The sequence below is a fragment of the Notolepis coatsorum genome (assembly GCF_963971535.1).
Source record: "Notolepis coatsorum genome assembly, chromosome: 11".
Lineage (NCBI taxonomy): Eukaryota > Metazoa > Chordata > Actinopteri > Aulopiformes > Paralepididae > Notolepis > Notolepis coatsorum.
In genome coordinates this window covers 90,971,152-91,089,117 of record NC_140175.1, presented here as the reverse complement: position 1 = coordinate 91,089,117, position 117,966 = coordinate 90,971,152, and the positions used below count along the sequence as shown (strand labels likewise).

At 43.5% G+C, this 117,966-nt stretch overlaps 1 protein-coding gene across 3 annotated transcripts; it reads right to left on the bottom strand.

The window, feature by feature from the left end:
* Positions 1-10,243: 10,243 nt before the first annotated feature.
* Positions 10,244-105,688, bottom strand: znf462 (zinc finger protein 462). Of its 3 annotated transcripts, none has more exons than XM_084325303.1 (13): positions 105,556-105,688; positions 77,750-77,994; positions 72,179-77,427; positions 69,503-69,637; positions 66,205-66,632; positions 64,237-64,355; positions 40,967-41,161; positions 36,132-36,390; positions 31,324-31,463; positions 29,636-29,859; positions 21,945-22,275; positions 20,290-20,443; positions 10,244-12,828 (listed from the first exon to the last, which is right to left on the bottom strand). In XM_084325303.1, exons 2-13 carry the CDS (start codon positions 77,952-77,954, stop codon positions 12,600-12,602), a joined length of 7,668 nt encoding a protein of 2,555 aa, XP_084181429.1. In that variant the 5' UTR covers positions 77,955-77,994; positions 105,556-105,688; the 3' UTR covers positions 10,244-12,599. The 3 variants fall into 3 exon arrangements, with proteins under 3 accessions (XP_084181429.1, XP_084181431.1, XP_084181430.1); XM_084325305.1 differs by having other exon boundaries at positions 105,552-105,649; XM_084325304.1 differs by lacking the exon at positions 105,556-105,688 and adding an exon at positions 105,333-105,452.
* Between the last annotated feature and the right edge of the window lie 12,278 nt (positions 105,689-117,966).

The following is a 117,966-nucleotide window of genomic DNA, read 5'->3' as shown; positions in this document are numbered from 1 at the left end:
TGAAGCAAGGCTTGCATCACAGTCAGGAAAGGGGCTGCCTGCAGCCATCGTCAATGAGAGTCATTCACGGTCGGCTTTGTGTCCGAGTTTTCAAAGGGGGCGTGGCTTAGCGATAGGTCTATTCTGTCACGTGAATGGTAGCAGAACGTCACACAATTGGACACAGCCCCAGGCCCCTCCCATTTGGTTGCTATCACAATAACTGTTTATTTAAAAAAAATTAAATAAATTTATCTTGGAGAATCCATCATGGCAGAATTTCAATTGAGCATACAGTAGTTTCAACTTCACCAAATAATTCTTAGGGGAATACTTTTAGGACCCAAGAAGACAAAGAAGGAGGAGGAAAGGAAGAAGAAGGAGAAGAAGAAGAAGAAGAAGGAGAAGCAGAAGGAGAAGAAGCAGGAGGAGGAGGGTAATAAGAAGAATGGTTCCATATATGTGTAACGGAGGTCCGTGAGTATATCCACAGTCACGGTAAAACGTGTGTGTTGTGAAGTGACTGTGGCAGTAAGCGGGCTGCGAGTTAAACTCACTTCCCCATAACAGGGTTAATAGACGCATAGGTACGGTACCCAGAAGTGAATTCACCTCTTAGTGCAGCGGTCTAGACCCGAGTTCGACTCTCCCTCGGGGCATCAGCATTTAATACACAACGCAGAGGAGTCCGATACGATCTGTCACATATGCAGTACTTGTTTGGTAATTCTTTGATACAAAGTATATGATAGCAAAACTATTAAGTCTTACATGACATGAGGCTATAAAAACGTTGTACGCTGGAGAAAAACAAGCCTGTATTTTGAGAGGCCAAGAAAGTTCTAAAAAAGCGCATTTTCTATCTATGAGCCGAACTCTTCGAGTACATAATGAATACACCCAAAATGTAGTTCAACTTAACAGAGACTCACCTACATTACTACTGTCACTGTATAAGTAAAATACAATGTTGAGACATTTTTGGGATTCTATGATAAGCATTGGGCTGTCCAGGCCAACAGTCGTGTTACAACTTGACATGGGTTCGCATTTTATTCAACCCAAATGTAAATTCTTACATAGGAAGACTTTCCCCAGGAGCAGTGAAGATACTGTTAGGTGTCTTTACCATTTTTAGAAGCATGTTCTGCCCTTAGTTTGCATTTTAAATCCCCATCATATCTCATGCAACGTTGAAACGGCGTTGGTCGAAGGACCAACGTCAGAAAAACTCAAATTTCGACCTCTTCCTGGGCCACTGTTTGGACACCCTGGCCCAACAGCCAATAGAAGACTAATGGACTTCAAACTGTCTGCAGGGTTAGTAGACTGGGGAGGTGAGCAGTCTTCTGGTAATCGGAAGGTTCCCAGTTTGATTTCCGCTTCTCCTGGCAGCATGTTGAAGTGTCCTTGAGCAAGACACTTAACCCCTAACTGCTCCCGATGAGCAGGTTGGCACCTTGCATGGTTGCCTCCGCCCTCGGTGAGTGAATGTGAGGCAAAAGTCGTAAAGCACTTTAGATAAATAGTCCATTTACCACTTCGACTATAAAGGCAAACATTACCAGCTCATAGAATATCAAACCCTAGATGGGACATGGTACCACAATGTAGCCTATATGATTATGAATCATGTTGTCTTCCAAAAACCTCTAAATCCCCTATAATCTTTCGTCACATACGCATAAGCTCACTCCTCCAGACCAAGACTACCGCTTCATGCCTCTTATTATCAGTCTCTCGGCAATCCCGGCTCCTCCAAGCGTTCAGTAATTTTAATGCGATCGGTATCGTCCAGCCATTGCTCTGTATTCTGCCAGGGCCGGCTCTGACTTTGAGAGGACCCTGTCAAGTGTGAGAAATAATATGCTGGAACCCAATGAGGTCACGCCCGAGACCTGCTCTCCCTCTCACACACTCAACTACTCTCTACCTCCCTTGCGCTTGCTCAGTCTTACTGTCTCTCTCTCTGTCTCTCTGTCTCTGTCTCTGTCTTTCTGTCTCTCTCTCTCTCTCCCTCTCTCTCTCTCTCTCTCTCTCTCTCTCTCTCTCTCTCTCTCTCTCTCTCTCGCTCTCTCAAACTCCATCCCTCAACATCATCCCCTGTTCTCCCTACCTTTACCCCCCCCCTCTCCACTCCTCTCCTCTCCACTCCTCTCCTCTCCTCTCCCTCCTCCTTCTCTCTCTTTGTCCAGTCAGAGCAGAGCCTTCCCTCCTTCCCTTCTCCTTGGTCTGCCCCCCACACACATCAGGCATTCTCTCCGCTGCTCCACACAGCAGCAGCAGCAGCAGCAGCATCAAGAGCGAACCCATCGTCCTCCTTTCCCCTCTACTCTCCCACTGTCTCCCCGCTGTGGCTGCTGCTCCGCTCGGTCTCCAGGGGTTCGTCAGTCTGCCCACCGGCCCCATGCTCTGAAGTGCTGAAGCCGGGGAGAGATTACTAGCTGATCCCAGACGTCTTGGAGATATTTTTAAAAGATGATGTTAGAGCTGTGAAATAAAGAAGAGGTGCCCCCTCTGAAGGAAGCGGGGGAAATGCAGACTATGTGTGTGTGTGGGGGGGGGGGGAGAGAGAGAGAGAGAGACCTTGGATCAGAGGAGATAGGGCAGGCTCCCAGTTCTATAGAGTTGGAGTGACTTGTAGCCAGTATGAAGAACCCAAGGTGGAACTCTTGTTTGACACACACACACACACACACACACACACACACACACACACACACACACACACACACACACACACACACACACACACACACACACACACACACACACACACACACACACACACACACACACACACACACACACACACACACACACACACACACACACACACACACACACACACACACACACACACACACACACACACAACCACGACTGGCATTCCACTGGGTTGAGGTTTTGTATGCAACTCTTGCATGCAGCAGGGTGTAGTGTGGAGGTGAGAGAGAGAAAGAGAGTTTTGTGGATGGGTGGGACCCTGACTTTGCCAAGTGGTTGTTGTCCTGAGACCAACATTTTGTACGATGACCCTGGGACAACAGCGGTCATCGTACAAAACAACAAAACTATAATTAGTCAAATATTAATAACACGGTCTCATCAGTAAATGTAAATAAAGTACTAATTAACCACAGGAAAAAGGGCTTGATTGATTGATTGATTGATTGAAAACTTTATTAACAGATTGCAGAACAGTACAGTACGGCTCAATACATACAATTGTTAAGGGGATGCAGACCAGAGAAAGACTTTCGTCTTGTTTACATCAGGGTCCCCCATTTTCAATTCATCAGGACATATATGACATACATGACATACAGATAGACAGTACTGCTACATCTATACATTTATGACATACCAGATTTGCAAATACAGTACTGTTTGTGATACAAAAATAGTCCAGAAAAGAGAGTATATACATTTGACGTAAAAGCTGTACATTGGGAGAGGTTGGGTAGGTGGGGTGGGGTTGGGTGGGTGGGGGGTACTGTACATTGGAGGTGGTTGGGTGGGTGGGGTGGGGGGGGGGACACTGTACAACTGTACAAGCAAAACTGTACATTGGAATATTGACAAAACCATACTTGTTCATTTACTGTACATTGGAGGGGGTTGGGTTAGGACATTTACAGGGTCCAGTTTCGAATTGGGTACATAATGTATGTTATGTTATAGCCATAAGTAATATTATTTAGCCTACTTATTGTTTGGCAAAAGTCCAAAACAAGCGCCACAACCAGGAGTTAAACCAACAATCATTGCAGTCGTAGGCAAGTGCTCTCTCCGCTATCTAACTATGATTATATAACTATGATTATAGTTAGAGTTAAGGTTAAAATCATTAGGACAAGGGTGCCCTTGATAAAGATGCACGGAAAGGCTGTAATATATACAACACCTGTAGCTCAACTGCAACTGCAAAAACTGCTCAACTGCTAAATGTATGCCTACTTAGTAGGCTGTACTTATGTATTAGCCTACAGGGAAAAACACATAGTCACAACAGGCAGCAATGTTTATTTTCAGCCAGGTATGGTGGTAACTATTAGGATATGGTATGGATTACTTACTGTTATTACTATCTGTGGTAGCTCTCCTCCTACACACCCACTGTTTTTTGCTGCTGTGCTGTCCATTGAGCATGCACCTTCACGTGGTAGGCACATTAACTGTATATAAGTCAAACTCCCCAAACAAACAAGTAAATGTCTGTAACCCTTTATGAAATTGATTAGGCCTAATGTGTGTTTTACTCTAGAGGTCAGTCAATCAACTAGAGAATGAAAATGTTATGTCATATATATTGTAATCATCTACAATCCTCACGACTCGGGCTGTGATGCAAGAGACTAACGATCCCTGTTTCCTGATATCTAACACACATGTGATTTGATAGCGGCTCTGTTATTGGCAGAACACTAGAAGAGGTCACATACATAACATGACTCACCATTGAGGTGTATATATTATCTTTCACCTGTTAGCTTTTCCCTTTCAGAGGACTCTATGAAATTAACGGTTTATACAGCGGTATAAAGGCTGTATAAGGCTACATTCACACTGCAGCCAAATCAGATCTGTTTTCTTCATGACAGTGTGAACAGCACAAATCACATGGAATCTGATCTTTTCAATTCTGATTTGGGCCACTTTCATGTGTGGTCATTACATGTCTGATTTGTTTTAATTAGCTGGCCTTGCACTGCACATCATTTTATAAATTAAACCATAAACTGTGACTTCAGTGTCTTGCATGCGGTCAGTTCATGAGTGCGACCCGTTCACACTGGAATCTGATATTGATCTGAGCAATACATCAGAATTGAGCACTAAGGCCTGCAGTGTGAACATAGCCTAAGAAGTACAGTGGGGTGAGAACCATGAACCCAAGGGACTGTATATAAGATAAGATAAGATTAGTAGTAGTAGTAGTAGTAGTAGTAGTAGTAGTAGTAGTAGTAGTAGTAGTAGTAGTAGTAGTAGTAGTAGTAGTAGTAGTAGTAGTAGTAGTAGTTTATTCAGTCATCATCTCACACAATACAATATACACCATCATTTAACAATATTTGATTTTACAGTGACTGAAAAGGTACAGACTGAAGCATAATGCTTATATATGCCTGTCCTATATTCTTAACAAAAATAAGATATAAGATAAGATAAGATAAGATAAGATAAGATAAGATAAGATAAGATAAGTTAAGATAAGATAAGATAAGATAAGATAAGATAAGATAAGATAAGTTAAGATAAGATAAGATAAGATATTCCTGTATTGATCCCCTTGGAGAAATTTGGGTGTCATAGCAGCATGGGGAAAGAAAAATAAACAGTGTAAACAAAGGTGCAGATGAGGGTCTGTATGCCCTATTGGTTATGATAAATAATTTGAATCTTAATATATACTACAAGTAAGAGTAAAAGTAAACAGTATACAGAAGGTGCAGTATACACAAGGTACCCTATAACTGGCATGATATACGTCATACGTTGTAGTCCGTGCAGGTTTTGGTGGTTAAGAGTCAGACACACATAGTGGTCAGATACTGTAATAGTTCTTGAGTTCTGCAGACGTTAGTTCTCCAGCTGCTGGCAGCAGTCCATGTTAGTTCTGCAGCCGTTAGTTCTCCAGCTGCTGGCAGCAGTCCATGTTAGTTCTGCAGACGTTAGTTCTCCAGCTGCTGGCAGCAGTCCATGTTAGTTCTGCAGACGTTAGTTCTCCAGCTGCTGGCAGCAGTCCATGTTAGTTCTGCAGACGTTAGTTCTCCAGCTGCTGGCAGCAGTCCATGTTAGTTCTGCAGACGTTAGTTCTCTAGCTGCTGGCAGCAGTCCATGTTAGTTCTGCAGCCGTTAGTTCTCCAGCTGCTGGCAGCAGTCCATGTTAGTTCTGCAGACGTTAGTTCTCCAGCTGCTGGCAGCAGTCCATGTTAGTTCTGCAGACGTTAGTTCTCCAGCTTCTGGCAGCAGTCCATGTTAGTTCTGCAGCCGTTAGTTCTCCAGCTGCTGGCAGCAGTCCATGTTAGTTCTGCAGACGTTAGTTCTCCAGCTGCTGGCAGCAGTCCATGTTAGTTCTGCAGCCGTTAGTTCTCCAGCTGCTGGCAGCAGTCCATATCCACGAACGACTGACTGAGGCGGTTAGTGGAGTGCTATGTGTCACATAGTGAAGTAGGCTAGTAGTAGGTCCGGCACAGTGGTGAAGTGATAACACCTCACAGCAAGAAGCTCATGGGTTCGATTCCCGTTTGGGGACCAGGTTGTCGGGTTGCCAGGTACCCAGGTGGGGTATCATGTCCCGGGCCTTTCTGTGTGGAGTTTGCATGTTCTTTCCGTGCTCGCAAGGCCCCCCCCCCCAAAAAAAAATAAACCCAATGGAAAGTGGGGGGTCAGGGGATCCTCCCCCAGGACATTTAGAGCGTCAAACACTGTATTTTTATGCATCGATTTGTGCCTTTTCTACATCAATTTATGGTGGAAATGTCTTTAATTATGTAAAGGAAAGGACAACATTCAGGTACCCGTTGACACAAATATAATGGAATATAATGCAGTAAGGCTCTCAGGCGTTCTGTGTTGCTTTAATATATGTATTATCCTGTATTGTTTCTGCACATTCAAAACATATCAAATGTGTTTTTTAAAAGAATATATTTTTTAGATGGTATGTCTTGTAGGGGTGTAAATGTGTAATATGTAAATGTTTTGACCCCCTTATTACTTATACATTTATTTTTTATCTCTGTTGGGGTGGGGGTTGTCTTTCTTATTTTTTGAGGGGAACAAATTGACCTCTTCTCAATATTGAGGGGGACATGTCCTCTGTAACCCCCCCCCCTAAATATACACCTATGCCTCCAGCTAACATACAAAAGGAAAATATAAAAAGCATTATATGACTGCTTTACGTTTTTTGCTGAACCCCCCCGAACACACACACGCATATTATGTATTCTAGTAGCCTCCATGGTCTCTCTGTTTCAGACCTGTCCTCAACCTGCTGTTTCTGTGTCTGTAACAAGTGAGCTGCCTTGATCGTACAAATACGATCATTATCATACATCTAGCAATGGTGCAGGAGCCTGTACGGCTGAACACAATTCAGATCAAATTGTCAAACTATCAAATATACACATATCTACCGTAAGTGGTTCTAGCATTGAGAGAGTCACTGAATATAAATATCTTGGTGTGTGGCTCGATGATAAATTTACATTTAAATTCCCTTTGGACAACTTTGCCTCCAAGTTGCGACAAAATATTGGCTTCCTATAGAGAAACAGAACTAGCTTACCTTTAATTAGTAGGAAGAGAGTTGTGGAAGCAGTTTTCTTATCCTGGACTAAGGTGATTTAGGCATGCTGCAGCCTCAACCCTATTATTGGTAAGCTACCTCCTTATCATTATTGGAATAGAATTTTGGTACCTATGGAACCCGTTCTGACTGGCTGGTCCTTAAGGTCCCTCTAGTTTGCTCGGAACAGGGTAAATCTGCATTTTGCTATGATGCCCATAGCAGCCTAGCTCATTGAATGAATTCCAACAGTCCATAGCTTGATATGATCTCCTCTGTTGCAGTTTAAAACCTTGATCTCCAACCTTTGTCAATCAAGTTGTACATGTTTTAATTGATTGTTATCCTTACTTGTCTAATTGTTATGATTGTATATGCTGTGTGATTTTATATGCCTTTTCTTTTTGCTTAACTCTATGTTTTGCTTAACTCTGTATGTACACTCGACGTGACTGTAAATGAGGGAAACCTCAGTTGCATTTCAAGTTTAAATAAAGGTTTGAAATGAAACATGACTCAAGATCCAGTAATATCATATCAAATTACTATAAATGTTGTCAGAGACATATTTTAGGTTCAACTTTAGGTAGAAAAGAGAACATTTACAAGCGTGCCGCCATTTGACATGCACACACAAGTCAAGGACTCGCATTGCAATGAGCTTTTTAGTGTGACATTACATACAATTTGATGTCACACTAAAAGGCAGTTTCTGAATGCGGGCTGAGTGCAAAATCTGACTAGTTTGTCTTATTTCAGTTTGAGTGTTAGTAAGTCCATCACAGACCTACCGACACAATATGGGACCTTTTAAAGATGCTTTGTGCTATAGCTTAGTTGATTTGGCTACGGTCAGGTCTTTGTCCCTCTCCTTGGTCACATCACTATAGGCTTGTGGATGGATGGAGGGGGGGATATATAGATATATAGTAGATGGACAAGAGACCACAACTACAACATAGCCAGGCTCTGTCCCTGTCATCTCTCTCCCGTCCCTGACTGCCCCGGGTGGTGTGCATCGGAAGGAAGGTGTGTGGCTGTGCGCATAAAGACGTGAGATATACTGTGAAAAGCCACCTCCTCTCTCCGTGAAGGTAAAGGTTAAACAAACACGACGCCCCGCGAAGGCTCCTCGCTCGGCGGCTGGTTTGTTAGCGAAGGAAAAACAGGACGTGAAAAGGAAGACGTGCAATGAAAGGTTAAACTTCTGTAGTGTGGTGGTGAAAGGGTTAACTCATCTGTCCTTGAGCTGCACTCAGGTTTGTTTTTGCAATTGACTGTCGAGAGGAAGCAGAGTATCAGAAAGCTGTATTATTCACAACAGCTGCCCTGATTTGCATAACGATTCTCCGGGTTCCAGAGAGGATTGATACTCCATAAACTTTAACAGGTAATTGAATACACATATAGTGTGGCCACTTTGCTTAGGGATACTGTATGTACAGGTAATTTAATACACACAGGGTGGCCGCTTTTTTCCGGATACTGTATGTACAGGTAATTTAATACACAGGGTGGCCCGCTTTGCTTAGGATACTGTATGTACAGGTAATTTAATACAGCTATAGATGTATAGGGGGGCACAGTGGCTGAGGAGGTAGAGCGGTCGTCTGGTAATCGGAAGATTCCCGCTCCTCCCGGGCAGCGTGTCGAAGTGTCCTTGAGCAAGACACTTAACCCCTAATTGATGAGCAGGTTGGCACCTTGCATGATTGCCTCTGCCGTCGGTGTGTGAGTGAATGGGTGAGTGAATGGGTGAATGTGAGGAACAGAATTCTAAATATTGTATTGTATATAAGAAATGCTCCATTTTATAAAAATGCACCATATAGCTCTAGGTATATACAGTAGATCAAAGTAACTAAAATGATGTGCGCCACATCAGAGCTTGTATTTGTGAGGGAGATATCTCGCACACACTCACAAACCGTTATCTGATAACTTTATTAACAAGTTAAAAAAAGACAATGAATTACAATATTTACAGAATATCCAGAGATAAATGGAATAAAATTGTAAACAATCATTCTAGGCAACATCACAACCCACCATCAGGTAATCAGATTTATATGGGAAGAAAGGCAAGATGGAGGAAATCTATAAGAATCAAACTATGGAGAGAACAGTCTGAAGAGGAAAAATAGAAACGCAACGGAAACAAACTAAAACATATATACAGGTATCCAGTGTGTTGTTTGCAGGGGCTAAATTGGGTTCCAATGGGGGAGTGAGACTAATCACAGAGCCAAGCCCCCACTAGGGGGAATGAGAGACTGTCTACAGTGAGAGATTCCTCATTGTTTTCTATTGAAATGATCACAGAAAATCAACCCGTTTCTTTCTCTTTTTTTTTCTCTCATTCGGCGCAGCTTTAACCGCCCATAACGTCCCAATTTATCCCCTGGGTTTGAGTGGGCTTGCAAGCTGGCGAACAAGCTGCCACTGCAAAGCTTATTTCCATAAGTAACGGTTTCACTTTCATAAAAGCTATTATAGGCTAGTCCAGGAAAAAACTAAAAGAGGGGGGGCTTCAAAGATTCAGCACCGACGCGCCCCAGTGTTTACAAAAACCAGACATTGTACAACAGCGTAATAACATTGGATCAGGGGGGGGGGTGGGGGGGGGGGGGGGGACTGGAAAAGCCCCTAATAAGGGTTATCTATCCTCTTTTGATTTCTTTCTTTTTTCGTTTGTTTGTTGTCTATTATGAGACCAACACCTAAAGGGGAAAACAAAAAAATGTAATGTATCCTTTTCTGAAACAGCACAGTTTCAAACACTTGACGAGTAGTTTTTGTTTTCTATTTTGTTTTCTATACACGGCTGCACACATGCAGATTACCTGGGTTCCACCCGTAGAACTCAAAAATCTGGTTGTAAAATCCTATGGTTCCCAACCCCCCCCCCCCCCCCCCCCCCCCCCACACCATTTCCCATTGTCCGACAATGGTTCATTGCTCGGAAAGACAATCGCAGCAAACGTAGAATGCTTGCTGAATATTTTGGTACCAAGAAGAACACGGTTACATTCTCGTGTTTTCCTCTGCAAATTTGATAGATCAAAAGTGTGAAGCGACCGCCGGGCCGTTTTTTTTCCTGTTAAAACCTCACGTATTGGTTCCTCGTAAAATTTGGACATGAAGGTTGAAATAATTGCTATTCATTTCTAATAAGGCTTTGGGGTATTCAAGCAGCAACTTCCAAACAAATACAATCTCTGCCTTATTTGTCAATAACAGCGACGACAACGATAACGACAACAACAAATACAACAACAACAACGACACAGCTTTTGTCTAAAAAGAAGCGTAACCGACGCACGCAGGCTCCAGACAGTTGTCCCAACACAGAACGATAAAAAGAGTACAGCATTTCAAGTCGGGGGAAGGTGACTAAGACACCTTCGAGTGAGTCTTCAGTCTTCACGTCACAGTCCCCCTCGCTAGCGTGAATGTGCAAAAAAAATGCTGTCAAGAAATCTCTTGTTGACAAACGAGAATAAAGACGTGTCTAACGCATCACCTACTACCACGGGAAGGTTGTGTTCCAGGACAACATCTCCACTCCAACGCTGTGCTCGGCTCAACGGATTCCTATGTCATATTGGTGTATATAGCCTATGACCGATTATACATCTCTGTCTCTCTATCGCTCTCTCTCTGCTATGTAGATCCGCAGAGCAGAAGACAGACCAACAGTGAAATCAGTGACCTGGAATACAACTGTAATTTGTACAGCTCGATGGGTGCAGGCTGATGTAAAGTAAAGTCCCTTTACCGTTTTTGTGACATTGTTAGCAGACGACGACAAGAAAGTAGTAGAGAAGCGGTAAATGCTATCGGGAGCCGAGGGTCAAAGGCTATACGTAGTATAATATCAAGGGACCTATCATATAGCAATTTGCTATAAACGTTTTTTTGTTTTTGTTTTTGGGGGGGGGGGGGGGGGGATCAATATTTCCAAACAATTTGAATCATCTGCTAGAATAAATAAGGTGCAACTATTCCTTAAGGAATCTTCAAAGCAATTAACACAAGGCTAAGATGCAATGAAACCTGTAGGGTCAGCGTTTAGGTTAAAAAGAAAGAGACCTTTTTTCCACACTGGATTCTACAGCCTATGTACACAATCTCTCTCTCTCTCTCTCTCTCTCTCTCTCTCTCTCTCTCTCTCTCTCGCCCTGTCTCGCATTCAACATTCAACAAGAGGCAAGAATAGGTAGCACTACAGGGGGACCAGGGTTACAAATGCTTCTATACCTCACAGGTTGCTTCTGGGCAAAGGTTGCCCCCTTCTTTTGGACTTTGCAAGGGGTTGTAAAAAGGTGCTTCGATCAAGAAATGCCTAAAAAAGTTGTCTTAAATTTTGGACAATAATCTTGATACATAAATAGATTAGTAGACCAGAGATGAAAGTGGGTAAAGGAACAAAAGCACGGGGGGGTATGTGTGTAGGTGGGGGAGGGGTGTTTCTTCATCTTTTCTCTCCTGACATGTTTCATTCTGACTTCAGGTTCTCTCCTCATACAGCTCTCCCTTTTTCCCCTTTCTAGGAATTCCTCAAATGAACGTTTATGCTCCTCTTGCACATCTTTGTAAACAGCTACTGTTTTAGTCTAGTCTTAAGATAAGATAAGATATTCCTTTATTGATCCCGTTGCGTGCTTGCTTTGTCTTCTCAAACCTTTTCTAAGGGGCAGGGTCTGATTGACTGATTGACTGCTACTTCAGGGCAGGCGTTACTTTTATGAGCATCTAATTGTCTACGCATTTCTTATGCTTATTGCTGAGTTTACAGTCTATGCTTACTGTGCCATGCCCATCCCCCCCCCCCAAAAATGTATAAAAATAAAAAATATGGATTCATAATGACCTCACAAATGACAAAAAACACGGGGAAAAACACAGGGAAAAAAGGCAGATCCGCGGAAGTCTTTCATCTCTGGTAGACTTAGCAAGGTGGGACTTTTTCCACTGTTGATTTGACCAGAATGTCAGCACTAGCGTTCTGTTCACTATTGGTTACCAATATATTAAGATCTGTCCTAGGGGGACCACCCATTTCAAGGGCTCAACTATTTCAAAAACAAGTAGGATGCAGCACACAACCTATAGCTTCTAAATATGTAACACATAAAACCTAACATTGCGCTCCAACGCATGATAATTCACTTGACTTTTTTTTTTTGTTCGTTTGTTTTTCTTCACTTCCCATCTTCTATCTCCGTTAGCGTCCTACTTCTGACGCCACGACCAGACGCTGATTCAACAAAATGTTTTTTGTTCCTCCAGCTCAGTATCCCGTCAGGCCACACAGTTCTTCTCAACCAAACTGTTGATCTTTTTTGGTCTCGAGCGATTCTTTGTCTTCCTCGTACGGGTTTTGACTGCTCTGTGATAGGTCAGCGGTGTAGCCTCCCTCCGCCTCCGCGTCGTTGCTAGACAGGTCCGATCCTCGGTCCTCCGGCAGGTCAGACGAGCCTACGGGAGGTGGAGCCGAGGACTCTACATCTGACGTGGTGCTGGTGTCCGTCTGGCTGTTGTTGACCGTCCTGCCGGGGAGAGGAGAGGGGGGTTAAAGGTCAACGTCTACGAATTATGCCAGTTCGTATCTGTGCCTGGTTGCATGTAAGACCTTAACCCTTTCACCACCACACTACCAAAGGGTTAACCCTTTCACTGCGACAATACAGAAGGTTAAACGTCTGTAGTGTGGTAGTGAAAGGGTTAACCTTCTGTAGTGTGGTCGTGAAAGGGTTAACCTTCTGTAGTGTCAGTGTGGTCGTGAAAGGGTTAAGTTTCTTTTCACTTTCGTCTTTTACCATCATGCACCTTGCTACTAAATAATCTTCCTTGCCTAATATTACTACCTTCTATGCTAATACATGTTTACTACTATGCACTCAAGACTGTAGCACCTAATTTGACGAACATTGTTACTTAGCTGAAAGAGTTGTACCCTTCCTGCTGACCTGTTGTACAGAACTTTCATAATTTACTTTGGATAAAGCGAAATGTAGTTGAATATGTGTAGTTTTCAGCAGTCCACCTGCATCTAAGTGCATCTACTAGTAAGCTAGTGACCACTGATGTGTCTGTTGTCCACCGACAACTGACTCGCCCCCCAGAATGAATGGAAGTAACTCTCGTCGTGGCAACCAAGAGGAACGGCCGTGTTCATTTTGGCAACAGGGATAGCAGTGGTGGCTTGCTTTCTAGTAGTACACTTAGATTGAGGTAGACTGCTGAAAACCTGTTCGAAATTCACACTCAATTATTAATATGATATCAAATAACATGGCTAATTATATTCATTAAACCCGCTTGTCTGTTTTCTGCTGTTTACAACAAACTAGGTACTGATTAGCCAAGGATGGCAGTAGAGGAGTTTTACGCAACTTGTTTTGTTTTAAGTGACACTGAAACCTTAGCTCAAATGGTTATATGCAACTGAGCACTAAACCTTGGGGTGAATCAAGATTCTTCTCCGTCTCTCAGTGTATATTTATTGCAATGGGAAGAGCATACACTGTACAACCCTTCCATTGGGATAACAGGAAATGTAGATTATTCACACATTATGCTGTCATTGAATAATCTATTCCAATATTGTGTGCCTTCAACTGGGTTTACAGGTTTACCTAAACTGTGTAGGTATCAAACAGGTAGAAAGACTGTCAGGTTTTAAACTGTGTGGGTATCAAACAGGAAGTAAGACTGTCAGGTTTTAAACTGTGTGGGTATCAAACAGGAAGAAAGACTGTCAGGTTTTAAACTGTGTAGGTATCAAACAGGAAGAAAGACTGTCAGGTTTTAAACTGTGTAGGTATCAAACAGGAAGAAAGACTGTCAGGTTTTAAACGGTGTAGGTATAAAACAGGAAGAACGACTGTCAGGTTTTAAACTGAGTGGGTATCAAACAGGAAGAAAGACTGTCAGGTTGTAAACGGTGTGGGTATCAAACAGGAAGAAAGACTGTCAGGTTTTAAACTGTGTGGGTATCAAACAGGAAGAAAGACTGTCAGGTTTAAACTGTGTGGGTATCAAACAGGAAGAAAGACTGTCAGGTTTTAAACTGTGTGGGTATCAAACAGGAAGAAAGACTGTCAGGTTTTAACTGTGTGGGTATCAAACAGGAAGAAAGACTGCCAGGGTTTAAACTGAGTGGGTATCAAACAGGCAGAAAGACTGTCAGGTTTTAACTGTGTGGGTATCAAACAGGAAGAAAGACTGTCAGGGTTTAAACTGTGTGGGTATCAAACATGAAGAAAAACTGTCAGGTTTTAAACTGAGTGGGTATCAAACAGGAAGAAAGACTGTCAGGTTTTAAACTGTGTGGGTATCAAACAGGAAGAAAGACTGTCAGGTTTTAAACTGAGTGGGTATCAAACAGGAAGAAAGACTGTCAGGTTTTAAACTGTGTAGGTATCAAACAGGAAGAAAGACTGTCAGGTTTAAACTGAGTGGGTATCAAACAGGAAGAAAGACTGTCAGGTTTTAAACTGAGTGGGTATCAAACAGGAAGAAAGACTGTCAGGTTTTAAACTGTGTAGGTATCAAACAGGAAGAAAGACTGTCAGGTTTTAAACGGTGTGGGTATCAAACAGGAAGAAAGACTGTCAGGTTTTAAACTGTGTGGGTATCAAACAGGAAGAAAGACTGTCAGGTTTTAAACTGTGTGGGTATCAATCAGGAGGAAAGACTGTCAGGTTTTAAACGGTGTAGGTATCAAACAGGAAGAAAGACTGTCAGGTTTTAAACTGTGTGGGTATCAAAGAGGAAGAAAGACTGTCAGGTTTTAAACTGTGTGGGTATCAAACAGGAAGAAAGACTGTCAGGTTTTAAACTGTGTAGGTATCAAACAGGAAGAAAGACTGTCAGGTTTTAAACTGAGTGGGTATCAAACAGGAAGAAAGACTGTCAGGTTTTAAACTGAGTGGGTATCAAACAGGAAGAAAGACTCACGTTTTTAAACTGTGTGAGTCGATATTTGTATTGTTATTTTCTGCATTGCTTTCACCCTTTTTCTTATTCTCTGCATTGCTTTTATTCTGTCTATGTTATGCTCATTTTATATCTATTTTACCGCAGTGAAGCACTTTGGGCTGCACTTCTTGTATGAAAGGTGCTATACAAATAAAGTGTATTATTATCAAAGTTTATTATTACAGCTGCATGCAGGAGGAGGGGGATAGTCAGGCCTGACACGTCAAACCCATCGGAAGGGCCCTCAAACTACACTACACTTTTTTTTTTTATTATCTTTTTCCCCCTTTTCTTTTTCCGATTTTTCTCCCATCCCACTGTTAGTCGTTATGCCAATTCCCAACCCCCTTCCTGGTTGTTGCGCACTTATCCCTTCTGTTGGTCCGAGAGGCCGGAGAACGGCACATGCTTTCCTCCGACGCATGTGCAGCCAGCCGGCAGCCAGCCTGGCCGCGCAGATTCTCACTGGGAGGCCGCACTACCTCTCACCACACTACCTCTCACTACCTTCGCTGAGCAGGCGCCCCGACCGAACTGTAGGGGTCGCTGTCCACAACGCCCAGGACCCACCCACGGCTCCCCTCCCCCTAACTCAGCTAAACGAGTTACTGTAGTATAGCGATCAGCCCGAGCCAAGGCAATGCTGACTCTCCGGGAGTCAAGACCGCAGCCTCTTGCATTGGTGATGAGCACAATCTCCGCTACGCCACCTGACCGCCTGCTTGGTTGTTTGTTAAAGTCACTTTGATTCGCCATAGTGGTGTGTTGGGGGTCCCGTCTCTCATCCCACAATGCTTGTCTGGTGATGTAATCACAATAAAGGGGACGGGGTTTGGGTGAAATTATGATTTTCTCTTTGTCTCTTAACAGCTCTCCCCTGTGTATAGAAACCTTGTGCATGATGGAACTCAACTTCCAAATAGAAAATACATTAAAAGCAGGTCACCTCTACTTATAAAACACTTAAAGCTCAATCTGCGTACGGGAGCTTTTTGAAGGTGAACTCCGTGCGTGAGGCTTGTTTACAACAGGGAGAGCTGTCAGCTAGTCAAGAGATGCACTATGCTTTATTGTATTGAGTACACTGCCAGGAATCCACTGTGGGATGAGAGAGGAGAGCCCAGCACAGCACCGTGGCTCAGTCAAAGTGACTTTATTAGCACTGCTGCCTCACAGCAAGAAGGTCCTGGGTTCGAACCCCAGCAGGGAGCCTTTCTGTGTGGAGTTTGCATGTTCTCCCTGTGTTCGCGTGGGTTTCCTCCAGGTACTCTGGTTTCCTCCCACACCATAAAGACATGCATGGTAGGCAGGGACTACAGATGAACACTAGCTCATTAGCTAACTCTGGCACATTTACATTGATGTGGAAACTGAAGATGTTCATTAATGTGCCTGGTTAAAAAAAAATAAAAAAACTTAAACTTAACACTTTGAGCGTCACTCACGGCTAATCTCGGGTTTACGATAGTTACGTTGAAAGCCACGTCACGGCTTTTCTCTGATTTTTTTTTTTTTTTTTTTTTGCGATCTGAAATCATATTGCATCACCCGAGCCTACCGTTGGAAATCCAGGGGCCGCCGGCGATCAGATGTGAAAAAAGCGCCCCCTATCGTCTCCCAGATGGTAAATCACCCTTTTGGAATGGACTCAATGAAAATGGATGGGGGAAAAAGAAATATTCCAGTCCACATATGCAGCCGGAGTTACCAGAGTTCATTCTGGAGCATCTGAGCCGCGGCGAGCATGGGTTATACTGTACACACGTTGGATCAATATACTTATCGATTTTTTCGAATGGTGATCAGGAATTGGAATATACCATTTGGATACCATCTGATGTCAGGTAAGGAATCTATGTTATCATTGTTAGGATAATCAGAATCGTTTTCATGAAGATATAAGCTTTTTTGTGATATGTGCTCTAGCTGTTTCACTGTAAAATCCATGAGGAAATGAAAGCAGCTATTATCAGCGCGCGGCTCGAACGTGCGTGCGTGCACATATACTATTGATCATCTAGCGTTTATTTAAAAACGATTCATAAATAGGCCGACAAATATCAACGTTCTGGAATATTCCAGTAAAAGGCGATTATCATAGAATAGGTTGTTGGCGGCTACGTGGCGTAGTGGGCAAGGCGCTCGCCACGAATGCGGAGACGCTGGGCTCGCCTGTTCGAGCCCAGCGCTCCACATTGCTTTCAGTTTAGCTGGTCGTTCATACTAATACACATTGGCCGTATTAGGGGGTGGGAAATTGATGGGTGGGGATCGGGCGCTGTGGACAGCGACTCCTACAGGTCGGTTGGTGCGCCTGCGCAGTAGAATCAGGAAGTGTCGGGGGCAGCGTGAGCCTCCCACGCGTTACTCCTCGCCACTGAGAGATCGAGCTGCGCAGGTGAAAAGATGCGACTGCTGTTACCTCAAGTACCGGAGGGGACTTGTGCTATGTATGACTTAGTCCACATTGCAGCCGGCTTGTGGGAGGCAAGAAACAGCGTTCGTGACAGGGGAGGGTTGAATTGGATGATAAAAAAATTGGGATGGGAGAAAATATAGGAAAAAAATGGGAGAAAAAGTGGATACAAAAATAATAGGTTGTTTTTCACCTGAAAACGGGTGCTTTTCAAAATGCTCTCAAACGGAAATGAAGCGATAAAAAACCAATCTGCCTTGACAACACTGACTGGAAAATGATTCTTTGATAAGCGACGGGCAGATTAGACACATAGCCATAATTTAAAACATAGATTAGGCGATATTAACGTTAACATTGACGCCGATGGTGGCATTCAAGGGACTAAATGTGAATTAACCCACGGTACTCAAAGTGTTAAACATCCATTTTCACCAGGAAGAGCTGTTTTGTTACTAGCCAACAGGGCCGTTTTCATACCCAGCGGGAGGTGTAGCTTGTGTGATGCCTAATTGATACTCAAGCCTGCCTGCTGAGCTCCTCCTGCAAGCCTACCGGCGATGGCTACATGCGGCTGGGCCAAGAATGTAACTACGCGTCAAATCGATGCAAGCTGATGTTGACAGCGCAGAGCTGTGATTGGCCGCTGCACTGGGCCTGACGTACTTCCGTATTTATCATCTCGGGAGCTTGGTCGGAGTGGCGTGAGCAGTTTGCGAAGACGCTCTCTGATTGGCTAGCCCGCGTACAGCGAAGACCCTCTCTGATTGGTTTAGCTCCGAAGGGCTCTGGGATAGAAATGTCAGCCTTGTACATATATATTCTCTGCTTCGAAGTGGTTATGCTTTGGCCCTCTTTCGAAGTGGGTTATGCTTAGAGTTTGGAATCAGGGCTGGTGGTCCATCGCCCTGCTCTAAAGATAAACTCTAAGCATAACCCACTTCGAAAGAGGGCCAAAGCATAACCACTTCGAAGCAGAGAATATATATGTACAAGGCGGAAGAGCCCTTCGGAGCTAAACCAATCAGAGAGGGTCTTCGCTGTACGCGGGCTAGCCAATCAGAGAGCATCTTCGCAAACTACGGCCACGGAAAAAAATCACGCGTCGGAGCGTGGCCGAGGAAGTCCGAGAATATAGCCGTTTGTACAACACAATGCAGCACAGCCACCTAGTGGTTCGGCGATGTACTGCAACCCGGACGTTGAACTGACGTGGAAGTTAATCGGTCTAGCTCCCACACAGCCGACGTTGAAGCAGAACTTAAACTTAAATGTGTCAGGAACATCTAATGAGGACACATTCATCTCCATGTAGTCGTTTAGTTTGAACAAAATTCTAAATAGTATCAAGTGAAAGATGGTGCAGCCTACTGCCGAGCTAGACACAAGCATATTCATACATGATGAATTGTGTTTCTTTGTATTTTATTATCACGCGTTACCAATTAAACCTGTTCAATTTGTTTGTCACTACTGTAAACACGGGTGGAAACGAGACACATGACGTGGTCAACAGGAGAGTGGGCGGTGAGTGAACAGGGATTAAGTAAGGGATAATGTATAGCTACGAGGTCATTGTCGCAAAATAATTGACCGACACGGAGTTCTGGAATTCATTTTACACCATCGACAAGACGAGATCAAATGCAGACACAGTTGTTCTGTGGTTCCTCTGTCATCGCCGGCAGACACAGGTGTGTGGTCTGATTGCACTGATGAGTGCAGCTGTGCATATGCTGAGCTTAGCTTTGGTCGTGACTGCGACCAAAATGCTTGATTGTGATTGGTCAATAGCGCTCCGTTACCCGTATCAGCGGTCATTATTGCGCGTTGCCCATGACAGCGGTCAGTTATCGAGAAATAACTGACCGCTGTCAGGGGCAACCGAGCGCTATTGACCAATCACAATCAAGCATTTTGGCGAATGTTAAAACGCCATGTAATAACACACAATAACTATTATATTAGGAATGTCTGACTCTTAACCACCAAAACCTCCAGACTACAACGTATGATGTATATCAGGCCAGTTAGGGTACCTTGTGTATATTGCACCTTGTGTATACTGTTTACTTTTACTCTTATTCATAGTATATATTCAGATACAATTATTTGTATTGCCTATATTTATTGTAACGTATAATATAATCGATAGGGTATACAGACCCTCATCTGCACCTTTGTTTACACTGTTTATTTTTCCTCATATTTTTTAATTCAGAGTTAATTATATTGTTTACACTGTTTATTATATTTATGATATTTATATTTTTATATTCAGATCAAATTTGATTGCCTATATTCATGTCTTTCTACTATTACCCTGCCGATACCTTCACATCCCCATCCCCCCTCCCCATGCTGCTATGAAGCCCGAATTTCCCCAAGGGGATCAATAAAGGAATATCTTCTCTTAACAACGACACCACCATAGACAGACACAGGGGCAGTTATAAGAAGTTACAACTGGAGAGACTGTAATAGCCAATTGCATTTCTCTTACCCTTTCCATAAAATGTACGTTAAGTAATCTTAAATTACAGTATTCTCTAGTCTCCAGGCCTAAGTCACCGGACGAGCCTTAACAGTCAGAAAGAGGTGAAACACTCACATGCCGTGTCGAAGGACGTGCCGTTCCCACTCAGTGCTGCTGGTGAAGCAGCGGCCACAGAACTCGCAGGGCAGACGCTTCTCGCTCGGCCCAGTGCTGCTGCTGCTGCTGCTGCTGCTGCTGCTGCTGCTGCTGCTGGGGGACGCCAGGACTTCTGGGGAACAGAGGTCAACTGATGATTACAGTACAGAACGTACTTTTGGATCTAATCTCATCTCTTTTTGCATCTCATCTGAACTCAACTCAACCCAATAGTTCAACTATTAGTTTAAAAAAGAAAAAAATGCTGGAGTGGCTGGGTAGCGCAGTGGACTAAGCACTCGGCTACCACCGCAGAGACTCTGGGATCGAATCCAGCTGTTGGCGGTACCTCCGGCTTGGTCAGTCGTCCCTACCAACACAATTGGCAGTGTTAGCGGGTGGGAAGCCGGCGGGGTGTGTGTCCTGGTCGTTGTAAACAGCGACTCCTACTGGTCGGTCGGGGCGCCTGTTCAGCAGGGAGGGGGATCTGGGGGAAATAGCGTGAACCTCCGCACGCGTTACGTTCCCCCAGTGAGAGTCCTCGCTGTCAGGTGAAAAGAAGCGGCTGGCTGACTCCACATGTATCGGAGGAGGCATGTGGTAGTTCTACACCCTCCCCAGGCCGACAGTGGGGCAATGCGCGCAACGACCAGGAAGGGAATTGGCATAACGACTAAAATTGGGATGGGTGAAAAATACAGAAAGCCCAAAAATAAATAGAATACAAAAATAAAATGCTGCTTTATTTTGTACATAATCTCACACACATCCAAAAACTCCAAACAGTTATTGAGAGTAAATTAGTTTGAACATGGCCACCGGTGATTACCTCCTTGTCTTATAGGGACTGCTTCCTTATCATTTCATTGAGCTGTAATTGACCAAAACACAAGGATTCGATGTCCCTGATGACGTCACTGGTGAGTGACCATATTCAAACCCATTTACTCTCAATAACTGTCAAACTAAAATGAATGTGTGCAAAACAGTTTAGAGTTTTTGGATGTGTGTGAGATTATGTGGGGAAATAAATCAGCATTGTTTTTAGCTGAAGTTCCCCTTTAACTAGTATTTCAGAACTGCTTCTCATGTAATAATATATTTGATTTGTAGTGCGCTTTATTGTTGTGGAGCTAATCTCAAAGCGCTATAATGATATGTATTGCTCGCCCCACTAAACGTCTTCAACAAAAGGAATGGTGTTTCACTGACGCGTCCTCTGCGTTTACCAGGGTTCACTTCCCACACATTGCAAAATGAAATTCAAGGACTTTTAAGTATGTTTCCAAGCACTATTTAAAATGTTCAAGGATGTCACTCAAAGGATACAATTCACTTTTAAATGCTGTTTTTTTTTTTTAACCATCTTCTTGGCCTGCTTTCCAGCTAGAGCAAGCTAGAGCATCACACACGAAGAAATGAGGAAAAGCAGTTGGAGCGCGCGAGACAGCGACTCGTCAGATTTGATTAAAACAGAACAAACAAAAAAGATTTCTTGATGCGAATGGTTGATTTGAATTGCAAGGACTTTTTAAGCACCTTGTTAAGAAATAGGCTGTTTTCAAGGAATTCCAGGCATTTCTTTTGTAAAAAAAACCAAGCACTTTAAGGACCTTGTGCGAACCCTGGTTTACCTTGTGAGGCAGGTTTCTCCGCCTCCTCCTCATCCTCCCCTTCTTCATCCTCATCCATCAACTCCTCCTCCTCCTCCTCCTTGAAATCTTCCACCGTCGCTTCGTCGTCCACATGCCTCGGCTCCTCCGCTTCATTCGCCATCGGTTCCGTCCCTTCTTCCTCCTCCTCCTCCTCCTCCTCTTCCTCCGCGGCGGCTCTCCTGCCGTCCTCCACCAGCTCCATCAGCTCCCTCTCCTCCTCCTCCTCCTCCTCCTCGCTGCTCCCCCGTTCCTTCATCATCTCCAGCTGGTCCAGGCTGACCCGGCCCATCAGCTCAAAGTTACGGATCACCTGAGAGAAAACAGGGAGACAGCTGTCAGTTAAGTGAATGGTGTTGGAGTTTATGAGTGACAGGTGGACAACAGAGACTCGTCTGGTATATTCAACACTATGAGGCTCTGTGTGGGCGAGTCGTGATGCAGGGAGGCTGTAGTCCAGGCGTTCTCTAACTTTTGTATACCACGACCCCATTTTATTTAGGAATATTTTTGGCGACCCCACACTTAATGTATTGTGTAATTTCAACGTGGAATTAAGGAATATCAAAATAAAAGCACACGTTGTTGAACTTGATCATGCATATTTATTAGAAAATGTAATCACAGCACTATGTTATCAATACACATTTATAAAACGAGGCATATTTAGCCAAAATATGTTGCCAGAACATAATTTTTTTTACTTTCCAATGCGCCACCCCACTGTTACCTACCCACACCCCACTTTGGGTCACGACCCGTAGTTTGAGAACCACTACTGTAGTGTATTAACCCTCGGGTGGTGTTCGCCGTTTTTGTTACTCACCCAATGTTCGCGGGTCTGGTAGACCCCGACATTATTGGGATTTTAAAACAATCAAGCCATAACGATTAATGTGAAAAAACATATCTCAATTTAGACGGCATTTATGGTTAATATTTGCCATTTACCTCTGCTAGATCACATTTATCAATAAAAGTGTTATTTGCTTTTTTCTTTGATAAAATTTGATGTCTGAAAAAAATAAGGAAAATCCATTAGAATCAGGACATGAATGGAATAAATTACGTTTATCCTGACAAATATAAATGAAACAAGGTGGAGGCAGACAGTGAAGGTACACAGTGAACCTTTTTGTAAAATGTTTACGTTATTGACTTATTTTCACTTAGGTGAAGGTGCAGGTCCCAAATATAATATAATAATATAAAAATGCCTGTCTGTGTGTGTGTGTGTGTGTGTGGGGGGGGGAGGGTGAAACAATGAAAATATGCTGTTCTTCACATAAAATCAGCCAATGCCAGTGAGTCTCAGGTTAAACAAATAATTAATTGCATCATTTCTCTTTTAGTAAACATTCGAATCCACACAAGTCCTTTTCAACACGTTAATATAAGTCTTTGAGGTCCCCTAAACATGTCTGTTTTTTTTGTGCTGAAAAAAACCAAAACACTCAGATTATGCATTCTAGCAGCATCTATACTACCCCTCTGTTTCAGTCCTGCTCTCAACGGGCTGTTCCTGTGCTGGTAAAACCATAAACAAAGTGTTTCACGGCTCTCTGAATTCGCACGACACGGCACATCACCAATCGGAACTTGGAAATGCCATCCCAGAGAGGACGAGGAGGTAGCACTGTAACTGGCGAGCATCAGTCACACAGACTCTGGGAGAAGGGGTGAGGCTAATGGTGATTAGTAAACACAGCGCCACGCCGAGAAGGAAGAGGAACTTTTCCCCCCGTCCCCTTTAAGAAGCAGCAGGTGCGTGTTGTGTTGCCCTTTTAAGTTTAATGTATACTTCAACCTCCCTCAAATGCCAGACGCCCTCTTGCAGCATCTCAGGCATTATCCCCATTAAGGGAGACTGGGAGATATGAAACCTATTCTTTTGGCAACGCACTCGGAATAGATAGCAGCTGTAGCGGGATCATTATGTATGCGCCTAGTGGTCTTATTTCCACTGTATCACTCAGGATACCCACTCCTTGTTGCTGTCAAGGTGCAGTGCATGTTTTTTCGCTGAGAGAAATGTGATTCTGCCTTTATGACCCTGTGCAGCAGTGTGTAGCTTAGTCCCCTGTTGTAGCCTCGGCCGCATGGGTCTCAAGTAGCCTCGGAAATGAGGAGAAAAGTCCATGTTTAATATTAATATAGGCTACAGGAATCGAATGGCGTGTGGGTTTTGGCTGAACGATGTAGGGGAAGTGTAGAGATATAGAGGGATGGACACACAGAGAGACTGCTCTGTGCTGGGGTGGAAAGTAAGTGCTTTAATACTTATTTTTAGTTTTTTTTAACAACCTTTTTATAATCTTTTTATATGTACACAAATTCTACTTTGGACTTTCATACCAGTCTCTTTGACATTCCACATATTCCAAGTCAATGGTTAATGACTCTTAACCACCAAAACCTGCCAGTTAGGGTACCTTGTGTGTATACTGTACCTTTTGTTTGCAGGTGTTTACTTTTACTCATAGTATATATTCAAATTCAAATTATTTATTGCCTATATTCATTGTAACGTATAACATAACCGATAGGGCATACAGACCCTCATCTGCACCTTTGTTTACGCTGTTTATTTGTCTCATATTTTCATATTCAGTTAATTATATTGTTTACACTGTTTATTTCTTCTCATATTTTTATATTCAGATCAAATTGTATTGCCTATATTTATGTCTTTCTACTATTACCCTGCCCATACCTGTACCTCCCACCCCCCCTCCCCCTTGCTATGACACCCGAATTTCCCCAAGGAGATCAATAAAGGAATATCTTATGAATGGTAAATGGTGTATTTATATAGGTTTATATTTATATAGGTTAACCGTCTGTAGTGTGGTAGTGAAAGGGTTAACCTTCTGTAGTGTGGTAGTGAAAGGGTTAACCTAAACCTGTAGAGGTTAATGCATCAAAGATGTAATGCTTCTTTCTACCAAAATTCATTAATTAATTAAATATTTATTTAATCTCGAAGGATCATTGAGAGCAAGCTCTCATTTACAATGACGTTGAGAAATACAAAACATAATAAATACAAACAAAGAAAACAACATAGAGACAGAAAGTCAATCAATTAAACATTTAAAATAATTAAAAACAACTGTAGACTGTGGTGAAGTGGTTTGCTATTATCGATTTAAACTGACCAATAGATACTAATGAATTGAGTGCATTGCAAAACCTTCCATGTTTCTGGGGCATAGAAGCCAAAAGCAGATTTTCCTAATTCAGTGCAAACTCTAGTTCATAGAGTTCAACAACTTATTTCGCCAACACTAACAAACACTAACACAAACAAACACACAAACACTCACTCAACCCTCAGGTAGTCATTCAGTCATTCACTCACTCGCTCACTCACTCACAGTTAGCCACTCTGCCCCTTGTGGCGGCTCACGGGCATGGCACTTCATATAAGACCAGTTCAATCCTTGCAACAAGGACAACAACAACACTACCAAATGGATAACCCTTTCACTCCGACAATACGGAAGGTTAACCCTTTCACTGCCACACGACAAAGGGTTAACCCTCTCACAACCACACTACATACAGATGGTTAACCTTTCACTACCACACTGCAGACGGTTTCTGTAGTGTGGTAGTGAAAGGTTAACCTTCTGTAGTGTGGTAGTGAAAGGGTTAAATGTATGGAGAGGGATACGAACAGTTTACTGCTTGATGTCATTACATGTAAGTGATTATATACAGTAGCGTCTAGGGATGCTCGATATTGGCTTTTTTACCGATACCGATATACAGATATTGTCCAACTCTTAATTTCCGATATCGATATCAACTGATACCGATATATGCAGGGTTCCCCCCCCCCCCAAAAAACGGAATAATTTCAGGTAATTAATTACATATCTCTTGTTGTGGAATTAACACAACATTTTGCATACTTTTGACAATAAATAAAAGCAGAATTTGTTCTTACTTGCTTGCCTGGGTAAATAAAGGTTATAGAAATGTAAAAAAAATTTAATTATTTATTTTTTAAACCGATATTTTCCGATATCACATTTTAATGCCGATATCGGCCCATAATATCGGTAGACCGATAATATCGGACATCCCTAGTAGCGTCTATTGTTTGATGAACAGGAACGCCATGGAGAGTGATATGCATAGTTTTCTGTCTATCATTTGTAGCTGTGCCTGTAAAGACATGCTGTCATATTAGTCCATATACAGTAACCTTCTGACACATCTCTACATCACAGTCACAGAGACACATTCCTGAACATCCATTGCCCTCTCTCTGCAAACAAAGGGCTAGATCCTCAAAGAATGGATTGCACGGTGCTAATTGCACCCTTACTTACAATTCATTATGAATTGAAAATGGGGGACCCTGATGTAAACAAGGCAAAAGTCTTTCTCTGGTCTGCATCCGCTTAACAATTGTGTGTATTGAGCCGTACTGTATTGTACCCATTCTGCAATCTGTTAATAAAATTTTCATTCAATCAATCACTGCGCAGGTTTGTTTACATCAGGGTCCCCCATTTTCAATTCATAATGAATTGTAAGTAAGGGTGCAATTAGCACCGTGCAATCCATTCTTTGTGGATCTAGCCCGCCCCAAAGTGATTCTAATTGTAATGAAAGCAGAACTACACGGCCATTTGACGCTGTGTTCGGCAAACCGGATATCACTTTAGTGGACGAGAGCAGGACGTCCTGGGAGAAGAGAATAGCGACGGTACACAGCATTGCCTTCAAAGTTGCCGTCCTCTGCGAGAATTTACATGTACATGAAGAAAACCTGTTATATTATGTAATTTGGGGAGAACAAGGCCTAAGGCTGTGATCACACTGGCTGCCTTTTAGAAAGTGCCTGCACCTTTCTGTGTTTGTCGCGTCAGTCTCCTCCAAACTCTACGTGCCGCACGGTTTTTAAGTGGCGCTTTTTTGCGCACGTAACCTTTATCCGCAGAGCGCACCGACGTCAACGTCACCTTCTCTTGTCGAGGGATTACAAATCTGAGGTATCCAAAGAGAATTGATTGATTGATTGAAAATTGCATTAACAGATTGGAGAATGGGTACAATACAGTACAGCTCAATACACACAATTGTTAAGCGGATGCAGACCAGAGAAAGACTTTCGTCTTGTTTACATCAGGGTCCCCCATTTTCAATTCATAACATTTATGACATACATGACATACAGATATACAGTACTGTTTATTTACAGACAGAGTTTCTAAAAAAGAATATATATATACGTTTGAGGGGGAGGAAACTGGTGGGGGGGGGGGGGGGTTTGGACATTTACCGGGGCCAGTTTCGAATTGCGGCCTCCCGTAGGTGCTTTTTTAGAGCGGTTTTGAGGGTGGGTAGGGATTCACATTATTTTACGGCTGTGGGTAAGGTGTTCCACCTTGTTGTGGCATAATTGCTAAACGTGTTTAGTCCCTTGTTTGAGCCAAATCTGGGTTGGACATGATTTGTGGAACTCCCTCTGGTGTTGTGGTTGTGGTATTCACTGACCTTTGGGAAGTATTTCGACATGTACCTTAGTGGTGTCGACAGCCGTCCGAAATGTATCAATAGTAGCCAGCGTTAGCTATCAACGTTAACGATAGTTAACAACGCTCTCCTCACCGGCCTTCCCACCAAACTCCTCAACAGACTACAAATGATCCAAAACTCTGCTGCCAGGATCATCACCCGCACCAACTCATCCGACCACATCACCCCCGTCCTCATTCAATTACACTGGCTCCCTGGGCACTACCGGATCGACTTCAAAAACCTCCTACTCACCTTCAAAGCCCTCCACAATCTAGCCCCCATCTACATCAGGGGTTCCCAAACTTTTCAGGCCGGGGCCCAGAAAATAAGGTGTCAGAGAGCCGCGGCCCAATGCACATCGTCTGGCTTTTATTTTATTTTTTTTTGCCAGGCGACCGATTTTTTAAGCCAAATATCACTTCAATCCTATTAAGTTAGTTCAAGTTAGTTATTCATTTATATGTGCTATTTATGAGAGGGCTAACTTGTTGCAAAATAATAATAATAATAATAATAATAGCCTCATTAAAATACTATTGTTGCTTCGGTTGTTTTCAGCGTTTTATGTGCATAATCTGTTATTTAGTTTGAAATGTTCGTTGAAATAAGTAGATTTTTCGTTTTTGTTTATTTATTAAGTTAATATAAAACCATATAGTCACATTTTAGAATACAATAGAATTAAATTTTAGAATACAACTAGAAACACTGTCCTGGCCTGCTTCTAAGTTCAGTGGCCTGACAAAAAAAAATGTAAATATAAAAAAAAAAAAAAAAAAAAAAAAAAAAATTGTATTTTTTTTTAAATCATCTCGCGGCCCACCCGTGGCTGCTCGCGGCCCACCTTTGGGTCGCGACCCCGACTTTGGGAACCACTGATCTACATCACTGACCTCCTCCAGGAATACACCCCCTCCCGCACCCTCCGCTCATCCTCTACTGGACTCTTATCCATCCCCAGCTCACGCCTCAGCACCATGGGTGCCCGAGCTTTCAGCTGCTCGGCTCCCAGACTCTGGAACTCCCTGCCCCCACATATCCGACAGTCTGACTCACTATCATCATTAAATCACAACTGAAAACCCATCTGTTAAAACTTGCATATTCACTATAACCTGTCACTGTCCTATACCCCCTGCTGTTTGTTATTTTAACTTCACAGTTTTTATACTTCCTGTTGTTTGTTTTATTTTTAACCTTGACTTTTAACTGCCTTGCTGTGTTTTTTTCTATGATCTGTAAGGTGACCTTGGGTGTCGTGAAAGGCGCCTCCAAATAAAATGTATTATTATTATTATTAATTTATGTAACTTACAGTATGTAAATTGTAACGTCATCAGTGGTGTCACTTGTTGCGCCCTGCACTTTAAATTCTCTATGTATACACCGCCATGCCAAAAAGGCATCCAATGTGATCACACAGCCCTATGAAAGCGTCTGTTATGTCTGACACATCACAACCAACCAACCAACCAACCGACCAGGGCCAGACCTAGTACATTTGGTGCCCTAGGCAAGCTTCACCCCTGGTGCCCCGGATGGCTTTTGCATCTTCATAGTTCTCTAGTCTTTCCTCGATGCTTGCCTCGACACACACTCCACCGTTGAGCCGGCATGTTCTGACAACTCTACCTCTTCCAGACCGACCGTCAGCATTTTACATTTTTGGCACAATTTTCCCTTATGTTAGATTCTTCTTTTTTTTATTGGTCTTTTTCCCCCTCCTTTTTCCTCTGATTTTCTCCCTGTTAGTCGTTATGCCAATTCCCAATCCCCTTCCTGGTCGCTGCGCACTTACCCCCCACAGTCGGTCTGGGAGAGTGGAGGCTACCACGTGCTTCCTCCGACACACGTCCAGCCAATCAACCGCTTCTTTTTACCTGGCAGCGCGGATTCTCACTGAGAGGGCGTAGCGTGTGGAAGGATCACACTATCCCACTTAGATCCTATGCGCGCTTAGCAGGCGCCCCGACCGAACTGTAGGAGTCGCTGTTTACAACGACCCGGACCCACCCCGCCTAGATTCTTCTTTTTAAATGTCAAAGTATTGGTTGCAGATATAGAAAGGGGCGCAAAAAACAAATATTATAAAAAACATATTAATAATATATATATAATATATATATATTGCAACCCACCTTGTGCTCCAGACGGAGGTGCTCCTCCAGCTGGCTCCTGCGGCTGCTGTCGTGGTAGCAGAGCTGGCACTGGTAGGGCTTCAGCTCGGCGTGCTTGTGCAGGTGCTGCTGCAGCGTCTGGTCGCTGGAGCAGGTGAAGGTGCACTGGTGGCAGCGGAACACCAGGCCCTGCAGGTGGCGGGACAGCTTGGAGCGGCTCACCTCCAGCGGGGCCACGCGCTCCTCTGAAAGGAGGGGGTAAGATGAGATGAGATAAGATATTCTTTTATCGATCCCCTTTGCGGAAATCCAGGCATCATAGCAGCATGAGGGGAGAGGGGAGGGGAGGTACAGGTATGGGCAGGGTCATAGAATAGAAAGACATAAATAAATAAAGGCAATACAATTAGATCTATGCCCTATTGGTTATATTATACATATAGGCAATAATAATAATAATAATAATAATAATAATAATAATAATAATAATAATAATAATAATAATAATAATAATAATAATAATAATAATAATACATAAAATTTGTATAGCGCTTTTCCGAATGCTCAAAGACACTTTACAGAACAAAGTAAAGTTTTAGTAGAGAAAATAAAAAATAAAAAAATATATAAAAAGGTGAGAGAGGAAGGAGTTCAAGGCTTGAAAGCAAGGGTACAAAGGTGGGTTTTGAGGGCTTTTTTTAAATGATCAGAGGGTATCTGTATGACAGATATGGTTGGGAAGGGCGTTCCAGAGGATGGGGGCAGCTGCAGCGAAGGCCCTGTCGCCCCCCCCAGGTCCGGAGCTTAGTCCTGGTGGGTTGGAGGAGATTAGCATCTGCGGACCTGAGGCAGCGGGTAGGCGTGTGGTGGAGAAGGAGGTCAGAGATGTAGGAGGGGGCCAGGTTGTTGAGGGCTTTGAAAGTAGAATTTTGAACTGAATCTTGTAGATGATGGGGAGCCAGTGGAGATGGTGGAGGATGGGGGTGATGTGGTCGGAATTTGAATTTGAATCTGAATATATATTATGAGTAAGCGTAAAAGTAAACAGTATACACAAGGTGCCCTAACCGGCACGATATACGTCCTACGCTGTAGTCCGAGCAGCTTGCGGTGGTTAAGAGTCAGACACACTCAGTGGTCAGACTGACACCCCTAATAGTTCTCGAGTTCTGCGTGACGGGGGAGGAGGAGGAGGAGAATGATGGAGGCAATGAGGAGGAAGAGAGAGGATGGAACAGCAAGAGAGGGAGAGAGAGAGGGAGAGAGTGGGGGGTGATGACAGAGATGAGATACAGCATTGTGACTCCCCCGACTCCCTGCTAGCCTTTGCTGTTTTTTTGGTAACTTTATTATTCAGGGACAACGCAAGCATTTTCCGGAGGACGCTGAGCATAAAAGCCATAAAGCATAAGAAACGACACAACCAAGCTCCTTTGTTGACTTATTACATACATCCTGCCCCCCCCCCCCATCCCTCCCCTGCCCAGACATTTTGAGTATAATCCTTCGAGCTGCAAATACCAGTCAGTTATTTCCTATTGTATCACCCCGTATACAAATGTGAGCACACACGAGACACCTCTAGGGGGCGCTCTGTATGTCCGAAATGAATACACCGAATGCCATTTGATACCAATCCGACAAACTCAATTCTGCAATTCTGTTAAATTCCACGACCTTGGCTCCTCTGCTCGGCGCCACGTCATTACCTCGGTGCAGCACGATGTGGTCGATCATGTTGCTCTTGTGCTTGGTGTGGTAGAGACACAGCGGGCAGCGCAGGTCTTTAGGGCCGTCGTCAGGGGCAGTGATGTCATGACCCGCCTCCACGTGCATGTTGAAGGTGTTCCTGAGAGACACACACACACACACACACACACACACACACACACACACACACACCAATTAGTAGGGATGTCCCGATCCGATCACGTGATTTTCAGAAGATCGGGATAAAAATAAATAAAAAAAACATCCCTACCCTAGGGTACCTTTACTCATAGTATATATTCAGATCAAATTTTATTGTCTATATTTGTGTCCTTCTACTATTACCCTGCCCATACATGTACCTCCCCTCCCTCATGCTGCTATGATGCCCACATTTTCCCAAGGGGATCAATAAAGGAATATGTTATGTTATGTTATCTTGTCTTATCTTATCTTATCTTATCTTACCTTACACACACACACACACACACACACACACACACACACACACACATATACACACACACATACACACACGCGCACACACACACACACACACATACACGTACACACACACACATACACAAACACACACACGCGCACACACACACACACACACACACACACACACACACACACACACACACACACACACACACACACACACACACACACACGGGGGGAGCGGTTAACACACACACACACCAAATATGTGAACTTTGCATAAGAGACAACTCATAATAACAACATAACCCCTGGTAGTCGACAACGACATACATGACCCGTGACAATACAAAATACATAATGAACATCATAACAACAGCATGCATTTTGAACTATAGTGAGACGGCTGGGAAATGAGAACCAGGCAGACACAAGCCTAGTGCGTCAATCTCTCGCACACACCGAAAGAGCACCCTTTCACTACCACACTACAGCAGGTTAACCGTCTGTAGTGTGGTAGTGAACGGGTTAACCCTTTGTCGTGTGGCAGTGAGAGGGTTAACCTTCTGTATTGTCGCCGTGAAAGGGTTAACCATTTGGTAGTGTGGTAGTGAAAGGGTTAAGCTCGCAAATAGGAACTGTTTTTAGATGCAATGCCACTGACTCACTCGTTCACTCCTTCAGGCACACTTAGCCGCTCGGCCCCCTAGTGGCGGCCCACAGGCATTAGGTTGACGTCGACGTCAATCACACTTCCACACAACCTTCGACACACACAGGGTACCCTGGTACTATGGACCCTCCTGGTAGCAAAACAACATTACTGACATTTTTACTGACATTCTGAGGCGTTATTGGCTATTTGGTGATTTGGAGGAAAGAGAGAGGAAGGGCTCAGCCTTTCGCTTGCCTAGGGCATGTCGTGTAACTTCAATCTATGCAAGAATACTTTGCATCTATGACAGTGTGTCCTTGTTATCAGAAGACGGGTAATGTCTTCCTCAGGTTCCCCCCCGAGTTTGCTCTGAACAGGGTTTTTCTGCATTTTACTATGATCTGTATGATCACTCCGATACAATACAGATATAATAATATATATAATAGAAATGTTTTAATCTTTTTTTGGGGGGGGGGGGGGGTTGTTAATAGTTAATCAAGTGTTGTTAATCAAGTGTGTCGAGTAATTGTTTATAGGTCAATAACACTATGGCAGAATTTGTGAATCCATCTGTTATTGTGAACAGTATTATATAATTGCACATAATAATATAATTTTGTGTTTTTGAGTTAATTCTATTAGTAATTTTTTTTTGTCATATTGTGTCAAGTTTGTGTCAAGTCATATTCCATCAATCCTTCTGTCAGTCAGTGTAGTGATTGCCGTTAACAACAGCGATCACTTCCCCTCAGAGACAATATGATCTGATCTCACCTTTAACCGTCTGTAGTGTGGTAGTGAAAGGGTTAACCTTATGTAGTGTGGTAGTGAAAGGGTTAAACCCCTCTCTCCTTACTTGTAGCAGGTTAAGAAGGAGCAGTCTACGATCTGATCTCATCTTAAACCCCCCAGGCACGTGCACACATAAAGGGTGCTCGAGCACCTGCCCTTTTGTGCCTCATAAAAAGTGCCCTTTTTATGCCAATTCTTAATTTATTTTTAATTTTTTTGCAGATCCACTTTACACCAAAACTAAATACTGTATGTACAAATATGTTCGGTTTGTACAATTATGCTAATAACTAGGGATGTCCGATATTATTATAGTAAAATGTGATATCGGAAAATATCGGTATAAAAAAAAAAAAAAAAAAAAAAAACAATATATATATATATATATATTTTTTTTACATTTATTTAACCTTTATTTACCCAGGCAAGCAAGTAAGAACCAATTCTTATTTTATTTATTGTCAAAAGTATGCATGTTGGTTTAATTCAACAACAAGAGATATGTAATGTTAATTTTTTAATTATCATATTTTGCACAGATAATGCTTACATTTAGAAAGCCTTTTGAATGCATCCAGTGAAATTATTAATTACCTGAAATTATTCAGTTTTTTTGGGGGGAAACCCTGCATATATCGGTATCGGTTGATATCGGTATCGGTATCGGTATCGAAATTAAGAGTTGGACAATATCGGAATATCGGTATCGGTAAAAAAGCCAATATCGAGCATCCCTACTAATAACCAATAATAAACAATACAGTCAACTCATGAAGTTAAAACTATTTGAAGCACTCATCACTTCCCAGTGTAATACCAGCTTCCAACATCTGTGTGGCGCTGGGACGCATACAGTTGAATGCTGGTATTACACTCACTGAGGGACACGAAGAAGTCAAGTCCGATGGGATTTGGGAATCTCAAATACAAATCGGAATTGGAATAAAAAAATTATTTATATTAAACAATACAGAAAATACAGCACTTCTTGGGGTCTGTAGGGTAAGCACTTATTCCCTCCCCAAATCACCCCAAGATCCCAGATCACCAAACCCCCCCAAAAAGCATAAAAAGGGGGCCCCCCCCCGCCCAAAAAGGCCCCCCAAAAACCCGGCGTGCGCTTTTCGCGCGCGTGCTTTGCACGCGCACATGCCCAGTGCCCTTTTCAGCCTTTGAGCACCTGCCCCTCTAAAGTCCTGTGCACGTCCCTGCCTCTCTCCTTACTTGTAGCAGGTGAAGAAGGAGCAGTCTAAGTATGATCTCATCTTAAGCCCCTCTCTCCTTACTTGTAGCAGGTGAAGAAGGAGCAGTCTATGATCTCATCTTAAGCCCCTCTCTCCTTACTTGTAGCAGGTGAAGAAGGAGCAGTCTAAGTATGATCTCATCTTAAGCCCCTCTCTCCTTACTTGTAGCAGGTGAAGAAGGAGCAGTCTATGATCTCATCTTAAGCCCCTCTCTCCTTACTTGTAGCAGGTGAAGAAGGAGCAGTCTAAGTATGATCTCATCTTAAGCCCCTCTCTCCTTACTTGTAGCAGGTGAAGAAGGAGCAGTCTAAGTATGATCTCATCTTAAGCCCCTCTCTTAGGGCTGGGCGATATGGCCTAAATATGATATCACGATATTTTCGGACCTTTCGGCGATACACGATACACATCACGATGTTTTTCTTTTTTTCCCCAAACAATTCATTATGAGGCTTACCAAGACAATTTGAGTTTGCAAGCTAACATTAAAGACTAAATAAAATACCCATGCATTTAGCATTTTTATATTATATATTAGATTTAGATTATTGGATTATTAGATTATATATTGCATATATTTAGCAATGAGATATTATATGATTTAGATATGAAATATGATTAATTGAAAATGGGGGACCCTGATGTAAACAAGACGAAAGACTTTCTCTGGTCTGCATCCCCTTAACAATTGTATGTATTGAGCTGTACTGTACCCATTCTGCAATATGTTAATAACGTTTTAAATCAATCAATCAATCAATAAATAGCATTTTAGCATTTTTATGAAACTACTGTATATTTGTATGTCTCTAAATGTTTTGATGAATTGAAAATGGAGGACCCTTATGTAAAAAAGCCGAAAGTCTTTTTCTGGTCTTCATCCCCCAGTCCACTGTTGTTGTATTGAGCTGTACTGTATTGTACCCATTCTGCAATCGTTAATAACGTTTCCATTCATTCGATCATTCAGCCGGCAGAGTCTGCCAATTACGTCACACCGATTGAACCCGCCCTGCTGTTCTTAGCACCAATCGGCAAGCTCTATGCGTTTTTTACTTCCGCAATTGATTTTGACGAGAGCTGAGCTCAGCTCAACGACAACAACAGCTCCCTGCGGCAGACGAGTGATTACCAGCGCACCGCAGCATGACTAAACAAGCCATAATGATTTTATTGCAACGAATGTTATAATAAAAGCCTTTCCATACATCTGTCTGATTGAAAACTTTATTAACAGACCGCAGAATGGGCATGCACAACTCCGCACGGGCTGAGATATGAACAGTAACGCTTGCTATCTATGTCGTCATTGGACATTGCTATGTTTGGGTAAATACGCGAATGTTATTGAACGTGTAACTATATAACGTTAATGCCACAAAACGAATGCCTTTGTTAATAATAATTAGTAACTTTGATGCAGTAGTGTGTGTGGGGGCGGCGTTGTTCAAAAGTTTGAACGGGTGTGGACCAGATTGACGCGACACAATCCTCTTGGGCAAAACATCACGATATCCACAATACGTTAAAAAAGTGTATCGTTAATGAACTGTACCCGATATTTATATAATATCGTCATATCGCCCAGCCCTACCCTCTCTCCTTACTTGTAGCAGGTGAAGAAGGAGCAGTCTAAGTATGATCTCATCTTAAGCCCCTCTCTCCTTACTTGTAGCAGGTGAAGAAGGAGCAGTCCTTGCACTTGAAGAGCTTCTTGCCTCCGTGCCGGTCCCTGTAGTGGCGGCGGAGGCTCTGCATGTAGCCCGAGCTGAACTCGCAGAACTCGCAGGTGAGGACGCCGTCCGGCCGGCCATCGCCCGCCCCGGCGGAGGAGCCGTGCGTCGGGCCGGAGGACGCCTGACCGCGGGAGGCCAGCTGGTAGTGGTTGAGCTGCTGACGCACGTCCGCAGTCTCCAGGTAGGCAGGGTCTGCGAGGAGGAGGAGGAGGAGGAACAGGGTGAAGCTTATACTTATTTTTTATTATGGAGCCTGTGTATTTGTGTGAACGAAGGACAAGCTGTTGATGTATCTATTTGTTACGACCGGGGGAAATGTTTTAATTACTGGGACACACGAGAGTCGAGTGAAAGAGGAATACTGCTTACGCAGCACAAAATGGTGGTAAAAAATAGAAAGAATCCCTTGAATGTATTATGGATACTTCCTTTTTTTCCCTTTCCATAATTATCGTTCTACATGGGGAAGGAAATAACTTCCAGCTGGAGGACGCTAAACCAGAAAAGCCACAAATCCACAAAATGTTAAGATCTCTCCAGAATAATGTCTTTGGACAGTTAAGTGCAGCTGGGCGCTTTTGGGAGCTTCCAGAAGGATCAAGGCATTGAGGGGTTCCAATCCGCAGGAGCTACCGTGCATCCAGAGATCCAGAAGTCGACGCTGCCTAAGAGCAGTGGTCAAGCTGTCGAAACGACTGCACGCAAATTCCCCCCAACAAGCTAGAGTTTAATCTCCATTGTGCATCTTCTATCCAAATCTATCCATCTGTCTCCTTTGTTTACGTAAAGCTCCCTTGAATGAGGTCTCAGGAAAGGACAAGGATTCATTCTGTGGAAGACAGCCGTTGACCCCTTGCCTTTCTAAAGGAGGATATACATCACTGGGACGGCTGGGAGTGCCGTTGTGACCACACCACATGTCGTCTCTCCCTCCTTCCACAGAATTAGAAATTGTCATCACTCGTCCTCTCCCTCCCCTCCCCTCCTCTCCCTCCCCTCCCCTCCTCTCCCTCCTCTCCTCTCCCTCCAACCAGTCTATGATATCAGTGTGCGGCTCATCTTCTCGTCCTACATTGAGCCTCCTCCACATCAATAAATAAACACTGACACTAATAGAATGTCTATGTGAAAAATGCCTCATTCAGCGCCGAGAGCACGAGGAGGGCGAGGAGGAGGAGGAGGAGAAGAAGAAGAAGAAGCAGAAGAAGAAAGAAAATTACTCTTCTTCTCTTCTGACTTATAAAAAAAACGCCTGTGATGCAATTTCTCACTTTTGCCGGAGAGGCAGAAGAATTCATATGAATCAAAGAAATGCCACGTTTGATTCATGCTAGTAATATCTCCCCTGTAGAATACGGGGCGTATGGAGATGAGATGGCACACGGCGGTGAAAGCCCTGCGAAGCAGCGGTGATGTGTCTTCCTGAGCGGTTGACGCCGGGCCAAGCGCTGTCCGCCGTGTAATATTACTGTGCGAAAACAAGAGGCAGACGAGTCCTTTGGGAAGCCGGAGACGAGAAGCCTGTTTTCTTAAAAAGCATTTTTTCAAGGGTGCATGGAGGTGGCCTGGGGTGGCCTTTTTATCCTCAAAGCAGTTCATTGAGTCCAGCTCCATGTGTGTTCATTTGAACCATCATGACATAAAGACAGGAGCGATTCATTCGTCATTCAAGGAATCAAGATACTCACGATTACAAATGGAAGTCCAATACTCAGAAAACTCCAGGAAGGCTCCTGACCCTTCCTTCTACTCTATACGTTATTAATGTTGCCCGACCCAGAGGGCCGGCCTACAAAAAGTGAATGACCCTAACTGACAACTTAAAATCCTACCCAGGAATACATTTTGCTGAGCACACGGTATATGCTCTTTTTTTTAGTAACACCCTGCTTTACACTCACGTAGCAACACACATTCACACCTGGGAGCCGCCCAGTACAACCAGTCTCCTACTGTTGACCACTGGGCAGCCTCACTGCTCAAGGGCACGTGGCGGTGACTTTCCAGTCACACTCAAACTTAAGGCTAATATGGCCTCCAAAGGCTTGCAACCTTGAAGCTCTAAGCATTCTACCACCAAAACCTCCATAGATACTGTAGCTAGTTTGGCAAGGTGAGGAGACATTTGATATGCCCTGCTCTCTCTCTCAATGCTTCATTTGTCTTGGTAGGTCATGGCCGACAGTGGATGGCTGGTGCATTGAGGAATGCGGACCTGAGTACTTCACCTCAAGGGAAGATTCCACAGTTCCAGCAGCTAGGTGACAGCTACTGCCAAGAACGTTCTGGAATCTTGAACAACGAGCAGCTCCCAGCTCGCACGGAAAACCAATGCAAAACATGTCCAGGGGAGCCGCTATCTGCCACACCAGAGAGGAGCAAAGGAGTCTGCTTGGCTGCAACTGCAGTAAACTATGTAACACTTGAGTAATCATCAAATATCCTACCTGTTCTCCCTAACATTCAACCTTCCCTACCCATAACCACCCTCCTCCAACCTACCACCCCCTTTCCCCCTGCCCTACGTCCTCTCCTCTCCTGCCCCTCCCCCTCTCGGTTTCCCTTAGCTACTTACTTCCCGGCTGTCTCCCCTACCGACTCCTGTATTTGTTGTCTGTTACTCGTGGTTTTATGTTCTTGTGTATTCATATTGTTCCCTGTTTCCCTGTGGTTCTATGTTTCTCTGTTTCTTTGTTTCTTGCCTATTGCCAGCGACTTTGGGTCATTGAAAAGTGCTATACAAAATAAATGAATTATTATTATTATTATTATCCATCGGTATGCTGGTATCTAATAACATCAGAGAAGTCTTTAGCAAGCAGATTGTGATTAGGAGGGGTGTGATTAGGTGCGGCTACGTGGCGTAGTGGGCAAGGCGCTCGCAAGGAGGGGTGTCGCTGCTGTCGGGACAAAACCTCATAACTCCATTTTTTTTATTTTTTTTTTATTATATAAATCAACTCCGTAGATCATCCTCCATATGTGTGTGTGGGTTTTACAAAGTTTAAACAATGGGAAAGCATTAAACCGATCATCTGTCTAAACCTCCTAACTCTATTCACCCTCAAAACTGTGTTAGTTTTTTTCATCTGCTGAAAAGTTGGGTTTTTGGAGTTATGAGGTTTTGTCCCGACAGCAGCGGGTGTGATTAGATACATCCTATTAATACAGCGGGTCACTGGCAGAAACACTCATTAAGACATCATCCCGACATGATCGTTAACGTAACTCTAAAACAGATTCACACCCGGGTTATACCTTTGAACTCGATACAATTGAGTGAAAATGTGTGTAGATACCTGGCCTGGAAAATACCTGGCCTGTAACGTCTCAACTAACATTTTATGAGTCCATAACGCTGTCCCTTTATACACAGCAGAACAACAGCTCCAAAAAGCCTCAAGTCTCACACATCACACGTCTATATGAATTGAAAATGGGGGACCCTGATGGAAACAAGACAAACGTCTTTCTCAGGTCTGCATCCCCTTAACAATTGTATGTATTGAGCCGTACTGTATTGTACCCATTCTGCAATCTGTTAAATAAATTTTTCATTCATTCATTCATTCACAGACATAGCGGGCTGGATCCCAGGGAGAGTTGTTCCAAGTTTATATCGTTTTTTTGGTCCTGTCCCAGATCACATCAAAGGAGTAGCATGGAATCTCTGTTTAAATAAGATGTTGATATTAGGCCCTGCAAGGCTTTTTTTTTTATAAGAATCATCTAAATCTTTTTTGACTGGGAGGGGTACAACTGAGGCATCAAATTCATACATTACATTTACGTTTACATTTTGTCATTTAGCTGACACTTTTATCCAAAGCTAAGGGTCAGTGGCAATGTTCGTCAAATACTGTTGATCTTAAGTGTTCCACTCTGAGTGCATAGTAGTATATACCATATTAGCATGATTGGTAGTAGTATAGTAGCATAGTAGTAAGGTACATAATAGTACAGACAGTGGCTCCGGAGGTAGAGCAGTTGTCTTGTAATCGGAAGGTTCCCGGTTCGATTCCCGCTTTTCCCGGGCAGCGTGTCGAAGTGTCCTTGAGCAACACACTTAACCCGTAACTGCTTGCATGGTTGCCTCCGCCATCGGTGTGTGAATGTTCGAGTGAATGGGTGAATGTGAGGAACAAATTGTGAAGCGCTTTGGATGAAAGCTGCTGTATAAATATATATTTACCATTTAATTATTTTCTTAAAAAAAAATGTTGATCTACTTTTTCTCCCATTTTTCTATTTTTCTCCCATCCCAATTTCATATCGTCCAATTCTACCCTCCCCTGTCTCGAACTCTGTTAGGCCATGCCTCCCACAAGCTGGCTGCAATGTGGACGAAGCCTTACATCACGTGTCCCCTCCGGTACTCGAGGAGGCAGCCGTCACATCTTTTCACCTGCACAGCGCGATCTCTCAGCGTCGGGGGTCTGCATGGGAGGGACACGCCGCCCCCGTCGCTTCCTGATTCAGCTGCACAGGCGCACCAACCGACCTGTAGGAGTCGCTGTCCACAACGTCCGATCCCCACCCATCAGCTTCCCACCCCCTAATACTGCCAATTGTATTAGTATGAACGACCAGCCAAGCTGATAGCAATGCGGAGAGCTGGGCTCGAACCCAGCGTCTCCTGCATTGGTGGCGAGCGCCTTGCCCACTACACCACCTAGCCGCCCTTATTTTCTTTTTATTTATGTTAAACGGTAGGCCTAATATTCCCGTTTAAAAGATGGACCGCTACAAACAATGCAGGATCTCTTACCGTCCATGGCCGGGGGGGTCTGTTCCCCGTCGCTGCCCAGCCTGGCGGGCCTGATGCTGCCCGGGGACGCCTGGGTGGCGGCGCGGATCTTGGGCAGCGTCAGAGCCTCTCCGTGGTCCTGCAGCGCGTGCTCCCTCAGCAGGCTGATGGTCAGGGAGGAGAACGGGCACGACAAGCACTTGTAGGTGTGTTCACCTGAGAGGAAGAGACACACCTGTCTGAATACACCTGAGAGGAAGAGACACACCTGTCTGAATACACCTGAGAGGAAGAGACACACCCGTCTGAATACACCTGAGAGGAAGAGACACACCTGTCTGAATACACCTGAGAGGAAGAGACACACCTGTCTGAATACACCTGAGAGGAAGAGACACACCTGTCTGAATACACCTGAGAGGAAGAGACACACCCGTCTGAATACACCTGAGAGGAAGAGACACACCTGTCTGAATACACCTGAGAGGAAGAGACACACCTGTCTGAATACACCTGAGAGGAAGAGACACACCTGTCTGAATACACCTGAGAGGAAGAGACACACCTGTCTGAATACACCTGAGAGGAAGAGACACACCTGTCTGAATACACCTGAGAGGAAGAGACACACCTGTCTGAATACACCTGCATATAATCCTTCTATATACACACTATATACCTGTCTGAATACACCTGCATATAATCCTTCTATATACCTGTCTGAATACACCTGCATATAATCCTTCTATATACCTGTCTGAATACACCTGCATATAATCCTTCTATATACTTGTCCGAATACACCTGCATATAATCCATCTATATACCTGTCTGAATACACCTGCATATAATCCATCTATATACCTGTCTGAATACACCTGCATATAATCCATCTATATACCTGTCTGAATACACCTGCATATAATCCATCTATATACCTGTCTGAATACACCTGCATATAATCCATCTATATACCTGTCTGAATACACCTGCATATAATCCATCTATATACCTGTCTGAATACACCTGCATATAATCCTTCTATATACCTGTCTGAATACACCTGCATATAACCCTTCTATATACCTACTATATACCTGTCTGAATACACCTGCAAATCCGTCTATATACCTACTAGGGGTGTGGGGGGGGGAATCGATACGTAGTAGTATCGCGATACTTTGCGTGGCGATACTGTATCGATACAGGGACGCCAAGTATCGATATTTAATTATTCATAATTTTCTTTTGTATAAGGAAGTTGCATTGTTCATTTCAATACCTGTAATAGTACAGTAGTCCACACACACACACACACACACACACACACACACACACACACACACACACACACACACACACACACACATGTGCATTCAGTTAAGTTGGAATATGACTGTAATACAAACAGTTCAGTTTGTCAGGTACATGCAACACAGATTACAGTGTTTACATCTCTCTGCTTGAGAAAATACCATGTTCTGCAATAAAAATTATTGAAGTGAGATGAACAGACTGAACTTTATTGTATTAGATAAAACATGTTGACAAAGTTTTACTTTGCAGTTGAAAAAAGGTAATAAATAAAATGTGATACATTTATTATTTTTTTTGCTATACTCAGCGCATCGCGATATATTTAGTATCGCGATACTATCGTATCGTGACGCAAGTATCGCGATAGTATCGTATCGTGAGGTCTCTGGCGATTCCCACCCCTAATACCTACTATATACCTGTCTGAATACACCTGCAGATAATCCTTCTATATACCTACTATATACCTGTCTGAATACACCTGCAGATAATCCTTCTATATACCTGTCTGAATACACCTGCATATAATCATTCTATATACCTGTCTGAATACACCTGCATATAATTCTTCCATATACCTGTCTGAATACACCTGCATATAATCCTTCTATATACCTGTCTGAATACACCTGCATATAATCATTCTATATACCTGTCTGAATACACCTGCATATAATTCTTCCATATACCTGTCTGAATACACCTGCATATAATCCTTCTATATACCTGTCTGAATACACCTGCATATAATCATTCTATATACCTGTCTGAATACACCTGCATATAATCCTTCCATATACCTGTCTGAATACACCTGCATATAATCCTTCTATATACCTGTATGAATACACCTGCATATAATCCTTCTATATACCTACCATATACCTGTCTGAATACACCTGCATATAATCCTTCTATATACACACTATATACCTGTCTGAATACACCTGCATATAATCATTCTATATATCTACTATATACCTGTCTGAATACACCTGCATATAATTCTTCTATATACCTACTATACCCGTGTAAATACACCTGCAAATAATCCTTCTATATATCTACTGTATACCTGTCTGAATAAACCTGCATATAATCCTTATATATACCTACTTATATATCTGTCTGAATACACCTGCATACAATCCTTATATATACCTACTTATACACCGCATATAACCCATACAACTCTGTATGATAGCATGTCAAATGATGCTGTGTATATACCGTATATATATATTTATTCTTACCGTATATATATCCACATCTACCTGCATCATTTTTCGTGCTAAGAGTAAGAACCTACCAGCTTGTATTCAATGTCTCTTTCAACCAAGAGAAGGAAAGTATAATTTAAGAGGGTTGTGTATTCTTAAAACATATAAAAAGGTAAGAACTAATGTAAAAGCTAGATGTGTTTCAATTTTGGGAGTTCAATTGTGGAATAGTCTTAGTGACGGGTTGAAGTTGTGTACCTCTCAGGGAAGATTTAAAAAGGCCCTGAAGGATAAAATAATTCAGGAGTACAGTTTTGAGTAAAACATCAAATATTTATTTTCTCTTTTCTTTTTTCTCTTAAAGAAAAAAAGATTATATGTTGCAGCATATTTTAAATGTTTCTTTCTTATATTAAAGTATATTTAGTTTTTAAGAATTGTAAACGATAGGCAAAAATAAGCATGTGCTTCAGCCTATTCCTTTTTTCGGTCATTGAGTTTGGATTTTGTGTGTGAGCTTACTTTGAATATGTACATTTGTGATTTTTTCTTTTCCTTTTGAAAGTCCACACATGTGTGTTTTTGATTTATCTGTAAACAAAGACCGAAAATAAAACTATTGATCATCTTCATCATTATCACATCATTTTTACATATCTGTAGATACTTTATCTATATCTGATCTGTACATATCCCTTACCTACTCTTACTAGTTACACAGGAAGTACAGAGGGATTACACTCGGGAGTAGGGAGAGAGAAGAGATTAGCGCTCTCTCTCTCTCTCTCTCTCTCTCTCTCTCTCTCTCTCTCTCTCTCTCTCTCTCTCTCTCTCTCCCCCCCCCTAAGCAATGGATAAGACAAATCACACTATCAATATGTCTCGCTGGAATGTTTGCCTTCCGCTGCCAATTTGCATCAAATTCAAAACAGAGTGATGCACAAAATAACTTAAAAGAAAATAATAATTTAAAACAATGAATAAAGTGTGCATGAAATAATAGGGGAAAGAAAACGTTAGGAACTTGTTACATTCACCCACACAAGGGCTGAGTAATCACACACACACACACTCTCCCAGCTCTCTTTCTCTCTTGCCCCTTCCTCATCTCTCTCACCCCCCCCTCTCTCTCTCTATATCACACACACACACACACACACACACACACACACACACACACACACACACACACACACACACACACACACACACACACACACACACACACACACACACACACTTCAGAAACAAACATAGTATCAATGAGAGCATCAATAATACACCTGAGTGAAGTAAAAAAAAAAAAAAAAAAAAAAAAAAAAAAAAGTTAACCGTGAGTTTTAAAAAATAGTGCCGATCGGGCGATAACGCGTTAATACCGCGTTAACTTTGACAGCCTTAATATTTGTACATATTAATACTACAACTCTGTACATAGTGTGACATCACAACGGAACATGTTTGAGTTCCATTTGAATAATATAAACAATATGTTTGGCAAGGCTGTCCCCGAAGCCTGTTTTTGGGATTCAAACTTCGTCAGGGTTCTTCGAACGGACGTTCGAACCTTTGTTTTTAAAGATTTATTTTTTAGCGTTTATCGCTTTATTCTACTGGGCAGTCCAGTAGAGAGAGAGAGAGGTGAAACGGGAGACAGAGTGGGGGGAAGACATTCGGCAAATAACGACGGGTTTGGGAATCGAACCCGGGTCGGCCGTGCCGTGACTCAGCACGTTATGTGGTTCGCCACTGGGGCACCCGAACCTTCGTTTTTAATAAAAAAAATTAAATTATTATTTTTATAAATTATTTCATTTATCGTCAGGGTTTGAATCACTTTATTCAAATTGAGGATTTAGTTTGAGGATAAAAAAATAAATAAAAAATAAAAACAATTTTTTAAAACACCCGCCTGCCCAGCGGCCGAGACCTGCCCCTCCTCTTCAACTTCAGCTCCGTCGAGCTCTCTATTCAGCCCCAATTGAACTCCACGCTCATTCCTCCTCATGCTCGCGCACAGACATCACCTGCCTCACATGAGGGTAGTGTGTCAGACAGTCCCGCCCAGCCCAGCTCAGCTCCCTCAGGATCCCTCAACAACAGCACCTGAACACCCATCTTGCTGTCAACCCTTCTCCTGTCTCCCCCCCCCCCATATCCTATCCTCCCTCCCTTCCTCTACTATTCTCTTCTCTTCTCTCCTCTGCTATTATTCTCCCTCCCTCTCCTCTCCTGGCTCCAAACTTCTTAAAAAATAAACTAAATGAAGAGAGAGAGAATGAGAGAGAGAAACAACTATACAGGCACTCGACAAACCAATACTCAAGACATTGCTTATTCCTCCCTGGGATATTACCTGATTATGGGACACTGAGCTGAAGGAAGGTGTGCGTGTTGCAGTAACACACCAGTAGCCACACCTGGGCATGTGTTTGAGCCCAGTGGGGCCCTAGTCTTGCCCATATGGAACAGAGAAGCTAGGGATGGGAGTTGGCTCGAGATGCGGCGTTGGGGGGAAGGGCATCTACATGTTCTGTGGATCTAACAATAGGACTGTCTGTATTATAATCTCTAATAATTGACTTTTATCCCTTTTTATGTTCTATTTATTTGCATTAGGTAATTTTATGTGTGCCGATGGCTCTAGAATGGGCTGTGGATGGTTGAGACATGCGGGCCACGTCTTGGGGCCTGACCGATATCGACAATCATCCCACGTAGAGTTAGGAGCGGTCCGGTTTGCATGGTTTGTCGCTTGTAACATACATAAGCCCTAACAAACAGCTAGATGATCATTGCTTCAACTGATTCCTCAACGGATAGACTTGGAGAGTTATCCAGAGTTATCAGTGCTTTATATACTGTTGGAAATAGTGAACAAGGTAAGTGTCTAATGCTGTTTTTCTGAATACCGGTAGATATTAGATATACACTCATGTATATCTAGTGTAGATAATTAGATATATATGGTTAACGGGTACGTTAAATCAAATGTAACGTTGTCCGCAGAGTAGGTCGGTTGGAACGGAGAAAAAGTTACCGTTAGTTTGTATACAGCGCGAGCCACGTACGGAGAAAAAGTTACCTAGAATGTCCTCGTCTTGTCAACAAAGCACAGGGAGACAGCGGTCTCCGACCAGGGTCGCCTCAAGCCAGAGGTGATCCTGGACTACAACCGCTGCAAGGGGGCAGTGGACACCTTGGACAAGGTATTTATTATTTCTTTCTTTATTATTTTATAGTGCATGCCTGGTGTTGTGCTTTATTCAGGGTTTGTACACCTTTTCCAAGGCAAAATGCAAGCACTTTCAAGGTGCATTTTCAAGATTTTCCAGCATCTTATGCGGCTGTGGTAAATTAAATATTTACTCAAAATGATTATTTCACTTCTTCCATCACATTAAATCAGATGTTATTGTGCTATAAACAACCAAAATGATGTAGAGTTGGCATCATATATAACCTGGCTGAGCCGATGTGTTATGCAGTAACGTACTGTATATCTGTATGTCGTGTATGTTATAAATGTCATGATGAATTGAACATGGGGGACCCTGATGTAGGGCTGGGCGATATGGCCTCTAAATGATATTGCGATATTTTTTGGCCATATCACGATACACGATATATATCGCGATATTTTAACATTTCCTCTAAAGTAGTGATGCACCGATGTGAAAATTGTGGCCGATACCGATAACCGATATTAATATTGCTGTTCTGGCCGATACCGATATTTACTGATGTCGATATCTCTGTATAGAAAACACTTTTTTATGATAATCAAATAAAGAGCTATTTTCCAAAACGCATACTTTTTTTTACTTTTGTAACTTATTTTCAGAAATTACTGATATTTTGAAAATATTTAAGGCCAAAACATGCTAAAAAAAAACAAAAACAAAAAAAAGATTAATTATAAAAAAGAAAAAGAAAACGTTTTTTTTTTATTTTTATATCGGCCCTATCTTGATATCGGACCGATACCGATGTGTAAAAAAACTGCCATATCAGCCGATATTATATCGGCGGCCGATATATCGTGCATCACTACTCTAAAGCACTTACAAATTCTTGATTTAACCCTTTGATGCATACAGTCACGCCAATATGATGATTATAATAAGTCCCTGCAACATATGTTTGCATTATTAAACCATGAAGATGCTTTAAAAAATTATTTAATGAAAATTTACTAAGAGTAGTCTACTGACACAATAATAAAAAAGATTTACATCCAAGACCATTTATATAAAAACTCTTGGGTGCCTAAGACTTTTGCACAGTACTGTGTTTTCTATCCACTTTAGCCAAACACACATATATATATATATATGTGTGTATATACACTACTGTGAGAAAATAATAATCACACACAAAGGGATAATGGCTTATAGCAGACTTAATGATTTTAGAATATTTCAGATAATGAAATTAAATGTTTATATCATCAACTATCCAGTTAGTATTTATACTGTAACGTTTGGCTACTTTAAATCATTGAATGTAGAGATAGAGCGAGAGAGAGAGAGAGAGAGAGAGAGAGGGGGCGAGAACGGGCGAGAGCCCCCCCCCCCCGGGTTTTGTTCTAGGTTCGAGTTTTGATCGTCTAAGCTGCCGTAGGTGATGATGTCACACTCGAATGTAAACAGGAAGAGTTTAACACACGGAGATGACAACTGGATGATATAAAGAAACGAATAACCAATAAATATGAAGTTATGTTTAAACTTCTGTTGTCAAGCGTCGTCAATATAACCCACCCCCTTTCCTCACGAATGGAACTAGTGTTGTGGAGTCCGCTTTGAGCATTTTCCAGGGTTAGCAGCTAACGCTAGTTAGCTTAGCATAGTCCTCATGGATAACTTGGTTAGAAGCTAACGTTAGCCCATTGCTCGAGTTTGTAATTCCAATATTGTATTCTGCCTGTTACTTGACTATTTCGATTATTGAAGTGGTATTTTTATAACGAACATTTACGGAGACAGGTGTGGAGTCTTGTAGTCTCAAACTCGGCGAGCCAGGCCGAGACACGTTAATAACATCCATGCTCATTGGCTCACCTTTCATGTGGCTCGAAAGATGGTAAAGATCTGCAAGTCCTTTCTGCATATGTTGCACACGGCTACTCTGGGATTTTCTCCTCTTTTTAACCATGACTTATATTTTATATCTCCAAGCCAGAGCTCATTAAAACGACAGCCTCCCGGCATGTTGGCCGTGCGCGTGCTGTTCTCAGATGGCACAGGTAAAAAAAAACACTACGGGTCGAGCCCAGCCACATTTCATTTTGCGTGAAAGGCGAACGCAAAATAGGCTCGCTCGAGTCGCTCCGACTTATTTTATTTCTTTGTCTAAAAAACTAACTATTCAGTCAGATAGCGATTTATTATGAAAGTATAAAGTGCAATTACAATTTCAATAACTTTCCAGCACTTTATACACAATTCAAGCACATTTAAAACCTTGAAAACAGCACATTGAAATACAAGCATTTTCAAGGATTTCCAGCACCCGTACGAACCCTGTTTATTTATTTATTCTGTGCATTTATGCGATGGGCGACCCACAGGAACACACATGCACTGAGTCGCTGACGAAATGTTCTCTGCACTTCCATATGATGTGAATTTTTTATATATTTTTTTGTCTACAAAATGAAATTAAACATTTTATTTGGTTTCTCTCTTTTCTTTTGTTTCAGCTGGTAGGCACATACAGCTGCCGGAGGGGGACGCGTGGGAGGAGGTCCCTGCCCCAGGACAACCCTCGGACTAGGACCCCCTGAAAAAGGGGCCTGGTGAGGCCAACGAGGCCGCGGCATCGAGACCCCACCAGGCGGTGACTGGTGACACCACCCCCCACATCGCCAGCGTATCGGACAGGGCCCAAATCAAGTGAAGGCCCTTCCCCCCTTGGCACGCCGCTCTGAAGCACTCTTCTCAAGAGGCTACCCCCCCACAACACTGCGGGGCCAGTCAGCGTGCCCGGGAGACAACCCTCCGAGGAGGTTGATCCCTCAATCCAGGCAACAGGCCCCAAGAGCAGAACTCTACCTGTGCCGGAGCACTTCGGACTAGACAGGCGCCTAAAGGGTCTACTGCAAGAACAGTATCCCGGCGGAAGGGGTGTTCGGTATGCTGTGCACCATGTCACAACCTCCACGAACCCGACCCCGCCAATTCATCAAGCCAGCGGGTTCGAGGTTCAGAGAAGAGGCTGACACAATTGGCAGACGTCATGAAAGATGCGGGGGCATACTCTCGGGCAGACGGGGTCAGGCCCGGCCTCAACCCGAGAGTCGACTCTGCTACCAACACACCGGGGAACCAACCAACCCCCTATGTTTAGTTTAACAGGAGGCGGTTGTTCCCTTAACCCACAAAGAAAAACTCAGAAACATAACTGCGTGTATACACAGGCTGTACAAGCAGTACAAGTGTTTCAGCTTTCAAACGGTTAACCCAGGCCAACAGGTCGACAAGAACAAGTTCGGACCTGGGCCCGGCGGACCGGGACCTACACAGGGATGCCTAGAGGAGTTGACAGCAACCTCCCCGACAGCCCCCTCCCATCCCCGTCCTAGCAGGGAGGGAGGGGTGAAACAAATGGAGAAGGACCAAGCCCCCTAACACAGCACAAGGTACAACACAGTATGGACCAAGCACGTCACTGTTAAGGGCAACTCGTGGTGGCATACATATGACACACAGATCCACGACATCAAAACCTTCTGAGGTAGGTCTGCTTTTTGGTGGTAGTCAGATTAAATCCATTCTTAAACAGTTTTCTAGATACAAGCGTTAAGGTCAGATAGGTCAGTGACTAAATGTAATGATTTAGTAATCCTCTCTGGCTTGTTACTAAACACTAGGTCCATTTGGTCTTATCCTAGTTGGCCCTTTAATCATCTGAACAAAAGCAAATTTTTAGGGCTTTTCTACCACGTTTATCTTCCCAGTTTGTTGAAATCTCCCATCAAAAGTACTTCTTTATCAAAGTTGCACTCTCTAAGTATGGTGTGTTCAGCTGGTCAGAAAATATAGCTTTGGAGTCTGGTGATCGGTACAACCCTAGGAGGGTAAAGGACATTTGGGGAGACACTCTAATTCCTTATCTGAAAAGTGGATCTGGGTACAGTGGATGTTATCTTTAACATAAAACACCACACCTCCCCATCTCCCTTCAGGTCGCTCTAAATATATTATAGCCAGGTACAGTCAGAGCAGCAGCTGGGGAGTTATCATGAAGCCAGGGTTCAGAGAAAAATAAATAATCCAAATTTGATTCTAAGAGTAGTTGTTTAATCTGTTCATTTTTAGGGGTGATACTGGGTATGTTTAGGGGTCCCCCTGGAAGACCTTTAGGCTTGGCATGGGGGTCCCAGACCACTCTAGCATTATTAACAGACTAAACTTTTTTAGTTTTTTTTAATTGCTTCTTCAGATTGACAAAACAATAAAAATAAAAAACAATCTGGACATCCTGCAAAACTTGGTCCCAGCTTTTATTTGTGAAAATGTCTCAGAAACCCCTTTATCATCAATGTGGCTGTTATTAAATGTTGATTCAAGGTAATTTCTAACTTGAAGACTACCCTTGTGACCAGAATTCAAGGTTGAACCGTTTTAACACTATTTTCCTCAAATTTACCTGATTTTAGATTCTACTTTTGCTTAATGTATTTTTGGTCTTGACTTTTTACCTGGAGCAATCTTTTCAACTGAACGTACATCTTTGACCTTGTAAGCGCTTGTTTATAAAAATGTATTAAAGGAGAAAAAAAGTTTTATTTTTTTTGATCCACTTTTTCTCCCATTTTTTCTATATTTTCTCCCATCCCAATTTCGTATCATCCAATTCAACCCTCCCCTGTCACGGACGCTGTTTCTTGCCGGCTGCAATGTGGACTAAGTCATACATAGCACAAGTCCCCTCCGGTACTTGAGGTAACAGCAGTCGCATCTTTTCACCTGCGCAGCTCGATCTCTCAGTGGCGAGGAGTAACGCGTGGGAGGCTCACGCTGCCCCCGACACTTCCTGATTCTACTGCGCAGGCGCACCAACCGACCTGTAGGAGTCGCTGTCCACAACGCCCGATCCCCACCCATCAGTTTCCCACCCCCTAATACGGCCAATGTGTATTAGTACGGACAACCAGCTAAACTGAAAGCAAATGTGGAGCGCTGGGCTCGAACTGACCAGTGTCTCCAGCATTTCGTGGTGAGCGCCTTGCCCACTACGCCACGTAGCCGCCTGGAGAAAAAAAGTTTTTGATTTATTTCTTTTTTTTTATCTACTTTTTTCTCCCATTTTCTATTTTTCTCCCATCCCAATTTTCGTATCGTCCAATTCTACCCTCCCCTGTCTCGAACTCTGTTAGGCCATGCCTCCCACAAGCCGGCTGCAATGTGGACGAAGCCTTACATCACGTGTCCCCTCCGGTACTCGAGGAAGCAGCCGTCACATCTTTTCACCTGCACAGCGCGATCTCTCAGCGGCGGGGGTCTGCGTGGGTGGGCCACGCCGCCCCCGTCGCTTCCTGATTCTGCTGCGCAGGCGCACCAACCGACCTGTAGAAGTCGCTGTCCACAACGTCCGATCCCCACCCATCAGCTTTCCCACCCCTAACACTGCCAAAGTTTTTGATTTATTTCTCAGTGACTCATCAGGATAAATAAACAATGACAATGAAGTTTTGAATTCTCACATTTTACAATTGAGTCATTTAGCTGAGGCTTTTATCCAAAGATTGTGAACAGCATGTCACCAGGAGGTACATCTGTGGCAGCTAAGGGTCAGTGGCATTGTTCATCAAATAATATCAAGCTTGACTGTTACACTCTGAGTGCATAGTAGTATAGACATATTAGCAAGATAGGTAGTAGTATAATATTTTATTTCTTTATTATTTCAGATATTGTTTGAAGGTGTTTCTAGTCAACGGCAGAACATTTTCTAAAAAGTATCATTGTTGCACATACAAAGTAGGTTAAAATGTAATATTTAATTTTAATACTTCTTCTGAGTTAGTTACTTCTTCTAAGACATCAATTCACACCTTCCCAGTTCCCACTTATCTTGACGCTTACAATTCATCCATATTATTAGCTAATCGTACATTCTAATGAGAATATTTCAAAGTTGGGATCAATTAACTTTTTAATTCAAGATGTAGATTTTATTTTAAATATTGTACAAGTTCTGTCATGAAAAGGTTTTACTATCCAACCTAATGACAAGTAAATATGAATGGATGTTCTATCATCAGAAAGTAAACAATTTGTTTTGATTTTAATTTATTGAATTTAATAATGAATAAACACAATAATGACAAAATAGTTAGTTACTTGTGCAACAGGTTGCTCTGTAATTCTCATAAACCCACAAGCAGTTAGATGGTAGAAAAACCATCTAGAAAAAGACAATACATTGACAAAACATTACTCTAAAATAAACACTTCTTGTGAAAGTAAAAAAAAGTAAACATGGGGGAGCTCCAGTAGCTCACCGCGTACCTCGAACGCTATTTCGGCGTTGGGGACAACCGTGCGCGTCACGGATCTGGGGTAGCGAGTTCGACTCCCGGACAAGCCGTACTTTCTCAGAGTGTCTTTCCCCCCATCTATACCCCCATTCAACCTGTTTCTGTCGGTCATACTTGACCAGGAAAAAGCGATAAAAACGCGAAAAGAACCAGCTGACTGGTCAAAGTTTAAAAAAAGAAAAAAAAAGTAAACATGTCAACAATGTTGACAATATGCGTGACATTAGTTCAATACATCACTAGTGTGAAAAAAGAATCTACATCCAGCCCCAGCAGAGAGGGCAGATCAGCCTGCCCCAAGCACATTGGTTGCTTCCTTGTGTTGGAAGAGTCGTTTCCACCGTCCGCTCCTTTAGCAGGCTCTGGAGACAGCAGAATGTCTAGACTGTCCAGATCGATGTCTCCACTGTGTACAGAGCTGAACAACTCAGAGGAGTCGAAGTTGTATAGACCGTAGTCCATACTGCCAGAATTCAGAAAATGTTTAGGCATGGAGTGGGCAGAGCTACTGTCGTTCAGCATCAGAGGGATCTTTCTCTTCATGGCCAGAACTCTGGTCAACTTGTTGACAACTTTCTGATGCTGGGAGTCTTTTTGTTTCAGAATGTCAATTTCCCTCCACAAAGCCTTGTTCTCGTGTTTAATAGAGATGATCTGAGAGTCGCTGTTCTCCAGTTTTTCCTTCATCAGCTGAACATCACTGAGGATCTTAGACAGCTCCTCAGGAAACACCTTCAGCTCATCCTGCTTCAGATTGGACACATTGGTGACTTTGCGTTTGATGTTCTTCAGCTGCTGATCTTGTCCTCTGATGAAAGAAGGATGTTGGAACTCTGTGTCGTCGAACTCCTGTTTCACAAGAACCCCATGCTCGTGGATCACCTTACGGAATCCATATATGTTGAGTTGTCGTACGAAGCTGGCCATGTTGTTGTGTTTGAAAAACGTTGGAAGAACCTCCTTGGAGAAGCGACCGTGGTCAAATAGATGAAAACTATTTCCATTTGGGCTCCAGCAGATGAGAGGGTCAGTTTCTGGGTCTTCCACCAGTGTCCAAAGTTTGGTCAGAAAAGCTGGAACGCTGCTGCGGCTAACGACCACACCTCCAGATCCACCGCCGTGAAACGCCATGCTCCCAAAACGATAAGGATTCAATAAAACAAAGCCACCGTTCACAAGTCAACAGTCTGAGTTAGTTAGTCGATGCAGAATGAGAGAGAATTGAATATATATAGAACACAAATGTTCTAGAATGTTATATTATGACATCATACTGTGATATCACAAATCTTCTATAATGTTCTATATGACATCATACTGTGACATCACAAATCTTCTAGAATGTTCTATATGACATCATACTGTGACATCACAAATGTTCTATAATGTCCTACTATGACATAATTTTTTTTTACTTATTTTTTTTCATTCACGTATATATGTCTAAGGAAACCAACAGTTATAATCTTACGCATATATGTGAAAAGATATATATAAAATCTTTCAAAAATAAAGATTTTCCCCCCATAAAAACAGATAATTTCGATTTTTTTTCTTTTTTCTATAGCTACGAGTAATCGATTAATCTACATGTTCTGTGGATCTAACAATAGGACTGTCTGTATTATAATCTCTAATAATTGACTTTTATCCCTTTTTATGTTCTATTTATTTGCATTAGGTAATTTTATGTGTGCCGATGGCGCTGGCGAATGGGGATCTAGAATGGGCTGTGGGGTTGAGACATGCAGGCCACGTCTTGGGGCCTGACCGATATCGACAATCATCCGGCGTAGAGTTAGGAGCGGTCCGGTTTGCATGGTTTGTCGCTTGTAACATACATAAGCCCTAACAAACAGCTAGATGATCATTGCTTCAACTGATTCCTCAACGGATAGACTTGGTCCTTGGAGAGTTATCCAGAGTTATCAGTGCTTTATATACTGTTGGAAATAGTGAACAAGGTAAGTGTCTAATGCTGTTTTTCTGAATACCGGTAGATATTAGATATACACTTGTGTATATCTGAGTACTGCCGGCTGTATTTAGGCATGGAGTGGGCAGAGCTACTGTCGTTCAGCATCAGAGGGATCTTTCTCTTCATGGCCAGAACTCTGGTCAACTTGTTGACAACTTTCTGATGCTGGGAGTCTTTTTGTTTCAGAATGTCAATTTCCCTCCACAAAGCCTTGTTCTCGTGTTTAATAGAGATGATCTGAGAGTCGCTGTTCTCCAGTTTTTCCTTCATCAGCTGAACATCACTGAGGATCTTAGACAGCTCCTCAGGAAACACCTTCAGCTCATCCTGCTTCAGATTGGACACATTGGTGACTTTGCGTTTGATGTTCTTCAGCTGCTGATCTTGTCCTCTGATGAAAGAAGGATGTTGGAACTCTGTGTCGTCGAACTCCTGTTTCACAAGAACCCCATGCTCGTGGATCACCTTACGGAATCCATATATGTTGAGTTGTCGTACGAAGCTGGCCATGTTGTTGTGTTTGAAAAACGTTGGAAGAACCTCCTTGGAGAAGCGACCGTGGTCAAATAGATGAAAACTATTTCCATTTGGGCTCCAGCAGATGAGAGGGTCAGTTTCTGGGTCTTCCACCAGTGTCCAAAGTTTGGTCAGAAAAGCTGGAACGCTGCTGCGGCTAACGACCACACCTCCAGATCCACCGCCGTGAAACGCCATGCTCCCAAAACGATAAGGATTCAATAAAACAAAGCCACCGTTCACAAGTCAACAGTCTGTTAGTTAGTCGATGCAGAATGAGAGAGAATTGAATATATATAGAACACAAATGTTCTAGAATGTTATATTATGACATCATACTGTGATATCACAAATCTTCTATAATGTTCTATATGACATCATACTGTGACATCACAAATCTTCTAGAATGTTCTATATGACATCATACTGTGACATCACAAATGTTCTATAATGTCCTACTATGACATAATTTTTTTTTACTTATTTTTTTTCATTCACGTATATATGTCTAAGGAAACCAACAGTTATAATCTTACGCATATATGTGAAAAGATATATATAAAATCTTTCAAAAATAAAGATTTTCCCCCCATAAAAACAGATAATTTCGATTTTTTTTCTTTTTTCTATAGCTACGAGTAATCGATTAATCTACATGTTCTGTGGATCTAACAATAGGACTGTCTGTATTATAATCTCTAATAATTGACTTTTATCCCTTTTTATGTTCTATTTATTTGCATTAGGTAATTTTATGTGTGCCGATGGCGCTGGCGAATGGGGATCTAGAATGGGCTGTGGGGTTGAGACATGCAGGCCACGTCTTGGGGCCTGACCGATATCAACAATCATCCGGCGTAGAGTTAGGAGCGGTCCGGTTTGCATGGTTTGTCGCTTGTAACATACATAAGCCCTAACAAACAGCTAGATGATCATTGCTTCAACTGATTCCTCAACGGATAGACTTGGTCCTTGGAGAGTTATCCAGAGTTATCAGTGCTTTATATACTGTTGGAAATAGTGAACAAGGTAAGTGTCTAATGCTGTTTTTCTGAATACCGGTAGATATTAGATATACACTTGTGTATATCTGAGTACTGCCGGCTGTATTTAGGCATGGAGTGGGCAGAGCTACTGTCGTTCAGCATCAGAGGGATCTTTCTCTTCATGGCCAGAACTCTGGTCAACTTGTTGACAACTTTCTGATGCTGGGAGTCTTTTTGTTTCAGAATGTCAATTTCCCTCCACAAAGCCTTGTTCTCGTGTTTAATAGAGATGATCTGAGAGTCGCTGTTCTCCAGTTTTTCCTTCATCAGCTGAACATCACTGAGGATCTTAGACAGCTCCTCAGGAAACACCTTCAGCTCATCCTGCTTCAGATTGGACACATTGGTGACTTTGCGTTTGATGTTCTTCAGCTGCTGATCTTGTCCTCTGATGAAAGAAGGATGTTGGAACTCTGTGTCGTCGAACTCCTGTTTCACAAGAACCCCATGCTCGTGGATCACCTTACGGAATCCATATATGTTGAGTTGTCGTACGAAGCTGGCCATGTTGTTGTGTTTGAAAAACGTTGGAAGAACCTCCTTGGAGAAGCGACCGTGGTCAAATAGATGAAAACTATTTCCATTTGGGCTCCAGCAGATGAGAGGGTCAGTTTCTGGGTCTTCCACCAGTGTCCAAAGTTTGGTCAGAAAAGCTGGAACGCTGCTGCGGCTAACGACCACACCTCCAGATCCACCGCCGTGAAACGCCATGCTCCCAAAACGATAAGGATTCAATAAAACAAAGCCACCGTTCACAAGTCAACAGTCTGAGTTAGTTAGTCGATGCAGAATGAGAGAGAATTGAATATATATAGAACACAAATGTTCTAGAATGTTATATTATGACATCATACTGTGATATCACAAATCTTCTATAATGTTCTATATGACATCATACTGTGACATCACAAATCTTCTAGAATGTTCTATATGACATCATACTGTGACATCACAAATGTTCTATAATGTCCTACTATGACATAATTTTTTTTTACTTATTTTTTTTCATTCACGTATATATGTCTAAGGAAACCAACAGTTATAATCTTACGCATATATGTGAAAAGATATATATAAAATCTTTCAAAAATAAAGATTTTCCCCCCATAAAAACAGATAATTTCGATTTTTTTTCTTTTTTCTATAGCTACGAGTAATCGATTAATCTACATGTTCTGTGGATCTAACAATAGGACTGTCTGTATTATAATCTCTAATAATTGACTTTTATCCCTTTTTATGTTCTATTTATTTGCATTAGGTAATTTTATGTGTGCCGATGGCGCTGGCGAATGGGGATCTAGAATGGGCTGTGGGGTTGAGACATGCAGGCCACGTCTTGGGGCCTGACCGATATCGACAATCATCCGGCGTAGAGTTAGGAGCGGTCCGGTTTGCATGGTTTGTCGCTTGTAACATACATAAGCCCTAACAAACAGCTAGATGATCATTGCTTCAACTGATTCCTCAACGGATAGACTTGGTCCTTGGAGAGTTATCCAGAGTTATCAGTGCTTTATATACTGTTGGAAATAGTGAACAAGGTAAGTGTCTAATGCTGTTTTTCTGAATACCGGTAGATATTAGATATACACTTGTGTATATCTGAGTACTGCCGGCTGTATTTAGGCATGGAGTGGGCAGAGCTACTGTCGTTCAGCATCAGAGGGATCTTTCTCTTCATGCCCAGAACTCTGTTCAACTTGTTGACAACTTTCTGCTGCTGGGAGTCTTTCTGTTTCAGACTGTCAATTTCCCTCCACAAAGCCTCGTTCTCGTGTTTAATAGAGATGATCTTAGAGTCGCTGTTCTCCTGTTTTCCCTTCATCAGCTGAACATCACTGAGGATCTTAGACTCCTCCTCAGGAAACACCTTCAGCTCATCCTGCTTCAGATTGGACACATTGGTGACTTTACGTTTGATGTTCTTCAGCAGCTGATCTTGTCCTCTGATGAAATAAGGATGTTGGAACTCTGTGTGGTCTAACTCCTGTTTCACAAGAACCCCATGGTCGTGGACCACCTTACGGAATCCATATATGTTGAGTTGTCGTACGAAGCTGGCCATTTTGTTGTGCTTGAAAAACTTTGGAAGAACCTCCTTGGAGAAGCGACCGTGGTCAAATAGATGAAAACTAGTTCCATTTGGGCTCCAGCAGATGAGAGGGTCAGTTTCTGGGTCTTCCACCAGTGTCCAAAGTTTGGTCAGGAAAGCTGGAACGCTGCTGCGGCTAACGACCACACCTCCAGATCCACCGCCGTGAACCTCCATGCTCCCAAAACGACAAGGATTCAATAAAACAAAGCCACCGTTCACAAGTCAACAGTCTGAGTTAGTTAGTAGATGCAGAATGAGATCTTCTTCTTCTTCTTCTTTAGAATTTCCGGCAGTGTAGACGCATCGTGGCGTATTACTGCCCTTTTGATGAGCTCTTCTTCTTCTTCTTCTTTCTTCTTTTGAATTTCCCGCAGGCGTATTACTGCCCTCCTCAGTTCTTATACTACGCTAGTGGTATGGTTTCCATAGTTAGGCCTCTGGTAAATCAACTTTTGATTGTTTACCCTCTTCTTCTTCTCATCTTCAAAACACATTACTATCGACTCTATCTCCTTCTTCTCTGCTCCTCTTGCCTGTCCAATACTAATAAATACAATAACGCTATATCCTCTGATACAACTCTGACGCGTGCAGAAATGTCAGCACTGACTCTGTGATCAGCTGGTGGTTTTCATTATCCATGCCAAAGAAAGATTTAAGAGAGAAGGAAGAGACTCCCAACTCTACCAGACTTTTATAAAATATGTCCCTCTCTTTCCTATACCTTTCACATTCTAGGAAAACATGCCCGACAGTTTCAGTCTCTCCACATTCACACCGCCCATCTGGATGTTTTCCCACAATGCACAAGGTACTGTTCAACCCACAGTGTCCCAGCCTCAATCTACACATCTTCACCCCATCACTCCTAGACCCATATCCATCCACCTTGATTTTGACCCGAGGCTGCAGAGAGAAATAGTGCCTTCCCTTGGTCCCCTTTTCCCACTCAGCCTGCCACTCAGCCTCAACTCCTTTCTTTATCTTCTCTCTGAGTTCTACTCTTCCCATTGAAATGCCTATCTCTTCCTCCCTTCCCAGGCTCTGTTTGGCAAGGGAGTCAGCCATCTCATTTCCCGCAATCCCAGCATGCCCCGGAACCCAACAAAACTCCACTGACCAGCCTGCCTTCGCAATCCTATATAAAACCAACATTATTTCCTGAATGAGATCAGGGCGAGCTTTAGACCCACCTGCACTCAGAGCCATCAGTGCAGCAGCCGAGTCAGAACATATAATCACCTGGCTTGGTCCCACTTCCTCCACCCACCACAATGCCCAGAGAATGGCAAGCAACTCTGTCACAAACACAGAGCTGCCATCAGATATTCTCTGTCCCTTACCGATCCCTAACCGAGGCACACACCACCCAAAGCCTGCCCTCTCACTTTCAGGATCCACAGAGCCATCAGTGAAAACCTCCAGAGACCCTGAGCCCAAAAGGAACCTCTCTATTTCTCCCACAATCTCGCCCTTATCCTCCTCCATCAAGAACCTAAATTCAATGACTCGATCAGGAACTAGCCAAAATGGCACTGACAGCCAACAAGTGTGCTCCGCAACCCCCACCTGATGCAATCTCAACTTCCTGGCCCACTGATCAATACTGGACAAAAAAGGCTTATACTTATCCCCATCTCCTGAAAGTAAACACCTAGCTGGGAAGGACAGACTAGTCCCACTCAATTTTGCCCAGTACTGTAGCCCTAACTTTACTCTCCTCAGGTTTAAGGGCAACTCCCCCATTTCCACCAATAGTGTTGGAACTGGGGTGGTCTTAAAAGCTCCACAACAGATTCTCAGAGCCTTGCACTGAAGCACATCCAGCTTTCGTAAATAGACTTGGCCGCAGAGCCGTACACAAAACAGCCATAGTCAATTGCTGACCTGATCATCGCCTGATATATCATGCACATGGTCTCTCTATCCGCTCCCCACCCAGAGAATTGTTGAATATATATAGAACACAAATGTTCTAGAATGTTCTATTATGACAACATACTGTGACATCACAAATGTTCTAGAATGTTCTATATGACATCATACTGTGACATCACAAATGTTCTAGAATGTCCTACTATGACATTTTTGTTTACTTATTTTTGTTCATTCACGTATATATGTCTAAGGAAACCAACAAACAGTTATAATCTTACACATATATGTGAAAAGATATATATAAAAAAAAGTTAATAAAAATTTATAATTTCGATTTTATTCTTTTTTTTATATAGCTACAATTACTCACGCCCATCCCTAGTACATACGTACATCTGATTAACACTATTACTCAGTAGTACTAATTTATATATTCTATACCCAATTGAATCACCTGTACATTGTAAACTATTGCACTTTACTGTTTACATTTGCACTCTGGTTGGATGCCAAACTTTGTTGTGCTGTACTTGACAATGATGATGACAATACATTTGAATCTAATCTAAACGCCGTGAGAATCACCATCACCTCACTTGTCACGCAGCGCAACATTGAAAAGCACAAAGAGATCGACTTTGTCTCTGTGGGCGTTTGGGTGAAGACCTACGAATGAACGTTGTACTACAGACCGGTGGTCATATTCTGTGTGAAGGAAAAACAGTGTTGTGATTCATAAGTGAAAACTGAACTTGATATAATGGAATAAACAGACTCATTTCATATTCCATCAATGTTGAGAGAAGGAGGACCCATATGGTATTTGAACCCTTTCACTACCACACTACCAAAGGGTTAACCCTTTCACTGCGACAATAGAGAGGTTAACCCTTTCACTACCACACTACAGACGGTGAACGGTTTGGTAAAAGGACAGCACTGCCGCACCAATCTAACCAATACTGAAGAAGCCAGCGAGTCCGGCTCTCGGGCTACAAAACATGACGAATCTGCCTCTGTGTCCAATTTTCTATTTTTTGACACATTTTGATGATGACCAGTCAGGCAACCCATTCAAGGGCAAATTGATGGCCTTGATAGCGGCCTGAACAGAACCCTGCCACCAGCGCTCAGACAGAGGGCCACTGACACTCGTTTTCTGCTGCTCTACCCTTGAATGACTTTAGCACCTTATCGAGAGAAGCAGCGTTCACATGCCGTGTGCTATGGATTCCATAGCACACACACACACACACGCACACACACAGACACACAGACACACACTTACACACAGACATATACAAATACACACACACACACACACACACACACACACACACACACACACACACACACCTACACACACAGGGCTGGGCGATATGGCCTAAAAATAAAATCCCTGATTATTTTTTTTTAATCCGATTTACGATTTTAATCGATTTTTTTCTCTTGAGAGCAAATGTTTCTTATTTTTTTTATTTGACACAAACAAATGATCAAACCAAGATGAATGTCCCTATTGGGATTAATAAAGTGCTAATCTAACTTTCACCTAACATCACTTTTTGTAAAATAAAAGGTGACTAAAAAAAATAAATAAAAAAAACGTATATTTATTTTGGAAAATCGATTTAAATTTGTCAAAATCGTCCTAAATCATTAATTCGAATTAATCGAAATATCGATTAATCGCCCAGCCCTACTACACACACACACACACACACACACACACACACACTGTCCTCAGCCTATTACCTGGGATACAATCAAAAGCATACACAGGCAAAGGACGGAGACAAGGTGCGTGAGATTCGATGCCCAACAGAGGGAACACAATGTTTTGACAAAGAATAAAAGGGGAACGCAAATGAAAGACACCGTCCTCCGCTCTCTCTCCAGACGTAATCACGACTCTAAATTGATTTTTGTTCAAGTCAATCATCCGCAGGCGATTGTTGAATCTGACTGGTATGTCTCTCCAATCAGAGACAGACGAATAGTATTCATGTCTGCGGCTTTTGAAAAGTGGTCTCTTCCCTATTGTCACTCCTAATGATTGACTCTCTTGCTCTCTCTCTCTTTTTCTCTCTCTCTTTTTCTCTCTCTCTTTCTCTTGCTCTCTCGCATGCACTCAACTCACGTGTCATTCATTCATTCATTCTCTCTCTCTCTCTCTCTCTCTCTCTCTCTCTCTCTCCCCCTCCCCTCTCTCTCTCTCTCTCTCTCTCTCTCTCTCTCTCTCTCTCTCTCTCTCTGCCTCTCCCTCTCGCGGGGCTTCGCTGCTCTTGGCCGTCTGTCTCTATGTCTTGTCTTTGCAATCAATTTCTGCCGTCTGGTCCCTTCAAAAAACATGAAACATATGAGGCATGGGATCACATCAAAAGAGGGCAGCGGCATGCATTCCATTTTGTGGTACAGGCCTCTCTCTCCTGTTATATTTCTAAAACAGACATCCGTTGACATAATAATGGTAGGGTTTGGTGTCCACAGATATCTGCTCTGGATCAAAGACATCACATCTGACACCAGTGGGGTCTATCTGCACACTGATTGTGGGCTGCTTGTTTGATCTGGACCCAAATAGTCTTTGATTCAGAGAAAAAAAGAAGAAAAAAATGCTTTCTTCTCAGAACTCCTGGTTCAGTGCAAATGAGCGCGATGAAGCACTTTAGCCTTTTCTCGAAACCCAGCCCCCTTTTCCTGATCTTCCACAACAAACCATCAAACGATAAACAAACACGCAAATGTTGGTCCAAAGGAAGCGAGGGTTTTGATTGGAGGATCAAGAAAAGAGGGCAGGGCTTGAGATAGGTCAATAAAGGTACACATCCTTGAAGATTGTCCATCTGTCAATCATACTTTGTTCCTCCCTTTCCTTTTGGACTGGTTATGTGTTCACACTCAGGGAAGTATCACATGTGTATGGCCTGTGTGTGTGTGTGTGTGCGTGTGCGTGCGTGTATTGGTATGTGTGTGCACATCAATGTGTGTGTGTGTGTGTTGTGTGTGTGTGTGTGTGTGTGTGTGTGTGTGTGTACCTCAATTATGTGGAAAATCAGGACAATTCACACTCACAAAATCAGGACACGCTACCAAATCAGGAAATTTTTGACATCCTGTTTGACAAGCTATTGTAGTGTGATGGTTAAGATTAGGATTAGTTATATACATGTCCCCATATTTCACACAAACATTTATGTGTGTGTGTGTGTGTGTACTGTGTGTGTGTGTGTGTGTGTGTGTGTGTGTGTGTACGTGTGGTTGCATGTGTGTCATTGTGTATATTTGTGTGTTTATGTTGGTGTTCATATACGATCGATAGATTGATTTATTATTACATTTTTGTGCCAAACCCTCACCAAAATGACTGTTTCAGTGTATATACATAACAACGTATTCTGCTTTCTCTCACAAACTTGGCAAATGTGTATGTGTATGTGTATTTGTATGTGTGTATCTGTGTGTGTGTGTGTGTTTGTGTGTATCTGTTTGTGTGTGTGTGTTTGTGTGTATGTGTTGTGTGTGTGTGTGTGTGTTTGTGTGTATGTGTGTGTGAGTGTGTGTGTGTGTGTATATCTGTGTGTGTGTGTGTGTGTGTATGTATAGTGTGTGTGTGTGTGTGTGTGTGTGTGTGTGTGTGTGTGTGTGTGTGTGTGTGTGCGTGTGTGTGTGTGTGTGCGTGCTGGTTTACCTGCATGTGCTTTGTGCAGGTGGCTCTTAAGGCGACTCAAGTAGGCAGACTTAAAGGGACAGAGTTTGCATTTGAAGGGCTTGTTGTGACCGTGGTGAGACTGCACATGTCGGTCCAGACTGGTGAGGAAAGCGAGAGAGACAACACATACAACAGGACGAGTGAATGAGAGAGTGTGAGAGAGACAACACACACAACAGGACGAGTGAGTGAGAAAGAGAGAGAGAGAGAGACAACACACACAACAGGACGAGAGTGAGAGAGTGAGAAAGATATAGGAAGATCAGAGAATAAAAAAGAGGGTGAGAGAGAGAGAGAGAGAGAGAGAGAGAGAGAGAGAGAGAGAGAGAGAGCGAGAGAAAGAGAGAGAGAAAGAGGGGGATAGAGGAAAAGGGAGGGAGGAAGAGAGAGAGAGAAAGAAAGAGAGGGATAAGGAGAGAGGGAGAAAGAGAAAAAGAGGAAGATCAGAGAAGATAAGAGAATAAAAGAGAGGGTGAGAGAGGGAGGAGTGAGAGAGAAAGAGAGGGAGAGAGGGAGAGAAAAAGAGAGAGGGGGGAGAGAGAGAGAGAGAAAGAGAGAGATAGGGGTGAGGGTGGGAGGAAGAGAGAGAGAGAGAGAGAGAGAGAAAGAGAGAGAGAGAGAGAGAGAGAGAGAGAGCGAGAGAGAGAGAGAGAGAGAGAAGGGGGGGGGAGAGAGAGAGGGAGATCAGAGAAGATAAGAGAATAAAAGAAGAGAGGGTGATGAAAAGAAGACAAAGGGATCGCAAGTAATGAGTGGAACAGAAGAGAAGACAGTGACAAGAGGAGAGAACAGAGAGAGAGAGAGAGAGAGAGGGAGAGAGAGAGACATGTTCCATGACGTGCACTTTGATGGTGTCTACAGTGGGACATCCAGCAGTGTCTACGTCTGCCGTCCGTTCTGTTTACCCGACAACAAGCAGCAGACACATCCAACGACTACAGAACAGGGAACCGTGGGGTGAACTCATCTACCCACAATTCCCCCTGGTGAGAGTGAGTGTGCGAGGGCCTGTGGGGACCGCGGCGGTGTTTTTAATGCCAGCCTCCTAGGTGGCATGGGAACGAACGCGCCTTCTTTCTGGGTCAGGGCACAGGCAGTACAGAGGGATTACACTCGGGAGTAGGGAGAGAGAAGAGATGAGGTCTGTCTCTCACTCTCTCTCTCCCCCCCCCCCCTCTCTCCTCTCTCCCCCTAAGCAATGGATAAGACAAATCACACTATCAATATGTCTCGGCCGGGATGTTTGCCTTCCGCTGCCAGTCTCAAAGGGTGGAGGCGGAGACATCTTTGGAGTAAATGTAAGATTCAAAGAGATTTTCTTTTGATAGAACAAACAGAATATATAGCGAAACTATACTACGGCTGCACGTGTGGAGCTTAAAGCATCTGGAGGATTTAGAGCGTGGCCATTTGAAGAAATGAGTTTCAAATGAAATCCAGGAATACATATTGTACATAATGTTGACTGACTGAGGTGAGTTTACTTGCAATAACACAGTGGAATAATAGAAGACATAGTGGAAGCGCTGGACGGACAGAAACTCTTCATCTCTCCTGTACTCAGGGTTCCCACAGACATTGCAAAATGAAAATCAAGGACTTTCAAGTATCTTTCCAAGCACAATTTTTCATTTAAAAAGGGAATTTAAAAGGATCCAATTCACTTTTAAATGCGTTTTTTTTTTATTGAAAGAAAATCTGATATTTATGGCTTAAAACCAATTTCCGACAATTAGTTACACTTTAGATAAAGAAATAATGCAATTTCTTGATTCAGAACAATTTGATCATGGATGAACAAAACATTCAATTTGAATTTCAAGGTACTTTTTAAGCACCTTGTTAAAAAATTGGCTGTTTTCAAGGAATTCCAGGCCTTGACTTTTTTTGTAAACAAATCAGCACTTCAAGCACCTCAAGGGCCTTGTGCGAACCCTGTGCACTTACTTGTGTCTGAAGGGCGAGACGAACTGGCAGTACTGGCAGCTGTACTTGTCCTCCCTGCTGAACATGGCCATGGCGGAGTGGCTCCTCTCGTGGGACCGCAGGCCCTGCATGGACATGAAGACCCGGTCGCACTGGGCACACGGGTGGCCCCCCGCCGTGAGGCGCTGCTTCAGCTGGCCCCCCGACACCACCGCCCTCGCCGCCGCCACCAGGGCCGCTGCCCTGCCTCCTCCTCCATCCGTCCGTGCTTCCGTCGTCTCCATGGCAACAGTACCACCACCGGCGGCGACCACCAGCGGGCCCGTGGTTGCCGTGGCGGCGGTCTCCAGGCAGTCGGCCTCCGCGGCGGCCGCGTCGTCCGGCTCCAGCTCTCCGTTAGCGAGGCTCTGCGGCGGGGGGAGGGACAGCGGCACCTCGCTGACTTCCTGCTGCAGGAGGAAGAAGAGAGGGGACACGTGGAGGTCACCTTTCTACCAGGGGTGTAAAGTACTTGAGTAATTGTACTTTGTTACAATACTTAAGTACTGTTTTGGGGGATTTGTACTTTACTCAAGTATTATTAGGTTTGTATACTTGTACTTTTACTCAATTACATTTCAGAGAAAAAAAACATACTTTTTACTCTTTACATTTAAAATGCAGACCTACAAAGTACAAATCTCGCAGGTCCAACCATTTTAATTAGTATATTTGTTTTTCTGGGCGAACTAACGCTAACGTTATTAATCCTGCGGCCGCTCTTTATTTAAAAACAGCCAATCAAATCCCCATCAATGGAAAATTAACCCGCCCATACCCATGCTGATTGGTCCTTGTGCAAGACTAGAAAGCGGGGATCTTTGATTAAACACCTGCTATCAGAATAATAAAGACAGTCAGAGTGACAAGCTACAGAAGATGGCCACAAACGATAGTACGAGTGATGAAACGTACATTTTCATTGCCCCGGAATAAAAACAAGTTTTTAGTACATAAGTACATCTAAAAGTAGAAACTTTTTTACTTTTACTCAAGTGTGTTTTTAGCCAGATACTCAGACGACTTTTACTTGAGTACGATTTTTTAGACGGTACCCATACTTTCACCTAAGTATAATTTCTGGGTACTTTTTACACCCCTGCTTTCTATACATGTGGAGAGGGATTTCAAACGAGGAGGAATATTGACTTAAGTTGAGGTCGCATGCGAGAGTTTTCATCGCGACCAAAATGTCATGGCTATTCAGCCCCTCAAGTCAGATCGATGGATCAATATGGCTGACAGTTACATGCCCTTAAAAGACTGATCAACTACATGTTCAGCCAACCGTCCCCCAAATGAAAAGGCTTTAGAAACCCAACCCGACACAGTTCAGGAAGTCTACCCTGTTCTCATAGTATCTCTCTGCCTATGTAACACGAATCAGACACGCCTAATCCTCTTCTGATCAACTAGTGAACTTTGTCCAGCGGGCAGACTCGTCTCTATCCACCGGGGCCTCACTTTAGCTGGTCATAGTGCTCCTCTACTGGCACCAGTGAATAGGCCCCTTGTCCATTCATGCTTTACCCCCTTCCCATACCTGCCCACTTCCTTCATCTGCAGGAGTGCAGGCTGGTTCCTGTAGCCGTCACACACAGACAGACAACCCAGCCTGGCTTTTTTTTTATTGCCTCCAGGAAGCTCACTCTTGCTGCAGAAGGACCTGACCCTGCACTTCATGGAGCCATAAATAAGATGTGGCATCCACACAGGCCCAACCCTGCCCTCCTGCTGTCCGCCTGCCTGCCTGCCTGTCCCTTTAGCCCCGTTCTGAGGAGAGGGTACCAGAAGCTGGAGCTATAAGAATGATGTTACTAATATAATATTTGATAATAATATTTAATATGAAGCCCCACAGTAAAGTCGACACTTTCTACTTAAAAGTTGAATGAACGCTGTGACACATCTAGACAAGACCGCTTCCAGACGCCGCGTGTCAGATGTTCTCGCTGCCTGGGAAAAAAACACCGACTCCTTTCATAAAAGGGGCTCGACGTCCTACTGTAGATGTTTATTTTCCAAATAAGTTAGGTAGGGGATATGTACAGACAGCAGAGTTGTTTGGCTTATATGCAGGTGTATAAGGAAGGTATATAGACGGATTATATGCAGATATCAGACAGATATGGATATATAGATAATATATATATATGCTGTAAATAATTGTTTTGTTAACATTTATATATATAGTATATGCAGCACTATTGTACATGACATCATACATTATATGGGTAGACTATAGTATGAGGTAAGTAATTATGATTATTATGATTACAAATAATAACTTGTATATAAAGGAGATAGATATGGAGTATCTGAGAGCCAGGCCTCCTCTTGGCCTTAGTCTTGGGTGTGAGGTTGTTGGTCCTCAGACCTGGGTGTCTCTGCCAAGAGTCCCTGACTACCTCAGTGGAATACTAATGTCTGAATGGGTACCCGCCATTGCCCTTAAAGTTATAGCTGGCTACCCCCCCCCCCCCCCCCCCCCCATTGCACTTGCGCACACACACACACACACACACACACACACACACACACACACACACACACACACACACACACACACACACACACACACACACACACACACACACACACACACACACACACACACACACACACACACACACACACACACACACACACACACACACACACACACACACACACACACACACACACACACACACAAACACCCCTCCTGCATTGGGACAGCAGTGCCTGTTTTCTCCAGGGGGAAGTTGACAGACTGTCTACATGGGGGCCTCTGTTGGCAATAAACAAAACTGGAAACAGAATCCAGATCCAGCACAGCTAGGTCTGTCTAGAGAGGCTGGGCATCAGTAGAGACAGAAGTACAGCACTGAGAAGAAAACAAAGTGGACCTTAAAATAGCAGCTGGAGAGTCTACTTATATCAGTGGTTGGTATATTTAAACAACAAACAAATATGCTATGTACTTATTGCTGGATCTACTTGATGAGGTAATTTTTTAGTAATGTCTATAGGGAGGTGTAGTGGTTACGTCATTGTTGTTTCCCGCGCGGTCCACCCCACTTGAAATGCCAATGTATCCTCAATGGACACATTTCTAAATTGTCTCGTTTAAAACAAATAAAGCATGAACATTGGCATGGTGTACCTTTCTGTGTGTATTCATCCACAATCTATAGCTCAACATGAAAACAATTCACACAAACCTCGAATCAGATAATCATTAATGTTACACCCCTCCCTGAAACAAATAAATACTAATGTTTATTTGAATTGTAATTACCTTGACATGTCCCTCTTTGGCCTCCCCGTACTGGACATGCTTTCGCAGGTGGTTGCAGATGGCACGGAGGGTAGGGTGCACCTCCACACAGAAGTTACACCTGAAGCCGATGGGTGTTTTATTTGCAGGATTCTCCTGGTAAGGGAAAGAGGATTTTGTTTAATTTAATTTCAAACCTTTATTTCAACTCGTACGAGGTTATCCTCTTTTAAAGTGACAACGAGCTTACAAAACAAGACACTTGTCTATCAGCAATTTCATACATATAATAATAATAATAATAATAATAATAATAATAATAATAATAATAATAATAATTTAGGACCTGCTCAGAGGTCATCAATCGGCACATATAGGCACAATAAATAAGAATAAACAATGAATAAAATCAGCTAAGACAGTTAAAAGTTGACACACAGTGGTCAGAGAGCATACTTTTAAATGCAGCAAATGAAGGAAGATCCTTCAGCTAAATAGAGAGAGAGAGAGAGAGAGAGAGAGAGAGAGAGAGAGAGAGAGAGAGAGAGAGAGAGAGAGAGAGAGAGAGAGAAAGAGAGAGAGAGAGAGAGAGAGAGAGAGAGAGAGAGAGAAAGAGAGAGAGAGAGAGAGAACAGAGAAAATAAGAGAATAAAAGAAGAGAGGGCGGTCATATGCAGCACTCTCTTTATGCTTGAGTCATTATTCACCGTTTGTCAATTATGAAAAGGAAAGGAAAAATAATATATATATTTGAGATTTTTGCTTTTTATTTAGAACATTTAATCTTTAATTTGCCAGATAACAATGTTATCCATGTTCAGTGCACGGCTCGTAACCGGGACATCTGTGTTATTCCTGGACGGGAAAACCGTGGGGTCGGGAATAACAGGTTTCAACAAGTTAAATGTAAGACTTTTTTTAAAGCCTTTTTAAGGTCTTGCCAGACGCATCAAGCTCTCGGTAGTACCCGCAAAAAACAACGACTTGAATACAAAAACAATTTTATATATTAAATATTATTTCATCACCCGACAGCCAGGAAGATGACATTTTTTTTATACCTGTGCAAATACATTTAATACTTTTTAGGATGTTTTAATACCCCCTGAATAATGCTTCTCCCTCCCTCAACATCCACTGGTGACGTGCTCTTGAGCAAGGCACTCAACTTCCACCTGTTCCAGTGGAGCTGCTTAGTGCCAACAGTGTCAGTGTTTTACTGGGCAGCTCCCAGGTGTGAATGTTAGGGATCACGTCGGTACTACCGAGTACCGATTCACGCAAGATCAAATAAAAAAAAATTTAAGTCCGATGATGTCACGTCAACGTTCACGCGCACAATACACGCTTACCTAGGATTTGACTTGATTCAACAACAAAGCAGTCGGGGCAATGGCAAGCCAAAAACGGTTGCAAGTGTGCTTACACTTTACAAAGCTAGATGCAGAGTTGTCGCTGCAATATTATATATTATATATATATTAACACATTGGGCGCCGGGCATTGTGCCCATCATTATACCCAGTCTGCCAGCGCTGTTTTTAAGCTTTTCTGCTGTAATTCCAAAAACGCTAGTTATAGGCCCTGACGCACGCTATATTAAAAAATTCAAATGTATATGATCGGTATACATTATGCTTCATCATGCGTGAAGGAAAGGGGGGGGGGGGGGGTCGTTTATAATTCCTTGATCATCAGTAACGGCTTTATTTAGTATGGGTTGATATATTGATCAGACTGATTGCAAACAAAGAGATGGACAATCGGGCTGAAAATAACGCTAGTGTCCTCTTACCGTTCGCCGATGAGACTGGAGGAAAAAGATCCCAATTATTTGACGTCGATCTCCTATATCCATTTCCGGTTTGTATGGCGCAATAAACGCCGAAATCATATCGATTATTGCGTTTCGAAAGCTATCCAAATGCACTCAAGTGTTTGTCTGGACCCACGTAACAAGATATTACTGCCGGAGGAATTTCCTTGATGCACCGATCGCCACTTCCGGTTTAGCATGAGTGTAACTCGCCCGACAATCCACCAGGCGGCGGTATTGAGGCGTTGCAATCTCAGACAGGGTGCCTCTGCAGTCCGGAGGGAGGCTGGATGAATTATGAATGTCATGGTGAAAAAATTAAATATTGATCCCAAAAACTATTTACGCCGTTGTTGACGTTCAACGCATGGCGGGCAATAACCACTTACGCCGTTTATGGCGCACAATGTGTTAACAAATTGTTCTAAATAAATAATAACGATAATAAATCATTTGAAGTTTGGACCCATTTTTTACAACTGAGGTAGGTAGATTACATTTTTAGAGACTAAAGTACCGGTATCGGTTCAAATGTGAACGGTACCCAACCCTATTGTGTGTATAAACCTACCGATGTGCCATTATAAATGGGTAGAAGGAATATTGCTAGTGTTGCCATGGAAATGGAACTCACCCAGACTGCAAAAAGTCTGTGTTAAAGAGTTCACGTTCAGAATCCTCACAAATATTGACCTATCCCAGCGAACATATTCAGGTTTCTCATAGCGTATCCTGACCATTACGAAAAGGATATGGCATTTGTGTGCTATCTCATAGATGGAATACACAAGTATCCCGGATAATATTGGAATATTAAATAAAAAGCAAAGGCACCCAGTGTCTTTGAAAAACATTCTCTATGACATCTGGTCTCTACTCACCTTGTCAGCCTTGGTCTCGGGTGGTTCTGTGGCCTTCTGCTTGCTGAGAAGCTGCCTCCTCCTCTCTTGCCTCATGGCTCGCTTCTGGAATTCTTCATTATGATTCATCAGATGTTTGGCCAGGACCGGCAGTGACAGGAACCTCAGCTCACAGTGAGAACACTGGTACAACTCTGAGCCATCTTCCGCCGGACTGGGCGAGATCGCAAAGTCCCTCTTCAGGTCCTTGTTGTGGTTGTCATTGTAGTGCAGAGAGAGCAGCTCAGTTGCGCTGAAGGACATCCGGAAGCATTTCAGACACTTGAACGGCAGCCATTCAACCTCTCCGTCCTGCTCGGGCTCAGGTTGGACCTCCATCGCTTCCTTGTCCTCCTCCACCGGCGCAGAGTCAGTGATGTCCTCTGGTTCTTTGGCATAGATCACGGTGAAGTAGCGGCCGAGCTTGCTAGCGTGCTGCTTCTTGGGGAACACGCCCGGGTGGCGTTTAATATAGTGTGAAACAATGCTTTTTCTGCTGAAGGCCTGGAAGGCGCAAAGGGAACATTTTCTCCTCTCCACGGCCAATCTTAGGTCCTCGCTCATCTCCGAACCACCCCCTTCCGACGCCAGGGGCACAACCACTTTGACAGGCTTGTCGGTTAGAGTCTTGGATGCGGCCAAACAGTGGGTGTAATAGGCATCGATGTCGTGACGCTTCTGATAGTGCGCTGCCAGGCCTTTGCGAACAGGGTTTGTGTAAGCACACAGAGCACATTTGAAGACATTGTTTTTACCCTCTGGCTGAGCACGGACATTGTTGTGCTTGATGCGGTAGTGGCGGGCGATGCCTTTCCTGGTGGAGCAGAAGTATTTGCAGAGCTGACAATTAAACACGGTATGTTTCTCTGTCTTGATGGGGAACTGGGAGAGAGCGTGGTCAAAGTCACTGACCTCCACTTCTGGTGCATTTGATACATGAGTGGCACTGCACTCAGCCACCGCCTCCGTCTCCTTGCCGGAGGAAAAGAGTGTGAGGGAAGGAGCGAACATATCAGAAGCCGGTTGGTTGTGATATTTCTCATAGTGGATTTTGAGTTTCTCCATTGTACCGTGTGTGTACGGGCACATTTTGCATCTATACGCACCGTAGCCCTGCCTTTGTGTTTTACACTTATCCTCTCCTTCATTTACGTCAGGAATTTGCTCTATATCGTCTGCAAAGTCCTCAGCAGTGACTTTTACTAACGGGTGCCGTTTCTGATAGTGAGTTAAGACCCCGTGGATGCGAGAGTTCACATAAGGACAATGGCGGCACTTGTAGACGGAACTGGGGTTGATGTCTGCTTCCTGTGCAAAGTCTGCGGCCTTGACCTTCATGCCTGGGTGCTTCTTCCCATAGTGTGTAAGGAGGCCATGGAGACTGTTGTATTCCGACAGACATACAGTACACTGATATGGGTTGTTGGAGATGGAGAGACGCGAGTGGGACGGATGGGGAAGGATTTCTTGCTGTGGGGTATCGATAACCAGTGCTCCATCATCTTCGATGGCCTGATGAAAGGTGAAAGTTACTTGTTCTTTGGCCATTGCCTGTTGGAGCTTCTCAGGTGACCTATTACCTCTGATGATATCTAATAGGACAGATTCATCCCCTTTGATGGCCCAAGGGTGAACCGCTTGATAGTGACTGGTGATATCCCATATGGTACAGGCCTCAAAGGCACAGTCTCTGCATCTGTAATGCTTGGTTTCCGAGTTGGGCCCTTGTTGGGTCGTCTCTGGCCCGGCCCAAAGCTTGCTGGCCATGTACGCATAGTCCACATTGTGTTCAGGATGGCGTCTTTGGTAATGCAGGAGCAGGCCTTGGGGTTCGGCGTGGGAGTAGATGCACCACTCACAGTGGTAGCCGGCCTCCAGGATGCCGTCTTGGTAGGCCCAGTGTAATATGGTCATGGCCGTGGCCTTCACCGTGGGGTGATCTTTCTTCAGGTGTTTCTTCAGGGCATAGACGTAAGGAGACGTGTAGGAACAGTGTTTGCACTTCAACGAGCGGAGAGTCGATGTGTTCTCCGGGTCGGAGGGGGCCGGCGTCATGGTAGATGAGACGTTGGCTGACTGACCCATCTGAGCACGCTCACGCTGACTACGGACGACTGCGGTGTGACGACGCACAAGGTCAGCGTTGGCCTTGGTTTCCCTGTGCTTTTTCTGGTAGTGAATAAGCACTCCTTTTACGGTGCGGTTACCATAGTCACAGTGCTGACAAAAGAACAGCATCTCAGCTTCTCCTTTCTCTCCACTGCCAGGTTTGGGACTGGAGGTACTAGATCCATCATATCCATTACTGTTGAACTGTTTCATAAACTGTTTGGGAGCTGCAATTTGCAATTCATCCATTAGCTTCATCAGTCCGGGAGTGGGAGCACCATGTTTAATATATTTTGCTGTCACTTTTATTTCTGGATGTCTCTTCTGATAATGGACTAGCACGCCCACAACAGACCTGTTACTGTACACACAGTGTTTACAGTAGTATATTTCCTCATCAGATCCAAACGGTGTGGAGCTTGATGACTTCGGAGTGTTGGCGACACCGAGGTTGAATGAGGAGTTGCCGGCAGATTGCGGCCTGTCCACCGAGATGACCCTCATGGTTTTCTGTATGCGGAAATATGAGGCCTTTTGCTCTGGATGTTTCTTCTGATAATGGACCAGAACAGAGTGCATGTTGGGGCTGGCGAAGGAGCAAACATCACAGTCATACACCACAACGTTGCCGCCCATAGCGTCCTTCAGAGCCTCGGTCTCAGCACTGGCCTCGGGTGTCTTGGAGATGGTTTTCAAGGCAGGGCTGGAGGAGGATCTGGGGGTAGAGCTGGCCGAGCTGAAATTCTTGGGGCCGGAGTTGAGAATTTCCCTCAGAGTTTGCGATTCCCCGCTCTTGTGGGGTTGCTCTACTATATAACTGGAGAAGATCATGGCATTGTTTATTTTCACCGTGGGATGCATTCTTTGGTAATGGGGCATCAGACTCCTAACGTTGGGGCTTGTGTATGAACAGAAGCGGCACATATACACCAGATTAGGCTGGTTGAAGTTGAGCACATTGCTAGCCTCAGGGTGGTGATCCATGTAGTGTTGATGTAGATCGTTGTAATTTGTGTACTCGATGAAGCACTCCAAGCAACGGAAGACGGCACTGTGGTCATCAGGGTCCAGGATGTACCTAAAGCTGAACTTGATGTAGGGGTGCATCCTCTGGTAATGGGTGCTGACACTGCGGGCTGACTTGTTGTGGTAATCACAGTGTTTACAGTAGAAACGCGCCGCTCCAGGTTCCTCCGGATATTCTGTATTCTCCTGGAAGGTGTCTTGGTTGCTCTGGTCTTGGAGATCTTTAGAATCAGCGGGAACATTCTCACCTTCATCGTCAGAGAGAGACAGTGCTATGGGAATGTTTCTAGGTTTGGACTTGGGGTTGCTTTTCCTCTTCCCTATTCTGCCTCCTTGGCGGGAGTTAGCGGATTCTCTTAATTGCTGTGTGTTGTAAGTGAAAACATAGTTCTCCCTGTCATGGTTGCTGCCCTCTTTATCAACACCGGTATGATTTTCTCCCCCTTCCTCATCATCCATCTCATCCAGGTTTATTACCATGTCCAGTTGGCTTTGGCTTATCTTACTCGAAAGGTTGCTGGCAATTTCATCAATTCTAGTTCTCTTCTTAACTGGAGACAAATCCAAAGGCAAGTCGTTAATGGACTTCCTGGCTGTTTTCCCTAAGGAGGACTTTTTGCTGGAAAGTCCTAGGATGGAGGTCTGGGTCTTTTGCAGAACGATTGGAGAACATTCTGCCTCAGAGTCCGGCTGGTCGGCCAAGGGACCATCAAAGATAGCAGACTGCATGTCATCACAGTAGGAGTGCTTGTGCTGCTGGTGAACCCTAAGGCCTTTCAGTGTGGTGGTAGAGAAACTGCAAAGCGTGCAGTGGTGAGGGTTCTGCTGGTTGTGGTCACTCGCCGTACCTGTCGACCTTTTCCCATTGACTTTAGAGCCTACACTTCCCCCGTTGACCGGCTTGGCCGCGGTGTCATTCTGTGGTTCTGGGCTATCACTCGTTAGGTCCAAGGTGTCCGCGTCAGAGGAGCTGTGGCTTTGTTTGTGCGTGCCTAGTTTGAGAGCACTGGTGCAGACGAACGGGCATTCGTCACATTTATACACTGTGGTTTTACCGGAGAGGTGGATGTTTTCGATGTGGCGGGAGATGCTCCGACGGTGCATGGTGAGGAAGGAACAGAAAGGACACTGGAAGCGATTCATGTATCGTCTGAAAGGTATCCCTTTAGTCTCCAGCAATTTGTTATCCTCGTCCGTCAAAAGTTGTTTTGCGTCAGCTGACAGGGTCCCAGTATAATTGGGATCATCTATGTCACCCAACGCCTCGTCCTCCTCGTCCAAGCTGCTCCTGGAGTCTTCTTCGTTGAGCAAGGTGGCATCCATTTCAGTGACAGCACTGGAGACATCGGATGTGGCAAACCTCTTGGACAAAAGGGAGGAGCCTGTGCTGTTTGGCATTACCGCCTTAATCTTTGCATAGTGAAAAGATGAGATCCCAGCAGCCGGCTTGTCTAGCGTGTTCTCTGGTGTTTCCCCCGTGGACTCCTCGTGTCGACTCATATCAGTGAGTGCTATAGTTGACCCTGCTGGGCTCCTGGAAGAGGAGGGGGAGTCTGGCTTGGAGGAGCTTGCACTTCCCTCCCCTTCCAGCTCCTCAATGGAGGAGACTATCTTCACCATGTCACTGTGCTCCTTCACCACGTGATTAGTCCAGCTCTCCCTCTGGTTAGTCTCATAGTCACACCACTCGCAGGCAAAGGTTCCCTTCAACAATCCACTGGCTTCATCAGAGTCCTCTACAGCCTTGCCAGATTCTGACGGTCCGTCTGTGTCTTCTGAGGGAACTTTGTTGTGATACATTATTTGGTGTTTAACTATCCTCGCTCTGCGTGGAGACTTGTATGTGCAATACTGGCAGGAGTACACTTTTGAATGATCATTGTGCGTTATAACGGTGTAGCTGGGTTGTTTAGACGTCTGGGAGCTACTAGCGTCTGAGTCTTCCTCTGTGACATCATGCACCTTCTTGGTGTGGTTCCTCAGGAAGGACTTTGATCTGAAGTAACGGACACAGAACTTGCACTGGTAAAACGGTAGGTGGGATTCTGCTGTCTGTTTTTGTAATGTTTGGTTGGAATTTTCAGTGGAGTGGGGGCCTGAAAAAAAAAGAAAAAAGAGAATGTGTGACAATTCTGCTTAACTAAATAGTCTATCATGGAGAAATGTTTTTGTTATTGTATTGTTATTATAATGTAAGCAGTAACTACTCACTAAATTACTTAATTCATTTTGTGTGGATTTATATTGTTTAACAATAGCAATTGCAGCTGTGATTAAATAGCCTAACTTTTTTTTATCTTTTCATCAATACATCATAATATGACACATTCACATTTTTCCCACATTCACATTCACATTTTCCACATTTTCCCCAACAGAGATCCAACTCTAACACCTAAGGCAACGTGCCGGCCTTACTCATTCCAACTTCAGGAGGCACATTATCCTTGTCATCCTTGCCGTAACATTCTTTGTCCTCCTCCTCTCCCTCATCCTTCAGCGATTCGGACTCGTCCGCGTCTGCAGGCTGCAGGAAGACCGTGTGCACCTCCTGGATGTGGGTCTTCAGGTCGTCATAGGACTCAGCGCGGAAGTCACAGCCGTCGCACTGCAATACTTCCATCACTGAGGAGGGGAAGTAGTCCCTGGAAAATCAGGGAAACCTGTGGAGGCCAAAACAAACAAGAGACCATGAGAAGGTTAGATGATGAGAAGATTAGATCATGAGAAGATTAGATCATGAGAAGATTAGATCATGAGAAAGTTAGATCATGAGAAGGTTAGATGATGAAAAGGTTAGATGATGAGAAGGTTAGATGATGAGAAGGTTAGATGATGAGAAGGTTAGATCATGAGAAGGTTAGATGATGAGAAGATTAGATTATGAGAAGGTTAGATGATGAGAAGGTTAGATGATGAGAAGATTAGATTATGAGAAGGTTAGATAATGAGAAGGTTAGATTATGAGAAGGTTAGATGATGAGAAGGTTAGATTATGAGAATCTTAAGGGGGAAAGACATATTTGGACATATGGAAATACTGCTTTTCATTTAGGCAAGGCGCGTATTGTAGAGTGAGGGCATGACGCACAAAGCCTGTGTATGGAAGATCATCATTTAAAATATTATATATATAAAATAAAGGTTTGAAAATAAATGAAATAAGGGTCAACGGTATTCCGTACCATTCTGAGTGAAGTACAGAGCAGATTTTACAATGTGAAGCTGTATTATGAATTGCTTGCAATCAATTCAAAATGTTTGTATTACTCATAATAACCTGTTCATTTATGTAAATGTTTTTGGATGATGAGCAAACAGCATTTCATATCGCTCATCCTCAGTCAGATAGTGAACTGGCCAGCATATCATTTTGACTTGATATTTAAAAAATATCAAGATATACTGTAGAAGCCAGGCTCAAAGGTCAGTCCCTGTGTTTTTGGAACCAAAATAATAACTCACACCGAGGGTGAATAATATCTCATTCTCAAATTAGTTGAGTCAGTGTTGACCGCTAACCCTAATACAGACAGTATATCACAGCAGGGTGCTTTTCACAACACATGACAAAGATGAGAATTCTGTATCTCTATGCTGATGTTTGCTGTTTTTTTTTTTGTATAACACCGGTACCAAGAACAATGGCGAGGACAGAGGAGGGATTATGGCTTGATTTGTCCCATTTATATTACCTTGGGATAAGCCATAGCTGGAGATCAGCTCTGCAGCCCAGTATTTACAGCAGACCATTCCGTCAGATTGCATCAGCCTTGCTCAAATAAGATTGCATGAATCCACAGAGGGATGAAGGCTTTGTGTCTCTGTGGTTTGGGCTTCGCCAGTAAAACACAAGCAGATGATTTGACCATCATCGCACAGCTCTTTCGAGAAGGCAGTCCGATCAACTGATTGAACCAGTGCAGTTGCACGTTCCAAAACGTGCCCGGGCCGATTGCTTGGCCCCCGGTATTGCTGCTTCTTGCGGCTTTCTCAAGAACCGCTCATCCAATCAACTGCACACTCGACACTGCACTTTCCCGGGCAAAACACCGGCCGAGTGAGAAGTCGATCGGATGAGCGGTTCTCAAGAAAATCTAAGGACAGACAGACAAACAGACGGAGATTCCTTCCATTTTAGTTAGCCTAATTCGGTTTTGAGATGGGTAGTTATATAGCTCAGTATTTGGACCAAACTGTATAGGCCTAATGCTGTACACCCTGGATAATTACAGATCATTGTTGTGGCATAAACACAGATTAAATTCAAGACATTAATCCCAAGAGAGGAACGGTATTTTCAGTGTTGGTGACACACAACGTACATGGTAGCGTAGTCCATCCCATGTATCACATATTTTCACAATATGTCCAAAAGAATAAATTAAATCAAATAGGCTGCAGCCAAAGACCAACCCCCCCCCCCCCCTATCATAACCGCCAATCGTAATTACCAATCACTGTCCACATTTATATTGTCAGTTATGAAAAAAATTTATATTTACAAGTCTTAATGAAACTGACAGAGTAAAAGACGATGAGGATGGGAAATAGGAATGGCTGTGTGGCAGTATGACAGCTTTTTCATCAAGTGGGTTTTGCCTCTTGTCCGCACCCCTTTGTGTGCCGCTGACACAGTGAGACACTTTTCATTTAAATATAGTTCATTAGCATTCAAACTGGTCACGGCTTGATGAGCCCTTTCTGGGGGGGGGGTTTGGCTAGGAGCAAAATAACAAAACACTTGGTGGAAAGCATCTCTTTTCCATTTGCCACAAGTGGTCATCTGTGCATTCTTTTAATTCAAGGCAAATGCGTTAATATGCATTTTTTGCATGTATTCAAATTCAGGATTTGACGGATAGAAAATTTTGCCACACAGTGTTAAGTTGCATCTCAACTTGATGTTCAGGATCCCAACCTCTTGAACACTTCTTCTATGTGGCAACTACTGTCCCTCAAGGTTAACGGTTCACACTACTACAAGTATGGCCCTTTGAAATGTGCATAGCTTTCTTTAATCCTTTAGTCTTTGTTAAAAAAAACTACACTATTAGCACTAATCCGACATTTCTAACCTAATGTGACTTGTGTCATTTGCTCATTTCACTTCTGTGATACTATTGATTGACAGTCGAATAGCCCACTGCTCCACGTCTTTTTTTACTGTATCCACCCATAGATATATGTATCCACCCACCCAACATTCCTGGAGGAGGAGGACTCACCAGCTTTGAATCCGGTTGATCTAAGACCTCTCTGTCTGCACCTGTGGCACGATTCTGCGTTCTAAATCAAACACGTCCAGCAGCAGCACACACAACTAGCATGGTTATCAAAAACCCTACCTTCAGCCATGGTACAGATTACAGATAAGCCTTTCCACCTGGGATACAAGTTCCATACAACAGAAAAAAGCAACCCGTGACAGGAGGAGAAGTTCACTAAAAACTCCTGGAGAAATGGCACCGCTACACTGGATCAGTAAACTAGGCTTTATAAGTCGGTATAAAAATATTATGATTCTTAAAAGGAACACTAGAACATTTTGGGAAATACACTCCTCTCTGACAAGAAGATTACAGTTTCATCTCTGCGTGTCCAGTAGACCCACAGAGAGGCCCTGGTGCATGCTAGCCTAGCTAAGCACAAGGACTGGAAGCGGTATGGAGCAGCTAGCCTAGCAGCTAAGTACAAGGACTGGAACTGGAAGCGGTATGGAGCAGCTAGCCTAGCTAAGCACAAGGACTGGAAGCGGTATGGAGCAGCTAGCCTAGCTAAGTACAAGGACTGGAAGCAGTATGGAGCAGCTAGCCTAGCTAAGCACAAGGACTGGAAGCAGTATGGAGCAGCTAGCCTAGCTAAGCACAAGGACTGGAACTGGAAGCGGTATGGAGCAGCTAGCCTAGCTAAGCACAAGGACTGGAAGCAGTATGGAGCAGCTAGCCTAGCTAAGTACAAGGACTGGAACTGGAAGCGGTATGGAGCAGCTAGCCTAGCTAAGTACAAGGACTGGAAGCGCTATGGAGCAGCTAGCCTAGCTAAGTACAAGGACTGGAAGCGGTATGGATCAGCTAGCCTAGCTAAGCACAAGGACTGGAAGCGCTATGGAGCAGCTAGCTCTGCTAGCCTATAGCTCTGTCAAAAGTGAAGAAATTACAACTTCCAACATGATCCACAGAGATTGAGATTAATTCTGGAAGTTACAGGGATTGATATCAAAGAGATTCAAATCTAAATTGATATCAATCCTCTCGTCAGAAGATGGCAAATGAGTGTACTTCCCAAAATGTTGGTTAGTGTTCCTTTAATGTCCTATATCATAATGGAAAAGCCAAACCTAAAAGGGCTTTGATCACTTTGATCACGGGAATCTGACAACAACCTGTGGTCAAAAAAAACTCAACAACAGTTGGGAACCCACCCGTCTCCCAGCCAGCAGGGCAGCCAGCGGGGCAGCCGGTGAAGAGGAGCTCCATGTGAGTGAGAAGGCCGAGCAGCCAGGGGCCCCATTGTTGCTCAGGGTCAGGTTACAGGCCCACCAGGGGCCCCACCCTGCTCTCTTTGGCAGCTCATCGCTGCTCTGAACAAAGTTGCTTTCTAATGCCAGGTTCCTTGACATGGATATCAAGAGAATCCTTTTAGTAGAGAGGAGGGGAGGGGAGAAGCCTGCGGAGGAGAAGGAGGAAAAAAACAGCCTCCTACACACAACTACCATCTGCCTTAGTGTGTAGGCTATGTCTCTTCAGCCAGTCAGCCCTGTGCCACACCAAGCTAATGGGGTGAGATTGTGTAACTGCTTTCATCTGCTCAGCCGGGGCTCTGACAGGCAGCCACTGAGCTGCTCAGATCCTCCTCTGAGTTGAGCTTCAAGGGCAGCCATTTTAGGAGCAGGCTACGTGTGCTTCTTAGGTGTTCAGCCAGCAGCACACAACAACATGGACCCACGGATCTGATCCTCTTCCTCGCAGGCAGGCAAGCCGTGTGTCACTGGAGAGCTGCTGACAGAAATCTATCTGCCAGATGTACTGTACTACTGTACCCAAGCGCTCTCTCTGCCCGCACGGCTCAGCGGAAATCGCCTCACTCTGCACTCTTTGCCAGCCAGACTTTGCCTGCTTCCTTTCATTTTCTGTGGGACATTATCTCTCACGTTGAGGGATTTTCAAAGAAACGATGGAGCTTCATTCCAAGGAGAGAGAGAGAGAGAGAGAGAGAGAGAGAGAGAGAGAGAGAGAGAGAGAGAGAGAGGGTCAGAGTGAATGACACAGGCTATACCGACGCTTCTTCAAAAACCAGGAGAGAAATACATTTCTTTATTCTTTTTTGGAACTGCCGACGAAGCTCCACAAGGGGGTCTAAAAATGCTAAGCATGTCTGAACTTCCCTTTTCTTTCTGGGAGCTCAGAAAACATCTGCAGCCCTGGGCTGAAGAGCAGACGAGGCGGGGTGGAGAGGAGAGGAGAGGAGAGGAGAGGAGAGGAGAGGAGAGGAGAGGAGAGGAGAGGAGAGGAGAGGAGAGGAGAGGAGAGGAGAGGAGAGGAGAGGAGAGGAGAGGGGAGGGGAGGGGAGGGGAGGGGAGGGGAGGAGTGGAGAGGAAAGGAGAGGGGAGGGGAGAAGAAGAGAGGAGAGGAGAGGAGAGGAGAGGAGAGGAGAGGAGAGGAGAGGAGAGGAGAGGAGAGGAGAGGAGAGGAGAGGAGAGGAGAGGAGGAACAGAGAAGCAGAGGGGGGAGGGAGGGAAGAGTATAGGCCTGAAGGGGTAGGGAGGGAGGGAGGGAGGGAGGGACAGTGGGAGGATAAAGGAGGGCACATGGCGGTACGACCCAGCCACCTGGGAGACCTTCCTTGGTTGGAGCAACAGAGGACAAAGCCATCAGACTGGGCTCCCCAGATTCCAAAGTCTACTGACGTTTTGTTAATCACCAACCGGTCTCTCTGCATCGGCGAGCTCTGCCAGCAGTCACACCCTCTACTCAAACTGGCCGCCGACAGCAGCTGCTCCGTCTGAAAGAGGGCCTTTGAATAAGCCAGCATTTAAGCTGATTAGGAGTACAGAGGTTTTGTCCTTAACCGTTGGTCAGGGCCACCATCTCATGCCATTGGGGAGAGAGGAGGAGGCCATGTTACATTATCACGGCGAGGATCATAGACACAGATAATTCATCTGGCAAACGAGACGGGACGCGTGTCTTGTCAACTCGCAGAGAGCCTCAATAATTAATGACCCTGTGATAGAAAATGACGGCCATGCTTTTTTTTTTAAAAGAAAAATACAATGGCAGTGATAGTAGGCGCGGAGCCATGGAAATTGATTTCTTCCGAGATGAGCTGACAGCGGCGAAATCAATTTTTAGAAATCTTTAGAAAAAAAGGAGGCAACAACACACACACACACAAAATAACTCCTTAAATTGTTGACTACTTAAGCCTAAAGTAGTCTAAAGCCGATCCTAGTCTACCTCTGCCAGACCACTGAAGTGCTCAACAAGAGCGACAGTAGAGAAAGATCTCATTGTGTCCGAGGAGGAGGTGGAGAAGAAGAGGTTGCGTCACTGGGAGCCAAGGGAGCATGTTGGCCTCTTGCACAAGCAGGAGATAAAAGGAGCTGAAGATCAAGATGGCCGCTCCCACAGTGACCTGCTGTCACTTCCTCAATGTCAGCATGCAACACCGGAGAGCCTAGCATTCTGGATCAACATCTCACACTGGCGATGTGAAGACAGATCCAATGACGCGATCATGCTTCAGGCCAGCATGCATGCACAGCAACCCAGCTCCATTGTCCTCTCCGTGGATTCCCCAGTGAAGGGTGATGGAGAGCCAGGCTTCAGTAGATTATCTTTTATCCTCACTCCTCACACCTTTTACCTGCTAGGATTCCAACTCAATACTATTGTGCTTTGGCGTCTGAGTCACGTATACTTTCCACGTGTGTGGGGAATCTCAACATACTATTTCCATTTGATCCTTAAAGAGCCCATAGTCTGGCCTATTCCCAGTTTAATATTTTAATTTCTGTGGTTTATTTACAAACATTTGCATGTTTTCATGGTCAGAATTAAATCCAGTTACAGCTGTACATGCTGACGCTGCTGTTTTGGCTCCTGTGCTGCTGCTACTGCACTTCCTGGTTCACGAAATTCAGATCAAACTGTAAAATGAGTCGCATTGCAGATCAGATCCAGCAATTGCATGTCTTATAAACCTCTTCCCATTCGGCCGACTCGTCTGCTTTAATTTGGGAGTGTCTACCTTTGACGAGAATCAAATGAGATTACGCCGCCCCGTCATCCAAAATCATGTCACTGCAGTTGTTACATGAATACCAGGATGTTGGCGTGACTGAACAGTGTCCTTTGAGCATGCATGAGGGACAACACAAACACCTGACACTGTGGAATCTACATGAGCCAAAAGATGAAGATAGGAGGAATTGTTTCATAACCTACCATTTGCCATGGTTAGGGCTAGCAATAGACAGATATGGGTTTTGGAGTGCAGTTGCCAATTGCAATTTCACGCCATACAATTACCAAATATTTTAAGGATACATTACTGCCTTCAAATGAATGGCCTAATTACCTTTTAATTTTGTATTTCTTTACAAAAAACATTTAAATGAAAAGATAATTGTTTCACTTTGGTGAAATATAGCCCCATGTCCTGCTAAGCTAGCATGACCTAGTTGGCATCTATGGGTTCCTTGTGATCTTGAGTTTTGTATCTCTAGTCTAATATACCTAGGCTAAAGGGATAGTTTAGATGTTTTATAACTCTAGCAGCCTAAGTAGCCTTACCAATGATGATGTTGGTCTTTAGGGTCCTTTCTCAGCGCAACTCATGCTGTTCCTCACGCTAACTCCGGCTCGTTAGCCACGAACCGATGCGAAGTCAATGGGGTCGACTCGAGCTCCTGTCTGTACAAGCTGAAATGTACTCCACACAGTGCACACAACAAGCTACATTTCAGTGAACTTCAGTCAGCTTGTACAGACAGGAGCTTGACCCCATTTACTTTGCATTCGTTTGTGACTAACTATCCAGAGGTAGTATGAGGACTGTGGAGGAATAAGACTGTCCTCTCCATCAGTTGAGCTCTTTCACCCTTCCCCTCAAATGTTCAGTCCCTCCTGTGTCTTCTCTACCCATTGTATGGTGTTCCCCCTCCCCTCTCCTTGGTATAAAGGAGACTCGTCCTCTTCTTCCTGGTGTCTTAGCTAGTAGCCTGGATGAGAGCCATCCGGCCATATCTCTGACTATTGATACTTTCATCTGAGTTAATAAATTGTATTAACCGGATCCATTCGACTGAGTACCGGTAAGTTATTACATGTTTCCCACAGGGCCAACATGGACTGTGCTGAAAAATGACCCTCAGTACCAATCATCATGTAAGTAGGAAATAGGATTAGGCTTCCAAAATGCTCTTCCTTTAGAATTTAAGCTAACACTTTAGATCACAGCCTGCAACACATAGTGTAATTACGTATACTCCACAGTTATGGTTTAATGTTTTGTACTAACAGTGTACCTACCAGTACAGTACGTGCCAATACATATAAAGGAGAACAAGATGTGAAGTTGCACATATTGATACTACAAATTGGTATACATCTGATAGCACTATTAATCAGTAGTACTAATTCATATATTTCATACCCAGGTTTGACACCGGTACATTGTATATTACTATTGCACTTTACTGTTACATTTGCACTCTGGTTCGTTGTACTGTACTTGTGCTGTATGATGGCAATACATTTGAATATAATCGAATCTAGGTTATGGAATAAGGGGGTAACAATTTGGGATACATTTGGGAAGAACTCATACTGTAGTTATTATGCTATTATTACAGGGTATACGACTTGCTGAGCAATAATCTGTACGTTTGGGAGGAATTTAGAGAGAACGCATATTGTAGTTCTTTTTTAACTGGGCTACCGGGTACCTATTCTATTTTTACAGGGTACAGTATGACCACAAAACTGGACATTTCAACTGTATTTATTATGGGGCAAATCTCTATGTACTGGGAACAAAATCAACCTTAAAGGGAACAAGAGGAACTATCTGTGCTTTCGATTACAGTCTACATATCCTGTACTTACCCTGTAGGTTCTGTAACTATTATAACAAAGAGGGAACTGCTTTAGATAACAGCCTGAGCCTACATATCCTGTACCTACGCTGTAACTACACGTAACAAGGGGGGACCTAGAGAACTAACAAAGAAACATTTAGTTTGCCATGACACAGTACACGATAGAGACATGCAATTTGCCACAATAATATATATTAGGGTGCCAATGCATCACAACATATATCACACCAATTGGCCTGATGGTGGCTCTATAATCAATGGTCAAAATGTCAATGTTAGAAAAGCCATAACTTGTACACTGTAAGTCCAATAGCCAGGAGATTTTGTACACATGCCTGTGTACTGTATACAGTTCTCCTTGGTCTCCACCCATATCTGCCATATCAGCTTTTTTGTAGGTTTGGCATCTATGAATGTGTTTCACTGTGTAACTCTGAAAGTTGCTAGGCCTATACCATATGACCGCCACATCCAATCAAATCTTCGAAAAATACATAAGCAGGAAGTGTTGCTTATGAGCGCTTTGTCCAATCTGCACCAAACTTTGCGCACATGTGTTTCCTCCATGATGAGCAAGAAGTGTGCAAAGTTATGTGGTGGCGCTATTTGCAAAAATCTGATGCTAAAGACATGGAATTTGCTACAATGACAGAAACTGATGTTCCAGTGCCTCACACTAAATTGCACACCAGTTGGTCAAATGGTGATGCTACAATCAAAGGTAAAAATGTATACAACTTTGAAAAGCCATTACTTGTCCAATTGACTAAAGCTTTGTACATAATATATCCAGCTATCCTACAGCCCTGGTCTTTGCCATTAGGTAATTGCATAAGGATAATGGATACAGTGCTGCTCTGATTAAAACACATAACCAGGCAGCGGGAAGCAATAGAAATGAGGGATTACCTGCAGCCAAATTTGTCACAGCTCATCACAAATTATGCACTTGTTAATAAAAATACCAATATTGGCCTAGAATATCGATCTACCCCTAGTCGGGACTAGTGTGAATGTGTTCAGCGCAAATGGCTTGGATGGTTAGAGCGGCTAGACCCAGTCCCATTCTAACTGGCGGTTACAATACTCCCCATAACAAAAGGTCACAAGGACACAACCGTTAAGTCAGTTAAAGGAGAAATGATAGGAAATGTATTTGCTCTTAAAAACAAAACGTCTGTTGTTCACTTGGCATTCATAAGCAACACTCAGAGTAAAAAGGTTATATCAAATTGCAACTCAGCCCAACAATCTCATGAATTCCAATTGTTCTTAAGACCCAAATTGTTCTCATCATAACTGTTGTCTGTTGATACACAGTCTGTACGTATTTGGACAGTGAGACATTTGTTGTAGTTTTGACTCTGTATTTCAGCGCAACGGATTTAAAATGGTCACAATGACTGTAAGGTTAAGGTGCAGGTCTACATTCGGCTTTGATGTTTACATCCATATTGGGTGAACCCTGTTTTAGGGGATGATTGGCTGCTCATCTGTTTCTTGGGCAGGTGTGTTCCGTTTCATCGTTACTTCATGCACAAGAGAGCACACAAAGGTCTGGAGTTTATTATAGGCGTGACATTTGATCTATATCTCTATGAAGGAAGTGTCAATGCCAGTATATAGCAGGTTGTTATGAGGCTGAAAAATCAACTGAGGTGTCCCTCGTTTACAGTCACGTCGAGTGTACACGCAGACATTAGCACAAATTAAGCATATAAAGTCACACAGCATATAAAATCATAACAGTGAGACAACAAGATGAGGCAAAGAGCAAGGATAACATATCAATTTAAAACACGTACAACTTGATTGACAAAGTTTGGAGATCAAGGTTTTAAACTAGAGATGTTCCGATACCATTTTTTCCTTTCCGATCCGATTCCGATACCTAAGCTTTGGGTATCGGCCGATACCGATACTTATCCGATACCAGTGCATACATATAAAAAAAAAAAAAAAAACGTATATAAATTATATATATATATATATATATTTTTTTTACAGATACTGTTTTATATATACTATTTTTTAGTAATAACTAGAAAGTAATGGTATTTATTCAACAGGTGATTGTATAGATTTGTATTAGTATCATTAATCGATGAGTATGGGGCTGCAGCACTGCAGATATACCCTACTCCAATGATCCACTCGCTTTGCACTCGCTACCCAGTGGCTCTGCAGATATACCCTACTCAGTCTACAAGGCTCCGTTGAAGTAGCAGAGGAACTGTTGTGATTTTTGCACAATAAATATTCAACATTCTCTTTTGAGACTCCGCCTCAGACTCTTATCATTTGGCACTAAAAGCTAAACATTGTCGCCGATATGGCTGTCCGCAACATGTCATTAATTGTGTACGCGACGTGCAATTGTGCAATGACGACGTTACCGTGAGCTATGTTAGCTAGCATGAGCTACCGCTATATGGAAAGACTGTAACGTTACTGCCGGTGACATTGTGATTTAACTTGGAATACTCCTTTGCCAACTTGCTGTACTTTGCTTGCAGGTCTGCAGCCATTATTGTTGGATTATGAATAGCCCCAACTTTAGCCAAGGTAACGTTAAAGCTAGCTTTCGGTTAGCTGTTCAATGCTAATAACACCAGCCACCAAGCGAACTCATCAGAGCTCCCCGTCAACAGCGCTCTGTCGGGACGATGGCATTTTAAGAAAGTATCTGCTCTGCTGTTAAAATGACAAATGGCAATTGACACTTTAATTCACGGTCGATTAAGCACACGTTTGTTTTATAATGCTCACTCCGCGAGTAGGGTATATCTACAGAGCCCAACGTCCGCAGTGTTGTTGATAAATTACGTCATATGGTATCGGAGCGCAACATTAGAGGGTACTCGCCGATACCGATACCAGCATTTTAGGCAGTATCGGCGGCATTTCCGATACTGGTATCGGTATCGGAACAACTCTATTTTAAACTCTGCAACATAGGGGAGAATATCAAGCTTTTAAGGACTGTTGGGAGTTCATTCCATGAGAATAAACCAACCAGAGACAGAGGAATCAACCATTTATTTTTGATTGACCAGTGTAGTAGTGGAGGACAGATGAATACTAGGAAATGATGAAGGGAAAAAAAACTTTCAACCGGTGAACAGATCAAGAACACTCTCCAGGAGGTAGGCGTAGATATGTCACAGGCTACCATCAAGAGGAGACTACACCGGCAGAAGTCTGTGTTCACGACAAGATGCAAATCCCTGGCAAGCCTAGAGAATAACACGACCGGGTTATTTACAGATCGTACAAAAAAATAGTTCTGGTACAACGCGTTCTACACAGATGAGACAAAGATCGACCTGTACCAAACGGTGATGGAAAAAGGAACAGCTCATAATCCAAAGTGTACTACCACCTCATCTGTCAAACACGACAAGAGGTGGGTGACGTCACGGTTTTGGGCATGTGCACGGCCGTCACCGGGACCGGCTCGATGATGTCGCCGCCGCCGACGGCAGCCGCAGGATGAACAGCAGAAGTATTACAGTAACATCTCGTCCTCTCGGATCCAAGTGATCACGTCGAAACGCATAGGGATGGGCGGCACTTCAACCGCGCAGCGTTTCACTTGCCCAAGACCAGACTGAAGGTATAAAGGGCCCCAGAAAATAAGCAAGAACTGAAGATGGCCGCAGTACAGGCCTGGCAAAACATCACTAGAGGAAGACACCGAGCAGCTGGTGATGTTTATGGGTCACGGCGCAAACTTCAGGCAGTTGTCGATCGCAAAGGATTTGCAACCAAATATTAAACACGACTATTTCATTTTAAGATTATATTAATTTGTCCAATTACCTCTGGTCCACTAACATGGGGGAAGGGGGCTATGTATAATAATAACAAGGGCTACAATTCCTACTACTCCACCATCCATTCTCCATGCAAACATCCTCAAATTAAAGCTGAAAGTCTGACCTTTAACCTCATAGTAAGGTAAAACAACACAAAATGGGTCACTGTCTAAATACTTATGAACTAATGAACCATATCAGTTCATCCCTAGAGACACCAGGTCCGACACATGCTTTTCTAGTCAGAGAAACAGCCAGCTAGTGAAGCAGCATGGTGATGGACGGTCATTACAATCTGGGCTATAATGCCCGGAGCGATGTCTACTGCAGACGCTGACTAGAGGGTCAGCGCAACTGACTGAGTCACTACTTTCCATGTGTGTGGGGAATCTCAACATACTATTTCCATTTGATCCTTAAAGAGCCCATACTATGCCCTATTCCCAGTTTAATATGTTCATTTCCGTGGTTTATTATTTACAAACATTTGCATGTTTTCATGGTGAGAATGAAATCCAGTTACAGCTGTACATGCTGTATCACTCAGGCGTAAGGCTCAGTCAGCCTCAAACAGGCAGTCTCCTGTGCTGCTGCTGCACTTCCTGGTCCATGAAATTCAGATCAAACTGTAAAATGAGGCATTGCAGATCAGATCCAGCAATTGCATGTCTTAGTTCTCGCCTATAATGTTGTCAAAAACATATTTTACTGAACTGTTTAGGTGGAAAAAGAGAAAGAAAAGAGCGAGCCGCCATCTTGAAAAATTGAGAAACGTAAGTCAGGAGTCAGACCAGAGTGTATTGTTTGTTTTTTTTTATTGCAAGAGTGAACAATAATAAAGATCAATAGACATATGTCAAGAATAAACTATTGTGTTTCATAGTTATGTAGAAATGTAACGGAAGAAAAGGCCGGACTAAAAACTAGGCATTTCTAGCAGTTCAAGGAAAAGTGTTTTCTGTCTGAGAGAATAGCTCCCTTTGGCTGGACTTTGGAGTTTGTAACTCTGCAGACGTTCTACATGCACCTCCAGCTATATAACACACTAAAGCTAAGGAGGAAATATAAAAAACATAATATGGCCTCTTTAAGCTTAGTTTAGCTTACAAACAGAATCCTACATAAATGACAACTTATGATACTGTCACATTAAAAGCGCTACGAATACTAACGACTACGAAGACCTATGGCCTAAATGTTGAGCAGAAATGCCCGAGAGCATGTTGTGTAGTCGATTCGCGGCGTAACCAAACTGCAGGAAAGTTAACAGGACAATATGACTTCTCCGCCAAGAACTGCATAATCCCGACGCCCACAGGTGCGCCGCGGTGATGTGGGGTGGGTGCTGTTCAGGTCACTCACTCACACACACGCACGCACGCACGCACACACACACACACACACACACGCACACGCACACACACATAGACAATGTCTTCATACAAACAGAGGCAGCAGAATACACACCCGAAAGTGTGGTGTGTCCTGTCTTCACACCCTTTCACACACGATGCCACAGTGCATCCATGATATAATTAGAAGCGCATTCCCCGTGTATTATTGAACAGACCCAGGGTCACTACAGGCCTTTAACCCAAGGCCAGAACCAGGCATAATTAAGGTTTGTGTATCACTGCACTCCCATATGTGCAATATTGAATATTACTATAATGAAGAGCACTGCTCTGTTGTAATCCAAAATTGAACTATTTTATATGTTAAATACCCTGTTGTATGTCTGCTCCATTTTATAATTCAAAATTGAACTATTTTATCACACTTTTTACTTCTTACTGATGCACTGCTCTGTTGTATGTTAAATACCCTGTTGTTGTCCGTTCTATTTCATAATTTTTTGACTATTTTTAAACTGAATCATTTTAAACTATTTTTATTGTTTGTATTACGGAATGAAACTGTAAACAGAGAACCTATTGGGATGCTAGATCCTAATGTGAAATACTGTGATTTACCTCTCTATCTTTTTCATGCTTGCGCTTATGCCTGTATTTTTTACTGTTGTGAAGCACTTTGAACTGCAACTTCTGTATGAAAAGTGCTATACAAATAAAGTTATTGTTATTATTATTATACAGCATGCACACATGCACTTATACACACACACACACAAACGCACACCGCTGCTACAACCTAATTCCAAATTCTGCCGTCACCATTCGTCATGGATTTGCGCTGGTTTAGCACCGACTTCCACGTCTCTAAACACACTGTAAGATTAGATTAGATTGAATTCAAATGTATTGTCATTATGCAGCACAACGTAAAGAAGTTTGGCATCCAACCAGAGTGCAAATGTAACAGTAATAAGTACTATGTACAGGTGATTCAACTGGGTACAAAATATCCAAATTAGTACCCAGTTGAATCACCTGTAGTGGGGTTCTGAACATGTGATAAAGCATTATTCCCACAAAACGGATTGACAGAGAATTTCTGAACGCATGCATGCTTCGGGAATTATTTTGGTTCAGGAATCGGTGCACAAAGGCTACGCAAGCCAACCAGAGTTGCCGTCTGGGTTTGAAACCATCTCTGCCTGCTGCATGATGCGGCCTACACACTCTCGTTGGCCAACAGTGAGGCCTTTATCTGTCTGGCCTGTAGTGGATGACAACACTGGTCCAAAAGAGGAACGCATGTCTGTGTGACCTGACTGACCTTCATATTCCGTACGACAGTGATTGTAATGGTGCCAGCACCGTTGCCCCCGCCTCCTCGCTGCCAAAGAGGCAGGCCTTATTGACAGATGAAACCACAGCGCTGCAGGGTAGGTCCCATGTTGTGTGAACAAGCATGTACTAGGCTGTACTATTAATGTACGTTCCGCTCGTCCAAACCTCATGCCTGGAAATCCTGTATGATTTCTGTGTCCCAGAACAATGATAGAGCTGACAATTTATCCTTCTCAATTTTTGGCCCTAGACTCAGTTGTTTACGGATAAGAAATTGTAATGAACACCATGATTGCAGTGCAGTGTACTGAAACTTGGGACATTTTGGGGAAATATGCCCCAATCTAATCATCTGATTGACAACTATCGTATTATTAAGTCCTGCTGAAACACACACTTGATAAGCCTCAAACCTCCGATCCACCCCCACTGAACTTGAGTATGTCTGTGATAAGGTGACGAGGGTATGGTGGACATTGTCCATTGGACAATGACCTCGCCGCTTGTTACATCTGTCCCCTTTCCACTCTGTCGTCAGAGCCGAGAGCTTCCTTAAATTATGTGATCACGTGGTGCTGCTCGTTTGAGGAAGTCTGAATACACATGAGACGAGACATTGATCCCACCTGGCCAATCAATGGGCCAGGCCTTTTCAGAACAGAGGTGAGGAATCAATAGTGTTCAGTAGAAACGCCTTGTCATAACATTCATCAGGCATCCACTGGAATGGAACTGAACAGAATGGAATTCAATAGGATGGAATAGAATAGAACAACAGGCATGGCTCTAGTGACAGTAACGTCATCAAATGAAGTGAGGATGGGCATCGATTTTACGAATCGTTAAAGGAACACGGCAACTTTTGGGGAAATAAGCTTGTTTGCCATCTACCCTGGAGTTAGACAAGCAGATGCAAACCATGTTCTTCTCTGTGCATGCGTTAGGCGTAGGGAACAGCCGCACCATTAGCCTAGCTTAGCGACATTCACTGGAAGTAGGTGTGCCAGTGTAGCCTACTTCCCAACAGTCACGAAATACACTCCAAATACAACTCCAAAACGTTCCTGTAAACATGTCGTGACCTGTGTATTTACCACGTGGAGATTATTATTATTATTTTTTTACATTTTCGTTTTCTAAGCATTATTCAGATATATACTCTGAACAATTTTTTGCCGAACCACTGCTTCCTGGGCGCAGTGATTTCATCACCTCAAAAGATCAGTTATTTTTTTTTAAACAACAGGGCTTTTGAGGTGATGAAATCACTGTAGATGGCAAATAAGCTAATTTCCCAAAACGTTGGCGTGTTCCTTTAAATTATAAAAAAATCGAATAGCTTGTGCAAATATCATTTAGTCTCAAAAGATATATCTTCCCTTGTTTTTATGTTTTTACCGGCAACTACTCTGTGTAGTGTAGAGAGGGGACCCTATTAACCTTTACAACGCTGAACGGCATGCTGGGTACATCTCGCTAGCTAGCCAGGTAGCATAACAGTCTGTTAAAAGCTGGGAGAACAAAAAAGTAAGATTACATTTACATTTACATTTAGTCATTTAGCTGACGCTTTTATCCAAAGCGACTTACAAGTTTTGTATGACAAGTCATCAGGAAGGGCACAACTCTATCAGCTGAGTAACAATGTTCATCAAAGTGTTGAGTGCTACAGTGTAGGTTAGTATATTAGTTAGTATATATATATAAGTGCATGACAGTTAGTTAGGGTTATTCTCTCTTTTATTTCTTTTTAGATATTGATTGAAGATTGGACGGGTTTCGGCTGTCCTAACTGTGGTGGGAAGTGCGTTCCACCATTGTGGGGCAAGGACTGAGAATAGGCTTTGATGACCCTCCCTAAGAAAGAGACTGGAGATGTTACATGGTAGCAACGTTTTGTACATTTGCCATGTTATTTCACTCACACATTTTAAGTATCAGTGATGTAACATTCAGAATGAATGCTTTTGTTACCGGAAATATGCTTGCTAGCCTGGTCTGCTAGCGTTCGCTGTTAGCAATGACAGCAGCCAGCTAGCTCGCTTATTTGATTATGTCACATTTGCTATTTTTGTAAAAACAAAATCATAATCAATCAAACTATCGAATACTAGTAATTTTTGGTTTTACCCATCCCTAAAAGGAAACCATGTATGCCCAAGAGTGCAGTTTTGCGCCGAATATTAAATTATTGACTGAAAATATTTGTGTAATTTGTGATTGAACTGAATACATTATCTTAACTCAATGAAATCCAACTGTGAAGCAGATCTATTAAAACACATTTTTAAAAGAAAATACATCTTTTGGTTCTTCTCAAATGACATCAGTGATCAAGTTTTGGGTTGGAGTGGCGTTATCATCATCATTCTCAACACGGTGACCTGGCACTTTCATGTCCTAATCATGGTTCCACAGCATGCATACTGAACCAACCAACCAACATGGAACATGCTACTATTCCAAAACATTGCTGAAAAGGGAATCAATCATTGGATGACCTTTTAGAGCTTTGTACGAGTATGGCGATTCAACAATGAGATGTGATGTTATCAACCACCTCACAAAACAGTGGCTTTAATTTGACACCAAATCTGTTTCAGGAAGCATATGGCATTCAGAGAACTAGGTCAACCATTAACCAACTAACACAGCCTTGACCAGAAATGCTCGCTTTGCTGCCTAACACCATGAGCCTAATACCCACCTGCCTGGAATATGTAAGATAAAACAAACAATGGCCAAATATACTGTAGCTAGAGTTTTACACATACAGTAGAGGGAGCCTGTCCCTGTTACTATCGTTAACAACACCACTCCACTTGAGTGAATTACAAGTGTCAACCCCACAGAAAGGCCATGGGGTGGCTTCTGTAGTGTTATGGGTCTTGAGTAGGGGGTTGATTTAACAAGTACAATGAGTACAATGGCTCATTTACAATCAGTTTTGCCATTTAAATCTTTAAACCAAGGGGGCGGGGGGGTAACAGAAACTGCTTGTGTGAGAAGATTGGAGTTTCTCACAGGTATTGCAGGGCAGGGCACCTTTCTTAAGCAACACGCCCGTCTGCTGCGGCCTGGCCTTCAGTAATGTCACAATCAGAGGGGGCAAGAAAGGAAGAGCCTTGCCACAGCAGGCCCAGATGAAACCACAGGGATTGTGGGTAAATGACTAGGCTGTGTTTATGGAGATACACACCAGGGTTGTAGAGTATACTGGAACCAGTCTTTTACATTCAGGCCAACCACCAGCCTATTATGTTGTTGGCTGAATACAGGTTGCAATGAAACTAAAATGAAGGCGAAGCTACAGAGTTACATCCCCTGAAGGTTGTTTTTCATTGTTGAATTCACAGTGTCACTGTCCACAAAAGGTGCATTTGAGGTTTTACCTATTAATTCCACTGAGCAGACAGCATTTTGATGTGTGTGTGTTACATGTAATACTAGCGCAGTGTAGGGTTGGGTACCGTTCACATTTGACCCGATACTGGTACCAGTACCGATTCCTGGAATTCGGTATCGGTACCCAACGGTAGTTTTTTTTCTGTACTTTTAGCTCTCTCTATTACTTTCTCTGTAATAATAAGTAATTTTATTTCAGTTTAAGTTTAAGTCCAAACTTCTAAATTTCAACATTGTTATTTATTGTCTTGACACACCACACAAAATAAATCACATGATCATGTTTGTAAATGTTTAAATATCTGGCCATCCTCAGTAAATATGATCAAACTCCTCTGACCTCGTCTAGTCTTTCCAAAGACCCAAAAGATGGGACAGTAATATATATATATATATATTTGTGGAAAAGGCTCCCTTTTGTCTAGTATATTACACTCTTGTACTTTTTTACTAAACATGTAAAGGTACCGACATTTGGTACCGATTGATCTAGCGTGAATCGGTACTCGGTAGTACCGATGTAATCCAGTCAATACCCATAAAAGTACAGAGTTCGGTACCCAACCATAGCGCTGTGCCCGTTCAAAACAGCCCGATTGCTTCGGGGGCCCCGGTGTTCGTAGCTGTCTCACAAACCGCTCGTCCAGCCAACTTCACACTCGACGCCGCTGCACTTTCTCGGTTCCTCTGCGATACACGTGCCAGTGTGAAGGTCACCGGATGACCGGTTCTCGAGGAAATTGAAGGACAGACAGAGGTTCCTTCCATTTTAGCTAGATACATGTACACAGTCTCAGTAATAAAGGACAATGAACAGAGAGAGGGGGGGGGTGATCTTTGGACCTCAAAGTATACTGCTGACAGAGGGCTTCAAGGCAAGCAAGGCTTCACTTCAAGAAGGGAAGGAGAAAAAAGAAAGGCCATTGGCGTGGGTTCCTGTGGCTGCAACGCTATGCTAATCCTGAAGAGATGATAATTTGCTATTTGATGTCTGAGTCTTCCATACTGCAAGGTCAGACGGTGCCTGTGTCAGCCTCTCTCTCTCTCTCTCTCTCTCTCTCTCTCTCTCTCTCTCTCTCTCTCTCTCTCTCTCTCCCTCCCTGACAGATGGTTACCTGACTTTACCCACCCAGTCAGCCAGCCTTTAATACTTAATACCACTGCCATCACTCTCCTTGTGCTTTCTTTACAAGCAAGGCATTTTCTTCTCTCCATCAAAGAAACCAAGCTTACTAACTCCATGTTTCCTTCTGGGGCTGAACCGGAAAAAAAGAAAGAAAGAAAGAAAGAAGGAAAGAAAGAAAGAAAGAAAGAAAGAAAGAAAGAAAGAAAGAAAGAAAGAAAGAAAGAAAGAAAGAAAGAAAGAAAGAAAGAAAGAAAGAAAGAAAGAAAGAAAGAAAGAAAGAAAGAAAGAAAGAAAGAAATGCCTCAACATCATGGTGCAAGCAGCCATGCTCCGGGGTTAGCCTTTGTTTCTTGCAGAACGCTTGTGATTGTTCCTCCTTAAGAAACAGGAGCACTGTGACCCAGAGCTCTCATGAGCCTCTCCTGCACACGAGGAGGAGATAATGGAGGAGCAGGAGGAGATAATGGAGGAGCAGGAGGAGATAATGGAGGAGCAGTTCAGGAGGAGCATCAGGCCGTCCTTCATCTGGCTGCTGTCTTCGGGTTGCCATGGTGAAACACCACCAGAAGGCTGATGCAAAAAAACGCAAGCTTCTTGGAACGTTCTCCGCGCATTTAACATCCATCCTGCGTTTACCTTTCAATCACGCGAGCCTTCTCAGATGAAATGCTCATTCTTGCCATTTCTTATTCATGTGACCTTCAAGCCTTAAATTCCTCGCAGCACAAAGCAACAAAACACGGGGTTGGTAAATCCCTAAGCTAAAGCCTGCTGGTTTTGAAGGTTAGATAAGGAGTAACCTCACAGTCTGTCTCTTCATTCCTCCATTTTAACCTGAAACCCAACGTTCCTCTGGCCAGGGCCAACCATCATTATCCTCGTTGTTTTTTTTTAATGTTGGTTTCTTTTAGTAGTCAGCAAACGTCTGTTTGACAAAAAAACGCAAAACCAAACATTTTCTTATGACCAATTAATTTGAACAAAACAAATTAGGAATCCCAAAAGAGATTACCTTCAGCAATATGGATGAGATCAACTTGGGTGAAATAAGCTTCTTCATGGTGTGTAAGGAATGGAAGAAGACATGGCTAGGGTTCACCGTCTTGCTCAACCTGTTTTACTCAAGTCATCTCAGTTGGCTGCTCTCTCTCTCTCTCTCCCTCTCCCTCTCTCGGGGCTGACAGAATTATCTTCTGCATCAGAGCAGAGGCTAGGGCCAACGCTGCACACAGAGGACTCCATTTCACACAGCCGCCCCACTGTGGCCAAGGAGACACAGCCAGCCACACAGGAGTATCAGTAGCACGGCCATCCACCATTTTGTTGTGCTCCTCAAGGTCTCAGACGAGGCAACCTGTCCCCCTCCCTGTCCCGTTCAGCTGGCCGGGGCTGCGTCCGCCTGCTATCTTGTTACACAGATGGGACTGTTTAGCTTTAAGAGCGCAGACCTACTGCAGGCCAGCAGCCTCCCTCCCCTTGCGGGTCTTCTGTGGATTGTCATGGCTGCCGGCAACAGCAGAAGAGACACGTGTGGTGTGCGTTAAGTGCAGAGATGGCCACCAATGGCAGGGCTTCTTCTTCTTCTTCTTCTTCTTCTTCTTCTTCTTCTTCTTCTTCTTCTTCTTCTTCTTCTTCTTCTTCTTCTTCTCCTTCTTCTTCTTCTTCTTCTTCTTCTTCTTCTTCTTCTTCTTCTTCTTCTTCTTCTTCTTCTTCTTCTTCTTCTTCTTCTTCTTCTTCTTCTTCTCCTTCTTCACTGGATGGCTGCACGTGATGATCTCAAGAGATCTGAGATTCACACCTCTAAATATGGAGCTATATGGAATGGATTAATCTCCCCCGAGACACTGTTGTTGTAGGTTTAAACCAGAGCTTCAAGGAGACGCCGTCTCCCAGGGTCTTCGGATGATAACGCCGATAACACACACGCACACTTATCAGCTCTAGGTGACGCAATGCTTCAAACGCATTATGCTTCAAAATGCTCTTCCTGCATTTCTTGAATTTTTCCCCCTGTTTCACTTTGGAGAAGTAAAGACCTATTTCTAAATTAAAAAGTAAACGAGATCAAACTCAGGGCGACCCTCAGCAACACGGTTAATTAAATATTCCATCCAAAAATGATTAAGTGTACAAATTAATTGCAAGCCTTAGGCATGATTATTTTTACAATTTCATGGGGAAAGGAAGCGGTTGGTGTGTTTGGTTTTCTCAAGAGGGCTTTATTCCCTTGAGCAAAGTGAGAACAATCAGAAGAAACATTGTAGCATGTAGACAAGATATTATTTCCTCTACTACTCTATTCAACATAACTTAGGCGAATCCGTTCCATGCAACATCTCCATAGTCCGCCTGAGTCCGTAAAGCAATGTAGGCCTACTACTAGTTAAAAAAAAATCTCTGTCATTCAATCTCATCTCCCAAATGGAAACAACGCAGGGTCACGGACTAAATAAATGGTGTTGAAGAGGCAGGCAAACTGAAGGATGTCCAAGGACAGGTCTTGGAGAGAAACCAGGAAGTGTTTTTCCACAAGGACAATTACTCCAGGAAGCCAGGCATTCCACTGAGCCATGCAGTCCATCTCTCCTAGGGCACCGCTTCCTGGAGTAAGTCAATCTGTTGTTGCCTCTTCCAAATTCTACATAGAATGGCAGACTACTCAGACTACTCAGATTGATGTTTGGACATTTTTCCCCCATGAGGACGACTCAGCTTTTTAAAGTAAATGTGATTATTATCGGCCCTTTGGTCAAAGTAACCGCAATAAATGAGACAACAATCATTGTTTATGACGTTAATAACCTAACAAGGTTATAAACGGATTTCTACAATATGTTGTACTGCAACTTCACATCAAGCACCTCTGTATACGAACGTTAGTAAACAATGTAGGTCCTAATTACTATAATAAGCATTTTAATGAGGTAGTGGTTTCTCTTCCTGAAGCATAGCTTAATTTAGGATGTCGGATTCTTATCAGCCTCTCTCCTGAAACAAAATCACTTTCTTCAGTATCCACACAGAGACCGATTCACAAGGAGATCATAATTTTGGGAGAAGACTATGAAATGCACAAAAACTGGTTTGTCAAAAAATTTGCTCATTGGACAAGTGCCACAAAATGCTGCATTGCTGACTTCTTCAAAACCCTGACATGGCAACTGCCACAGTTACAGAGAGTGGGTGAAGTTACTAGGGCTGCCCTATAATAATAATAATAATCGACCAAACGTTAGTCGCTCTAATGTTAGAAAGCCTATAAGTAAATATACAGTATTGTCATGTGCGCTAGGAGGTTTATCCAAGACTAGTTGACTAATGGCTTGAACGACTAAGTAGGAAGACCTTTAGTCAGTGACAGCCGTGGAGGTTCCAGACTGCTCAGAGTGGACTTCAGACTGAGAGAGAGAGAAGGGGGAGGGGCACGGACAAGGATGGTTTAACCCTTTCACTGCTGCACTACCAAAAACGGTTAACCCTTTCACTGGGACAATTCACAGAAGGTTAACCCTTTCACTGCCACACAACAGCCGGTTAACCCTTTCACTGCCACACGACAGAAGGTTAACCCTTTACTATCACACAACCGACGGCGACCGATAGTGATCTTTTGAAGCCACTGGCTTGGTGTTTAGCCTGAAAGAAAAGCAGACCGAGGGTTACTCCTCAGGTGCACCGAACCAACGTCTCAAGGCAACAGCAAACTGGACAAGTTTGAGAAGGAAAGATGAGAGACCCATCATCAATATTAACTTACCCACTGAGACCTCCTTTCCGAAGCCCTTAAATATTTAACCGTCCTTTGGACAGCTCTGTTGCTTCGTAGGCTGAGCCAGTGGATCCCTTCTACAAGACCAGTCCTGTTCCTACTCAATGAAGGCCTTGTCCAGTGCCACCACACTGCCCAAGGAACGGGCGTCTCCAAAGAAATTCTAGATTTTTCCACCGCAGGGCAGCTTGAGGCCGACAGAGTTGGGTTTTTCTGTGTCTCGTGAACGGAAAGGGAATGAAGACTGAATTGAGGGAGGCTGCTAAACCTGTGAGGTAGATGCGTTGGCGGCTTGATTTGTCTTATTGGACAAATTGCCCGGACGAGGCGGTCACTAGCGTCTTCAGATCCACTTCCATTTTCACAAAAACAGGCATGACTGAGGGAGCGTGTTGACAAGTAACATCAAAGAACGAGGAAGATCACTTCAAACAGCTGCCTTCCATCCGAGAAGAGGAAAGAAGAAATCTGAGATGTTCAAAGTTTTGATGGCAGTCGGAGTAGAGGAGGAACAGGTTTAACGGTGGTGTAACACAGCAACCAACATTGTTTCCCTATTTTTATGTAACACAGCAACTGACAACAGAAACTGGGAGGCGACCACTTCCAACACACGGCCACTTCCTTCGTCTGTTCAAACCCCTAACTGTGTTCTTAAACGTTCACATAGGGCCTACCTCAATGTAAAGTATTCATATTACACACACCGTTTGATTGTTTCATCATGTAAAAGGAAGCAATTATGGAACGATGCACCGAGATGGAGAGGGGGGGAAAAGGAATGAAAACACAGGACGAGAGGAGGTCAGTTAAAATGCAGGAGAAGCTGCCGGGGTTATGCTGCCCTATAATGACAAGAGACTTTCTGAAACGGGGCCAGCGTGTTTCTGTACACTTGCAAGTGAAGCAGTAGGGCCAGGCTGCATCTCATGAGCCATGCATCATGTCAAGAAAGCACTCACTGGAGCATTTCAATTGGCTTTTGTGTCTCTCCAGCCTCCTTCACTGCCCCAGGTAGAGGAGAGAGAGGAGGAGTGCATCCCCGAGTGAGTGAGTGAGTGAGTGAGTGAGTGAGTGAGTGAGTGAGTGAGTGAGTGAGTGAGTGAGAGAGTGAGTGAGTGAGTGAGTGAGTGAGTGAGTGAGTGAGTGAGTGAGTGAGTGAGTGAGTGAGTGAGAGAGTGAGTGAGAGAGAGTGAGTGAGAGAGTGAGTGAGTGAGAGAGTGAGAGAGTGTGTATGAGAGAGAGAGAGAGAGAGAGAGAGAGAGAGAGAGAGAGATAGTGAATGGGTTTGTGTGTGCGTGTGTGTGTGTGTGTCGGAGTGAGTGATGAGCCCCACCACCACTTCCTTCCAGCATAAAAACCATCACCGTATAGTCTCTTCTTGTATAATCCCCCACCCTGTCTTTCAAAATCTTTGCTTTTTGGCATTTAATCCTGCAATACTTTAAGTAGGTATAGCTTAGTTTATCACTGCCGTGTCCCCTTAACAAACAACTACAGTAAAAAAGATTTTTTAAGTAAAAACAGCCTATTTTCAGTCTCAAATAGCCTATTTTTCTCAGGAGTACAAGTCAATTTGGGAAGAGACTTTAGAGCACGTTCTACAGTTTGGCCAAATCCTGCACATTAAACAAATAGTTGTCAGCCACACGTTTATTCTATAAAATGATAATGATGTCCACTTTCCATAACCTAATCTAATATAAACAATGCTGTCCAACAATAACAAACAGTACAGGCCCATTAACCGCCCTGTGTGATATAATAGGATATTATGGTCAATAGTGAAGTAGCCTATAATTCACTCATTCATAAATCAATAGCCTTTAGGGACTATTGAAATCAGTATTTGAATAGTGGAAGTTAGGCCTATAGGACAAAATGCACTGCTGGTGTTGCAAAAACAAACAATCTTGGCCTTAGCTGACCTCCAGTGAACAACTTGTCCAGGAGTATTTGCTTCTGTGGCGTCGTTACAGAACAAACTATGGAATAGGCAGATTTGTCACAATGAAGGAATGAAGAACTATAGGAACCCTGCATGAACAAATTGAAAGAACAGCTCTGCTAGTGTCCTAGTACAGCTTTTCACAATCTAGGCTAAAGTTTGAAGAGAGATTTCTTCAAAAAACATCAGAAGCAAAAGATCCAGAGTCCCAACTACAAAGCCACAGTGGAGAACCAACGTGTCTGTCAGCAGAAGCCAGGCCCAGACATCCCTCTCTAGCAGCTCCTCCTTGAGAACCTGTTTGCCCTGCCACACCGGGGAGAGGGAGCAGAGCCACCATTTTGATTGCTCTTCTCAGTCCCACCGTTGTCGCAGCAGAGTGTGTCAAGCTCAGTCTCCTTGTCAGCAAGATTTCACACAGTGGCCAGGAGAACTGCAGAGCATAGCACAGCCACACACACACAGCAACACACACACACACACACACACACACACGCCTCCCTCACTCTCCCGGCAGACTGGCCTACTGAGACCTTCAGCATATAATTCATACAGAAGTCAGCTAATGTGTAATAATAGAAGGTCCACGTTGTGAAAAGGAACACCGGTGTATAGGCCCCACTGTAGGCTATGCTATTTCAAAACACACAATGGCCTTTACTGGCATCGGTTTTAAATTGAATATAATATCTGCAGCGCAATCTCAAATGAACAGGTGTGTGTAGCCTAATTGGTTGATTTACAGCACCATAGTTGTCCACTAGCACCTTCAAAATCAAGTTAATTGTCTATAAACTGAAACAAAAAAACATGTTAAATCAAATTGCAACATTTTAAGATGAATGTGAAATTGAAGTGTTTATTTGCCCAAAACTGAATCTAAACAAACTTGAGAGAATTGTGGAGAAACTTCCTTTAAGAAACTGTTTGCAAGAGCAATCACTTCTCTCACAGAATGTGTGTGTGTGCTGGGACCACTTTGTAGAACATTAACTACCTGCGGGGCAAAACACTGCATTATTCAGCATTCAAATTCCCATCTCATCCATCACCACAGTAACAAACACTGTCCTACAATAGCATCAACTAAACCCTTGATATTCATTAAAATGATGAAACGATAGAAGGACAATAAGTGATAATAACCGTGTGTTTATGTGCGACTATAAGCAATAACAACTTGGGGAGAAAATGAACTTCACCTTGACTTTTATTCCATAACCTCTCAAACGAGCTAACCTCACTTCTCAGAGTTCTTCTTCTGCACCCCACACACGCTGACAAACTTTCAAAACTAAAATAAAAAAAATAATAATAACAAGAGGAATCTGGCCGATATTCTGAAGAGAGAGAGAGAGAGTCGACCTTTGTTCTGGCGCGAGGGATCCTGTCTGTGTCTGACTCTAGGGCTTCTCCTAGGAGACTCATCTGCCTTCCACCATTTTATGGTGAAGTCCCCACTATGACACATACCTGACTTCAGACCACACTGACAGCAGCAACACGCACCCAGAACAGCGTTCAGCCGCAGAGCCAGGACGAGTGAGAAAGAAGAAATAATAACCAAAGTCAAAAATCGTATCCCATCATCACCAATGAGGATAATCTTAGATCGTTCCAACCTTGTGGAGAACCGTCTCAAGCCGACCACCAGTCAGACATGGTTTTAATTGACGGGAAGCCGTCGGGAGCGCACAACATATAGCTTCCACACTGGACATGGCTCTCCATGGTGGTGGTGGTGAGTGACTGGGACTCGGACCAGCGGCTCTTAGTGCCAGCCAGACTGTTAGTAGTGTCGCTAATGGAGGCTCAGCTCCCTCAGAGAGGAGACAATCCGTGCAATGGCTTCTCCTGGAAGCTAGCGCACAACAACACGCACGGACGGTCAAGGGGACGCGGACGCGCTATAACGTTAATTCCCTGACCAGACATTGCTTAGAATAATAAATAAATAAAAACACGCACTGAAACACGCAGCTCTAAACACCATGTCCGTTTCCTTGGGCCACTTTGAGAACAAACCGAGAAGGACATTAGAAGGAAGCTATTACTAGGTTGGTAGAATATTGCTGGGAAGCTATAGAAGACCCAGTTGACTTTGAATACATGGTGCCACAGACAGTACGAGCGCTCACCCGGTTATTCTCTCTCTCTCTCCCAAGTCGCCTGGTCCTGAACTAGTCAAAAGAAACGGGCGATCAGCTCTTTCCAGGTCATTCACGAGGCGCTCTCCAAATTATATTCCATGATCTACCACCACCACCACGACGTTCTCGTAGTCGAGACCCTGAAACAACCCCAGCCTGCACGATCTGGACGAAACGGGAAAATATGGTGTACCAAAAAAAACTCACGGACCGTACAATCTTCTCCTGAAGAAGCGATCTTCCCAAAAGTTGTCCCCCGTATTTCATGCGTCCTCCTTCTAATGGATGATCGCCATCTTTCCTGCTTCTCCTTCTCCTTTGCTGCAGCTGCAGATGACCTGAGATCCGACGTGTGTCTCTGAATAATGAGCAACCACCACCACCACACAGACAAGGAAGACAATCTGCAAAGCAGGCTGCTACACAAAGAAGTTTGGGAGACTAGCAAGCACCAGAGGGTGCACAAGAGTTTGCGATGAGACGAGGGAGCATCATCAGTAGCAGGATGGACAACGGCTGTATCCGAGAAGCTCATCATCGTCGTCCATCAAGACTGAAGTCAAATTACCAGCAGACCCTTATCAGCGGCTCAGACCACCACCACCACCCCATAAATGTGGGGAGTGAGAATTTTTATATAGGCTTTTTTCCCCCATATGTCTGCTACGTCATGGGGTTATCCACAGTTCACTTTGGTGCTGATGCTGTTTCACACACTTCCACCAGACAGACAAAAGGATAGATAGATAGATAGATAGATATAGATAGATAGATAGATAGATAGATAGATAGATAGATAGATAGATAGATAGATAGATAGATAGATAGATACAATACAATAATCCGATTTCTATTCTAAACCTATATTTAAGACCTAGATACTTTGTGTAGAACTACACTTCCATAAATCTATTTGAAGCTGCATTTTATTATGACCAAGGTAATAACACACATTAACACCCTGCAAATGTAACATAGAGAAAAATAATAATACATACATTTGACATTTACTACATAATACATACATAATAGTAATACTAATTATAATTGGACATTGAGGTTGAACAGACAGAGGAGGATGGAGAATGGTCCATGCCGTCATGTGATGTGCCCGTTACGGTAGATAGGCTAGATGTACTGCTACTGTACGGCGGCTCTGTCCATCGGCATGGTAACAAAGGAAGAGCACAGGACAAAAGGCACAGGATCCTGCTCTGATGTATCTCACTGGAGAGAGAGGGTAGAGCAGGAGACGGAGCGGGCGAGGGAACAGGGGAGGGACTAGGAGGGTAGAAGGGTGGGGGGGGGGTGGCTGGGGGGTGCTTGCCAGATCATGGTGGCATCACAATACACTTGTCCTCCCACCACCGCGCTGGTTGGACCCCAATAAACGTTTGCATGTGTAATTATACTTATTGTTGTAATTATTGCCGTCTTGAATACATCCATATTAATTATGTGATGTAAGAGAGCACTTGTCAATGTTATTGCTGTACACACGTAATGACAGAATGGCTTTCATGCAATCCTTACGACGAGAGCACTTGTCCTTGGCGGTGTAGACTACACTGTAAAAAAAAAAAAATGTCACAGGAAATTCACTGTATTATTCTACAGATTACTTTTGTTTTTCTACTTTAAGTGTAAATGCCATAAAGATACAGTAAATTACTTTACCGTTGCTGCCTGACATTTACCGTTTATTTCTTTATTTTTTTGGTTGTCTACACCCTCCCCAGACCGACAGAGGAGGCATGCTGTAGTCTACACCATCCCCAGACTGACAGAGGAGGGATGCGGTAGTCTACACCATCCCCAGACTGACAGAGGAGGCATGCAGTAGTCTACACCATCCCCAGACCGACAGAGGAGGGATGCGGTAGTCTACACCCTCCCCAGACTGACAGAGGAGGGATGCAGTAGTCTACACCATCCCCAGACCGACAGAGGAGGGATGCGGTAGTCTACACCCTCCCCAGACCGACAGAGGAGGCATGCTGTAGTCTACACCCTCACCAGACCGACAGAGGAGGGATGCGGTAGTCTACACCCTCCCCAGACTGACAGAGGAGGGATGCAGTAGTCTACACCATCCCCAGACCGACAGAGGAGGGATGCGGTAGTCTACACCCTCCCCAGACCGACAGAGGAGGCATGCTGTAGTCTACACCCTCGCCAGACTGACAGAGGATGCATGCGGTAGTCTACACCCTCCCCAGACCGACAGAGGAGGCATGCTGTAGTCTACACCCTCGCCAGACTGACAGAGGAGGCATGCGGTAGTCTACACCCTCGCCAGACTGACAGAGGATGCATGCGGTAGTCTACACCCTCCCCAGACCGACAGAGGAGGCATGCAGTAGTCTTCTACACCCTCCCCAGACCGACAGAGGAGACATGTGGTAGTCTACACCCTCCCCAGACAGACAGAGGAGGCATGCAGTAGTCTACACCCTCCCCAGACCGACAGAGGAGGCATGCAGTAGTCTACACCCTCCCCAGACCGATAGAGGAGGCACGCGGTAGTCTACACCCTCCCCAGACCAACAGAGGAGGCATGCGGTAGTCTACACCCTCCCCAGACCGACAGAGGAGACATGTGGTAGTCTACACCCTCCCCAGACTGACAGAGGAGGCATGCAGTAGTCTTCTACACCCCCCCAGACCGACAGAGGAGGCATGCAGTAGTCTTCTACACCCTCACCAGACAGACAGAGGAGACATGCAGTAGTCTTCTACACCCTCACCAGACAGACAGAGGAGACATGCAGTAGTCTACACCCTCCCCAGACCGACAGAGGAGGCATGCGGTAGTCTACACCCTCACCAGACCGACAGAGGAGGCATGCTGTAGTCTACACCCTCCCCAGACAGACAGAGGAGACATGCAGTAGTCTACACCCTCCCCAGACTGACAGAGGAGGCATGCAGTAGTCTACACCCTCCCCAGACTGACAGAGGAGGCATGCGGTAGTCTACACCATCCCCAGACTGACAGAGGAGGCATGCGGTAGTCTACACCCTCCCCAGACCGACAGAGGAGGAATGCAGTAGTCTACACCCTCACCAGACCGACAGAGGAGGCATGCGGTAGTCTTCTACACCCTCCCCAGACCGACAGAGGAGGCATGCAGTAGTCTACACCCTCCCCAGACCGACAGAGGCGGCATGCAGTAGTCTACACCCTCACCAGACCGACAGAGGAGGCATGCGGTAGTCTACACCCTCCCCAGACCGACAGAGGAGGCATGCAGTAGTCTACACCCTCACCAGACCGACAGAGGAGGCATGTGGTAGTCTACACCCTCCCCAGACAGACAGAGGAGACATGCAGTAGTCTATACCCTCCCTAGACCGACAGAGGAGGCATGCAGTAGTCTTCTACACCCTCCCCAGACCGACAGAGGAGGCATGCAGTAGTCTACACCCTCCCCAGACCGACAGAGGCGGCATGCGGTAGTCTACACCCTCCCCAGACCGACAGAGGAGACATGCGGTAGTCTACTCCCTCCTCAGACCGACAGAGGAGGCATGCGGTAGTCTACACCCTCCCCAGACCGACAGAGGAGGTACCACTGCTGGGAATTGAACCCAGGTCTCTGGTGGTTGGCAAGTGCTTAGACCTCTACATTACCGAGCCGCCTCCCACAACAAGTAGATTTGTATCCAATTTTTTTTAGTGCAAGATTCATTGTGTGCATTGTGAGTCTTGACATCAAATGCTGGATAGCACAACATTTCTTACAACTCAACAAATCTAAATGTGAAATCCTCCTTTTTGCCCCCCCAAACCAAACCAGTGTTATCGCCAGCAGCCTGGGTAACCTGTCTGTCCTAGTTCAGCCACTTTGTTAAAAACCTGGGCCTGTTCTTCGACCCCGAATTTCACTTTGATAGGCAGGTGAACTCGTGGTGAAGGGGTGTTTTTTCCAGCTTCGGACCATAGTGTAGCAACCTGAATATGTCTGGCTATTATTCAGGTTGACTAACGTAATCTTTTGCATTCATTCCCCGTGTTCACGAGGACGTTGTGGACATTTAACGTGCGGTTCTCTTTGATCACCCCTTCCTGACATTGACGTTTCATAGGGAGACAGGATTACAAGTGCCGGCAGGCGGCGGTGGTGGTGGTGGTCGCTGGGCAGGAAGGATATCAAGAGAGGAAGAAATGATTCATCGCAAGGTGCAACAGGGAGTGGCTTCCTCTTCGGCATTGGACACAGACGAGGACGGACGTCAACACCAAAGAGCACCAGAGAAGCGAGCGTGCAAGGAATATACTCTGCTACCAAACGGGTTATTCTAGAAATACATGCGGTAGTTGAGTGGTTGATTAATGCGCCAGATAAAGGAATAGGCTCTGCTACAAAACGGGTTATTCCAGAAATATCTGCGGTAGTTTAGCCTTTGGTTCGTGTGCCAGAGACACTGTGAAGGCTTCACCCGGCGAGGAGAGCCGAAGACCAGGTGATAGACATTGGTCACCTTGCGGTAGCTGTGTATATAGGTGTCATAGTAGGAGGGTGCAATACGACCCGCAGTTTAGCTGTGTTTAGGCGAGCACTACAGTTTAGCACACGCGACGGCTCCCCGCTTCAGCCCAGCAGAGGACGCCACTACACTGCACGCTCCTCCAGCCTCTTCAAGCCGTTGCCAACAGTACCTGCCCCAGCATCCACTCCGCCCCGCTGGCTGTTATCGCGGGATCTCCGTCGGCCATCTTAGCACCCGGACTAGCAGTGCTGGGTTTGGGCCCACCATCTTGGATAAGTAGCAGTGCTCGGAGTGTTGAAACGTGTTCGGTAGACAGTACACTGTGTGGAGCGAGCTCTCTAAGAGTGAAGATAAACAGTGCTTTGAATGCACACTGGAGAGCAGTGTAAAAGGGGCGCCCCAACCATTACAGCCGGCTTTATATAGGAGTTTATGTGCTAAATGTGGGCCCACTGTTAATTTCTTTTGAGTGTAATAATATGTGTGTTCTTTTATAAAATTACCATTGAACTCCTTTACTCTTTACCTGGTTCTCCCCTACCGCGAAGCGGAGCAGTAGATAACCCTTAAAGGGAAGAGGTTCTTACTGTGTCTGTAATATAGAGAGAGCACAAGGTGCCCATTGTGGGAAGAGCTTTCAGTGTGGGAAGAGCTTTCATTGTGGGAAGAGCTTTCAGTGTGGGAAGAGCTTTCAGTGTGGGAAGAGCTGTCAGTGTGGGAAGAGCTTTCATTTTGGGAATAACTTTCCTCCATGTGTATTGTAGGTGCCAGTGAGAAGATAGCTTTTCCAATTGAGTAATACCCATGTAAAGTGAACCAGGTTATATAAAAGGAGACGTAAATGGAAACACTGTGTGTGAGTCTTTAATGTGCACTTTGCCTAACCCTTTCTCTCCGGGTAATGCTCATCATCATTTAACCCTTCCCCACCCCTGTTTCTAGTTCATGTTAACAGTCTTTACAGGTCATTACGGAAGGGTACTGCTTTGGGGAGTGAAAACATTATTCATCTTACTGCCATCAGGTGTGGGAGGGCTCAGGAAGTATTGGGGGAAGTGGGGGTGTGTGGGGAGCTACTGCTGATCGCCCTGGAGGGCCAGAAGGACCAGAGTACCATCCCTAGGTCAGTGAATCCTAGGCCCCATCTGCTCCTGCTGTTCGACCTCCACTTTGACATTCCTGGCCTAAAGTCGGGGATCCAGCTAGACCCAGTTCTGCTGCGTCCCGCTACCAGGTGGCCGTGTACAACCACTTCCATAAAGCAGGGATAATCCACCCTGCTACAATAGCTAGGATCAAGGCCATTCTCTCTCCCTCAGACCTTGAGAGAGTCATTCACGCCTTTATATCATCACAACTTGATTACTGTAACTCCCTGTACCTGGGGCTTAATAAGTCGACCATGGCCCGCCTACAGCTACCCCACAACGCCGCTGCTAGATTGCTCACAGGTACTCGGAAGAGAGCTCATATCACCCCTGTTCTTGCCTCCCTTCATTGGCTCCCAGTACGCTATATAGGATATATTTCAAAGTTATTTTATTCGTCTACAAAGCTCTTAATGGTAAGGCCCCCTTTTACCTAGCAGACCTCCTGCTTTTGCTGTTGCAGCCCCTGACTGCTGGAACAGCATCGAGTCAAAGCTCAAAACTCACCTATATTCCACTCACCTATATTTCTAGCCTTCCCTGACTCACTCTGACTCTTGCCTTGTTTGTTTTGACGTGTTGTTCTGTTCCTTTGTTTGTCTGTTGGTTGTTTATTTTCAGTTTATTTATACTTTAGGAGTACTTTCTTAGCTATGCGGCCCACTGTAAAGCTGGTTGACAAGTGTCATGTTTAAATGTACTATATACATTTTATCGATTGATTGCATTCAGCCACTGGTTTCCATTCATTAATAATTATATTTCCTTGAACGTTAAATGACGTCTGAATACCAGCGTTATATGCTCTGCCTGGAGCCTGTATTACAATTCTAAATATACCAGCTATCTGAGGAAATATACATCAACCAATATATCAAATAGTTAACAATGCAACAAATTGACGATGATTTTTTTTTTTTTTTATATATTTTTTTTATTATTGCAAAACAAAGATTATTAAAAGTCAGTACTCAACACATAATGCATAATGAAACTAACAGTCAAGGTGGTTAAAATTACATGCAAGTACAGAACAAGACAAAAAAAAAGTCTATAATAACATTTGAACCGTATACAGTGTATATCCAGCGAAATTAACAATTATATAAATGTTTATATAGGACATACCCCTAATACCTATTTTCTAAAACCCTACACACATATGCTCTAGCTCGAACCCCCCCCTCCCGGACCCCTCCTTGGATAGTACCTCCATTATCCCTCACTCCTAACCAGACACTACCATTATAAGCTAGCTTTTATTCTCTCCACCACTTCTACCCACATTGACATTTTGGATTCGTTGAGACCCAGAATTCTTGCTGTAGATATTTCTTGATATATCACATCGAGATATGTAAGAGACCAAACTTTCCGGCACATTTTTTCCGGTTGAAACCAGCGTGATGCGATCAGTTTTTTAGCTACTGTGATACCAGATAAGACCAATCTCTTTAGCTGTGGATTTACTGCAAACTCAAAAACATAATTTAAAAGCAATACAGAGGGGTGTACTGGTATATTCCAAGATACGAGTTTTGATAATTGATGGGTCACATCTTTCCAGAATGCCTTAACTGGTGGGCAGTCCCAATACATGTGCATAAATGTCCCTTCGTCTCCATTTGTACATTGGGAGCATTTTGAGTCCTGTTTCAGGCCCATTCTGTTCAGTCTTATAGGAGTCAAGTATGTCCTGTGAATATAGTTAAGATTGATTTGTTGATGGTCCGGGTTCCTTGATGTAAGACGGACATTTGCCCATGCTTCTTGCCAATCAAAGTCACTTTCCAGGTCTGGAATATCCCTCCTCCAGACAGTGTCTAGTTGAAGGGTTTCATACGAGGACGTTAGTAATTGATAATAAAAACCTGATACAAAACCTCCCAATGTTTCTCTTTCATAGAAAAATGTGTGGTATCTGTGGTGTTCAACTGGTATGTGTAATGGAACACCGTGAGACTTCAAACATAGGCGTAACTGTATGTAAAAAAGCCATGTGGACTCGGTGAGGTTAAACTTTGTGCATATTTCTCCATAACTACAGAAGCCCTGGTTATTAAAAATATCCCCTAATGAGTGTATGCCTTGCTCTTCCCATATAGGGAATCTTATAGGACGTTTTCCCATTAAGAGTGCATTGTTATTGAATATGGGAGTGTGATTATGCCATTTTTGAGGGTTAGGATATTTTTTTTGTGTTTCCCGCCATGTTCTGATTGCATGGGTAATTATGGGGCCAAATTTCCGCTCACAGTGCTTGATTGGAAGTTTAGTGTGTGCGATGTCCTTCAGTCTCTGTGGGGCTACTATGTTTTCTTCCAATTCTCTCCAAGATACCAAAGCCTGGGGATCAAACCATATTGTCAATGGTCTTAATGTGAAAGCCTTAAAATATTGTAAAAAATCTGGAACTGCCATGCCACCGTCTGCTTTATTTCTCTGTGCGGTGGATCTTTTTATGCGAGGTGGTTTGTTATTCCAAATAAATTTGTATGTGGAGGAGTGTAATCTTTTCCAGTAGCCCTCTGGAGGGGGTAACGGTAGCATTGAGCTGATGAAGTTGATTCTTGGTAATACATCCATCTTAACTATTGATACCCTTGCCTGTACTGAGTTTTTAAGTTTTGCCCACCTGTCCAGGTCGTCTTTGATTTTGTTCTGTATTTTTGTGTAATTGTGCTTCACCGTTTGTCTTATGGTGGGAAATATTTCCACACCCAAGCATCTAAAATGTTTTACCATGGGTATCGCACCTGGGAGGTTTTGTCTTTTTTTGCATGGATGTTATGTGGAAGGAAAGCCGACTTCGGCCAATTTATTTTAAATCCCGATAAATCACCAAAGTTCTCTATCAACTTGAGTAGATGCGGCAATGTGGTGTTGGGGCTTTGCATGAACAATATTACGTTGTCCGCATATAAACTCATTTTATGTTGTGTGCCCTTGATTACGATTGGTTCTATGTATTGGGATTGTCTTATATATTGTGCTAAAGGCTCTAATGATAGATCGAATAGTCCGGGACTAAGAGGGCAACCCTGTCTGGCTGAGCGTGATACCGGAAAGATTTCGGAGATGAATGTGCCTGTTGTAATCATGGCCGATGGGTCCTTGTATAATACTTTAATCATATCAATGAATCCTTTTCCTAACCCCATCCTTTCTAATACTGCCCATAGAAACGACCATTCCAGCCTGTCAAATGCTTTCATAGCATCCAGGGATAGCATCGCCTTAGGTGTGGTGTCCTCTTTGTCTGCATCTAGTACGTGCAGTATTCGTCTTATGTTATCATTGATCAGGCGACCTCTTATGAAGCCAGTTTGGTCCGGATGAACTAAAGACGTCATATGCTTTTGCAATCTGATGGCTAATACCTTAGAGTACAGTTTGACATCGGTTCCGAGGAGGCTTAAAGGTCTGTAACTACCGCACTCGGTGGGGTCTTTGTCTTTTTTGAGAAGGACTGAAATGAGTGCGATATTGTGGTGATTATGGAAGCTCCCCTCCTTGACTGAGTATAAGATCATATTTAGTAATAAGGGTCCAAATATGTCCCAACAAGAAAGGTACATTTCTGATGGGATACCGTCTCTTCCCGGAGCCTTACCATTTTTCATTCCGGATATGGCCTTCTTGAGTTCTTCTAATGTGATCGGTGCTTCTAACTGTTTAGCGTCGTCCTCCGAAAGTTTAGGGAGAATAATTTGATTAAGATATGTGTCCAATTTGTTTTGATCAAAGGTCGTTTCTGAATTATACAAGTCGGAGTAGAATTCTTTGAATGTATCGTTTATTATTTTGGGGTCTGTTACAAGTACTTGTTGTTTTCTAATGGCAGTTATATCTGCAAATTTTGCATTAATTCTTAATCGCATGGCTAATAGGTGACTAGGTTTAGAACCTTGGAAATACTGCTGTTGTCTTGTGCTGCGTATTTGCATTTCCGATTTTTGTCTGTATATTGCATTGATCTCTGTTTTTAGAACGTTAACTTGATTTTCTAGTCTAGTTGAGTTGTTGTATTTTAAAGAATTAAATAACGTTGAGTAAAGCGTTTCCATTTCAGACAGTTTTGTGCATTGATTTTTGCGCAATATGGAGGAAAATCTATCCGTGAAATCCTTGATCATACCCTTTACCGACATCCATATTATTCTGGGGTCTTGCACCGCGTTTGCATTCTCCCGTAGGAATACTGTGAGAGCTTCTTTGAGTTGTGTAATGAATTCCTTGCTGTTAAGCAGCATAGTATTAAAACGCCATCTTGGGGCCCGGGAAGATAGTATACCAAATGTTGCTTTTAGGATTAAATAACAGTGATCTGAAAGCGCATTGGGTATCATTTCCACTTCATATTTATCAAATAGTCTCGGGGATGCAAAGACGTAATCAATTCTGGATAATGTGTTGTGTCTCGCCGATCGACAGGAGTACTTTCGGGTCGTGGGATTAAGTGAATGCCATAAATCAATTACCCCTGTAGTCTTTGACCAATCTTTTAATGCTTTAGATGAATCTTTTTGTTCGCTGGAAAAGGCGAGGTAAGATTTGTCCATCCTTGGATTCCAAATGGCATTAAAATCCGCACCTATTATAAATGAGTACTCGGGATGGTTTAACATTTCAGCGGTTAGTGAAGTGAAGAAACCCACTTCGTACAAATTTGGGGCATATACCGCTGCCAACGCTATTTTCCTGTTATTATGTACAATCCTAGCTATAGTTATACGCCCCTCAGCATCCGACCATACCCCTTTTAATTCGATATTTAATTTACGTCTGACGACTATGGCTACACCTCGAGTTCTCGTACCAAAAGAAGAGTGACTAATATTATGGTATATGTTATCCGCTAACGTATCTATGTCTTCCTCTAAAATGTGCGTTTCGCTTAGTAGAGCCACGTCCACATGTTCTTTTTTCATCAGTGTGAGCACGCTTTTGCGTTTGTGTTGTTTGTTTATCCCACCGGTGTTCCATATCATTATATTCAAACTAGCCATAATCTATGCATGTTTTTGTGTAGTTTTTGGTAATGCTTCTGGAGTGCGAAGCTACAATAGATGTACATCCAATTAATGAGGTCCCGTTGAGAGCCGAGCTTAAAAACATATCTATATACAAATAAAAATCCCCTATTTTCCCCTCACCCAGAGAGTCGTACAGGCCTGTGTTCCAAAAACACATCCTCCGCGTATGACTTTCTCCCTTAGTCCACCGGATTGCCCAAACTGAGCATTGTAATCCTAATCTTCCTAGGATCTAACATTTTCATTCTAATATAATAGAATGTCGCTTTTGGTCTTGCACCTTCCCTTACTGTAATGAAATATTGTGAAAAATGAAAAAAAAAAAGAGAATAAACTTTCATCGACATATTCATTTGAACCCTCTACTAACATGTAGGAAAAGTCGGGAAAAAGGAAAAATTTGTAGAGAAATATTGACACCTTAATGTGAAGAACAATGGAAAAGAACAATGTAAGTTAAAAGAAAGAGAGAAAAAATATAATAATAAAAAAAAAAGATAAAGATAAGGAGTGAGAGATAGAATAATACTCAGCGTGGAGAAGCCACTAGAACCGAATTGAGTGATTAGATAAAATAGAAAAACAGAGCCTTTTAGAGCTTCAATGTGCCAGTCTCTTCATCAGTGGAGTGATTACTTAAATTGTTAGAATAACCTTGTTGTGTTCATACGTTTAGGTGTGGTTGATTTTTAAAGTATTATTAAGGACTGATTGAACGTCAGTCAATTGATTATATGCTATATTTATACACACCGGATGTTTAATGTTAGAGTTGCAGGCCTTCGTTGTCATGGTGCATTATATTCTAGAAGGTTGTAGAATACACTAGTACTAAATAGACTGTTGTTGTGTTCCAGAATGATCTAAGAGACCCAGGGCAGTCGAGCGGTAAACCCAGAATATTCCATATTATTGCCATTTATATGTTCTTGTCTCCCCGGACAAGAACATGATTTTGACATCCGCGGTAATAACCTGTTTACATGACATAAACGAGATGGCTGATACCATTCAACTCAATGTCGACCGGACTGAGAGTCTCCACACTTGGCACCAATGTTTGTTCACGCACTATACAGTGACCCTTCCTTCTTTTATAGTTTGGGTACCTCTGCTATGACAAATGTCCTCCTGACCCATTTTAAGTGGAGATGATGGTTAACTAAAATCTAAACGTATTCTAAGAGGACATAATAGCAGGGCAATATATAGCCTCGTTGGACAATATATAACCCCTTTGGACCCTATCTGGGTCCCTTAGAAATGAAAGGTTTTGTCCATCAGTCCCTAGAGAAACACAGCTGTTAGCATTGGCTATAAAGTTATTTTTAGGAATAAGACATGCTTGCATTGCTGTAAATGCCAAGCTGTTTTCAGAACATTCACGTATTGATAGTGTGTACCATATTCAGCATGAATATTTGATAATTGCGTACACAAGTGAGTGAGATGTACTGGTTGCTGCCGGCTGCAGGTAGTATAACAACATCCTTCCTCAAGTACTTGTAGAATGTACACCATGGGGATATGAACAGGCGTTGCCATTACCCAGGTTTAAGTGCATGCTCATTCAGGGAAGAGAGCTGTTGAAAAGTCCTAGTTCCTAATAGGGATGCACCGATCCGACTTTTTCAGTCCCGATACCAATACCTTGGGTATCGGCCGATACTGAGTAACGATCCCTTTGTTCAATTAATAAACTGTATGCCTCACTGTGTGGAAGAGACTGGGATCATTATTTAGTGCAGGGCAACATCAGGCTTGACTTAAAACATTACTTTCCTAACTTAGTGAAACAAAATGTAACAAATTACACATGGATATGAATACAAATATAAAAAAGATATATATACGGTATATATACAAATAATTAAATAAAGATTGTCTCCAATACCCGTTCTAGCTATTTTTGTCATATCGGGGGCCGATATCCGATATCAATAT

Bases quoted from the DNA above. Each gene is read 5' to 3' on its own strand.
- znf462 (XM_084325303.1), bottom strand. From the start codon at position 77,954: ATGGAAGTATTGCAGTGCGACGGCTGTGACTTCCGCGCTGAGTCCTAT. The intron at 36,391-40,966 runs GTAAGAGATCCT...TCCTCCTCGCAG, and splicing joins GACCCCCCCGGCCATGGACG to ACCCTGCCTACCTGGAGACT. The intron at 29,860-31,323 runs GTAATGACGTGG...CCCTCCTTTCAG, and splicing joins CCACATCGTGCTGCACCGAG to AGGAGCGCGTGGCCCCGCTG.